The 136,646-nt window shown below is 37.1% G+C and overlaps 3 protein-coding genes and 2 long non-coding RNA genes across 9 annotated transcripts in view; 4 read left to right on the plus strand and 1 right to left on the minus strand.

The window, feature by feature from the left end:
* LOC116302681 (dipeptidyl peptidase 2) overlaps nt 1-23,412 on the plus strand; it is a 41,031-nt gene extending 17,619 nt beyond the window's left edge. Inside the window, exons 10-11 of the mRNA XM_031712026.2 lie at nt 13,693-13,763; nt 22,676-23,412. Coding sequence (XP_031567886.1) covers nt 13,693-13,763; nt 22,676-22,757 — 153 coding nt within the window. The 3' untranslated portion in view covers nt 22,758-23,412. The remainder of the gene's footprint in view (nt 1-13,692; nt 13,764-22,675) is intronic.
* A 27,728-nt stretch (nt 23,413-51,140) lies between these two features.
* Nucleotides 51,141-110,336, plus strand: LOC148911062 (uncharacterized). 3 transcript variants are annotated; one of them, XM_089030325.1, is made up of 4 exons: nt 51,141-51,359; nt 55,368-55,470; nt 55,587-55,729; nt 110,016-110,336. In XM_089030325.1, exons 2-4 carry the CDS (start codon nt 55,396-55,398, stop codon nt 110,137-110,139), a joined length of 342 nt encoding a protein of 113 aa, XP_088886451.1. In that variant the 5' UTR covers nt 51,141-51,359; nt 55,368-55,395; the 3' UTR covers nt 110,140-110,336. The 3 variants fall into 3 exon arrangements, with proteins under 3 accessions (XP_088886451.1, XP_088886452.1, XP_088886453.1); XM_089030326.1 differs by having other exon boundaries at nt 51,141-51,340; XM_089030327.1 differs by lacking the exon at nt 110,016-110,336 and adding an exon at nt 72,928-73,038.
* LOC148911063 (uncharacterized) lies at nt 72,692-77,100 on the minus strand. Its single transcript, XR_016119846.1, has 3 exons — nt 76,417-77,100; nt 76,056-76,130; nt 72,692-75,363 (listed from the first exon to the last, which is right to left on the minus strand). It is a non-coding gene; the product is annotated as an uncharacterized LOC148911063 (long non-coding RNA).
* LOC116290215 (uncharacterized) lies at nt 87,060-98,684 on the plus strand. 3 transcript variants are annotated; one of them, XR_004196420.2, is made up of 4 exons: nt 87,060-87,074; nt 87,520-87,803; nt 88,090-88,164; nt 88,875-89,859. It is a non-coding gene; the product is annotated as an uncharacterized LOC116290215 (long non-coding RNA). The 3 variants fall into 3 exon arrangements; XR_016119845.1 differs by lacking the exon at nt 87,060-87,074 and adding an exon at nt 97,104-98,684 and having other exon boundaries at nt 87,118-87,803; nt 88,875-89,113; XR_004196419.2 differs by lacking the exon at nt 87,060-87,074 and having other exon boundaries at nt 87,281-87,803.
* Nucleotides 110,337-131,743: 21,407 nt separating the features above from the next.
* LOC148911064 (uncharacterized) lies at nt 131,744-136,048 on the plus strand. Its single transcript, XM_089030324.1, has 3 exons — nt 131,744-131,960; nt 132,375-133,299; nt 133,710-136,048. Exons 2-3 carry the CDS (start codon nt 132,970-132,972, stop codon nt 135,015-135,017), a joined length of 1,638 nt encoding a protein of 545 aa, XP_088886450.1. The 5' UTR covers nt 131,744-131,960; nt 132,375-132,969; the 3' UTR covers nt 135,018-136,048.
* Nucleotides 136,049-136,646: the final 598 nt, after the last annotated feature.

The following is a 136,646-nucleotide window of genomic DNA, read 5'->3' on the forward strand; positions in this document are numbered from 1 at the left end:
AGTGTACTTTAAGCTCAAGATGAGCAAGAAATAATTTAGGGATGAAGTAATATATGTGATAGTCCCTCAAAACTTCCAACTTTAGTGAAGTGGCGCATAGGGGACCAAAGACCAAAACGGAGGAATAACCACGACTTTCAACGTAAATCCAGTGTAGACGATGCCAGGTAAGAAGGAACGTTACGAGATTTTGCCCGAAAGAAAAGAAGAAGACGTGTTATCTTTTAAAGGAAAGTGACATATGATCCTTTACAGGAATTTACTCTCAAAGGTTTGGGGGATGATTGAGAGGCATGATGATATTGGATTCAGGATGTGACCTCGTAGAACCAATTGGAATAAATTCAGTTGAAAAGACGCACGTCAACGCATACATGACCACCAACAGGCATACCCAGCAGCCATGACCAGTATTAAAGTTGGAGAGAAAGAAAACGAAATACTTGTAGTGGTGAGTAAGGATTTACTCAAACAAGTATTGCTGGGAAAGGATTTTCCTACATTTTATGAACTGTTGAAAATGTTTCAACCATGCAAGTGAGGTAAAGAAAGGTCTAGTAGAAAGATCCGAAGAAGCTAAAGAGGAAAAGGATAACAACCTGCTTTGACGGTAGTACCAAACAAGGAAACAGACGTAGCGGAAGAGTATGAAGGCTTGGACGTACAGTCATGCAAACAGAGCTAGAAAAGAATAATCTCTTCAGAAAGTGAAAAATGAATCGAAAGGATGAAACAAAGGCAGTGGCGGATCCAGGATTTTTCAGAACGGGGTCCAGATTTTTCACTTCTTTGCTCTTACTATATATGAGCGCTGTTCGTACGACGTACGACGCCAAAAACAAGCTATAACGACAGGACACAACCCAAAACTTCTGTAATCTTTTTGATTAAAATCTACAGACATATTTTTCTTGATATCCAAAAATTCAAACCTTACAACAACAGCAACAAAAAAAAAAAAAAAAACGGCGAAGAAAAAAAAAATTACCCATACATCCGCCACTGAAAGGTTCTACTAGCCAACAATTAACAACGACGTGCTAAAGTACTGTAAAACCTGTGAAATGTGCCTGGAAAAAATCTGAACACAAGACAAAGCTGTTATATTTATTAAAGATGCGATTTATTCTTTTTCAGGTTAGTTTTCGATAAGCAAAAAAATTTCCGCTCAAATAGGTAGCATAATGCGCCGTATTGTGTTGACCCCCTCCCCTAGTGGTGAAATTTTTGATGGTTTTCAGTCCTTGGCCGTGAAAGCTGGGCGAGCAGCCGCGATCACGTATTTCCTGGCGTTCACTGGAGTAACTTTTTACTCGGGCTACCTGTGTTACAGATGCTAGCTAAAATCTCGATTTAAGAAGTTTTGTGTCGGTGAAGATGATTTTCGGAGCCTTCAGTACTTTTGGCCTGGGGTTATTAAATCGTGATTACAAAACGTGTGTTTCTCGAGCTTTGGCTTGTCAAGTATAAATCTGTTGGCTTGTCAAGTCTAAATCTGATTTCGTTGTTACGTTCACTCATCTAGGAAAGTATTTCGTTGTGAAATTATGTCAAACTTCAATTTATTTATTGCTGGAAGTATTCATCAAGGTGACGAACGATTTAGTGACCTTTCAAAGGAAAGACAATTTTCTCTTATGAGCTTTTCAGCGCTGTAAAGTGCCCAGTCGCTGCCAATTCTGCAATGGCAGGCCGAAACAATCGACGAAGTTATATATACAAGGAGACCTATTGTACTTGAACGCTCTTGAAAGTAGTCTTATTCCAGACGAAGACACGCTATCCCTTAATTATTCTGCCTGATATTGTACGTTTGGCTAAGACGAACACAAGCTAAATATCATAGATTCTGTTTAGAAGTATCAGTCATTAGTGCAATTCCACTCAAAACAAATTGCTGTAATATTCATGACATTGTTGTGTTATACATAAACATGTACAATAATTGATAAAAACATATATATATTATTTATATAGAGATAGAGACAGTAACAGATATATATACATATAAATCCAAACTAAGATTTCTACAAAGGATAAAAAATATTCTAATGTTTTATTTTTTTTTAAATGTTGAAAAACAATAAAATGTTGATTTTTTCGGTGCCACTCTGGTACTACATTTTAGCAAAGATAACTGAAAAACAGCTCTTTTGCACAAAAGCAGGAAGATACGGAAAATGGTTCGTCGTAAAAAAGTATGTCGTAAAAAATGTACTGATGTCATCAAGAATTCATTGCTTTGTCAAAAAAAGTAATTTTGATCATGAAGAAGCAAAGTCTTATTCAAAATAAGCAAAGCGTCTCGTTCTTTACCCAGTCGAAGAAAATCATGGTCTAAAAAATCGTTTCTTAAGAAACATAAGTAAAGAGCAATGGATGCAAGTCACAATAATTATTATCATCAACTGCTGACAAATCCGAGTTCACAAAAATATGGTGTCTGTAGTTTTGTTATGAGAGAGAAAATTAATGCTTTTACAGACTAAGCTAGACATCAGTTTTCTAATTACTATTTCTTATCGCATGAAAACAAGATAAAGAACGATTAGTTATTAAAAATATCGATATAAGATTTTAGTAAGGCTGCCATCACGCACAAGTTTAGTTAATGGTATGCTTTGAATTTACAAGTAAACCTCTTAGCTCCTCCCATTAGCATGTACACCTCTGGTTACGCCCTACACACTCTTTACCCCTTTGCTTAGTTATTTTAGCACTATTCTTTTAAATCTTATGATATAAATATCCCTCGTAGACCGTTCTATACATTTACCATATATTCATATACTAACTTTAGTTTAAGCTATGTTTAGTTCTAAGAATTTCACTCGTATTACTCTTTAATAAGATATCACACCTAGGAATTTACTATTTCCGTTAGCCAATCAGGACTCAGCGATAATATCATATTGATTGTAGAATGACACCTGTCATGAGGTTATTATAAATAGAGCTCATGTAATTAGTTTTAGTAAGAATAGAGAGATGTAGAAGAGAGTCAGAGAAAGTAGAATAAAGATCCCGTGGCTCGTACCGAGAGCGGTCGTCCCATAACAGTTTATCCCATGTTGATAAGAGTCTCAATGACAGACTCGATCATAGTAAGTTTACTCTAAGCAGAGATATAGAATATCTATTATCAGTTGGACATCTTGATGGTAGCCCGAGTAAACGCACAGAAGTGCGTCTATTTAAAGTTTAAGGGAGGACTGCTAGTTCGTAGATACAGCTAGATCCAATTGAATCACATAGATTTATTGGTAAACTATTCTTTTAAAAAAAATAAAAATAAAAAAAATAAAAAAAAGTACGCTCACAAATATTTTCGCTCACGGCTGCTTGTTGATTATTTACGCTTGACTTCCGTGTTATTCCTTGTCGTGTGCTGTTAGTGCTGTTTATTTGACTGCTTAAAACCCTTCAATGCATATGAAATTAAAGGAGAATATTTGTAAAAGATACATCTTTTAGTGACTTCATTTAGAAAAAAATCGTTCAACGATTTTTTAAATGCCGCTTTCATCGATATTTTCTATCGCTTTTGACAACAAATGGGATCATTTAACTTCATATCAAAAAATCCATAACGTTAGAAAGAAAGTCACAATTTGATTCATACTCAATAAGGACAGTAGTGTCTATATCCGTACCTATATTCTAGCTACTAAAAATATTGAATCCACTAAACTGAAGTCTCGATTTTGAGGGTATAAAGTTGACACGCTGGAAATAATAGTAAAAGTCCATGAAAATATTCATCGCGTAATATTTGGAAAACGCTCTCATACATTTTTTTCATATTGCAATCTGTTGGGTGCCTTGATGAATACTATCGACAGGTGCAAGTCGTTTTGAAAGTTTAGGTCTAGTTTTCGAGAAAATAAGCGGTAAACGATTTCTATGATGTCATCGTTACGTCATAATGAAAAGGCCGCTTTAAACTAATTTATCATTTTTGAAACCTTTAATCCTTTCCTGACAATGTGTGAAAAGTGCTTGCAGATCGAGTTATTCAAGACGAAGTTGTAGCTGTTTCAATGTGGCTAGGTGTGCCAGACCAAAACTACCAAAACTACAAAACTACCCAGAGACTCCTTAACCAAAATGAATCTGGCAATGACGACCATATTGATTGTTTAGATTAAATTTATGCTAATTATTGAACATTGATTGTGTGACTTATGTCACGTGGACTTTTATCACGTGTTATGATAACATTGATTTATGTAAATGAGTATCAAGTCAGTTTTTTTGGTTTTCAAAAATGTATGACACGTATTTTGCTAACCTGGACTATCAAGACGTTATTGCTAACCTGTACTTTACATGATTGGAATTTTATGGAAGTGTAAGAAGTATGTCTTTATATAGTCGCCACAGAAGTAAGTTGTGTGAATTTTATGATTCATTATACACGATTGTAATCGTAAATATTAAGCTATGTGATCTGCATGTTTTAGATCGAATACACTACATTACTACACAATAAACAAGTGCTATACGGTTTGTGGTGACTCTGGTAACTTCTTCGCGGTACATTGATATTGACCATTTTATCAACCAATAACAAATTGGTTATAATAACCATTCAATTTTTTATAACCACTTTCGTTTTGGTTGTTTTAACCAGGCAGTTTTTACAGTGTAGAATAGGTATTCCACGTGAAGTCCTCACGGACCGAGGATGAAACTTTACATCAAAGCAACTAAGTAAACATATAAGATGTTGAGGATAAAAAGCCTGACAACAAATATCCCCTGCCTCGTAGAGAAATTCAACGGAACACTAAAAGGGATGATAAGGTAGTTCGTGGATGAAGACCCTATAGAAACTTGGATGAAATACTGCCCTACTTCTGTTTGCATACATGGAGGTGCCACAAGAATCAACTGGTGAGTTGTCCCCAATCGAACTGCTTTACGGCTGAAAGCTGAAATGTCCACTATAAGTGATGAAAAAAAAGTGGTCAAGCGAAGTATCCGAACCAAAAATGGTTGTGTCACATGTGCTCAAGATAAGATAACGCACATTTAATATCTTCAATGAGTGATTAGAAAATTTGGAAATAGCACAACAAAAACAGAAAAAAGGCTGCGACAAGAAGGCACGGCACAGAGAGTTTACTCCTGGGCAAGAAGTTCTTCTATTATTACCATTCAGTTCCGATTTACCAGAAGCAAAATGGCAAGGATCATATAAGATATTAAGTAAGGTGGGACCGGTAGAATATGAAATAGATACAGGAGACAAGAGGAAAACGATTAAAAAAATTATCATATTAATCTACTAAAATAATTCAACAGTAGGTCAGCCTTGGTAGGTGACGCATTGGTAGCTATTATATTAAAACACATCCATGTCGCACATAGACATACCATGGAATAGCGATGTAAGACAGACAACAGAACTCAAGATCAATGATGAATTACGTGACAAAGAAAAAGAAGAGCTGAAATATCTGCTGGATAGCTACAACAGAGTCATGAGCAACAAACCTGGAAAAACTACAGTTAGAAAGCACGACATCAAAATGAAGCCTGGATGTAGTCTAGTTAGACAAATACCTTATACTATACCACAAGCAGAATTTGAAAAGGTTAAAGTAGAGGTGAAAATGATGTTACAGCTTGGTGGTACAGGATAGTAGAGTCCAATTGCCCATGATAACCCAGATACCTGTAACGGAGCAGTCCAAACAATACACAGCTTTTGCAACACCCATGGGCTCTATATCAATGTAAGTATCTTCTGGGCGTTATTTAGTCTACAATAATATCTTTTGGATCAGAAGTTCATCATTGTAACCGATCATCAACCGTCGAGCTGTCTGAAGAAAATGAAAGATACTAATTAGAGAATGACCTGCTTGAGTTTAGATCTACAACCATGCTGCTGTGAATTTGTGTATCGAAAAGGATTGTCTAAAAGAAATGCGATGGCCCGACTATCGAGGGTGTAAAACGCTTCTTAGTTATAAAAACTCTATTGAGCTTTGATCTCATAAAATGAGGGAGTATGAAGAATTAGATACGTGCGATAACTCACATTCTCATTTCTTTCTTGAGAACCTGCTGTAAAAAATCTGATTTATGACGATCTAAAGCGAAAGACATCATGCTAATGAAGTTCTTAAGCTTACTTTGCAAATCCTCCACATTCTCCTAAAGTGGTTCGGTTAAGAGTGCACTTTCCAAAGCAATAAAACTATTTTTGTGTGCTTTCTTCACAATATTTACTTTATTTTTACAATTTCCATTTCCATTTGTATATTCGCCATCTTGAAAATAATATCGTAGACTAAGTCGCGTAATTGGGGGTTAGTTAAGGCCGTCCACACGAAAACGCGTAAACGGCGTTTTCAAAAGTATTCACTTTGGAGAGCGTTTTTAAAAGTATATGCGTTTACAGTGCGCGGTTTCATCGTTTACGCGTGGACGGAAGGGCTAAACGCATCAAAACGTATGCGTTTACGAATGAAAACATATACGTGTGGACAAGGTCTTAATCGACCCACTAATCTACCTTTGAACAACGGTTTTAAAACCACGAATTTTGGGTGATTTACCTCGTAGGGGGCTTTTCAAATAGAAAAATAAATAATAACTTACCCAAGATTACAGAATTTAATCTTCGTTTAGGCCTGATCCTAGATTAGCTTAACTTTTTAACAACCTGTTTTTTTTCCACTAATTTTCATAATGGTGGAAATCATCTTGATTTCGAATAATGAAAAAACAAATGAAATCAATTTTTTGGCTCCCATTTTATTTTAACCTTTTAGTTTTATCTAAATTGGGCTCCTTTGGCTACAACGATTGGAGCTCTGGTTTTACACAGTGCCTAAATTTTTATATTATGTTGTGTATAATGGACTTAAAAATATGAATAAACCTTTCCAATTTCTAAGTTTCAAAACTTAGTTCTTGCTCAAGGTATTGAGTCTTAGCGTAGTGGTAAGGAAGGAAGTGTAAAGGGTATTCTTTGATTGTACGTTACGTCATCTTTGCCTCTCAGGGGCCGGGCCGGAGCGATGGTACCATTTAATAAATAATTTCCTATCAACATCCATTGTTAACGGCACCAAAATGCTTTTGTCTTTTGACTCTCTTGGGAGTGCTTCCAACCTTTCTATTGCATGCGCAATACTATGCCGTCAAGTGATTAGGAAAGGACGGAGGTAGCAGATCACTTGACGGAAGTTTATGTCTACGCATGTTCTATTTTATTGACTGATGTTATTGAAGACAGTCCAACTAAAAATATCGATAGGCCCTTCGCAGTTCAGTAATCACGTGCTAATTAATTCACTGAAAGCCAATGAATGAACATTTTGATTTTGTACGACCTCTTTCGAGAGATCGTAATTACTGGGGTACCTGTGGTATCACAGTCATAAAATGCCTTTGTTTTTTTTTTTCTGTCTTCTCCACGACAAAATGGAAAAGTTGCGCAATAGTACCCAGGGGTCTTCAGGAACTTACCCAAGAGACATTTGCGGGCCTCTGCTAAGGGGCTCACATGTATATATCAATAGTCCAATCAATAAGCATGTACCAGATGTCAATCAATGTCACTATGTTGTCAAGTGATTATGAGAGGGCGGAGCTAGCAGATCACGTGGCACAGGTTTATGTCTACGCATGCTCTATTTTGTTGACTGCTGTAATTGAAGACAGCCTAAATAGAAATATTAATTTATCAATTTTTGTAAACAAGGATTTCAAGGCAAGAAGATACCAATGGTTTCGAAGCGACTATTTCTAAGAATTTTCAATGAACTTCATCTGCAATAGCTTGTTTTGGTTTACTCTTCATGATTCATCTGCTCGAGCAGTATTTTCTGCACGAACGAGCGAAGATCGATAAGGAGAACAGGGTTTCAAAAGTCAGAATTTATACGATAAGCGATACTGCAAATTCATTCAGCGTGACAATATAGATATTCTTATAGCCTACATTTATGTATTTATATTAATTGTTTTGGCTTCAAAGTCTACTCACAAAGAAACATGAGGTACATAGCAATATTTATTTTAAGATTCTATTTGATTTAAGAAGCAAAATATATAATTTGCTAAGCACATTCCAGGATTTGATCTTTGCCGTTCGAAGCGTTATGATCTCCTTTAATTTTTCTTCAAAAAAATGGTGAGGTCTGGAGCAAATATTAGTCCGTATTTACGTTTTAAATGAAGCATTTTGATTTTAAAGCGAGCTATACAATGCCCGTGCAAATGTGCACGTTTATGCTCGAACAACAACCTAATTACGTATGCCAAAAGCCGGACCGGAACTGGAATTGCAGTTCCAAATTGAGTTATTTATCAGTACTACTTTATCAGTATTTTTGGAAGCTCAACCAACTAAATACTCCATGCATGTTGAAACCAGGTCCTACACTCCCCCTTCCAGGTATCCCAGTCAACGCTGCCTACAGCGTCTAGTTAAACTGAATTTTGTAACACACTGGTTACACATCGTTTCATTCAGTTCTTTACGTATAGTTTAATATATGAGCAGGATTGTTTTATCAGGACTAAAACCTAACGATCTGCGAGTTTATCGAACAACTTCAAAAATGTATGAATAATTAAAGAGCATTTAACCGCCACCCGCTAAGCTCAGTTGGTAAGAGCGTCAGTCTGTTGTGCGGGAGGTCGTGGTTCAAGCCTCGGCCGGCCCAACACTCAGGGTCTTAAAATAACTGAGGAGAAGGTGCTGCCTTTGTAATTACATCTGCAAATGGTTAGACCATCAAGTCTTCTTGGACAAGGACTTAATACCGTAGGCCCTGTCTCCCAACCCTTCCTAACCAACAGTAAATGGGGGACATAAAAGAACCTGTTGAATTATTCGTGTAAGAGTAGGGGATTGTCTCCCGGTTCAACAGCCTATCCCAATTTGGAGGCATAACACTAATGTACTAATTAATCACTCATGATTGTAAGTTGCACGGCTGCTAATAGCTCCTTAATATGCAGCCCGAAAAGTCCTCCACTGCAATGTAAAGCGAATTGAGACATTGTGAAATGCGCTATAGAAGAACCCCATTATTTTTATTAATTAGGGCCCTTATTCGTTCCATGCTCTTGTACTCTTTTGGTCCTCTATAAAGATTTCAAAGTCTTTATATAAAGACATTGATGTTGAGCTATTATCAGGTATTAAGATCCATGCACTTGATGGATTTGAAGGACCAGATAGGTCTAAATGCTCATTAATTCATGACGTTTTGAAAAGTAGCTAAAAAGAATCAACCAATTTGAAATAAAAACAAAAATATTACTCTCCAGTACAGACACGTGACCGTTAACTGGAAAGTGCCTATTATAAAGATTTCAAGCCAAGAAGATAGTGATTATTTTGGACATTACTAAAACAGAGAATGGGGAATGACCGGGAATGGGGAATGGGGAATGGGAAATGGCGAATGGCGAATGGCGAATGGCGAATGGGGAATGGGGAATGGGGAATGGGGAATGGGGAATGGGGAATGGGGAATGGAAGATTGGGATGAGCGATCAGCGGTATTACCCTTAAAAAGTGACGTGGCGCTTGCAATCTATTTTTTTATGAAAAATTTGCCAAATATTCCACGGCAATGGTTCGTAATCTTACTAAAAGTGTTCGATAAAAAGGAAAATGATAACTAAGTATTACTTTTAGTATTTAAATTCATATTCAACTAGTTTTCGCAACTAACATTGATTTTCTGTCTGTAAAGTAATTAATAGCCTTAATATAAGATATTCATCTGACCTCCTAGCTGCACGATTCAACGAATTCTTTACAGAAAAGACTACCAACTTAAGAGCTGAATTGGAATAGTCATCTTTGCCTCCAGTTTTGATAAATACTGCAAGGAAGGAATATCAAAGTATTTTCAACAACTTCCAACCTTTACCTGTAACGATCATTCAGGAAATAGTGGCTGCCTCGTCTAACAAGCCATGTCCACTTGACCCAATTCCAACCAGTCTTGTCAAGTCAATTCCAATCCTTATGCCTAATATAGCATCAATCGTCAACCGATCAGTTACTACTGGCCATTTCACACCAACTCAAAACATCTTTGCTTCGTCCGCTTCTCAAAAAAAAAAAACCTAGACAAGGACTGTTTTTCCAACTACAGACCTATAGCAAATCTACCTTTCTTGGCTAAGATCATCGAAAGAACCGTGGCCAACCAGATTCATTCACATCTGGGCTGTTACATCTTTATCCCAAAATGCAATCTGCGTATAGAAAGTTCCACTCTACTGAGACCGCCCTTGTAAAAGTCACCAATGATATTCTGAGAGCGTTGGATAACCAAAGTGAAACGGTCTTGGTAATCCTCGACTTGTCAGCAGCATTTGACACCATCGACCATCGTATACTCCTTGACCGTCTGCATGGTAGCTTGCATTTGTGGTACAGCGCTTGACTGGCCCTCTTCTTATATAACAGACCGTTTACAAGTAGTCAAGATCAATGATTACTCGGGCTTTCAAAGAAATGCCCGAGGTATAAATTGGGCTTTATTTGTGTTCTGTCACAAATCGCAGTTGCGTTCAAAGCGCATGCGCAAGTTCTATGCGCGTAATATGCGCCACATAAGCACATGGTCGAGCATTGGCGGAATTTTTCAAGGTTTCGTCGGAAGGATGACAGTGTTCACGAAGAATTCTTTCGTTTTTCTGCTATAAAGCCCGAGTTCACGCAGATATGCGTCTAGTTCTATATCAAAACCCATTCCAATCAAGTGTGGTGTAGCACAGGGCTCAATGCTTGGACCATAATTGTTGCTGTATACCTCTCCTATCGAAGACATAGTTAACAGCCATTATCTTAATTACCGTAATTTTTAAAAGCTTCTCATTCATTTCTGGAGAGATTTTGAGTTTTTTTCCCCAATAAAAGGCAGGACAATAGACGGAAGTCCTTGTTCTTTAGTAGTGATTTCGAGCCATTTTAGCGATTTTTTTTTTTTTTTTTAATTCTTTTCCCCTCTATATGAAAAGACAAAGAAGGAGACTCCTGACCCTAAATCGAGTCGACCCACTCATAATCGGAGCAGAATTTTCGACATTAAAGGGGCACTTGGACGAAAATCACTCCAAAATGAAAACTCTTTCATTTGAGCTAAAACTTTGCTGAAATAATCTTTGATACATTAATAATCACTCACTGAAATATCTTTCTTATAGTCGAAAGAAAAGTGCCGAAATTTTATGGTTGATTTTCGTCCGCCATTAATTTGTTTGTCTCACGGCCAAATAGTCATTATGTACAGCGGTTTCTCTCTGTGACGTCATACATGCAACCCATTTAAGTTAGCGTCGCTTTAACCATACATTTCTTGTTCGATTACCTAAAGTTTATTTGATGTTTTAACGCGTTATCGTGAAAAGAATGAGCTCAGTAAACTTTTTTTAAAGCTTTGATACCTTTTCAAATGGTGGAAAGTCCTTTGGACGCTCTCTCTGTCAATCCTGAAGAGTTAGAACCAGTTGCTACCAACGAAGAAGTTATCGTGTATAAGAGAGAAGATGAAGCCGAACTAGAAGAAGAAGCAATGCTGGCGAAGAGGTTTTCATAAGAATTCCTTACTTTCATTCCATTATTTGTATTTGCTATATATACTGTCCATGATATAAAGATCTTAAATTTGAAGTTTCAATATAATCTAACAGCTATTGATGTTATGAAAAAATCTGCCATTGCCTTTTGAATTCTGCGTTGTGATATAAATATTTGTGATAATTACTTAGATCTATGTGCCGAATAATCTAGAATGTGAGCTCGTAATTCTCCTAATTTGCTACAGAACGTTTATTATTTGCTCCAAAATGTTTATTATGTTTATTATGTTTATTAAAATAGGTAAAAACATACGATTATCTAATATCATCTTTGTAAAAAAACATGTCAAAGGTTTCTTATTTATTACTCGCCCGACAGCGGCGTCTGTCACTCAGCTCGTAGATTTTACTTTTGTGTCGGATGTCTCGCGGACCCAAATTGTGAGGTTGCTCTTTGCGCTTGTATGTAAATATACCTTGAAAAGTTGTTATCCTTTAGTGTTATCCTTAGACTGATTCGAATAGATCCCGAATCTCTCTCTGTCACTTCGCGCGATGGAGCCGCTAGAATCTCTCCCATGCGTCCTGAGCTTTATTGTGATTCTCGGCGTGCCGAGATGTATTGCAATTTCCCAATTATGATCGTCAATATTATCGAAACTGAAAAAAAATTTCAGCGCCTAGACATTGTTTGGTCATAGAGTAGTTAAGGAATCGAATAAAACATTATATATTTTCTGAATAAACCAAATAAACCGAGTTTTACGAACATGGTACATACATTTATTTAGCCACTAATGTTTTGGTTTGGGTTGAATGTATGTGGTCATACGTTACTCGTGCCAGTCTGCTTGAGCCGAATTCTTGTAACAAGAAATTAATGGCGGACGAAAATAAATTGTAAAATTTTGGTCCTTTCCTTTCGAATATTAGAAAGACATTTCAATGAGTGGTTCTTAATGTATTCAAGATTATCTCAGCAAAGTTCCAGCTCGAATGAAAGAATTTTAATTTTGAAGCGATTTTCGTCCAAGTAGCACTTTAAATCGCGTTCCCCGGCTTCCTAACTTCGCAGGGCAACGAAGGGGTAAATTTGAACCCAGGTCACCTCTGTCGATTGGTCCAACCCTTCCTTCCTTCGTATTTTAACGGCAATTTTATGATGGAGTTTAATATCTTTCTTCTGGCTGCTGGCCTCTGTAAGTGGACTTCTTGGGACATTGTGTGTTTCGTAAAATTGGAAATTTGTTGCTTCTCCTCTTTTTAATCTCATTTCCTTGCCATATATCTTATTTACCTCGTTTGCTCGGTCCGTAACGTAAAATTTGGCAATTTTTTTATTATAAAAAATCTAGATTGCAAGCGCAAGCGCTATGACACTTTTTAAGGGTAATACAGCTGATAGCTCGTCCGAGTCATCCATTCCCCATTCCCGGTCCATCCCCATTCCCTGTTTTAGTAACCGATTATTTCTAAGCGATTATTTCTAAGAATTTTCAAACATCATGAACAATAGATTGTTTTGGTTAACTATCTTGATCAGTATTCTCTGCACGAACAAGCGAAGATCGGTAAGAAGAACTGTTTTTCAAGACCAGATTTACGATAAGCGATATAAACAAATTCATTTAACAGGACTTGTACAAAGGTACAAAGGTAAATAGCAATATTTATCTTAAGATTCTATTTGATTAAAGAAACAGAATAAATAATTTGCTAAAATTCAACTTCATTAAAACATTTTTCGTTATCAGGCAAAGAATTTTGTTTTAAAGTATGAGTTGTGTGGACTATAAACATTTCTAGACTGGCCAATACCGACTGACAGTTTTTGACTAGTGGAGTGGAAGGGAGAGTTATCAATATCTCTGTCTGTTGTCCACAGTCTCTATTTTTGCAACTCCCTGCGTGGCGCTTCAAACTCATACCCTATCCCCGCGTGGCCAAAACAGGGAGAAACCCCCACTTGACTGAGTTAGGAGGGAAAAGAGGGACTAAACAGCCCATAGTGTATGATCCAGTGTCAAGACTCATTCACCTGGCCAAATACAATTTTCTGATTCTTTGTTGAAGCTTATGAATTGTTAATGAGCTTGAAAAGACAAAATCACTTTTTTTTCATAGGTACTCGAATCTGTCTCATCATCATTAGTGGCCATATTAATAAAAGGAGGAGCCCACCATCTTGATCTCAGGTAAGCCAAGTTTAAGGTATTAAGATACGTTTACGACCACTTTGCGCGCGAACTTAAATTACACGCTCGCTTTACAGTATAACACAAACAAAGTTTACATTTTCTGAAAGCTGAATAAACGTAATCTATGAAAAATTTTGAAACAGAATTTTTTATTGCAGTTGACGTTATTGTCCTCGAAGCGAAATTAAACCATGCCTTGGTAAAAAAAAATTGACGGACACTTAAATTTAAAGCTATAGTAGGAGGTAATAAGCTCAAAAAGGTATCCGATTTTTGATATGATCTCTTTTATATCGCTATTTTTCCTCGAAGTTCGGCGATTGCTTTAGAGTAAAAAAGGTCATAACTTTGGAAAGAAATTAAATTTCGAAAATCGGAAACGGCCTTTTTTGAATCATGAGTTTATTTACAAACTTTCCAAGTTTTAGAAAAATCCAATGAAATCCGAGTTTTAGCTTTATAAAGTTGTGGTTTTAGCGGCAAAAAACATTTGAGAAAAATAGGCGCTCAATAAGCGCATGTGGCTACTGGCATAAGAAATTATTGTTATACAGGAAAGGAATGGAAGTTGGTACAATGTAGCTGATTTAGCATAAACCTATTAGCATACGATCACGAATCCTGCAATCTGATTGGCTAACGTACTCACTATCTATCCAGTGATAGATAGCGAGTAGCGAAAAATAAACAGGTGCATGGTCAAGTTTCGTCGAAATCTCTGCTTGTTCTCTAAAACATCTTTAAAAATCGATTGTAGAAAAGACAAGACTGTATCAAGGAAAGGAACTGAGGTACAGATAAGTAAAAACTGAAGAATTATGGCAGTTTTAACCAGAAAAAGCGGCCGTCAGATTTCACTGAGATTTTCATGTGCAAACTTTACGACGGACAAACAACTGACTACTGAGATAATGATGGCATTTTAAAAGAATTCCCTCAAAGAACAGAAAAAAATCCAAAAAACAACTTATTCACAGTCATGTATTCAAGAAGAACGGTAAAAAGAAACGCTAAGAACAGACGAAACAATAAAGAAAAGGCAAAGCAAATTGTAAACATGGCACGGCTTTGAATGATCTGACAACAAAGTATTTGTAAATAAATTATTTCAGTTTATCACTCATTAATTAGAAAAATGATTCCAAGATAAGATAAAAAACGGAGAGAAAGAGAGTTTTGACAGTAATGATAGAGACAAAAAGCTATAAAAATAGAGCAGGTTTAAGCTTCACGTCAATACTTCTAGTCGAGTTCACAAATATGAATAAAAACAGTGCTGCCGGTTGACCGTCGCTTTGTACAGTAAAGTTTTCAGTGTCATTTTTTGTTTTCAATACTATGATATTAGCTAGCAGGTTTACACTAAAACAATAGACCAGTTTCGAATTCCAAATTACCGCTGTGTTCCTTGATTACAGACTCATTTGCACAGGGTTTGCCTCGTATCAGTTTTTAAATATTCACAAATACCAACAGAAAAGTAAAGAATGCACAACTTAAACAATACAAACAGTTTTGAAACTCGACGGACCTTGACTGGAACCCGAGAATATTCTGCACAACCTCGAGGTTAACCCTGTGCAAATGAGTCTGTAATCACGAAACACAGCGGTAATTTGGAATTCGAAAGGGTCTATTAGACTACTCGTTCTCGTTTTCTATGAGGCAAATAGTCGATTCGGCGCTACTCGCCTCATCGACTATCTATTGACTCATAGAAATCTCGACCTCGTAGTCTAATTGTTAAATATGAAGGATATATAGGTAATTAAAATAGCGGTGTTGCTGAAAAAAATATAAATGTTGAAAGTAAAGGTTTCGGTATAGGTTTTTATTAAATGTCGATATTGATTAATTTGGGCTTCCTGTGTTATGCCGATTCATTTTGTGCAACTGTTGCATGACTGAAACAAAATGGCGATCATATTTTGAGGAACGTTTTCCTCGTTTTCTCGATGAAAAAGCCACAATGTTCTCCCAGATTTAGATAAATTTTCCCTTGAGGTCTCTTCTACTTCATATGTGATTCTGTTTTGACGACTAACAGGCAAGATATGAAAATATGCTTTGTTTATTTACTCGATAGTGACAGAGTTAATTTCACACTGACCCCATGACAATAGTGTCTACTACTTTGTAGTAGGCACTAAAAACGACAAGGTATAAAATACAACAGTGCAAAGTGCTATAATTTGGTATAGATATTAAGGAGATACTATCAATCCCACTATGGGGCTGAATTATCCTCCGAAGAGGCTCAATTATCCTCCGAAGAAGCTCAATTATCGTCCGAAGAGGCTCAATTATCCTCCGAAGAGGCTGCCATATTTTTTTATCTGCATTTTTTTATCTGAGGTCAGCCATTGACCAAACATCGCCCTAAATTTGACTAACACCTGCAAAACCTTTCACTTTACCGTATAGAAATACCAAATGAAAGCTGTTATGAATAATATGGTTGAATTTTATGAGAACACGGCTTACTTGTGGTTCCATTTGTCGTCATTTCTTCGATGTCGCATCGCTTACTCTTCAGTAAGAGGGAGATTTTTTTATTTAAGCCGTGATTGGTTCCGAAGTTTATATATTGTTACGGACTTACTTACACAACTCGATGACATAGTGGCTTCGCCTCTACGAGGCAGCAGCCACAAAAATCTTGCCATCACTTGTCAAATTAGTTCTTCTGTTATGTCGACTTTGTGGCGTTTGAAGAGGCGGAATTGGCCGATTGCTCACTAGGAATTAGAATTTCTGTGGACGATTCGTGCTGTCATAATATAATCGAAGAGGATCGCTCTTTCTCGAAGCCGGTTCTTTCGGTCGGCGGGAATATTTAGCGATGGAAGATTTCCGGTCTATATTTAGTCACGAACTCAGTTTTTCTCAAAATTTAGGGCATTACAGTCAAAATCTGGCAAACGTTTCACAGGAAAGATAACATTTCAAACCTGCGAAAAAGCAAAATAAATTTTTTGGAGAAAACCTCATTCTTTGTATCCTAATACCTAAAAATTGACACGGGAGAACCTACATAGCACTTTTTACTGGGATACCTGTGGTATCAACGGCATAAAATGCCTTTGTTTTTTTTTTTCTGTCTTCACGACAAAATGGAAAAGTTGCGCAATAGTACCCAGGGATCTTCAGGAACTTACCCAAGAGACCTTTGCGGGCATCTGCTATGAGGTTCACATCAATAGTCCAATCAATTATCATGTACCAGATGTCAATCAATGTCACTGTTGTCAAGTGATTTTGAGAGGGCGGAGCTAGCAGATCACGTGGCACAGGTTTATGTCTACGCATGCTCTATTTTGTTGACTGCTGTAATTGAAGACAGCCTAACTAGAAATATTAATTTATCAATTTCGTAAACAAGGATTTCAAGGCAAGAAAATACCAATGGTTTCGAAGCGACTATTTCTAAGAATTTTCAATGAACTTCATCTGCAATAGCTTGTTTTGGTTTACTCTTCATGATTCATCTGCTCGAGCAGTATTTTCTGCACGAGCGAGCGAAGATCGATAAGGAGAACAGGGTTTCAAAAGTCAGAATTTATACGATAAGCGATACTGCAAATTCATTCAGCATGACAATATAGATATTCTTATAGCCTACATTTATGTATTTATATTAACTGTTTTGGCTTCAAAGTCTACCCACAAAGAAACATGAGGTACATAGCAATATGATATTTATTTTAAGATTCTATTTGATTTAAGAAGCAAAATGAATTATTTGCTAAGCACATTCCAGGATTTGATCTTTGACGTTCGAAGCGTTATGATCTCCTTTAATTTTTTCTTCAAAAAAATGTTTATTCACTAAGAAATATCGATAAATTATAAAATTATAAAATGTATAGCAATTATGAGAGAGGTCTGGAGCAAATATTAGCCCGTATTTACGTTTTAAATGAAGCATTTTGATTTTAAAGCGAGCTATACAATGCCCGTGCAAATGTGCACGTTTATGCTCGGACAACAACCTAATTACGTATGCCAAAATCCGGACCGGAACTAGAATTGCAGTTCCAGATTGAGTTCCAGTTGAACTACTTTATCAGTATTTTTGGAAGCTCAACCAATTAAATACTCCATGCATGTTGAAACCAGGTCCTCCACTCCCCTTCCAGGTATCCCAGTCAACGCTGCCTACAGCGTCTAGTTTATTCTATTCTAAATACCGGAAATAAAACATGAAATAACAATAACTTTTAAAGGGACTCTGAGGTACCAGACACATCTTAGCTTAAAATGTACATCAAACCTTGTTGATTTTGAAAATCCAAATAAAAATTCCATGAAATGCGTTTTTTGGGGTGATATCGTCCGTCAAAGTTGCGAAATGACTTAAGCTGGGATCCCTGTGGAATATCACGGATTTGATGGCTTGGGATAAATGAGGTGTGATGACGTCAGATAGTGGAACATGTTGGATAGCTAGAGTTGAATCAGCCAAATTTCGCTATGGAAGTATGGCTGTTCTTTATCAATTTGAGCCGGAATTTGCTTGAGGAGAAGAATATAATACATGATAGTGTAAACGAGGGAAGAGAGCTAGAAGAAGTGGCGAACGAGGAAAGGTTTCAAGGGATCGATTAAAGTCAGCAATGTGTCGTGATGCAAACAGCTAGCTGATGTGTGTTTATGTTGTTAAATGAGCTTATTAGGTAAAAGATTATTAAATAAATGAAACATTTTATTTCACGCAAGATTTCAATATTTTCTGATGTTAAACTCAACGTAATTTTTAGACATATGCATCACGGCTATTGTGTCTGAATCGAGGACTGCATTTTATAGTTTCTCTTCATGACAGAAAAGGCTCATATTTCCAAATTGAACAAATATTACAAATAAGTGAGTTTTTTTCAGTATTTTCTATTACGTTCTTATATTCCAAATAAGTGAGATTTTTTCGGTATTTTCTATTTAAAATACGTTCAATTGTTTATTCATTTCGCTTAAAAGCTTTTTCAGCCCTCTGCGTTGTGCTAGTTTATAGCGGAGCTCACGCGCGGTATAGAATAGGGACCTTAAGCTGCAGGACGGCAACGACGACGACGACGGCAAATATACAATAGCACTAATTGCGCTATTCAATAGATACTCGTTGGAATGTACGAAATACTATGCATCATTACCGTCTTATGCCGAAAGTAAGACGGGAAATGTCCAATTTTTGCGTACTAAAGAGAACGGCTACGCCAAAAGCTTACATTTGCTGATTTTCGTTCTAAGTAAAGCGCTCCCAAAAGACGACATTTCACTCTAAAACGGGGGTGCTTATCGAGTAAAATACTAGATAAACACTAGATAATAATACAATAGAAGGTTGAAGCGCCTCAATTTCGCCCACGTTGTCGCCCACGTTGCCGTCCTGCAGCTTAAGGTCCCTAATATGGTAAACTATGCAACTCAGTTTTCGTGGTCATCGCATGGGAACCCTGTGCGTAATGCTAAAAGTGTCGCCCGCCAGGTGTACATCGCGTTTTTGATTGGTCGAGCTTTCAAATCACACGACTATTTTTAACGAGGTTTTTAACTATCATTTTTTTGTAAATATTGTAAAAACGAAACAAAAAATTATTGAAGAAATCATGGAAAAAAAGAATTCGCCGCAGTGTGACGATAGAGGTTAGGACATTTTCTATTTTCTATTTTCTATAGTTTTATTTAGTGTAGATAACATAGCTACAACATTACCGGAAAACGAGCAACAAGCTAGCATGACGAACGAGCGAAAAAAGTACTTGTTTTGTTCTTATGGTAAGAGTATTCATAGTTCATACATGATATAAAATAATCATTTGAAAAAGCACTTTTTGACTTCCACAATTAGACAAATCCAAGAGATTTTTTAACAAAGTTTAAAGCTAAATAACATTCCTAAAATTACCAGCAAACGAGTAACGAACTACGATGACAAACGTGCGAAAAAATGTACCTGTTTTGTTATTATGATAAGAGTACTTTCATTTTGAATTTCATTCAATGATTTTATATCTTTCTACAGATAATTTATCTAAAAATTGAATGAGTTTTGAAATTACACCAAACATTCAACTGTTTATTGAGATTTTCGACCTAGTACATGATTATAAAAATGAGCTTAAATTTGTGTTGTTGTGAGATATGTTATTGTATAAATAGCAGTACCTTGTCTTTCACTTTCAAAAGCTAAGAAAATATTAAAAAACATTTCCAAATGCCAATTTACTGACAAAGAAAATTTATTTTGTATTTGCATTGCATTTTGCGTTATTTTCTATTTTGCCTCAGTTGTTCTTGTCAAGTATAAATGAATGTAAACTTATTAGTTTTTCAAAAACTTTTGTTGTTAACAAGATGAAAACTAGTAAAATTGAATTTTCAAAATCTAGGTTAAAGCTTGTGTTTTCAAGCTTCTCGAAAAATAGTTTTAAAGACTTTTATGAATGAGAATACGGTTCTTGTAAAAACATAAAACTTTTGATGTGGATAATTAACCAAACATGGTTATTAGTGTAAAAGAAGTAAAAGTAAGCTTATGTATTTTGCTCACCTTTTTTTTTTACCAGTTTTCAAGTCTGTTTCATAGTCTTGATTTGTCCATAAAAGTTCGGAAATCTCCAAAATTTCGATTTCAATAAAAGACATCCGAGGTAAATTTCACTAAACCTGATATTGTATTGGATTATTTGTAGTTAACTTTCGTTTTATAAGTAAAATTAACCAGGAATTCAAACCTTAAAAAATGTCGGCCATAGAAAACTTTGTCGAAGAATCTTCCAAGAAAAAAACTAGCCCCTGGGGGGTTGATGGTGAGTTGTGTACAAAATTCATATAAGTGGGAGAGTATTCTTGCGCAAAGAAAACGATGTAGTGCATTTTGATTCGTTTTCAGTGCATGTTTTTTATTATGGGAGACATCTTAATATTGCGATTTTAATTTTATCTTCCATATTCATTCAAATTGGGCTCCCTGTGACTTGCGTATCGGGAGCTCCGCTTTTAGGCAGTGCCTAAATATATTTAATATCGCCAATTTACATTGCGAATGCATAGTTATCTTAGCAAAAAGATCAGAAGAGTAATCCCAGCATGTGTGGTATCCAAAATAAGATCTACCTTCCCTGAATGTATGACGAAGATACTGGATTTAAAGAAGATGGAAGTGAAGATGAAGTTGCTGACACGTACACCACATCGATTCCTTGAAGCCTTTCCTCGTTCGCCACTTCTTCTAGCTCTCTTCCCTCGCTTACACTATCATGTATTATATTCTTCTCCTCAAGCAAATTCCGGCTCAAATTGATAAAGAACAGCCATACTTCCATAGCGAAATTTGGCTGATTCAACTCTAGCTATCCAACATGTTCCACTATCTGACGTCATCACACCTCATTTATCCCAAGCCATCAAATCCGTGATATTCCACAGGGATCCCAGCTTAAGTCATTTCGCAACTTTGACGGACGATATCACCCCAAAAAACGCATTTCATGGAATTTTTTTTTGGATTTTCAAAATCAACAAGGTTTGATGTACATTTTAAGCTAAGATGTGTCTGGTACCTCAGAGTCCCTTTAACATAGCAATAGATATGCGACAATTTCTTCTGAAATATAAATTACCACAACTCCTTCCATTGTGCACATTCGTTCTAACGATATCTAGAATATGCGTGACCTACCCACCAACCACCAATCATGATGTGGTGCGCGGCGTCTGTAATACACGTGAATACCGTCAATTCAAAAAATGTTGTCGACCAACTCAAGCTACGCGACTGGACCGAAAGGAACTCTGGGTAGTAATCATTGAAGCCAAGTTGACTCCATAATTTTATCTGGCTAGTTATGCCTGGTTTACAGCACGAACCTTCGTAGGCGAGCGGGAAGTGTTGAAGGAAACGTTTCTTAAATGCCTTCATATCTTCGGAATTGTGAACTGAATCATAACTACTTTGTTTTTCTTTCCCTAAGCCAAAGACATGCATTTGATGGATTGTTTCTCGCCATTATTATCTTATTACTAGTGGGAACAATTTATTCAGAACGAATATTTAATCGCTTCAGTGATTTTTACCCATATTCCTTTCGGTCCAGTCGCGTAGGCTTGAGCCGGTCGACGACAACGTTTTTTGAATTGACTGTATACCGTTGTCCACTTTAGTGGGCAGCAGCAATTTTCCGCTACTCCATATCGCATTGTATATTCATGTGTATTGTAGTTACTGACAGTAAATCACTTTTTTATATTAGAGTGCAAACAATTAATCCGTGAAACACTAATTACTAAATAGTACAAAATAGTGCTAATTAAGCAATAGAAAACAATAAAATTTGCATGAAATTGTACTATTTAGTATTGCTAAAGTTTCATGGTTATAGAGTACAAACACTGTAAGGCCCCGTCCACACTATGCTGGATAAATTTGAATCCGAATTTTCAAACCGAAACCGAAAAAAAAGTTTTCCGTCCACACTAATACGGCTAGCCGGCGTTTTCAAATAGCCCTTATCGTAGATGAGCACGCCACCCCAACAAACCAGCGGTATCGTGAAGAACATAGCATCAAAACGAGACTATCGGGTCGAGCTTAGGATAATTTGCTAAGAAATTACAAATATTCGAGGGAACACTACATTTTCATGGATATCTATGATATACAAAGTATTTTGTAGTCTTTCTAACTATGGTTAAACACTATATAGCTTTTGGATGTATGAAGCGTACCACGGAAAATTAACAATTCTACTAAAAAAAAAACAAAATGAAATTTGTCAGAAAAGCTGTTTCAAGCACGCGCGTGTGCTGAGGTAATTTTTCAATACGTCCTCCTATTTCCACAGACAATAGACCAATTAGAAAGGGAGGAAATTCCCAAAAGTAATAAAAAATGTCTTTTTTTATTTCAGGCCTTCTAACCCCAATGATCCACCTGATGTTACCGCCGCCCGTGAACAAGAACTTGCTTTAATTCGCAAGTGGATTTCTTAAGCTTTAAGAGTAGTGAACAGTAAAAGAGAGAAGAAAAAACAGTCACAAATTATAACTCTCTATTGCATTTGTTTCTAAATTTTTTCTCCAGCTTTAGGTTTTTAATTGAAAACATTGATGCCTTACAGCACCACAGTTGTCCAAGGACACTGAAGATGCTGCAAATCCATAGGAGTGCATGAAAGCAGTTGTATAGTAGCTTATAGTAGGCGGTAGTCCACTGTTCCTTCCCTGGCCTAGGTGTATTTTCCATAATGTGGGTTAAAATAGTTATCATAGTGCTTTCATTTTGTTTTATTGGCTCGCCCGACATATATTCAAAATCCCATGACGTATTATGAATTCGATGGGCTGATGAACTAGAAATAGCTTATACAAACTGAAGGTATTTTCTTCGGAATTACCTGTTTTGAAAGCTATGAAAACCAGGTAACCTGTTTAAAATTTTGCACCTGTTTTTTCGTTTTTTTTTTCCTTTTCCAACTAAACACTCAACAAGTTGTTGCATAGTGCAAGTAAACCGTTGCAGGCATGCATGGGGAGAATGGAAAAAAAGTGATTTTCGGTAGTTATAATCAATGGGACAATCTAGGGAAATCCATGGCTAATGCAGGCTCACACATAGATATCTAACAGGCAACCCATATAAAGATTTGACATTTATTGTTTTCAATTAATACACTAATATTTACACTGAGCGGGGGTCTGTAAAAATCGACCAAAGGTGTGCAATATAAAAAAAAATCGAATTTTTTCTTACTTAGCCCAAATGTAGGCCCCAGATGAACTATTAAGAGTAGGTCTCTGTAAGACTCAAGCAAAGTGGGAAATGAAATGTTTTGACCACCCAACAAATTTGGTGTGCGAGTAGGCCATTATATGGGATTCACAAAAACAACAACAATTTGGTCACCAAAAGTACTGTTGCCATGGAAACGGCAAGTGTTTTATGAGACCTTGATTTCCAATTTTTGGTATCAATGAAACCCATTCGAAGGTAAAATTCAATGTTGTGTTTCTCATACACGTTAAACTTAATTTCCTCAGTTATAAAGTATCTTTTCTAGTTTAGAAAATTACCAATTACTGTTAGCGGAGCTCCCGCTCGCGGCCCGCGAGAGCGGAGCACCATACTTAATTAAGAAAAAATGGTAAACCATCGAGTTAATTTTTCATGGCTGGACTGACCTTCCGTCCGTCCGTCCGTTCGTCCGTTACACTTGCACCAAGTCTCGCTCGTTATTTTTTCCGTTGGCGAGTCGTCGAATTCAAATTTCGGCACTTCGGCTTCCGACAGATTTCCGAAGGGAATGGGCGAAAAAAATGAAAAGCGAGCGAGACTTATAAAACTCGGCATCTCATTAATATTCGCGGACAGGATTCTGTCCGCTGACGTAATATATCGACTGATTCTCAACCAATGAGGAGCAAGAACATGAGAGACCAAATCTATGTCAGGGGGGAGTCGCATTGCACGACTTTGTCATTTATCGTCGACCATTGGTAAAATTTGATTTGGTTCTTGTATTTATTAGTCCAAAAGTTATGGGAAAAAAGCCATCGAAGCAGTTACGAATGTTCTAAAGCTAGAAAATCTTTAAAATTATCAGACGGAAGCTATTAGCATTCTTCTTGATGGAAAAGATTGTTTTATTTCGCACCCAACGGGTTCAGGAAAGTCCACTGTATATCACTGAGTTATTACCGTTAGCTTTCGAAGCATTCCAATGTAAAAATGATGTGGATTTTGAATCCAAATCACAAGAGATTTGTCTTATCCAAGACCACAAAGTGTAAAATTCTCGTCATCCAGCCTTTGATTTGCTTGATGCGAGATCAAAATCTGTCAGCTTCATTCAAATTACGATGAGCCATCTCCTATTACATCTAATAGTAATCTCTTCGTTGTTCAATGATTTTTTTAAGGCTGAACGTATGCTCCTGGGGCATGATTTACAAATAACTTTGAAGTCCGTGGCATGAATAGTCACTAACAAATAATTTTCGATCTCAATACAAAACGAAGTCTTTTTATTATCTGGATTGAAAAGCCGAATGATGTCTTTTGGCACTTTGTAGTGGCTGGCTATTTCTTTTGCACAAACAATACAACAAGTACTCCTAAAGTCCTCGAATTCAGGCTACATAGCTTTTATAGGCGTAATGTTCGTCTCTTCCATAATAAATCTGAATTATTTACAGGCTCACGTCGACGCGTATGTCCCCCCTGTAAATGCAAACGGAGACATATCAATCAAAGCTCTCGCCAACTTGTCGAATATTAATGAGATGCCGAGTTTTACAAGTCTCGCTCGCTTTTCATTTTTTTCGGCCATTTCCTTCGGAAATTTGTCGGTACCCGAAGTGCCGAAATTTGAACTCGCCAACGGAAAAAATAACGAGCGAGACTTGGAGCAAGTCTATTCGTCCGTCCATCCGTGTACACAACACAAGAAACCCGCTTGATAGCAAAGCAAAATTACTACTCACAAATGCGGCTCTCAAATGCACAGGAAAAATCGCTTTAGGACAAGTTATAGACCAAAAACAATTTAAAAAAACTTTCATGTAGTTAAAGATGGATCAAGAAGTGTTCTTCAAGAATTCAGGTGTGTGTTTTTTTTAGCAAACAATCGTATATTATTATTATTAAAATTATTATTATTTATTTATTTTTGACAAGCATTTTTCTCGACGAATCGACAAATCAAAGTTTTTCTCTCAAAACGTTTTATATTTCTATAGATAAGCTTGATTTTATTTTAATGCTGGAGGAAATATAACACGGAGAGCATATTACGACAACAAATATTCGTCCGTTATTTAGCTTTGTAAATCTTTAACAATTCGCGATATGCGAGTGTAAATGTGGGTATAAATGTGTGTATGTGTAAATGTGTGTGTAACTGTGTGTGAGTGGGTGTAATTATGTGTAAATGTTTGTAAGTGTGTGTCTAGGTGTGTGCAAGTGTGTGTAAATGTGTGTAGGTGTGTGTAAATGTGTGTAAGTGTGTGTAAAGGTGTGTGTAACTGCGTATGAGTATGTGTAATTTTGTGTAAGTGTGTGCAGCGGTGTGTAAGTGTGTGCAAGTGAGTGTAAATGTGTGTAAGTTTGTGTGATGGTGTCTGTAGATGTGTGTGACTGTGTGTAAGTGTGTGCACGTGTGTGTAAGTGTCTGTAAGTGTGTGTAAATGTGTACAAGTGTGTTTAAGTGTGTGTAAATGTGTGTGTGTTTGTCTGAAGTGTGTATAATACAGTGCAAATGTCTTAAGATATGTGTTATCGTGTGTAGAAGTGTGTGTAAATGTGTGCAAGTGTGTTTGTGAGTGTTTGTAAGTGTGTGTAAATATGTGTAAGTGTGTGTGTAGGTGTGTGTAAATGTGTGTATAAGTGAGTGTAGTTGTGTGTAAGTGTGTGTAAATGTGTGTGATTGTGCGTACGTGTGTTTGTAAAAGTGTGATAATGTGTTTAAGTGTGTGTAAGTATGTCTAAGTGTGTGTAACTGTGTGTGAGTGTGTGCAAATGCGTGTGTGTCTGTAAAAGTGTGTATAATTGTGTGCAAGTGTGTGTGTAAGTGTTTGTAAATGTGTGTAAATGTGTGTAAGTGTGTGTATAAGTGTGTGTAAGTGTCTGTAAATGCGTATGTAAATTTGTGCACCTGTGTTTAAATGTGTGTAAATGTGTTTGTAAGTGTGTGCAAGTATGTGTAAGTATATGTAAGTGTTTGTAAAGGTGTGTGTAAGTGTTTGCAGGTGCGTAAGTCTTTGTAAATATGTGTAAGTGTGTGTAAGTGTGTGTAAGTGTGTGTAAATGTTTGTAAGAGTGTGTGTAGGTGTGTGTAAGTGTGTGTAAGAGTGTGTAAATTGATGCAAGTGTGTGTAAGTATGTGTAAATGTGTGTAAGTAAGTTTGTGAGTGTGTGGGTAAATGTGTGTAAGTGTGTGTATGTGTAAGTGTGTTTAATAGTGTTCAAGTGTATGTAAATGTGTGTTATTGTGTGTAAAAGTGTGTGTATATCTGTGCAAGTGTGTGTGTGAGCGTGTGTAACTGTGTGTGATTGTGTTTAAGTGTGTGTGTAAGTATCTGTAAAAGTGTGTATAAGTTTGTGCAGGTGAGTGTAAATGAGTGTAAGTGTGTGCAAGTGTGTGTAAAGCTGTGTGTATAAGTGTGTGTAAATGTGTGTAGGTGTGTGTAAGTGTGTGTAAGTGTGTGCAAGTGAGTGTAAATGTGTGTAAGTATGTGTAAGTTTGTGTGATGGTGTCTGTAGCTGTGTGTGACTGTGTGTAAGTGTGTGCAAGTGTGTGTAAAAGTGTGTGTAAGTGTGTGCACGTGTGTGTAAGTGTGTGTAAATGTGTACAAGTGTGTTTAAGTGTGTGTAAATGTGTGTAAGTAAGTGTGTAAGTGTGTGTAAATGTAAGTGTGTGTTTGTCTGAAGTATGTATAATACAGTGCAAATGTCTTAAGATATGTGTTATCGTGTGTAGAAGTGTGTGTAAATGTGTGCAAGTGTGTTTGTGAGTGTTTGTAAGTGTGTGTAAATATGTGTAAGTGTGTGTGTAGGTGTGTGTAAATGTGTGTATAAGTGTGTGTAGTTGTGTGTAAGTGTGTGTAAATGTGTGTGATTGTGTGTACGTGTGTTTGTAAAAGTGTGACAATGTGTTTAAGTGTGTGTAAGTATGTCTAAGTGTGTGCAAATGCGTGTAAATGCGTGTGTGTCTGTAAAAGTGTGTATAATTGTGTGCAAGTGTGTGTGTAAGTGTTTGTAAATGTGTGTAAATGTGTGTAAGTGTGTGTATAAGTGTGTGTAAGTGTCTGTAAATGCGTATGTAAATTTGTGCACCTGTGTTTAAATGTGTGTAAATGTGTTTGTAAGTGTGTGCAAGTATGTGTAAGTATATGTAAGTGTTTGTAAAGGTGTGTGTAAGTGTTTGCAGGTGCGTAAGTCTTTGTAAATATGTGTAAGTGTGTGTAAATGTTTGTAAGAGTGTGTGTAGGTGTGTGTAAGTGTGTGTAAGAGTGTGTAAATTGGTGCAAGTGTGTGTAAGTATGTGTAAATGTGTGTAAGTAAGTTTGTGAGTGTGTGGGTAAATGTGTGTAAGTGTGTGTATGTGTAAGTGTGTTTAATAGTGTGCAAGTGTATGTAAATGTGTGTTATTGTGTGTAAAAGTGTGTGTATATCTGTGCAAGTGTGTGTGTGAGTGTGTGTAACTGTGTGTGATTGTGTTTAAGTGTGTGTGTAAGTATCTGTAAAAGTGTGTATAAGTTTGTGCAGGTGAGTGTAAATGAGTGTAAGTGTGTGTATGGGTGTGTAAATGTGTACAAGTGCGTGTAAGTGTGTGTAATAGTGTGCAAGTGTGTGTACATATGTGTAAGAATGTGTAAAAATGTGTGTAAATGGGTGCAATTGAGTTTTTGGTGTGTCTAAGCGTGTGTAAATGTTTTTAAGTGTGTGTGTATGTGTAAGTGTGTGTAATAGTTTGCAAGTGTGAGTACATGTGTGTAATTGTATGTAAAGGTGTGTGTAAATCTGTGCAAGTGTGTGTGTGTGAGTGTGTGCAAGTGTGTGTAAATGTGTGTATGGTGTATGTGTAGCTGTGTGTAAGTGTGTGTATAAGTATGTGTAAATCACTGGAAGTTTGTTTAAGTATGTGTAAGTGTGCGTAAAGGTGTGTGTAACTGTATGTGAGTGTGTGTAAGTATGTGTAATAGTGTGTAAGTGTGCATACATGTGTGTAAGGGTGTTTAAAGGTGTGTGTAAATGTGTGCAAGTATGTATGTGTGTGAGTTTGAGTAAATGTCTGCAAGTGAGTGTAAAGCTGTGTGCAGGTGTGTGTAAGTGTGTGTAAGTATGTGTATGTGTGTGTTTGTATATGTAAGTGTGTGTAAATATGTGTAATTATGCGTGTATGTGTGTGTAAGTGTGTGTATAAGTGTGTGTAAATGTGTGTAAGTGTGTATAAGTGTGTGTAAGTCTGTGTAAGTGTGTATAAGTCTGTGTAAAGGTTTGTGTAACTGTGTGTGAGTGTATGTAAGTGTGTGTAAGTGTGTGAAGGTGTGTGTTAATGTGTGCAGGAGAGTGTAAAATGTCTGTATGTGTTTGCAAAGGTGTGTGTAGCTGTATGTGTGTGTAAGCGTGTGCAAGTGTGTTTAAAGGTGTATTTAAATGTGTGCAAGTGTGTGTGTGTGAATTTGTGTAAGTGTGTGTAAATGCGTGTAAGTGTGTGTATGTGTGTGTAAGTGTGTGTAGATGTGTGAAGTGTGTGTTAGTGTTTGTAAATGTGTGTAAATAAGTGTGTTAATGTGTGTAAGTGTGTGTAAGTGTGTGTAAGGGTATGTAAAGGTGTGAGTAAGTGTGTGCAGTTGAGTGTAAGTATGTGTAAGTGTGTGTAAATGTGTGCAAGTGTTTGTAAGTGTGTTTAAATGTGTGTAAGTAAGTGTGTAAGAATGTGTAAATGTGTGTAAGTGTATGTGTGTGTAAGTGTGTGTAATAGTGTGGAAGTGTGTGTACATGTGTGGAAGTGTGTGTAAAGGTATGTGTAAATGTGTGCAAGTGTGTGTGTGAAGGTGTGTAAGTGTGTAAGAATGTGTAAATGTGTATAAGTGTATGTGTGTGTAAGTGTGTGTAATAGTGTGCAAGTGTGTGTACATGTGTGTAAGTGTGTGTAAAGGTATGTGTAAATGTGTGCAAGTGTGTGTGTGAAGGTGTGTAAGTGTGTGTAAATGTGTGTAAGTGTGTGTGTAGGTGTGTGTATACGTGTGTATACGTGTGTGTAATTGTGTGTAAGTGCGTGTAAGTTTGGGTAAATGTTTTCAAGTGTGTGTAAGTGTGTATAAATGTGTGTAAGTAAGTGTGTAAGTGTGTGTAAATGTGTGTAATTGTGTGTGTGTGTGTGAGTGTAAATGTGTGTAAATGTGTTCAAGTGTGTGTAAGTGTGTGTAAATATGTGTAAGTGTGTGTGTAGGTGTGTGTATGTGTGTCTATAAGTGTGTATAAATGTGTGTAAGTGTGTGTAAGTGTGTGTAAGTGTGTGTAAATGTGTGTGCAACTGTGTGTCAGTGTGTGTAATTGTGTGTAAGTGTGTGTAAAGGTTTGTGTAAGTGTGTGCAGGTGAGTGTAAATGTCTGTAAGTATGGGTAAGTTTGTGCAAAGGTGTGTGTAAGTGTTTGCAGGTTGAAGTGTCTGAAAGTGTGTGTAAATGTGTCGAAGTGTGTATAAGTGTGTGTAAATGTGTGTAAGGGTGTAAAGGTGTGTAAAGGTGTGTGTAAGTGTGTGTAAATGTGTGTAAGTGTGTGTAAGTGTGTCTAAATGAGAGTAAGGGTGAGGGTGTGCGTGTAGGTGTGTGTAATAGTGTGTAAGTGTGTGTACATGTGTGTTATTGTTTGTTATTGTGTAAATGTATGCACGGTTGTGTGCTAGTGTGTTTAAGTGTGTGTCAATGTGTCTAATTGTGTGTGTGTGTATGTGTTTGTGTAAATGTGTGTAAATGTGTTCAAGTGTGTGTAAGTGTGTGTAAATATGTGTAAGTGTGTGTGTAGGTGTGTGTATGTGTGTGTAAGTGTGTGCAGGTGTGTGTATAGGTGTATGTAAGTGTGTGCAGGTGTGTGAAAGAGTGTGGAAGTGTGTGTAAATGTGTCTATCTGCGTGTAAAGATGGATGTAACTGTGTGTGAGTGTGTGTAAGTGTGTGTAAAGGTGTGTGTAAGTGTGTGCAGGTGAGTGTAAATTTCTGTAAGTATGTGTAAGTTTGTGCAAAGGTGTGTGTAACTGTCTGTGACTGTGTGTAAGTGTATGCAAGTGTGTGTAAAAGTGCGTGTAAGTGTGTGAAGGTTTGTGTAAATGTGTCGAAGTGTGTGTAAATGTGTATAAATGTGTGTAATTGTGTATAAGTATGTGTAACTTTGTGATTGTGTGTAAGTGTGTGTCTTAGTATGTGTAAAGGTGTGTGTAACTGTGTGCAGGAGAGTGTAAATGTGTAAATGTGTATAATTGTTTGTATGTGCGTGTAACTTTGTGATTGTGTGAAAGTGTGTGTCTAAGTATGTGTAAAGGTGTGTGTAACCGTGTGCAACAGAGTGTAAATGTGTGTAAGTGTCTGTAAGTGTGTGTAAGTGTGTGTAAAGGTTTGTGTAACTATGTGTGAGTGTATGTAAGTGTATGAAAGTTCGTGAAGGTGTCTGTAAATGTGTGTGAGTGTGTGTAAGTGTGTGTAAGCGTGTGTAAATGTGTGTAATTGTGTGTGTGTATGTGTAAATGTGTGTAAATGTGTCGAAGTGTGTGTAAGTGTGTATAAATGTGTGTAATTGTGTATAAGTATGTGTAACTTTGTGATTGTGTGTAGTGTGTGTCTTAGTATGTGTAAAGGTGTGTGTAACTGTGTGCAGGAGAGTCTAAATATCTAAATGTGTATAATTGTGTATATGTGCGTGTAACTTTGTGATTGTGTGTAAGTGTTTGTCTAAGTATGTGTAAAGGTGTGTGTAACCGTGTGCAGCAAAGTGTAAATGTGTGTAAGTGTCTGTAAGTGTGTTTAAGTGTTTGTAAAGGTTTGTGTAACTATGTGTGAGTGTATGTAAGTGTATGAAAGTTCGTGAAGGTGTGTGTAAGTGTGTGGGAGTGTGTGGAAGTGTGTGAAAGTGTGTGAAAGTGTGTGTAAATGTGTATGTAAGTGTGTGCAGGTGTGTGAAAGAGTGTGGAATTGTGTGTAAATGTGTCTATCTTTGTGTAACGATGTGTGTAACTGTGTGTGAGTGTGTGTAAGTGTGTACAAAGGTGTGTGTAAGTGTGTGCAGGTGAGTGTAAACGTCTGTAAGTATGTGTAAGTTTGTGCAAAGGTGTGTGTAAGTGTTTGCAGGTTGGTGTAAGTATGTGCAAGTGTGTGTAAGTGTGTGTATGTGTTTGTAAAGGTGTGTGTAACTGTGTGTGAGTGTGTGTAAGCTTGTGTAATTGTGTGTAAATGTGTGCAAGTGTGTGTGAGTTTGTGTAAGTGTATGTAAATGTGTGTAAGTGTTTGTAAATGTGTACAAGTATGTGTAAATGTGTGAAGTGTGTGTTAGTGTGTGTAAATGTATGTAAGTAAGTGTGTTAATGTGTGTAACTGTGTGTGAGTGTGTGTAAGTGTGTGTAAGTGCGTGTAACGGTGTGTAAAGCCATGAGTGAGTGTGCGCAAGTGTGTGTAAGTGTGTGTAAGTGTTTGTAAAGGTGTGTGTAACTTGGTGTGACTTTTTTAAGTGTGTGCAAATGCGTGTAAAGGTGTATGTAAGTGTGTGCAGGTGTGTGAAAGACTGTGGAAGTGTGTGTAAATGTGTCTAACTGTGTGTGAAGACGTGTGCAACTGTGTGTGAGTGTGTGTAAGTGTGTGTACGTATGTGTAAAGGTGTGTGTAAGTGTGTGCAGGTGTGTGTAAAATTGTGTAAGTGTGTGTAAAGATGTGTGTAATTGTTTGCAGGTTTGTGTAAGTATGTGCAAGTGTGTGTAAGTGTGTGTAAGTGTTTGTAAATTTGTGTGTAACTGTGTGTGAGTTTGTGTAAGTGTATGTAAATGTGTTTAAGTGTTTGTAAATGTGTACAAGTGTGTGTAAATGTGTGAAGTGTGTGTTAGTGTGTGTAAATATGTGTAAGTCAGTGTGTTAATGTGTGTAACTGTGTGTGAGCGGGTGTAAGCGTGTGTAGGGCCGTGTAAAGATATGAGTAAGTGTGTGCAAGTGTGTGTAAGTGTGTCTAAGTGTTTGTAAAGGTGTGTGTAACTGTTTGTGAAAGTGTGTAAGTGTGTGTAAGTGTGTGTAAGTGTGTGTAAGTGTGTGTAAGTGTGTGTAAGTGTGTGTAAGTGTGTGTAAGTGTGTGTAAAGTTTTGTGTAACAGTGTGTGAGTGTGTATTAGTGTGTGTAAGGGTGTGTGCAAGTGTGAGTAAGTGTGTGCAAGTGTGTGTAAGTGTGTGTAAGTGTTTGTAAAGGTGTGTGTAACTTTTTGTGAAAGTGTGTAAGTGTATTTACGTGTGTGTAAAGGTTTGTGTAAGTGTGTGCAGGTGAGTTTAGGTAGGTATAAGTGCGAGTAAGTGTGTGTAAATGTGCGCAAGTGTGTGTAAGTGTGTGTAAGAGTGTGTAATAGTGTGCAAGTGAGTGCATATGTGTGTGTAAGTGTGTGTAAAAGTGTGTAAGTGTGTGTAAATGTGTGTGTAAGTGTTTGCAGGTTTGTGTAAGTATGTGCAAGTCTGTGTAAGTGTGTGTAAGTGTTTGTAAAGGTTTGTGCAACTGTTTGTGAGTGTGAGCAATTGTGTGTAAGTGTGGCTAAAGGTGTGTGTAAGTGTTTGTAAATGTGTGTAAGTGTGTCTGTAGGTGTGTGTAAGTGTATTTAAATGTGTGAAATGTGTGTTAATGTGTGTAAATGTGTGTAAGTAAGTGTGTTAATGTGTGTAACGGTGTGTGAGTGTGTGTAAGTATGTGTAAGGTTGTGTAAAGGTGTGAGTACGTTTATGCAGGTGAGTGTAAGTGTGTGTAAAAGTGTGTAAATGTGTGCAAGTGTGTATAAGTGTGTTTAAATGTGTGTAAGTAAGTGTGTAAGTATGTGTAAAAGTGTGTAAGTGTGTGTGTGTGTGTGAGTGTAAATGTGTGTAAATGTGTTCAAGTGTGTGTAAATATGTGTAAATGTATGCAAGTGTGTGTGTGAGGGTGTGTAAGTGTGTGTAAGGCTGTGTAAAGATGTGAGTAAGTGTGTGCAAGTGTGTGTAAATGTGTGTAAGTGTTTGTAAAGGTGTGTGTAACTGTTTGTCAAAGTGTGTAATTGTGTGTAAGTGTGTGAAAGTGTTTGTAACTGTGTGTGATTGTGTGTAAGTGTGTGTAAGTGCGTGTAAAGGTGTGTGTCAGTGTGTGATGGTGAATGCAAATGTTTGCAGGTGTAAGTGTGTGCAAGGGTGTGTGTAACTGTGTGTGAGTGTTTGCAAGTGTGTGCAAGTGTGTGTAAAGCTGTGTGCAGGTGTGTATAAGAGTGTTTAAGTGTGTGTAAGTGTGTGTAACTGTGTGTAACTGTGTGTAAGCGTGTGTAAGCGTGTGTAAGTGTGTTTAATGTACGTGAATGTGTGTAAGTTTGTGTAAGTGTGTAAAAGTGTGTATGTGTGTAAAAGTGTGTAAGTAAGTGTTTGTAAATGTGTGCAAGTGTGTGTGTAATTGTGTGTAAATGTGTGTAAATATGTGTAAGTATGTGTGTAGGTGTGTGTAAGTGTGTGTATAAGTCTGTGTAAATGTGTGTAAGTGTGTGTAAGTGTTTGTAAGTGTATGTAAGTGTGTGTAAGGGTGTGTAAGGGTGTGTAAAGTTTTGTGTAACTGTGTGTGAGTGTGTGTAGGTGTGTGAAGGTGTGTGTAAATGTATCCAAGTGTATGTAAGTGTGTGTAAATGTGTGTAAGTAAGTGTGTAAGTGCGTGTAAAGGTGTGTGTAAGTGTGTGATGGTGAATGCAAATGTTTGTAGGTGTAAGTGTGTGCAAGGGTGTGTGTAACTGTGTGTGAGTGTTTGCAAGTGTGTGCAAGTGTGTATAAAGCTGTGTGCAGGTGTGTATAAGTGTGTTTAAGTGTGTGTAAGTGTGTGTAACTGTGTGTAAGCGTGTGTAAGCGTGTGTAAGTGTGTTTAATGTACGTGAGTGTGTGTAAGTTTGTGTAAGTGTGTAAAAGTGTGTATGTGTGTAAAAGTGTGTAAGTAAGTGTGTAAGTGTTTGTAAATGTGTGCAAGTGTGTGTGTAATTGTGTGTAAGTGTGTGTAAATATGTGTAAGTATGTGTGTAGGTGTGTGTAAGTGTGTGTATAAGTCTGTGTAAATGTGTGTAAGTGTGTGTAAGAGTTTTTAAGTGTATGTAAGTGTGTGTAAGGGTGTGTAAAGTTTTGTGTAACTGTGTGTGAGTGTGTGTAAGTGTGTGAAGGTGTGTAAATGTATCCAAGTGTATGTAAGTGTGTGTAAATGTGTGTAAGTAAGTGTGTAAGGGTGTGTAAATGGGAGTAAGTGTGTGGGTGTGCGTGTAACTGTGTGTAATAGTGTGTAAGTGTGTGTACATGTGTGTTATTGTTTGTAAAGGTGTGTAAATGTATGTAAGTGTGTGTGTTATTGTGTGTAAGTGTGTGTAATGTGTGTAAGTGTGTGTGTAGGTGTGTAAGAGTATGTATAAGTGTGTTTAATTATCTATAAGTGTGTGTAACTGTGTGATTGTGTGTAAGTATGTGTGTAAGTATGTGTAAAGAGTTGTATAACTGTGTCTAGGAGAGTCTAAATGGGTGTAAGTGTGTGTAAGTGTGTGTAAAGGTATGTGTAAATGTATGCAAGTGTGTATGTGAAGGTGTGTAAGTGTTTGTAAATGTGTGTAAGTGTGTGTAAATGTGTACAAGTATGTGTAAATGTGTGAAGTGTGTGTTAGTGTGTGTAAATGTATGTAAGTAAGTGTGTTAATGTGTGTAACTGTGTGTTAATGTGTGTAACTGTGTGTGAGTGTGTGTAAGTGCGTGTAAGGGTGTGTAAAGGCATGAGTAAGTGTGTGCAAGTGTGTGTAAGTGTGTGCAAGTGTTTGTAAAGGTTTGTGTAAGTGTTTTTGAAAGTGTGTAAGTTTGTGTAAGTGTGTGTAAAGGTTTGTGTAACTGTGTGTGAGTGTGTGTTAGTGTTTGTAAGGGTGTGTAAAGGTGTGATTAAGTGTGTGCAAGTGTGTGTAAGTGTGTTTAGTTGTTTGTAAAGGTGTGTGTAACTGTTTGTGAAAGTGTGTAAGTGTTTTTAAGTGTGTGTAAAGGCTTGTGTGAGTGTGTGCAGGTGTGTGTAGGTGTGTATAAGTGCGGGTAAGTGTGTGTAAATGTGTGCAAGTGTGTGTAAAATTGTGTAAGTGTGTGTAATAGTGTGCAAGTGAGTGTATATGTGTGCGTAAGTGTGTGTAAGTGTGTGTAAAGGTTTGTGTAACTGTGTGTGAGTGTATGTAAGTGTATGTAAGTTCGTGAAGGTGTGTGTAATTGTGTGTGAGTGTGTATAAGTGTGTGCAAGTGTGTGTAACGGTGTATGTAAGTATGTGCAGGTGTGTGAAAGAGTGTGGAAGTGTGTGTAAATGTGTCTATCTGTGTGTAAAGATGTGTGTAACTGTGTGTGAGTGTGTGTAAGTGTGTGTAAAGCTGTGTGTAAGGGTTTGCAGGTGAGTGTACACGTCCGTAAGTATGTGTAAGTTTGTGCAAAGGTGTGTGTAAGTGTTTGCAGGTTGGTGTAGGTATGTGCAAGTGTGTGTAAGTGTTTGTAAAAGTGTGTGTGAATATGTGTGAGTGTGTGTAAGTGTGTGTAATTGTGTGTAAATGTGTGCAAGTGTGTGTGAGTTTGTGTAAGTGTATGTTAATGTGTGTAAGTGTTTGTAAAGGTGTACAAGTATGTGTAAATGTGTGAAGTGTGTGTTAGTGTGTGTAAATGTATGTAAGTAAGTGTGTTAATGTGTGTAACTGTGTGTGAGTGTGTGTAAGTGCGTGTAACGGTGTGTAAAGGCATGAGTAAGTGTGTGCAAGTGTGTGTAAGTGTGTGTAAGTGTTTGTAAAGGTGTGTGTAAGTGTTTGTGAAAGTGTGTAAGTGTGTGTAAGTGTGTGTAAAGGTTTGTGTAACTGTGTGTGAGTGTGTGTAAGTGTATGTAAGGGTGTGTAAAGGTGTGAGTAAGTGTGTGCAAGTGTGTGTAAGTGTGTGTAAAGGTGTGTGTAACTTGGTGTGAGTTTTTTAAGTGTGTGCAAGTGTGTGTAAAGGTGTATGTAAGTGTGTGCAGGTGTGTTAAAGACTGTGGAAGTGTGTGTAAATGTGTCTAACTGTGTGTAAAGACGTGTGTAACTGTGTGTGAGTGTGTGAAAGTGTGCGTAAGTGTGTGTAAAGGTGTGTGTAAGTGTGTGCAGGTTTGTGTAAAAGTGTGTAAGTGTGTGTAAAGGCGTGTGTAAGTGATTGCAGGTTTGTGTAAGTATGTGCAAGTGTGTGTAAGCGTGTGTAAGTGTTTGTAAAGGTGTGTGTAACTGTGTGTGAGTGGGTGTAAGTGTGTGTAATTGTGTGTAAATGTGTGCAAGTGTGTGTGAGTTTGTGTAAGTGTATGTAAATGTGTTTAGGTGTGTGTAAATGTGTTTGTAAGTGTGTGCAGATGAGTGTAAATGTCTGTAAGTATGTGTAAGTTTGTGCAAAGGTGTGTGTAACTGTCTGGGACTGTGTGTAAGTGTATGCAAGTTTGTGTAAAAGTGCGTGTAAGTGTGTGAAGGTGTTTGTAAATTGATCGAAGTGTGTGTAAGTGTGTATAAATGCGTGTAATTGTGTATAAGTGTGTGTGACTTTGTTATTGTGTGTAGTGTGTGTCTTAGTATGTGTGAAGGTGTGTGTAACTGTGTGCAGGAGAGTGTAAAGTTGTATAATTGTGTATATGTGCGTGTAACTTTGTGATTGTGTGTAAGTGTTTGTCTAAGTATGTGTAAAGGTGTGTGTAACCGTGTGCAGGAGAGTGTAAATGTGTGTAAGTGTGTATAAGTGTGTGTAAGTGTGTGTAAGTGTGTGTAAAGGTTTGTGTAACTGTGTGTGAGTGTATGCAAGTGTATGTAAGTTCGTGAAGGTGTGTGTAAATGTGTGTGAGTGTGTGTAAGTGTGTGCAAGTGTGTGTAAAGGTGTATGTAAGTGTGTGCAGGTGTGTGAAAGAGTGTGGAAGTGTGTGTAAATGTGTCTATCTGCGTGCAAAGATGTGTGTAACTGTGTGTGAGTGTGTGTAAGTGTGTGTAAAGTTCTGTGTAAGTGTGTGCAGGTGAGTGTACACGTCCGTAAGTATGTGTAAGTTTGTGCACAGGTGTGTGTAAGTGTTTGCAGGTTGGTGTAAGTACGTGCAAGTGTGTGTAAGCGTGTGTAAGTGTTTGTAAAGGTATGTGTAACTGTGTGTGAGAGTGTGTAAGTGTGGGTAATTGTGTGCAAATGTGTGCAAGTGTGTGTGAGTTTGTGTAAGTGTATGTAAATGTGTGTAAGTGTGTGTTTGTTTGTGTAAATGTGTGTTAGTAAGTGTGTTAATGTGTGTAACTGTGTGTGAGCGTATGTAAGCGTGTGTAAGGTTGTGTAAAGATGTGATTAAATGTGTGCAAGTGTGTGTAAGTGTGTGTAAGTGTTTGTAAAGGTGTGTGTAACTGTTTGTGAAAGTGTGTAAGTGTATGTAAGTGTGTGTAAAGGTTTGTGTAACTTTGTGTGAGTGTGTGTAAGTGTTTGCAAGGGTGTGTAAAGGTGTGAGTAAGTATCTGCAATTGTGTGTAAGTGTGTGTAGGTGTTTGTAAAGGTGTGTGTAACTGTTTGTGAAAGTGTGTAAGTGTGTTTAAGTGTGTGTAAAGGTTTGTGTAAGTGTGTGCAGGTGTGTGTAGGTGTGTATAAGTGCGGGTAACTGTGTGTAAATGTGTGCAAGTGTGTGTAAGTGTGTGTAAATGTGTGTAATAGTGTGCCAGTGAGTGTATATGTGTGTGTAAGTGTGTGTAAAAGTGTGTAAGTGTGTGTAAAGGTGTGTGTAAGTGTTTACAGGTTTGTGTAAGTATATGCAAGTGTGTGTAAGTGTGTGTAAGTGTTTGTAAAGGTTTGTGTAACTGTTTGTGAGTGTGTGTAATTGTGTGTAAGTGTTTGTAAAGGTGTGTGTAACTGTTTGTGAAAGTGTGTAAGTGTGTTTACGTGTGTGTAAAGGTTTGTGTAAGTGTGTGCAGGTGAGTTTAGGTGTGTATAAGTGCGGGTAAGTGTGTGTAAATGTGTGCAAGTGTGTGTAAGTGTGTGTAAGTGTGTGTAATAGTGTGCAAGTGAGTGTATATGTGTGTGTAAGTGTGTGTAAAAGTGTGTAAGTGTGTGTAAAGGTGTGTGTAAGTGTTTACAGGTTTGTGTAAGTATGTGCAAGTGTGTGTAAGTGTGTGTAAGTGTTTTGTAAAGGTTTGTGTAATTGCTTGTGAGTGTGTGTAATTGTGTGTAAGTGTTTCTAAAGGTGTGTGTAACTGTTTGTGAAAGTGTGTAAGTGTATGTAAATGTGTGTAAAGGTTTGTGTAACTGTGTGTGAGTGTGTGTAAGTGTGTCCAAGGGTGTGTAAAGGTGTGAGTAAGTATCTGCAATTGTGTGTAAGTGTGTGTAGGTGTTTGTAAAGGTGTGTGTAACTGTTTGTGAAAGTGTGTAAGTGTGTGTGAGTGTATGTAAAGGTTTGTGTAAATGTGTGCAGGTGTGTGCAAGTGTGTATAAGTGTGTGTAAGTCTGTGTAATAGTGTGCAAGTGAGTGTATATGTGTGTGTAAGTGCGTGTAAAAGTGTGTAAGTATGTGTAAAGGTGTGTGTAAGTGTTTGCAGGTTTGTGTAAGTATGTGCAAGTGTGTGTAAGTGCGTGTAAGTGTTTGTAAAGGTTTGTGTAACTGTTTGTGAGTGTGTGTAAGTGTGTGTAAGTGTGGGTAAAGGTTTGTGTAAGAATGTGTAATTGTGTGTAAGTGCGTGTAGGGGTTTGTAAGTGTGTTTAAATGTGTGAAGTGTGTGTTAATGTATGTAAATTTGTGTAAGTAAGTGTGTTAAAGAGTGTAACTGTGTGTGAGTGTGTGTAAGTGTATGTAAATGTGTTTAAGTGTGTGTAACTGTGTACAAGTATGCGTAAATGTGTGAAGTGTGTGTTAGTGTGTGTAAATGTATGTAAGTAAGTGTGTTAATGTGTGTAACTGTGTGTGAGTTTGTGTAAGTGTGTGTAAGTGTGGGTAAAGGTTTGTGTAAGTGTGTGTAATTGTGTGTAATTGTGTGTAGGTGTTTGTAAGTGTGTGTAAATGTGTGAAGTGTGTGTTAATGTATGTAAATGTGTGTAAGTAAGTGTGTTAATGTGTGCAAGTGTGTGTGAGTTTGTGTAAGTGTATGTAAATGTGTGTAAGTGTTTGTAAATGTGTACAAGTATGTGTAAATGTGTGAAGTGTGTGTTAGTGTGTGTAAATGTATGTAAGTAAGTGTGTTAATGTGTGTAACTGTGTGTGAGTGTGTGTAAGTGCGTGTAAGGGTGTGTAAAGGCATGAGTAAGTGTGTGCAAGTGTGTGTAAGTGTGTGTAAGTGTTTTTAAAGGTTTGTGTAACTGTTTGTGAAAGTGTGTAAGTGTGTGTAAGTGTGTGTGAAGGCTTGTGTAACTGTGTGTGAGTGTGTGTAAGTGTGTGCAAGGGTGTGTAAAGGTGTGAGTAAGTATCTGCAATTGTGTGTAAGTGTGTGTAGGTGTTTGTAAAGGTGTGTGTAACTGTTTGTGAAAGTGTGTAAGTGTGCGTAAGTGTATGTAAAGGTTTGTGTAAATGTGTGCAGGTGTGTGCAAGTGTGTATAAGATTGTGTAAGTCTGTGTAATACTGTGCAAGTGAGTGTATATGTGTGTGTAAGTGTGTGTAAAAGTGTGTAAGTATGTGTAAAAGAGTGTAAGTATGTGTAAAGGTATGTGTAAGTGTTTGCAGGTTTGTGTAAGTATGTGCAAGTGTGTGTAAGTGCGTGTAAGTGTTTGTAAAGGTTTGTGTAACTGTTTGTGAGTGTGTGTAAGTGTGTGTAAGTGTGGGTAAAGGTTTGTGTAAGTGTGTGTAATTGTGTGTAAGTGTGTGTAGGTGTTTGTAAGTGTGTGTAAATGTGTGAAGTGTGTGTTAATGTATGTAAATGTGTGTAAGTAAGTGTGTTAATGTGTGTAACTGTGTGTGAGTGTGTGTAAGTGTAAGTAAATGTGTGTAAGTGTGTGTAAATGTGTACAAGTATGCGTAAATGTGTGAAGTGTGTGTTAGTGTGTGTAAATGTATGTAAATAAGTGTGTTAATGTGTGTAACTGTGTGTGAGTGTGTGTAAGTGTGTGTAAGTGTGTGTAAAGGTTTGTGTAAGTGTGTGTAATTGTGTGTAAGTGTGTGTAGGTGTTTGTAAGGGTGTGTAAATGTGTGAAGTGTGTGTTAATGTCTGTAAATGTGTGTAAGTAAGTGTGTTAATGTGTGCAAGTGTGTGTGAGTTTGTGTAAGTGTATGTAAATGTGTGTAAGTGTTTGTAAATGTGTACAAGTATGTGTAAATGTGTGTTAGTGTGTGTAAATGTATGTAAGTAAGTGTGTTAATGTGTGTAACTGTGTGTGAGTGTGTGTAAGTGTGTGTAAGGGTGTGTAAAGGCATGAGTAAGTGTGTGCAAGTGTGTGTAAGTGTGTGTAAGTGTTTTTAAAGGTTTGTGTAAATGTTTGTGAAAGTGTGTGTAAGTGTGTGTGAAGGTTTGTGTAACTGTGTGTGAGTGTGTGTTAGTGTTTGTAAGGCTGTGTAAAGGTGTGATTAAGTTTGTGCAAGTGTGTGTAAGTGTGTGTAGGTGTTTGTAAAGGTGTGTGTAACTGTTTGCGAAAGTGTGCAAGTGTGTTTAAGTGTGTGTAAAGTTTTGTGTAAGTGTGTGCAGGTGTGTGTAGGTGTGTATAAGTGCGGGTAAGTGTGTGTAAATGTGTGCAAGGGTGTGTAAGTGTGTGTAAGGGTATGTAATAGTGTGCAAGTGAGTGTATATGTGTGTGTAAGTGTGTGTAAAAGTGTGTAAGTGTTTGTAAAGGTGTGTGTAACTGTTTGTGAAAGTATGTAAGTGTATGTAAGTGTGTGTAAAGGTTTGTGTAACTGTGTGTGAGTGTGTGTAAGTGTGTGCAAGGGTGTGTAAAGGTGTGAGTAAGTATCTGCAATTGTGTGTAAGTGTGTGTAGGTGTTTGTAAAGGTGTGTGTAACTGTTTGTGAAAGTGTGTAAGTCTGTGTAAGTGTGTGTAAAGGTTTGTGTAAGTGTGTGCAGGTGTGTGTAGGTGTGTATAAGTGCGGGTAAGTGTGTAAGTGTGTGTAAGTGTGTGCAAGTGTGTGTAAGTGTGTGTAAGGGTGTGTAATAGTGTGCAAGTGAGTGTATATGTGTGTGTAAGTGTGTGTAAAAGTGTGTAAGTATGTGTAAAAGAGTGTAAGTGTGTGTAAAGGTGTGTGTAAGCGTTTGGAGGTTTGTGAAAGTATATGCAAGTGTGTCTAAGTGTGTGTAAGTGTTTGTAAAGGTTTGTGTAACTGTTTGTGAGTGTGTGTAAGGTGTGTGTAAGTGTGGATAAAGGTTTGTGTAAGTGTATGTAAATGTGTGTAAGTGTGTGTGTAAGTAAGTGTGTAAGTGTGTGTAAATGTGTGAAGTGTGTGTTAATGTGTGTAAATGTGTTTTAAGTAAGTGTGTTAATGTGTGTAACTGTGTGTGACTGTGTACAAGTGATTGTAAGGTTGTGTAAAGGTGTGAGTATGTGTGTGCAGGCGAGTGTAAGTGTGTGTAAAAGTGTGTAAATGTGTGCAAGTGTGTGTAAGTGTGTTTAAATGTGTGTAAGTAAGTGTGTAAGTACGTGTAAATGTGTGTAAGTGTGTGTGTGTGTAAGTGTCTGTAATAGTGTGGAAGTGTGTGTACATGTGTGTAAGTGTTTGTAAAGGTATGTGTAAATGTATGCAAGAGTGTGTGTGATGGTGTGTAAGTGTGTGTAAATGTGTGTAATTGTGTGTGTTGGTGTGTGTAATTGTGTGCATAAGTGTGTATAATTGTGAGTAAGTGTGTGAAAGTGTTTGTAACTGTTTGTGAAAGTGTGTAAGTGTGTGTAGGTGCGTGTAAAGGTGTGTGTAAGTGTGTGCAGGTGTGTGTAGGTGTGTATAAGTGCGTGTAAAGATGTGTGTAATTGTGTGCAAGTGTGTGTAAGTGTGTGTAAGTCTGTGTAATAGTGAGCAAGTGAGTGTATATGTGTGTGTAAGTGTGTGTAAATGTGTGTAAGTGTGTGTAAAGGTGTGTGTAAGTGTTTACAGGTTTGTGTAAGTATGTGCAAGTGTGTGTAAGTGTGTGTAAGTGTTTGTAAAGGTTTGTGTAACTGTTTGTGAGTGTGTGTAATTGTGTGTAAGTGTTTGTAAAGGTGTGTGTAACTGTTTGTGAAAGTGTGTAAGTGTATGTAAGTGTGTGTAAAGGTTTGTGTAACTGTGTGTGAGTGTGTGTAAGTGTGTGCAAGGGTGTGTAAAGGTGTGAGTAAGTATATGCAAGTGTGTCTAAGTGTGTGTAGGTGTTTGTAAAGGTTTGTGTAACTGTTTGTGAGTGTGGGTAAAGGTTTGTGTAAGTGTGTGTAAATGTGTGTAAGTGTGTATGTGGGTGTGTTAAAATGTGTGTAAATGTGTGTAAGTGTGTGTTTGTTTGTGTAAATGTGTGTAAGTAAGTGTGTTAATGTGTGTAACTGTGTGTGAGCGTATGTAAGCGTGTGTAAGGTTGTGTAAAGATGTGATTAAATGTGTGCAAGTGTGTGTAAGTGTGTGTAAGTGTTTGTAAAGGTGTGTGTAACTATTTGTGAAAGTGTGTAAGTGTATGTAAGTGTGTGTAAAGGTTTGTGTAACTGTGTGTGAGTGTGTGTAAGTGTGTGCAAGGGTGTGTAAAGGTTTGGGTAAGTATCTGCAATTGTCTGTAAGTGTGTGTAGGTGTTTGTAAAGGTGTGTGTAACTGTTTGTGAAAGTGTGTAAGTCTGTGTAAGTGTGTGTAAAGGTTTGTGTAAGTGTGTGCAGGTGTGTGTAGGTGTGTATAAGTGCGGGTAAGTGTGTGTAAGTGTGTGCAAGTGTGTGTAAGTGTGTGTAAGTGTGTGTAATAGTGTGCAAGTGAGTGTATATGTGTGTGTAAGTGTGTGTAAAAGTGTGTAAGTATGTGTAAAAGAGTGTAAGTGTGTGTAAAGGTGTGTGTAAGCGTTTGGAGGTTTGTGAAAGTATATGCAAGTGTGTCTAAGTGTGTGTAAGTGTTTGTAAAGGTTTGTGTAACTGTTTGTGAGTGTGTGTAAGTGTGTGTAAGTGTGGATAAAGGTTTGTGTAAATGTATGTAAATGTGTGTAAGTGTGTGTGTAAGTAAGTGTGTAAGTGTGTGTAAATGTGTGAAGTGTGTGTTAATGTGTGTAAATGTGTTTTAAGTAAGTGTGTTAATGTGTGTAACTGTGTGTGACTGTGTGCAAGTGTGTGTAAGGTTGTGTAAAGGTGTGAGTAAGTGTGTGCAGGCGAGTGTAAGTGTGTGTAAAAGTGTGTAAATGTGTGCAAGTGTGTGTAAGTGTGTTTAAATGTGTGTAAGTAAGTAGTGTAAGTATGTGTAAATGTGTGTAAGTGTGTGTGTGTGTGTAAGTGTCTGAAATAGTGTGGAAGTGTGTGTACATGTGTGTAAGTGTTTGTAAAGGTATGTGTAAATGTATGCAAGAGTGTGTGTGATGGTGTGTAAGTGTGTGTAAATGTGTGTAATTGTGTGTGTAGGTGTGTGTAATTGTGTGCATAAGTGTGTATAATTGTGAGTAAGTGTGTGAAAGTGTTTGTAACTGTGTGTGATTGTGTGTAAGTGTGTGTAGGTGCGTGTAAAGGTGTGTGTAAGTGTGTGATGGTGAACGCAAATGTGTGTAGGTGTAAGTGTGTGCAAGGGTTTGTGTAACTGTGTGTGAGTGTTTGTAAGTGTGTGCAAGTGTGTGTAAAGCTGTGTGCAGGTGTGTCTAAGTGTGTTTAAGTGTGTGTAAGTGTGTGTAAGTGTATGTATGCGTGTGTAAGTGTGTTTAAGTGTACGTGAGTGTGTGTAAGTTTGTGTAAGTGTGTAAAAGTGTGTATGTGTGTAAAAGTGTGTAAGTAAGTGTGTAAGTGTTTGTAAATGTGTGCAAGTGTGTGTGTAATTGTGTGTAAGTGTGTGTAAATATGTGTAAGTATGTGTGTAGGTGTGTGTAAGTGTGTGTATAATTGTGTGTAAATGTGTGTATGTGTGTGTAAGTAAATGTAAGTGTGTGTAAGTGTTAGTAAAGGTTTGTGTAACTGTTTGTGAGTGTGTGTAATTGTGTGTAAGTGTGGGTAAAGGTGTGAGTAAGTGTGTGCAAGTGTGTGTAAGTGTGTGTAAGTGTTTGTAAAGGTGTGTGTAACTGTTTGTGAAAGTGTGTAAGTGTGTTTAAGTGTGTGTAAAGGTGTGTGTAAGTGTGTGCAGGTGTGTGTAGGTTTGTATAAGTGCGTGTAAGTGTGTGTAAATGTTTGCAAGTTTGTGTAAGTGTGTGTAAGTGTTTTTAAAGGTTTGTGTAACTGTTTGTGAAAGTGTGTGTAAGTGTGTGTGAAGGTTTGTGTAACTGTGTGTGAGTGTGTGTTGGTGTTTGTAAGGGTGTGTGTAACTGTTTGTGAAAGTGTGCAAGTGTGTTTAAGTGTGTGTAAAGGTTTGTGTAAGTGTGTGCAGGTGTGTGTAGGTGTGTATAAGTGCGGGTAAGTGTGTGTAAATGTGTGCAAGGGTGTGTAAGTGTATGTAAGTGTATGTAATAGTGTGCAAGTGAGTGTATATGTGTGTGTAAGTGTGTGTAAAAGTGTGTAAGTGTTTGTAAAGGTGTGTGTAACTGTTTGTGAAAGTATGTAAGTGTATGTAAGTGTGTGTAAAGGTTTGTGTAACTGTGTGTGAGTGTGTGTAAGTGTGTGCAAGGGTGTGTAAAGGTGTGAGTAAGTATCTGCAATTGTGTGTAAGTGTGTGTAGGTGTTTGTAAAGGTGTGTGTAACTGTTTGTGAAAGTGTGTAAGTCTGTGTAAGTGTGTGTAAAGGTTTGTTTAAGTGTGTGCAGGTGTGTGTAGGTGTGTATAAGTGCGGGTAAGTGTGTGTAAGTGTGTGCAAGTGTGTGTAAGTGTGTGTAAGGGTGTGTAATAGTGTGCAAGTGAGTGTATATGTGTGTGTAAGTGTGTGTAAAAGTGTGTAAGTATGTGTAAAAGAGTGTAAGTGTGTGTAAAGGTGTGTGTAAGCGTTTGGAGGTTTGTGAAAGTATATGCAAGTGTGTCTAAGTGTGTGTAAGTGTTTGTAAAGGTTTGTGTAACTGTTTGTGAGTGTGTGTAAGTGTGTGTAAGTGTGGATAAAGGTTTGTGTAAGTGTATGTAAATGTGTGTAAGTGTGTGTGTAAGTAAGTGTGTAAGTGTGTGTAAATGTGTGAAGTGTGTGTTAATGTGTGTAAATGTGTTTTAAGTAAGTGTGTTAATGTGTGTAACTGTGTGTGACTGTGTGCAAGTGATTGTAAGGTTGTGTAAAGGTGTGAGTATGTGTGTGCAGGCGAGTGTAAGTGTGTGTAAAAGTGTGTAAATGTGTGCAAGTGTGTGTAAGTGTGTTTAAATGTGTGTAAGTAAGTGTGTAAGTATGTGTAAATGTGTGTAAGTGTGTGTGTGTGTAAGTGTCTGTAATAGTGTGGAAGTGTGTGTACATGTGTGTAAGTGTTTGTAAAGGTATGTGTAAATGTATGCAAGAGTGTGTGTGATGGTGTGTAAGTGTGTGTAAATGTGTGTAATTGTGTGTGTTGGTGTGTGTAATTGTGTGCATAAGTGTGTATAATTGTGAGTAAGTGTGTGAAAGTGTTTGTAACTGTTTGTGAAAGTGTGTAAGTGTGTGTAGGTGCGTGTAAAGGTGTGTGTAAGTGTGTGCAGGTGTGTGTAGGTGTGTATAAGTGCGTGTAAAGATGTGTGTAATTGTGTGCAAGTGTGTGTAAGTGTGTGTAAGTCTGTGTAATAGTGAGCAAGTGAGTGTATATGTGTGTGTAAGTGTGTGTAAAAGTGTGTAAGTGTGTGTAAAGGTGTGTGTAAGTGTTTACAGGTTTGTGTAAGTATGTGCAAGTGTGTGTAAGTGTGTGTAAGTGTTTGTAAAGGTTTGTGTAACTGTTTGTGAGTGTGTGTAATTGTGTGTAAGTGTTTGTAAAGGTGTGTGTAACTGTTTGTGAAAGTGTGTAAGTGTATGTAAGTGTGTGTAAAGGTTTGTGTAACTGTGTGTGAGTGTGTGTAAGTGTGTGCAAGGGTGTGTAAAGGTGTGAGTAAGTATATGCAAGTGTGTCTAAGTGTGTGTAGGTGTTTGTAAAGGTTTGTGTAACTGTTTGTGAGTGTGGGTAAAGGTTTGTGTAAGTGTGTGTAAATGTGTGTAAGTGTGTATGTGGGTGTGTTAAAATGTGTGTAAATGTGTGTAAGTGTGTGTTTGTTTGTGTAAATGTGTGTAAGTAAGTGTGTTAATGTGTGTAACTGTGTGTGTGCGTATGTAAGCGTGTGTAAGGTTGTGTAAAGATGTGATTAAATGTGTGCAAGTGTGTGTAAGTGTGTGTAAGTGTTTGTAAAGGTGTGTGTAACTGTTTGTGAAAGTGTGTAAGTGTATGTAAGTGTGTGTAAAGGTTTGTGTAACTGTGTGTGAGTGTGTGTAAGTGTGTGCAAGGGTGTGTAAAGGTTTGGGTAAGTATCTGCAATTGTCTGTAAGTGTGTGTAGGTGTTTGTAAAGGTGTGTGTAACTGTTTGTGAAAGTGTGTAAGTCTGTGTAAGTGTGTGTAAAGGTTTGTGTAAGTGTGTGCAGGTGTGTGTAGGTGTGTATAAGTGCGGGTAAGTGTGTGTAAGTGTGTGCAAGTGTGTGTAAGTGTGTGTAAGTGTGTGTAATAGTGTGCAAGTGAGTGTATATGTGTGTGTAAGTGTGTGTAAAAGTGTGTAAGTATGTGTAAAAGAGTGTAAGTGTGTGTAAAGGTGTGTGTAAGCGTTTGGAGGTTTGTGAAAGTATATGCAAGTGTGTCTAAGTGTGTGTAAGTGTTTGTAAAGGTTTGTGTAACTGTTTGTGAGTGTGTGTAAGTGTGTGTAAGTGTGGATAAAGGTTTGTGTAAATGTATGTAAATGTGTGTAAGTGTGTGTGTAAGTAAGTGTGTAAGTGTGTGTAAATGTGTGAAGTGTGTGTTAATGTGTGTAAATGTGTTTTAAGTAAGTGTGTTAATGTGTGTAACTGTGTGTGACTGTGTGCAAGTGTGTGTAAGGTTATGTAAAGGTGTGAGTAAGTGTGTGCAGGCGAGTGTAAGTGTGTGTAAAAGTGTGTAAATGTGTGCAAGTGTGTGTAAGTGTGTTTAAATGTGTGTAAGTAAGTGTGTAAGTATGTGTAAATGTGTGTAAGTGTGTGTGTGTGTGTAAGTGTCTGAAATAGTGTGGAAGTGTGTGTACATGTGTGTAAGTGTTTGTAAAGGTATGTGTAAATGTATGCAAGAGTGTGTGTGATGGTGTGTAAGTGTGTGTAAATGTGTGTAATTGTGTGTGTAGGTGTGTGTAATTGTGTGCATAAGTGTGTATAATTGTGAGTAAGTGTGTGAAAGTGTTTGTAACTGTGTGTGATTGTGTGTAAGTGTGTGTAGGTGCGTGTAAAGGTGTGTGTAAGTTTGTGATGGTGAACGCAAATGTGTGTAGGTGTAAGTGTGTGCAAGGGTTTGGGTAACTGTGTGTGAGTGTTTGTAAGTGTGTGCAAGTGTGTGTAAAGCTGTGTGCAGGTGTGTCTAAGTGTGTTTAAGTGTGTGTAAGTGTGTGTAAGTGTATGTATGCGTGTGTAAGTGTGTTTAAGTGTACGTGAGTGTGTGTAAGTTTGTGTAAGTGTTTAAAAGTGTGTATGTGTGTAAAAGAGTGTAAGTAAGTGTGTAAGTGTTTGTAAATGTGTGCAAGTGTGTGTGTAATTGTGTGTAAGTGTGTGTAAATATGTGTAAGTATGTGTGTAGGTGTGTGTAAGTGTGTGTATAATTGTGTGTAAATGTGTGTATGTGTGTGTAAGTAAATGTAAGTGTGTGTAAGTGTTAGTAAAGGTTTGTGTAACTGTTTGTGAGTGTGTGTAATTGTGTGTAAGTGTGGGTAAAGGTGTGAGTAAGTGTGTGCAAGTGTGTGTAAGTGTGTGTAAGTGTTTGTAAAGGTGTGTGTAACTGTTTGTGAAAGTGTGTAAGTGTGTTTAAGTGTGTGTAAAGGTGTGTGTAAGTGTGTGCAGGTGTGTGTAGGTGTGTATAAGTGCGTGTAAGTGTGTGTAAATGTGTGCAAGTTTGTGTAAGTGTGTGTAATAGTGTGCAAGTGGGTGTGTGGTGTGTGTAAGCGTGCGTAAATGTGTGTAAGTGTGTGTGTTTGTTTAAGTGTGTGTAAAAGTGTGCAAGTGTGTGTACATGTGTGTAAACGTGTGTAAAGGTGTGTGTAAATATGTGCAAGTGTGTGTGAGAGTGCGTTAGTGTGTGTAGAGGTGTATGTAACTCTGTGTAAGAGTGTGTAAATGCGTGTAAACGTTTGTAAGTGTGTGTATAAGTGTGTGTAATTGTGTGTAAAAGTGTGTAAGTGTGTGCACGTGTGTGCAAGTGTGTGTAAATGTATGTAAGTGTGTGTAAATATGTGTAAGTGTGTGTTGTGTGTAAGTGTGTGTAAAAGTGTGCAAGTGTGTGTACATGTGTGTAAGTGTATGTAAAGGTGTGTGTAAATATGTGGAAGTGTGTGTATGAGTGTGTGTAAGTGTGTGTAAATATGTGTAATGTGTGTGTAGGTGTTTGTAAGTGTATGTAACTGTGTGTAAGTGTTTGTAAATGCGTGTAAATGTGTGTAAGTGTGTATATAAGTGTGTGTAAGTGTGTGTAAAGGTGTGTGTAAGTGTGTGCCCGTGTATGCCCGTGTGTGCACGTGTGTGTAAATGTGGGTAAGTGTGTGTAAGTGTGTGTAGGTGTGTGTAAGTGTGTGTAAGTGTGTGTAAGTGTGTGTAAGTGTGTGTAAGTGTGTGTAAGTGTGTGTAAATGCGTGTAAGTGTGTGTAATTGTTTGTAAATGCGTGTAAGTGTGTGTAAATGTGTCAAAATTTGTGTAAGTGTGTGTAAGTGGGGCACTGCTAAACAGCGAAACACCGAAACGAAACACCGGAGCGAAACACCGGAACGAAACAGAGACAAATTCTTGATATTACAAATATCTTGCAATAAAAAAATTAAAGAAATCAAAATACACGATAGTACAATGATACAAAAGCGATAAAGCTTACCTTCATGCCCGTGCTTTATATATGATCTGTGATCCGTATCGATCGTTATTACCTTTTATAAAAAATGTCGTTTCGCTGTCTATCAATGCAATTCTTTCTTGAATTTGAAGGATTCCAATGGATCTTTTAATAAAACAAGCATTAGTCTTAACTGCTTCTGTCTCTAGTATTTACACCAAAAAAAGTGTGAAAAAAAGCTAAAGCCCTCGGGCGACGCCATGTTTATATATACAAAAGCACAGGAAGCCCAGCTCTTGACAAAGGAGACCCAACATTTTGATAAAGGAATCTGTCATAAAATATCGTTTCCTAAACTGCAGGTGGTGATTATTAGTGTTTTAAATAATGATAGACAAGAAGATGGAAAGCTTAAGGTTGTTTTCGCAAGTTATCATTACCTATAGCGACTCTGTACAATGCTAATGAAAAAATGCTTATTGTAGTACTGTATCAGATTAGTAAGTAAAACGAAGTATATACGCTCAATGATCGGCGTTATTTTGGGGCTCAGGGATCACATTTTAGCTAATTTTGGGCTTGGAGATCCGAGTTTCATTGTCTAAAAAGGATCATGTACAAAACTTTTCGGATTTTTTAGGGATTAGAGATGTGCCTTTTTAGGCCCCGAAATTGTTGGGTTTCCTTTGAGGCTTCCTGTGCTTTTGTTTAAATAAACATGGCGTCGCCCGAGGGCTTCAGCTTTTTTTCACAATTTTTTTGGTGTAGATACTAGAGACAGAAGCAGTTAAGACTAATGCTTGTTTTATTAAAAGATCCATTAGAATCCTTCAAATTCGAGAAAGAATTGCATTGATAGACAGCGAAACGACATTGTTTATAAAAGGTAATAAACGATCGATACGGATCACAGATCATAAAGCACGGGCATAAAGCTAAGTTTTATCGCTTTTATATCATTGTACTATCGTGTATTTTGTTTTCTTTTGTTTTTTTATTGCATGATATTTGTAATATCACGAATTTGTCTCTGTTTCGTTCCGGTGTTTCGTTCCGATGTTTCGTTCCGGTGTTTCGCTGTTAAGCAGTGCCCTCATATGACGTTAACGAAATCGCTCATTGTATTCAGTTAACAAAGAAAACGCATGCTAACGATTCCCTAGAGTACATGATGATCAAGACCCTTAAAAAAGACTGTAATTTATTCCGCTCCTAGATTCTGATTCAAAATTGGACTCAATTGTCTCGATTTAATAAGTTGCTCAATTTTGTTGAGTGTATTATAAACAAAAAATCGCATAACATTCTCGTACAATTCTGAATTTGTAGATACTCGTGATGTTTCGAAAGTTCTGAAATTGGATTCTCCTATCAACATTATTAAGGCTCGTCCGATTTTGAAAACTTTCAGAACATCACTTTTAACCTATAAATTTCAATTGAACTCGAGATCATGAGATTTTCTATAGACCCCTTGTGGCACTTTGAAGTGCAGCTCAATCTGGGTAACAAAACAATAAGTTTTAATTCTGAGGAGACTTGAATTATTTTGTTTTGTCCCCCAGATTTGTCCCCCAGATTAGGAATGAAAACAAATCGCACTGCGCATGAGCAGAACATTTCCCTAGCAACCACCGTGCGAAGTCTGGTAAATAGGTAATAAAAGTCACGTACACAGAAATCCGTGCAAGCAAATCGAGTACGCACAGGAGCTGCTGTTCAATCAAATCTTTCTCTGGGATGCATATCTCGTGCTTTGGTAACTATTCTACAAAGATTATTTCAACCAATTGACTTTTTTGTGATGGAGATTGGGGAATACGAGCCTGGAACGAAATGGCGTACTCGGAGAAGAAATATTAAAGAAAAACACTCCCACGTGTAAGTGTTATTTTAAAAGGTAAGCTTAATTACTAAACCAAAAGAAAGGTTTGTGATAAGCTTAAGTTTTAACCTAAAAGACGCAAATAGCCTAATATTCACCAAATTATTTAACTTGCAAAACCTAATTTGCCAGACATATGGCTTTTAATTTGTATTAAAGTTTAAAGTTGTCTTCAGCCGCATACTTCGAAAATGACGTTCAATAATTAAATGCAGTCAAGAGTTTCACTAGCGATTCTTCTAGATCACGACTTTCTCTTTTAATTATGATTATTAAAGGGATGTATAAAAATTCATAAAAATATCCCCGTCGTATTTGATTTTATGATAGTCTTTACTCAAATACACCAATTACTGTATTATTTTTTTTATTGTGTAGCGTATACTTAATAACACTGTCTTCATTGGCTGTTAGCTAATCGTTAGAGTACGAGCTCAAAGAAATATCCCAAAACTGATTTATTCTTAACGCCAAAAAATACCGGGAACGAAAATTGTCTACCCAAAAAAATATGTCGGACCTCCCCGTCATGTTACCCCCGGGTACATCCCCTGGGGTTACATAATGAATTCATATTGTACACATTTTGACTTCATCACACAGATTGAAAGTTTCATAAATCCTTATTACTAACTCTTACTCACATGCTTTTAATTCAGAAACGTCCAAAAAAGTCATATTTGATGACCATGAATTTGATGTTTTTGATGTTTTTTCCCCGAAGCATTTCTTTAAACCCTTAGGTTACTCTGTAGTGCAGGTGTTTCCCTTGAATTCTGATTGCAACTTCTTTTCCCCACTGGTCACAGTTTGTAAAATTTAATAAAGCCTGGGATGACATCACAGTCAGTAACATTATGGTAGTATTAAACCTTCATAACTTAAAGAGCATGTACATTAAAACATTGTAGACTGGTTAACAGAAAAACAAAAGGGCAAATTCGGCCTTCAAAGCTAATACATAATGAGCAAACTGTGATATTGCAGAGGAATTTAATACAATTTTTTACCAATATTGGACCTGAATTGGAAAGATCTATTCCACAATGTAATGATGAAAATACTACCCAGTTTACTACCCAAATCTACAGCATTAGGAAGTGCAGTCTTATCACCTTTAATTTAACACTAGATGATGGAAAAACACGATTTAATAACTGGGACAGCAATAAATCTTCTTATTTCCAAGCTTGATTTCAAGATTTCCCAAGTCACTACTATATTTAAATCTGGTGATGTTACTAATCCAAGCAATTATAGATCAATAGCTACATATCATCATTTGATAAAATACTTGAAAGACAATATTTAAAAAAATCATCAGTCATCATCTTGACAAAAACAATTGACTTTTTTTTGATTATCAGTTTGGATTCAGGAAAAAGCATTCTACGGAATATGCTATATATTAGACCCTTGGATAGGGGTGTGCCACCAGGACCTCAAAACCCTGATTTTACATACCCTACCCCAGACTAAAACTAAGAATTGTACACCCTATCCAAGACTAAAAGACGGAAAATACGGTTTTACGTTTTTTTGTGTCGGCAGAAAGCATAGCCTATTTGCCAGACAAAAACGACCAAATCGTTAACACTATCCCAGACTAAAATGACACCCTATCCCAGACAAAATGTCAAAAAATGATACCCTACCCCAGACCCAAAAGCCAAAAAACCATACCCTATAAGGCTGCACATACCCTTATAGCAAATATAGGGGAGTACCCCCCCCCCCCCCCCCCGGGATATTAGAAAGCCTTGATATGATGAAGCAAGCTGTTGGCAACAAAAAAGTCACTTGTTGTATATTTTTAGAGTTTATGAAAGCCTTCGACACAGTAAATCATGGCATTTTGCTACAAAAATTGTATGCTTATGAAATTAGAGGGCTGACACAGGCAGCTTGATTGGTTAAAAGTTATTTAAGTAATTGTTGACAGTTTATAAAATTGGCAATTCTGAATCTAGTCATATAGCTAGACCTCTTTTGTTTCTGATTGAACATAAATGATCTACCTAATGTTTCTGAAAAGCTTAGTTTCTGTATGTTTGCTGATAACACTAATAATTATTTTCTGTTCTGACACTTAACATCAAGGGAAGTTGAAAAGGTAGTTAATGAGGAATTGGAGCATGTTACGAATTACTGTAAAATTATGAAATATCTGTTAATCTCTAAAGAAACCAACTATTTTGATAATTACATCCCCACAAAAAAAGGCCTGATGTATCAGTTAAAATCAAAGATATTGAACAGAAAGAGTTTATAAAATACTATAGGTTTAGGTTGATGAGAACCTAATCAAATTGACTCAGAATATTAAACATGTTACTAACAAAATAGCAAAAAATATTGGTATTATTAGGAAGTTAAGGCATTTAATTTTGTCAACCTAAAAACATTAAAGGACATCATTCTACTTATAATGCCCCCATTTACCCATATCTTACATATGGTGCTCTCATTGGATGGGGTAATACATATATTATATATATTATTAATTGTCATCCAACTAACGTCTATAATCTGCATAATAAATGTATTAAGAGCTTTATTTTTTGCAAGTAAATATGATTGTGCAACACCATTCTATAACTTACTACATATTTTGAATTTCAATAATCTGCTGAAATTCAAAATAGGTTTCTAATTATTCATAATAAATCAGAAAGTCCCAAAGGTCTTCTGGTCAGTTCTAAAACCAATCTCTGCTGTGCATTCCTACAATACTAGACATGCTTCAATTATTACACACCATCGATATACTAGGACAAATTATGTAATATATACAGTATGAGTGGCCGTGTTGTATCAGATATACAACCATGCATGAGGCATAGCTGAGTGACTGTATATCTGACACAACACGGCCACGAATACTGTATATGACTTAGCTTATCAAACGTCTAGGTTAGTTCCTTTGTGTTTCACTAAAATTTTCAAAATTAAAGTGAATTTGGCCAAGAAAATCCAACTTAAAGTTTATGCAAATGAACACAGTTTTGTATCAGATTTACAACACTCTTCACAGTCGTGATTTCTGTTGTGTTGTCTCATGAATTATTAATGAGTTTGATAAGGTCAGTTTAATTACTTTTATATATACTGTACCAAAATCCCTTTAATTATTAAGAATATCAATTCATTCAAAGTTTTAGAAGTTCATTAAAATCACATCTGTTGAGTGCCCAATAGTAATAATTATATATTAACTAAATTTTCAAAATGTATACATACTTATAGCTAATATAAAATGCTTGTGCTAGTTTTGCACCAAAATCTTGCCATGATTAATTAATATTTTCTGTATGTAGTGATGGTTTACTTGAAAGTTTATGCTACTTAAACCATATATCACTGCACACTTACTGTGGTAACTGTTTATATTTGATATCTATTATAGTATACAAACATATAAACAATTATGCTTTGTTATTCAACTCTATATAAAGTGTGTGAATAAAATTGAATTGAATTGAATTAAATGAAGTAATATTTCACCATTCAACTATTCACTATATGTAGAATTAAACTAGAATTAGTCCCCAGAGGAGGGTCCAGGGCTATCCCAAAGTGGTTTGCGTGCTTATTATTGTTTTCTTAGGTTTCAACTGGATTTGGTGCATCTCGTTCTAGTGATGTTGCTTTATTATTTGATGAAGACATGTTTGACTAATTTGGCAAATGAAAGTAGCCAGCTGTAGGATATGTACTGAACCTGAAAGTACTCCAAAGTACTCCAATATTTTTGATAAGTATCTCTAAATTTATTTAAGAATTTAGAAAACAGATTATGTTAAAATTAAAGGTACGGCATACACTCTACTTAAAGTACATTGACTTTTTCAATTGCGAAAATACAATTATTTTTAGAAAATGGAATTGAAAATGCATGATGATGGAATAATGCTGGATTCTTTTCTGACCAGCCCCTGCATTCATCAGTATAATAATACAGTAATATTGCTCCTAACATATTCTCTTAGTACTGTTTCAATGGTTCTTTATCTCCTTTTGCAGAAAAGTCTTATGAATATGATTGTTACACATGGTTCTAGTCAGAAAGTTGTCAACTTCAACAGTACATAGTGGACCAGTACTTGGTTGCAGCATGCAGCTGGCAGGTAACAAAACATTATTACTTTTAAGCATCCCCTCTGTCATATTTAGAGAAAAACAAAAACGAAAACACAAACAAAATTTAATTTAAACCTCTCCCTTATAATTGCAACCCACAGTGTGTGTCCAGCAACAATTACTGGAGGAGGCATTTCAAAGAAAAAAGGTATAGGAGCTATCAATCATGATCAAGAAATGAGTTTGAAAAATGGACATCTACATAATATGCTATATGTCATGAAAGAAATATTGCCAGAATTCAGGTAAAAAAATTCTCACATTTTTATAGTTAAAAGATCCATCACAAAAAAGAAAATAATATAATTGAGGAGTTTCTATATTCATGTACTGGTCACAGAAGAGCCCCTAGGCTTAATATGGAGAGTGATTTGGTCATAAAATGTTTTTTTGTAAAAAAATATAGTGAACGTTTAGTATTAATATTTTAATGATCATATTTTTGATTATTATTTGTTTTAATAATATTTTAATATTTTTTGACATTCTCTTAATTATAAAGTACCCTTTTAGTAATGACTTTTAGTAGTCATTCTACATGAAGTAAAAAGTCGAATGGTAAAATATTTCTTAATTTGAGCGTTGTCTGAATTAAGATATGAAGAATACCGGTCTTTTCGAACCAAAGTCTTTTCGATCCAGGTCTTTTCGAACCAGGTCCAGGTTTTTTCGAAGCACCTATTTACACTTTCGATCCACCTATATACCGACTTTGGATCCACATACATATACATTTGATCCAATACAGTTATGAAATATTTTATAGATTTTTAGTGTTTTCTTTCGGAAATTTTACATAAATATCACAGAAGAAGTGAATTTATCCAACTGCTGAGTGAACCAATCATGTGTGATCGTACGTGTGTGATATGTGTTAGTATCGCTTACGAAGTCAATAAGTTAGCCCCCATAGCCACTTCCAACGTAAAGTCTTTAGCCAAGAAAAAACGTTTTCTCCTTCATTCATATGAATCTCCTAGTGAATAAAGTGAAGGAATATCATGAAGAAGTCCAAAACTTTAGAAGCGAATGATTACTGTTGTGTGACAAGCGTGTATGACAATTAGCGTGTGTGTTGTTACCGTCTCGTCAATGAAACCGGTAAACCTTCTATTTGGTAACGAGTTATTTATTGATTTTTGGAATCTTCTTCAAAAACTTTTTTATATTCAAGATGCTTTAAATTACCTTTCAAACAAATAAAGTAGGGGAGGGAACATCGCGAGTTAAATTAAGTATGTAAAAGAAGACGCGAACGAATAGAGGTTGTGTGACGTGATACATGTGAAACTCGTCAATGAAACCGGCAAACTATCCGATTTACGTAAGAAATATTTGCTTGTTTGCCCAAATCTTTCTATGCAAAAACTTTTTTTTATATCCAAGAAGCTTTAAAATACCTGTCAAATGAATAAAAATAGAGAAACATCACAAAAGAATAAAGAGAAAACAGATAATTCGAGAATTAAAGGAGCGATACATAACACAATTAACACATTTATACACATACATTAGAAAAAGCAGTTCATGATGAACATAAAACCCGTCTTATGAAAAAAAGTATATGCATGCACTTTATAATATATTTTATGTTCAACCCACGGCAAATTAAGTAGGGGAAACATCGCGAAGGAGTTAAAAATTTAAGACGCAAACGAAAAGACCGGATACCACAACGAATTACGGTCTTTTCGCTACCTTGCACTTTCGCTACTGCACATTCGCTACTAATAGAAGTCGATTCGCTACTTAATAGAAGTCGATTCGCTACCTCGAGGTAGCACAATCGCTACTTTATCTCAAGATGCCTGTAAACCTTCTCTATGACATTTAGGATCGTTTATATTATCAGCAATTTTAAGTAATTTGTTATTATTTGAATGTATTTTTAAAGAAAGAAATTTCAAAGCGTATTTGGCGTAATGGAGAAATCGGCCGAATATCCGTCTTGTAATCTGTTATATCAAACAGGTTTCTTGCTTTCGCTCTTTTCTTAGGAAATTTTTTGAAGGATATTTATGTCAAGGAAGAGTTTCAGATACGAAACAAGCAATCTAGTGGAGTTATTTTAGCTTCGTTGTAAAGTAGCGAACGGACTTACTACGGCGTTGTGTTACAACAAACAAATCGAAAGCTATGAGAAACGAAGGCTTATTTTTATCCCCGCTTTTGCTCGATGACTAAAAGTATGACTTTAAAATAAAAGGGTTTATGTCAAGGAAGAATTTTAGCTACGAAGCAAGCAATCTAGTGGAGTTTTTTTATAGTTATTTTTAGCTTCGTAGTAAAGTAGTGAATGGACTCCTGGCGTGAGGCGTTGTGTAACAACAAAAAGTGACGTGCGTGGCGAATACTTATCAGAGTTCTAATCTGAGATTTTTCAGTAAATAAACTACACTCATTAGATTTTTTGGGTGAGTGGTAGTTGATATTTATTTCGTGATAAATTTACCTAGCTCTAAAATAATTTACACAATACCGAGTCCGATTTGTTTGTTAAATGCCACACAACGCATCACGCCGAGAGTCCGTTCGCTACTTTACGACGAAGCTAACAAAACTCTAAAAATGCTCCACTAGATTGCTTGTCTTGTAGATAAAATTCTTCCTTGACATAAACCCTTTTATTTTAAAGTCATACTTTTAGTCATCGAGCAAAAGCGGGGATAAAAATAAGCCTTCTTTTCTCATAGCTTTCGATTTGTTTGTTGTAACACAACGCCGAGAGTCCGTTCGCTACTTTACTACGAAGCTAAAAATAACTATTAAAAAACTCCACTAGATTGCTTGTCTTTTAGATAAAATTCTTCCTTGACATAAACCCTTTTATTCTAAAGTCATACTTTTAGTCATCGAACAAAAGCGGGGATAAAAACAAGCCTTCGTTTCTCATAGCTTTCGATTTGTTTGTTGTCACACAACGCCGAGAGTCCAATCGCTACTTTGCTACGAAGCAAGCCAAAATAACTCCCGGGCCGGGAAATAACTCTGAAAAACTCGACTAGATTTCTTCTTTGTAACTAAATCTTTTTATTTGTCAGAAAGGTTCTTCATTGAACGCAAGATTCTATTAGTCGTCGTTAACTCGCACGTAAATGAGATGTAAATATCCTCTCTTCGCTAGGTTTAGATTTCTCGATCGACATTTGACCAGAAAATTTATGAGTTTCGATGCCGTAAAACACGTTATAAACTTATCGATATAGACTCAAAATTAATATATATTTAATATATATTCCTGATATTGTGATATTTAATATTTTGAGATAAGGTAGCGAATCGACTTCTATTAGTAGCGAATCGACTTCTATTAAGTAGCGAATCGACCTTTTAGGTAAGTAGCGAAAGTGCAAGGTAGCGAAAAGACCGGATACCACAACGAGCTAGAGTGCTACATATGTGAAACTTGTTAATGAAACCGGTGTCGCAGCGATATGTGTACCCCCGAGATATGCGTACCCCCGCACACATAACACTAGTGATATATGTATCCCCCCGTGGGGATACACAAAACACTGAGGCTTGGAATCCAAGCACTGCTGTTCGAAAAGCAAAAGTAAAGGGAGCACATCTAAGATGCAATTTGATCCCTGTTGATCAAAACTTTCCTTTAAAAATGTCAAAATAGTGTCAACTTTCTTCTCATAAGACATCCTAAGATTTGTGCTCATCCTTAGGTCCAGTCTTTGCATACCAAAAGCACTCACACTCTTGCCTGTCATAAACACCTCATAACGCCAGCTTGGTTGTTTCAGTGACAGTATATCATTAAGTTCCTTTTCTATGTTCTTAAACTGACTCTTGATTTCATCAATTGTTAAGCAACGTATCTTCCATCTGTTTTTTTCTTGTTGTTTATTTGTTATTTTTAGCCTCTTAGCATTTTTAATACTTCGTAAACGATCGCATATATTTTTAAATACATCAAAATATTTCTCCCAAAAAAAATTTAAGTTTATATTCTACTTGCTTCAAAAACAATATTACGGTAACATATATTCAGGTACTTTTTGCCAAAAAAAACAAAAAAAAAACACGTGATGTTTGATATATTGTTTTGAAAAATTCGCTGCCACGTACAAAGATAAGTTGTATTTAATTTGCTAAAGGCAGTATTGAATAGCCTTCGATCTGATTTCTGTTTAGTAATGGGGGAGGGGACTGGGGGATACACATATCACTAGTCACCATCTTGGGGGGAATACATATATCACTAGTATTATGTGTGCGGGGGTACACATATCTCGGGGGTACACATATCACTGTGACACCGGCGCCAAACTAGAGTCACTCTATCCGATTTGTGTATTTGATTGATATATTTGCTTGCTTGCCCAAATCTTGAGTACAAAAACACAGCTATTTTCTCCAGTAGTGTTTATGTTAATCTCATGGCAAATACATTAAGGGAAACAAATGGCTAATGAGTTAAGAGGCAATGTCCACAAGAATCGAACAAATGGTGGCAAGGGTCAAAAAATCAAATTCGCACTTCTTTTGAAGTTAGATATAGGCCATTATTAGATATGAATCACTGGGTAGTTGGTTTTCGAAAATATTATTTTATTTCCAAGAAAACGGCCAAAGATTGATTTGGGGAAATTAATTCTGACTGCATAGAAAACTGTTGAATTTGGCTGAAATACATTAGAAAATCACGCTTCCCGAATCAACGGAGGACTAAGGATTTTCGTAAAGATTGCCATAAAATGTACCCTGAAAACGAAAGAAATAATTGTTGGTGCCGTTGTTTGAAAGTTCAGTGTGGTTTGGTAAATTTAAGCTCCATTAGAAAGGTTTTGGGATTGTCGGTATGTGAGCTAAAAACGAGATCTTTGGTGATTGCGTGACCGAGGTTCCACTTTACGTTTAGAAGTTTGATTACTGTAACATTCATGCTAAAAATTACGATAGAAACGTTCTTTAAATAGCTTTATAATCTTATTTTTCCCAAATAAGATTTGGGTCAATGAAAAAGCCGTAAGAAAAACCGTAGCTAATCGTGATGTTTAGAAGTTTACCCGGGGATGGGGGACTCTGGGAAAAAAGTACCGGGGATGCTCGTTGTATCTCTTAGGGGTAAAAATTCGTGATTTGGTATCTTTTAGGGTGTTTAATGCAAATTTTTGAAAACCAACATTTTCTGGTATCTCTTAGGGTGTCAAAAAAGGAGAGAAGCGTGCATCGGTATGGCTTATCCTGTACTGGGAGGCGCTTTTAATTTAATATTATTTGTTGTGGTATCTCTTAGGGGTTAAAAATCATTCAGCCACGCTTTTTTTTAAAGACTTCTGGTATCTTTTAGGGGTCTTTTTGAAAATTTTCGACGAGCATCCCCAGTACTTTTTTCCCGGACTTCCCCCCCCCCCAGGGAAGTTTAAAACCAGAAATGTTTCCTGGTTAAATGTGACATTGATTCACTGCCGTGTTTAATTCATTTGGTCAATGATTCCTTCATTTAACTTGTCTGAGTAGGATATTTACATAGTTTCTCCATCTATCAAAATGTTTGTGTACTAGATTTACAACTAGAAATGTTCTTTAAGTCAGTCCATGAAGCAAAGCCAAATTAGAGCTGAATTTTGTGACAAAGGCACTGGCCCGTTTATTTCGATTTCATTTGTATGACCAGTTTGTTCAAAATTTTAAAGGTCAATTAATGTATGGCTTTTTCATCAATATAAAAATTTATAAGATGTCGAGTTCAAATAGCAATAAAATTCCTTGTATTATTTATTTGAATTAAGAATCTTGACACCTGCAATCTGCTTACTTGTTTTGTTACCCAGAAACATCTCCCCGTTATCTTCCTTGGCTATTCTCACTTTCGAAGTTTGATATTACTTTGCGAATTCACTTCCTCTTCTCTGTGCCAACTTTAATTTTGCCAACGAGTAACGCCGTATGAAAATCTGTATGAAAATCTCTGCATGTTTGTGTTTAAACATCATGGTTTTAGTGTGTACGACAACCAACTCAACAACATTTGCAATCAGTCGCTCTAAAAATCATTGACCTAAAATTGGGTCAAGCTAGTAATCATTTGGCGGCGTGATTTATGCATATATAAACTATATACTGTTGAAACCGCTTTTTTATCGCCCCAAAAATTATTCGACTAAAACAAGATTATAAATCTTTTTTTTTTACGTTTTATATCGTAATCTTTAGCATGAATTTTACAGTAATCAAACTTCTAAACGTAAAGTGGAACCTTGGTCACGCAATCACCAAAGATCGCGTTTTTTGATCACATACTGACAATCCCTAAACCTTTCTAATGGAGCTTAAATTTACCAAACCACACTGAACTTTCAAACAACGGCACGAACAATAATTTCTTAGTTTTCAGGGTACATTTTATGGCAATCTTTACGAAAATTCTTAGTCCTGCCAAGGGCGGATCCAGTGGGGGTCAAAGGGGGGCTCCCCCTCTTCAGCAGAAAAATATGATGCTTTTTTATATTGCTTTCCGTTGTGTTGACGGAAGAAACTCAATTAGCCCCCCCCCAAATTTTGGCTGGGTCTGCCCTTGCCTGCGTTGATTCGGGAAGCATGATTTTCTCATGTATTTCAACCAAATTCAACAGTTTTCTATGCAGTCAGAATTAATTTCCCCATATCAATCTTTCAAGTTTTGAAAAGGTCTATTCTTCCTCAACTTGCAGCATAAATACTATTTCAATCAGAGAACTTGCCCATAGTTAAATCTTTTTTTTCTTTTGAGGCAACTAATTAGCATATGTAAACACAGGCCTCCTATTTTTCCTCGCCAAAAATTCGTCCCTTTCCCAATAAGTTTGAAATCCAGTCCAATGAACGAAAAATGGTGATACATTAAGAAGAAAGTTCAAAAATTGTCATAGATGGTTTATTTTTTACTTGCGCTCTGTTCAATGTTTGTCCACTTTCACTCCTCTTGAGCGTTTCTTTCTTGGGCTTCGGTCGAACCTCTTGTGTGGCCGTTTTCTCGGAAATAAGATAATATTTTCGAAAACCAACTACCCAGTGATTCATATCTAATAATGGCCTATCTAACTTCAAAAGAAGAGCAAATTTGATTTTTTGATCCTTGCCACGAATTCTTGAATTTGTTCGCTGTGTGACAAGATTCATCTATCTTACTTAGATCACCAATGATTGTTTGGTTACGAAGGACGCTAAGAATTGGAGTTTCTTTCAACTGAACCGTTTGTATAAGTTTTTACTAATTAATAAATAGTTTCAGAAGTCAACAGTTTTCATTTTGATTTCGATGTTGACTAACTTTAGAAAAAAACTTTAAGTATTAAAGTATATTCAAGTATGTGAAACACATAAATAAGCTTAATCAATCAGAACTAGATGGCATTTTGAATTCATTATTTCAATCCAAAACGATTTGATGGATTACAAAAACAGCAACGCTAAACTTAGACAATGATATTTCCACTTCATGTTTAGACACAGTCATTTGATGCTATAAACAAGAATTTAAAACAATGTCCTACTGTTTAAGACAGGTTAAAGGCGTTTGTTTGAAAAAGTCTGTGACACCGATGTAATCATCATGCCCAGCCAAACTCATAGTCCAACAGCAACGTGCATAGTTTCAATTTGTTTTTTGATCATAATCTTTTATTCGGTGCTCAAGACAACTTTTTAAACTTTTTAAACTATACTCTTTTTATTACATTAACTATGTACACATTAACATTATTACATTAACTATGTTAATGACTATGATGTGACATCAGGGATTCATCAGGATTCATTATTTAACCCTTTGACTCTTGGGAATTTTTTGAGGTTTTATAAATTAGTGTTTTTCTGGACCTAAACGTTCTGCAAGCCTTAGAAAAACCATATTTGGAGTTTTGATTAACAATGTCAGTGCTTTATGCAAATGTGGTACAAAGTTCACCAGTGGTGTGATATTCCAGCAAGGAAATGTTTCTTCTATAAAGCATTGGCAGCTCGATTTGGAGGTATTTTGAAAACTGCTAATTCTGAGCCATTTTATCCATCTATGGAGTGCTGGAGGGAATCCTGAGAGCACATCAAAAATCAAAAGTTTGTACACTATGTTGAGAAATTTTGGCACGATTATCCTGTGAGCTTGTAAATAGATTAATTTCCCAAATATGTGGTTTATATGGAGAGAATGCTGTGAGGCTGATATATGTTAGTAGGACCAAGTGGCTCAACGCTTTCTTTCCAAAGTTCTGGAATTTTCCATAATGCATTATTTGAGATGCAGACTAGCATCAATATCTCACTCATTGGCTTACATAAAGGTTCATTATAACTAGGTACAACAAATACACTCAAATGCCTCCTGTGACATCACAGTCATTAACATATTGAAAGTATAAACCTTCATACTTAAAGGGGGACTAGCACGAAAATCATCCAAGTTTTAATTCAGCTGAAACTTTACTGTAATAACCCTTAAAGGCCTAATAATCATTGGTTAGAGCATTTTTCGAGATTCGGATGGGAAGTATCAAATTTTAACAAATTTTTATAGGAGTCTGTGACGTCATACACTCAACACTAAACATCACTCCATACAAAATATCCACTAGTTTTATACTCAGTGTTGAATAAAAAAATATCATAAAATAACCCTAACTACAAGTTTATGTACGTTAAGTCCCTCAGTGGACCTTTGGGTTAGAGCAAAACATGAAGTTACTTACAAAGAAATGTATGAAGTGATGTTTAGTGTTAATAATAATAATGATAATAATAATAATAATAAATATAGCAAACCCTAACATAAATTTTAATAACAATAATGTAATAATAATAATAAGTTTGTAAATCATTTAAAAATAATAATAATAATAAAAGAATATTTACATTATGTACTTTGTGAAAATTTAAAGAGAAAAAGTTACTATTTACAAAAAACTAGAAAAAAACAAAATGAAAAACAAGCATTATAAAAAGTCTAAAATTATCTAATATCGGCAAGGTTAGTATTAATGCTAAAGTCCAATAGAAAGTCACTTTCATTGTTCTTATAAAAAGGAGTGCGGGAGCCTCTAATGCATGTAATTACAGCTTTCAAAATCTCAAACGACAACTTTGTTCTAATATATGTTATTGTGTCAGAATAGCTTTGTCCAGTTTTGTTCGCCAGTTTATCCGCTAGAGTTTTTAGGAAAATTTGGCTTTCCTTGCCCATACCACCATTGGTCCCAAAGATAAGCGGTGTAAATGAACCCATTTCCACTTCCAGAACTCTCTGTTGATATTTTCTTTTCTTTTCTTGCTCTTGTTCGTCGAATATTGATGAGGTGGTTTTCTTCTGGTTGCACTTGGAGTTGACATGCGACACTCGTACGTCAAAAAATGCTGTCACTCCTCGTTGCCAGAATGCCCCCGCTTTGATATCCAGGCGTGCATCTTCGCTTGTAGTCGTGGATTTTAATTAATAATAAAAATAATAAAATAATAAAAAAAAAATCAAGTTCTTAAGAAACGCATCATACGACGTCTCGATGCTTTTTTTGTTGAAAAAATTGCAAAAAAAGTCAGTTACTCCTGGTGAACAGGTAGTGTTTTAGTGCAGATTTAAACTCTGGTACTGAACTTGAGTACTACATTTCATCAGGGAATTGTCGAAATTGTTCCAGAGTGCCGGTCTTTTTCCAAACATTGATGTCTTTGGTCTAGCTTGGGGTTGAGTGTTGAGTGTATGACGTCACCAGACACCTATAAAAATTTGTAAAAATATAATACTTCCCGCTATGATATAAAGAAAAAACTTTAACCAGTGATTATTAAATAGACTATTGTCAATCATTCATGTTGACGCCATTTATACACGTTTGGATCAGTAAGTTGGCTTTTCTATCAAACTTTCTCAGTCAGATATCACAAAGCAAAGTTCCGAAAGCGATTGCAAAGAGTTTGAGTACATCCAAATAGAATGAGGTGTTTTATTGACGGCAGTCTATTGCAAACTACACGATGAGATTTGTGTCTGGGGTGGCCGCGTAGTAATGCAAGCGGTGGTAAAGCTTATTCAATTGAAGTTCTCAGCCAAATTAAATTTCGGAAGATTTTTGTGGCTAGTCCCCCTTTAAGGTGAAATAACCGGTCATGACGCCCCCATCCATGAGGCCTCCAGCGTATACAATGACGCCCCTAGTCTGTACTACCATGACGTCCCCAGTATAAACCATGACACTCCTAGTCTCTATAAACACTAATTTAATAAGAAGTTTAACGGTTGTTATAGCGCTATGAACCCGTGTAAATCAATCACTTTTGCAGTTGTTTCACGATCATTACAGTGTTAAAAATGATATCTACAAGCTAGCAAACACTGTAGTTAAACGATGTACTTCTTGAATTTTGTCATTGATAATTAGTTCCAGAACCCGATATACAGATGTATGAGGAGCTAAAGAGCATCATTCAGATGCTTAATAATCAACCATGATAATTCTTCTAAATCAACCATAAAATCAAATGATTAGGAATTCAACCATTAAATTGTAAAAAATGTTCATGGAGATTAAAACTTTTATTTTATTCACGCTGTTGTCACGAAGCAGTCTCAACACCAGAGCGCTAATTAGCTCCCCTGCTCAACACGGCCTGAGATCAACATTCGGAATGTCTTTATCGGCACAAGAAACATTAAAAACCTTCATATTTAAAGTCTCGAACATCCTTTCAGTGCATTTGGAGTTCTAGGACATCATTTCACCAAGAACATTGAAACTTTTTTCTTCAAGGATGGTTTTTGAGACGTGCACCTTTGCGTTCCAAACTCATTTGTTATTTGCACAAATTATTATGAGCTCTGAAATTCATCTGCAAAGGGATTGTTTTTGTTTCACATCACCAATCGAAGCTATCAAACTATTATTTTTATCAATTCATGCCTAGGAGGCAGGGAAAACTCCCTGCACTAATGGATAAATTATATAAAGAAATAACTCAAGATCATTCATTTATTGATTGTCATTTATTTACTTATTTTATTCATTTATTTAGTTTTTTCCTATTAACTTTATTAATCACACAACTTATTTACATAGATCCTTTTAAATTCTATTTACAACTATTCTTTTGTAATCACACAATTAGGTTTCTTTACATGGCTACTTTTTACATTCTATTTCGATTTACAACCTTTACAACAAAGAAGCAACAAACTAAAAGACAAAGTAATAGCAAAAAAAAAAAAAAAAAAAAAAAAAAAAAAAAAGAAGTGAAAAAAGAGATATAATTATCAATGGCTGGATATGAATTGAATGAAAACAAACATAATTATATATGACTGTACTTTTAACGCTATGCTGCTCCCTACCATTCAGAACTATTTATTACTAGTATGCTTTGAAAGAATATCTTTTATTTTGGCCAATAATTTTATACTCAATTTTTTGGTTGTGCATCAGAATATTTTTAAAAAAAGATAAAGTGTTTTCTTGATATTCAGAATGAAAGTATGATATTTTTACGATTATGTAGTGTTAAAAAAACGAGTAGGAGTGTTTTATCAGGTATAAGAGCACGAGGCGTAGCCGAGTGCTTTTATACCTGATAAAACACGATCTACGAGTTTTTTGAACTGCTTAAAACACTCATGATCAATTTATAAGATTTTGGTTCGACTGGAGCCACCATACACGTCACGAGCATGGATTTTTTTACTTCGATAGAGATTTGACGTCACGGGCATGCGCAACCAGATTCAATAGAAGCTCCCACACTTTGGATATTGCGTGCCAAGGCAAAGACAGGCACGTTAGTCACAGATCATTAGGGTTGACTATGACCTTGATGAAGCTCTATGTCTTCATCTAAACTTGGATGCATACTTCATCCCTGATGAAGTCATCCTCATAGTATTCGAGTGGTCTTTATATAAAGATCACATGTCTTTATATAAAATCACTTGAATACTAATGAAGAGGACTTTATCGGGTATTAAGGTTCATGCACGTGACGTGTATGGTGGCTCCAATTGGACCATAAGCTTATGAATTATTAATGAGTGTTTTAAAGAGTCTGTGATGTCATATACTCAGCGTCAAACATTGCTACATATATTTCTTTGTAAATAAATGCTTAATTTATTTCATTCCTATGAAGCCCAAAGGGTGGCTAATGTGCTTATTTAACATTATTTATGACTATAATTTATATTTTGGGGTGTTTGGGTATTTTTTCCTCCCTTTACTACTGATATTTTGATCATAAACTACAAAGAAATGTATGGAGCAATGTTCGATGTTGAGTTTATGACGTGACACACCCAAAAAATAATTGTAAAAATATCATACTTTCATCCTGAATATCGAGAAAACACTTCATACAGTGATTATTGGACCTTTAAAGAGTATTCTTAGGAAGAACACGGCCTGAGATCAACATTCGGAATGTCTTTATCGGCACAAGAAACATTAAAAACCTTCATATTTAAAGTCTCGAACATCCTTTCGGTGCATTTGGAGTTCTAGGACATCATTTCACCAAGAACATTGAAACTTTTTTCTTCAAGGATGGTTTTTGAGACGTGCACCTTTGCGTGGACCTTTAAAGAGTATTCTTGGGAAGTTTCAGCTGAATCCAAGTTTGAGCGATTTTCGTCAGAGTAGCACTTTAAATATCGCATTTGGTTTGTCACTGTTATTTTCTGATATATATGTGTGACCACATTATTAATATGCTAGCTCTTTCCTATCAAAATTATTCTTGATTTGGTAAAATCCTCCTATATTTTTAAGATATGTTGATGGATTCGAACAATTTAATTGCCCATTTGACTCAATTTGCTTTTATACAGGACTGGAAATCTGGAAACTTTAATCCTCCTAACTTTTATAATCACCAATTAAGGTGCTATGTTTGATTTGAGTTTGTTTTTTTTCATTCCAGATTAAATTTTGTGTTGTATTCTCTATTATTTTAACGAAATCTTCTGAAACATGAGCACAGAGCAATTATTTTGGCAGAGCAAATGACTTCAATACATGGATTTTACCATATAAGTGTTAGGTGCCTTGTCTTCCGTAAAGTTAGCGAATATCCATCTGAAAATCTGATCATAACTATACTTATCATCATACGAAATATATATGTCCAGTATTTTGATGCCTTCTTGATGAAAATTAATTCATTGAAAATTTTTATTAAAATCCTGTGGGGGTTCTCGGTTTCCTCTAACAAGCCATCTGGCTTCGGACTTCTTTGCATTTATTTTCAATGACGAATAGGCCTTTCCTGAATTCGCTTGACTGATCACGAAACAATGGTTTGAAGTCGAGGTTGAACTTGATGAATATAAAAATAGAGTTCAGTCTCAACTTCAAACCATTGTTTCGTGGTCATCCAAACAAACTCGGGAAAGGTCTATAGTCCTAAAATTGTTTTAATATTTCCAAAACTTTGTTGAACGAAGTTACTAGCTCCTGAACTTCTTTACCTTTCCTTCGATATTCACACCTTTAATTTTTTGTCATTACAACAGCTGATCGTCATGATTTCTATGTACTGTTTAATAAATGAGCAGGAGTGTTTTATCGGATATAAAAAGATAAGGGGAGATAGGGTCTCCTGTTTTGTTCCTCTATGGACCTTGAAAAAATCCATTGCTTTACCATTGTAATGATGCAGCTTTGATTGTCATGCAAAAGAGTATTCACCCATAAAATTTTTGCCAAAGTCAAATTTATGTAGGACTGCAAAAATAAAATTATGTTCAATCTATCGAGTCGAATGCCTTTTCAAAATCCGCTGCGAATAGCAACTAGAGAAGGCAAAACTTTAGCCATTCTATTACTTAATTAGCACTCTACTACATATTTCAACGTCCACATTGATAAGGTTAATAGTCTGCCAAGCATCCAATAAGCCTTTTCATAGTTTAAGAATCGATTCCACTGCGCATGCGATTTTATCCCAAATTTCTCATCTTCTTTTGTCTAAACCTTCTTTTGTTCTTAATTAAACAAAAGAAGGTGAGAAATTCGGGATAAAATCGCATGCGCAGTGGAATCCATTCTTAAACTATGAAAAGGCTTATTTTCTGTTATCTTTGCCAGGTTTTTCTAATAAGGTATTTTAACTCATGAAGATCATATGTTATTAACACGATATTAAAGCAAACAAAAGATTTTTTAGCCTTCCTTAAATATTTACTAAATGCCATTTTTAGTCTAGATGTCATGGTATACACTGGGGGCCTCATGGATGGGGGCATCATGACTGTAAGGTGATTCTAAGGTGATTCCCTTGAAATAGGAGAAATGTCATTTTCCCCAAAGATTGCATAGTCATTTATTGTACCATGATCGTTTCAAATATGCAATAAAACATATATTCTCATTTTCCTGCTACATGACCTCGAAATATGACAACATATGGCCTCGGTAACAGATATTACTGTGATTGGAAGTCAAATAAAGATAACACAATTCCTGGAAAGATTTTCCACGTGTTTCTGTTCTTTTTTAATAGACTTTTTTGAGTGGCCTTCTAAGGCAAAGTGAGTGATGCATTTCGACATGCAAAATCAAGCAAGAAACAAATAATTTTGCAATTTACTTAAAATCAATCACAGAAGATTCTGGTTCTTTCTTATTTTGTTTGCCCAGCTGGCCGGGGGGGGGGGGGGTTGCAATTCTTCATGGTGCTGCTGTATACGCTTTTCAGGATATGATTGGGATCGCTTACATTTCAACTGCTAGTCAAATTGATTTCTATACTTGTTACTCATTAATTCTCGTAACCAGTAACCCGGCCTTCTCAGCAAAAAATCAAAGGCTCTGGTAACACACAAACCAGAAGACCAATATATTTTAGGTTGTCGGATATGTGCATGCATATTCTTAATTGGAATCTGGTGGAAGAAGAACCCATTATCATTATTAGCATGCCCCACATATTCCGACTTTTATTTTCAACCATCATTATAGCAAATTGTGGCAGTATTTCAGTATAAATTCAACCATCGCTATTGCAAGTTTTAACTGTTTTTTTTTTTCTTTGAATGAAAAACCATCAAGCTCAATTATACATTGTTTAATATAGAACAGTTTATTTGTCTGTATTTATTATCATTCCTGGAAAAATAAGCAATTTAGAGTAACCTCCCCCTGATGGATAGAACGTATTAGTATAACTGACCTTGTTGTATAGGTATTAAAAAAGCCAAAGTAGAATTATGTCTGCTCTATAAACTTAATTTGCTTTTAAGGACAATGCCTAATGACTGACAGAGAATCAATTATTTTCTTAAAATAACTGTGTGAATTGTTTTAATTTATCAAAGGGTTGTTAAATTCTGGTTAGAAAAGTAGTAGGAGTTACCATGCATTGAAAGAAATAATAAAGCTTAACTATGGTAGTTTTGGATCCGAACCTTTGCTACTGTGCATCCATTTTGCGCATCTTGTTTCTTACCATTTCTTAGTATAATTTGTTTTGAAAACATTTGAAAAATATTCCGTAATTTAATGCAAATTTCGAGGTAAAATTGAACGTGTTTCGAAGCAAGCAAAGATTTTTATAGCCTGACCTGCTGGTCGGTTTTGTTGACAAATAATGACTTTGTAAGAATTTATAAACAAAGAATTTTATTTGACTCTTTAGTTCCAAATTCTAGACATATCTTATAACCAGGAACATATTTTGAGGTGCAAAATTGCGTACAATTTTGCTTCTAGAATTCAGTTTGAAGCTTATTTGACCATACATCTTGACATATTAGGCCAACACAAGCAATGTTGCGTGATTTTGTTTCAATTAATGTGTGTCACACTGATTCAAATTTGTTGCTTGCAATGTTACGTGCAATGTTGCACCATGTGTCAGCACCTTTAGATTACTCGACTAGGCTTTTTGATCATTGGAATCCTTCACTTTCCATGATAAAACCTTCAGTAGGTACTGTATATTTGGAACGAAATCAGAATCATGTGAATAATTGAAATTACCCCCTAATTCAATCTCTTATAACTCGCGAACCCTGTTGGTGACCCTTGTTTTTGCTTTTTGAGGATCTTTAAATGAATAGAGTGCAATCAATATATAACCCTGAAACTTTAGTAATTCTAAATAGCGCAATTTCCATTGTTTCCTATTGTTTAATTAGCACTATTTCGTACTATTTAGTAATTAGTGTTTCACGGATTGTTTGTACACTTAATTTTAAGAAAATTCATGTATGTATTCTTTCTGTCCGTTACTACCTTAGTTAAAAGTCATTAAAAAGTGATGACGTCATGTTTGAACTAACCCAAGAAAATTCTTTTCAAAATATTTCGATAACTTTCCATTTCAAATCGTCACTTCGTTTCTCAACTAAAATAGACCCCTATTACCATGACTCTAATAGTTGGCTATAAAATATATACATTTTTAACTTTATGCTCCCTAGTTTTTGATCATTAAGTACAAATAGATTGTGTTCCTATTTTTTTCAAAACAAATTATTTCTGCTTGTCAAGCAAAAGCATGCTGCTTCGAATTCCCTGCCATACTGTGAAAAACACAGAGAAAGACTCTAGATTTTTAAGCTTTATAGTTCCAGGTAGACTATTGGGTTTGTAGGAAAGTCACTATTGGCTTTTTACTTCACAGCAGAAAAGAATTTCTGAATTATTTGGTACAATGTCATTATAATAAAATGATTTTTTAGTTTGAGACTTTCATGATGACAATGTTTAGCGATTGAAGAAATATTTTCAAAACTATAATTACACACCTAGACTTTTTATCTAGGTTTTTGTCATCATGAAAGTCTTTTTGTCTAATAAATGGTAAATTTTCAATTTGCATAATATGTATTCCTAGATTGTTTTTATTCAAGTTTATAGGTTTAAATGTAGAGAAACGGTAATGGCCAATCCCACATGAGACATGTAAAAATTTAAAAAAATTCAAATCCCTCATTTTTCCTCATATGTTTCGGAAATGAAATGCAGGAACCATGAAGCATATAAAATATTGGGTTGCTTGAATATTGACCACCCCTAATCCAGGGATAAGCCTACTCTAGCAATAATGCATATATAGATGCCTGATTTCTTATCTCTCAGTGGACTCTTTCAAATCCAATTTTCATCATAGCAGACTTATAAACTGCCAAATGTGTGTTGCGGACATTACAAAAATTTGTTGCAAACATTAGTGTTGCAGAAATTATACAAACATAAAAATAAGAAAACACCCTATATCACAAAGATTTAAATTGTACATTTTTTGTTCAAAGCACATTTATTCAGAGTTTTACTGTAAGGTAAGTTAATCTTGCTTTTTAGTAAAAGAATTCTCAAGCAATTGATCTTTTTTCGCAACACTATTCACAATATTCATGGAACTGCTTAAAATTTATACCATAGTCTTATGTGAAAATCTGTGATGTCATACACACTCCACACTAAACTTTGCTCCATTATTTTGTAATCAAAATATCTTCTCATTTTATACTCAGTATTAAAGAAAAGAAACCATAAAATGATCCTAACCACAAGTTATGTACGTGAAGATCCTAAGAGGACCTTTGGGCGTCATTTACAGGCTTGGATCGGCCTGGATAGGCCCGGTGAGTGTGGCTTATAATATTTGTAAACAATCATCCAAAGTTTTGGCGCCTTTTGAATCACACGCGTGTAAATGGCTTCAACATGTTTGATTGACGGCAGTCTATTGCAAAGTGCACGTTGCGATTTTAGTCTAGGGTGGCTGCGTAGCAATGCAAACGCCGGTAATAAAATTAAAGTAAAACATTTTTTTAACCCAAATCAATTGGCCACCATTAATACATGACTTTCATAACTGGCGGCTGCTAATTTGCATAAACATTAAAAATCAATGTTTTTGGAGTGAAAACCCAGAGAGAAACTAGCAGGACTTCAGTCCATTTCAGATACCTTGAGTTGCTCTTGTGGGCCATTATCTGACATTTTCTTTCAAGACTTTGGTACTCTTGGTATATTTTTTTGAAAAAGCTTTTCCCTGTTCCTATTTTCTGGTAATGAAGACTTTATATGATCTTTGTTGACAATATCATTAATAAAATGCTGCTCATTGTTGACATCCATCATGGGATTATCATATCTTCGTACCATTCTAAAATGGACTGAAACCCCACTGGTTTGTCTTGATTACAGACTCACCTGGACGGTACCCGGAAGGTCACAGGTTTGATTCCTGTTCAATTGAGTACCTGGATTAGCTAGTGGCAATAATCCTAAACATAACTAATAATTCTCTTCTAGATACCATCCTTTTATCAAAACCATTTGTTATTTATAAATGTCAAGGTCAGGTCAAAGCAATTTTATAGCTCTCTCCCCTGCCCATAAATGATATGTTATGTGATGACAGTATCCCCATTTATTTATTAAAGTGTATATCAAGAATTTTTTTTTTCAAAATCACTTATATGTGAATAGTGTTAGTTAATATGGTTGCAGAATTTTTGTATGTGAAATTTTCTTCTCAGAAAACCTTTGAAATATCAATATGCAAATGAGATGATGTAAATTCAAGACTAATTTATTATACAAAAATGCTGTTGTGGAAAGTACTGCCAGTTATTTTTTTCATTTGCAAATCATCCTTATAACTGAAATATATGGCTTTGTACACCTTTGGGCTATTTCACTTCAGAACACTTGTCCTAAATCGCACTGCAAAATGTAACACATTCTGGAATTTACGTCATCTCATTTGCATATTGATATTTCAAAACTTTATATCTTTGAAAAGAGAAGACCCCATACCAAAATACTGCAACCATACCATATATACACTGTTCACATATGTGATTTTGAAAATATAATTTTATCCTTGATATACACTTTAAGGCCAATGTCAAGGAAGTGGCATAAGTGTTTATGATATCTTTACAATATATATATACCAATGTATTTATGTGCTTGTAACATATAGTAATTTGTTTTCATCATAGCTTCAACAGGAAACGAATAAGGTAGAAAAACCGGAGGAAAACTAAAATTTTACCTTGATTTTCCCAAGAACCCTCCCAATCAACAGAAATTATTTGACTTTGGTCATATAGAGTGCACGCCATAAATCTGTGAAACAAAACCAAACATGTCTGTCTAATTGCTGATATTTTGGTGCTTTTATTTTATACAATAGTGGATATTAGTGGAGCACAAAATTGGGAACAAAAGCTAAACATTTAGCTAGTTTAAAACTATTAATAGTTGATAACTAAAAAAAAAATACTGTTAAACGTACATGCATGACTAGTAATTATTTCACAGATATATGGTGTGCACCCTGGTCCAGACAATAATAAAAATGGGAGGTTCTTATAAAGAGCATTTCACAATGTCTCAATGCACTTTACATTTATGACCAGTGGAGGACTTTACGAGCTGCATATTAAGGCACAATTAGCAGCCGTGCAGCTTAAATCATGAGTCAGTTGTTAGTAGATTAGTATTATGCCTCCAAATTGGGATAGGCTGTTGAACTGAGGAAAACCCCTACTCTTATATGAATAATTCAACAGGTTGTTTTATGTGGAATGGAAAAATGGACATTTTACTGCAGGTTATAAGGAAGGGTTGGGAGATAGGGCCTATGGTTTAAAGTCCCTATCCGAGAACACTTGAAGGTCTAACCATTTGAAGATGTAATTACAAAGGCATCACCTTCTCCTGAGTTTTTTTGGTCCAGCTGAGGCTCGAACTATGGACTGACACTCTTACCAACTGAACTAACTGGATAATAATGAAGATGCAATAACAAGTAAACCAATGCTGCCCACTCTGCACCAAGCTTAGGTGATGAAAAAACTAAATGAACTGGCACATGCAGTCCTTCGTTGAGTCCCTTGTTTTTCCAACAGGTACTCACATCTAACAGTAGAAGAAAGACAATAACAACCAATCTATTAATGACAAAAGTGAAGACGTTAGCATTCATGTTCCTCAATATATTGAATCTTCAGAGTGGAATAAGTTCCACAGCCTACAATGAGTTCCTGTTCTACCACAAATTTACCCACTCAAATCGAACAAACCTTTAAGCTGGGCATGAAAATCCCAACATACAAAGTACTCAGAAATCTCAAAACTCCCAAGCTAATTAAAAATTTATACAAGTGTTGCACACAAAGTAAGTAAACTCATTCCCAATCTCAGGTACAAGTAACTGTTCAAAGAAATGGGTACATAAAATTCTGTTTACAATACCAATAAATATTTCAATCCACACTAAATGACCGTCAGCTCAATTTGATTCATTACAACTGCAATACAAATATATATTTCATGTATATTCTCATACACAACGATCAAATGCTTGTTCCTTTATAGCCCTTTTAAATTCCAAAGCATTCTATGCAAAGCAAAACTCTATTTATTCCTGTTTTATCTTCATTCAATAACCTCACTTGACCCAATCTCAGGTAGTAGCTGCCATGATGGATAGAACAAGGTGGGAGCAAATCATGTGGCTTCACTTCAAGTCCTTCCAATGCCAAATTAGAAGAGTCATTTGATTTGACCTTATTATGTGAGAATCCACGAGTTTTTCACAGCCTTCACTGTCATATTTTCTCCAGAGGCCTAGTGATCATACCTGTCAACAACCATGTTGCACGTGCAAGAGAAGTCATAGTTCTATACAGTCAGTATCATGATAAGTGTGGAGACTCTGCAACAGGTAAGGCATTCGATTAGAGCCAAAATTATTAAGGTAGTTCTGAGCCCGAACATCAACTTGTGTCCCATTAACATTTGTAAAATTTCGTTAGTTCATTCATATATAATGTATAACTTGAATCGTAGTCCCCATTGATCCATATAAGTCAACAACGAAAACCTCTCATTTTAACCGAAAGAAAACTCGGGCTAAACCTAAATATATTACAATAAAAACGATCAAGAGGTTACTTTTATTCCATACTATTGGTATATTACATTATTTACATTCAACTTACCTCTGTTTTATTAATTGTACTTAGTGCTACATGTTAATTCCATATTAAGGTCCAGGCTTAGAACTTTTCAATCCAAAACGTAAACTTTAGCTTTCCCAGTCTACTTTAGCTTTCCCAATCTACTTTGTAAGGCTTGCAACTTTTACTTTTCTCTGCGAGCTGGACTGCCCATTGTACTTCTCTTTAATAGCCCTTAGATGGTCTACATGCACATCATGTTGCACAATCCCGTGTTTGTTATGAATTCAGCCATATTTCATCGAACATCCCGAAAGATAGAAGTACTAGGGGTCGTAAAATTACCAAAAATAAAATTCAAGTTGTTCTCTAAATCTATTAGGCGTAGATATATAGATTGTAGATATATTGTACTTCCTTCAACAGTAGTTTCGACTGAACTGGACTTCACATTGTAAAACGATGATTTTTCAGGATTTTTGTGGAGGAAGAGAAACATCAAAGCACTATTATATATTGAGTCTTGCATCGTTTTCCGCCGTCATTGTTGTACTGTGTGATTTCCATTTCCCAACCTCGTCCCCAGCATGCTCTCGGCCGTGGCGGTTGTGGGTTGGTGATTAATTCGTTAAGATGACGTCATAACCTTTCTAAAAAAAACTTCTATTGATCCAATCTGGAGCTGACCGAGAGGAGCTGGGAACGAGGTTCATTTTCACCCCTCCCTACTCGACTCGTACTCTATATAATATTTTAAAATTATAGACTAACCGTATTTATATTAATTTTCGTCTCCTTTTGTAAACACAGTGAACCCAAGAGCAAGCAGCCGGTTAAATAGAGCCAAAGTTATTCTTCATGTTGCCACAGAGAACCCAAAACCGAAAAATATTTTCCAGGTAAAACACGAAGCCCAAAACCCTAAACATTTTCCAGTTAACACAGGAAGCCCAAAATCCAAAATATTTTCCAGCTAACACAGGAAGCCCAGAACCCAAAATATTTTCCAGTTAACACAGGAAGCCCAAAATCCAAAATATTTTCCAGTTAACACAGGAAGCCCAGAAAACAAATTATTTTTCAGCTACCACAGGTAGCCCAAAATCCAAAATATTTTCCAGCTAACTCAGGAAGCCCAGAACCCAAAATATTTTCCAGCTACCACAGGAAGCCCAAAATCCAAAATATTTTCCAGCTAACCCAGGAAGCCCAAAATCCAAAATATTTTCCAGCTAACAAAGGAATCCCCAAAACCCAAAATATTTTCCAGTTAATACAGGAAGCCCAGAACCAAAAAAATTTTCCAGCTACCACAGGAAGCCCAAAATCCAAAATATTTTCCAGGTAACACAGGAAGCCCAGAACCGAAAATATTTTCCAGTTAACACAGGAAGCCCAGAACCCAAAATATTTTCCAGCTATCACAGGAAGCCCAAAATCCAAAATATTTTCCAGTTAACACAGGAAGCCCAGAACCCAAAATATTTTCCAGCTACCACAGGTAGCCCAAAATCCAAAATATTTTCCAGCTAACACAGAAAGCCCAGAACCTAAAATATTTTCCAGCTACCACAGGAAGCCCAAAATCCAAAATATTTTCCAGCTAACACAGGAAGCCCGAAAATCCAAAATATTTTCCAGCTACCACAGGAAGCCCAAAATCCAAAATATTTTCCAGTTAACACAGGAAGCCCAGAACCCAAAATATTTTCCAGCTAACACAGGAAGCCCGAAAATCCAAAATATTTTCCAGCTACCACAGGAAGCCCAAAATCCAAAATATTTTCCAGTTAACACAGGAAGCCCAGAACCCAAAATATTTTCCAGCTACCACAGGTAGCCCAAAATATTTTCCAGCTAACACAGGAAGCCCAGAACCCAAAATATTTTCCAGTTAACACAGGAAGCCCAGAACCCAAAATATTTTCCAGCTACCACAGGAAGCCCAAAATCCAAAATATTTTCCAGCTAACACAGGAAGCCCGAAAATCCAAAATATTTTCAAGCTAACACAGGAAGCGCAAAATATTTTCCAGCTAACACAAAGAAGCCCAAAATCCAAAATATTATCCAGCTAACACAAAGAAGCCCAAAATCCAAAATATTATCCAGCTAACACAGGAAACCCAAAGCACAAAATATTTTACAGGTAACACAGGATGCCCAAAAACCTAAAATATTTTCCAGGTAACACAGTGAACCCAAACTAATTTTCAAGTAAAATCTAACATATTTTAATTGGTAACAAGGCAACCCGAAATGTTCTACACGTAACACAAGAAGACTACAAACTCAAAAATTTTCCAGGTAACACTGGAAGCCTTAAAGTGCCTATCACCCTTTTTTTTTTTTACTTTTTTATATCAAAATATAAGCTATTCTAAGAAACGTGTCGAAATAATTTTTTGATTCTGACCCTTCTTTCTATTTTTTTCGAGCGGTCAAAAGTGCGAAAATAGGCATTTCTTTGACTCTGGCCGCGTAAAATGATAACCTAGAGGACTGGGCTGTGACGTAAGAGGAGTAAGTTGGGTTTAGATGTTTCCTCATTCTCTCTAGATTTCACTGGTATTTATGACCAATTTGCCGTTTATACGCTTTCAAAAGACCTCATTTTTCTGGTTAGAGGATGTTAATTACTTCAGACTTCAAGAATGATATTATTTTTGAATTATTTTAAGAAAAAGAAAAGCAGCGAGAAGTTAAACGCAACCTAGGGAAAACCTCATATTAGGCTGTCACGCTCAGAATCAAGTGTAATAAATTAGTTTCAAAAACTTATAGATTTCACATACAGTAACTCTGAGCACTATATGAACCTAACACCCTTTAAGTCATAAATTTTTTAGCATTATTCTTATTAATATCTGATGTATTTATGGATGAATATGTGAGTCCGTGCCGCGCAAAATTCTTCCAGGTCGTTTCCAAATCAGAAACATCAAATGTAAATAACAGAAACAATGAAATAACTCCAGGTAGTTCACAAAATCTTTTTCAATATAGATGGCTTAACAGTTTTCAAAATATCTAAACATGAATTGCATTATATATTTATACTGTAGTAGTTCAGTCGAGAAACTACATGTAAGGGTGCGTGACACTTCGCATCATCAGTCTACTGTTACTCTGCAGGTCAACATGGTTTCACTTTATAGTCGAATATAATATTTTCTACTCTATCAATTTTCTATCCTGTCTCACAGTATCTGGCCATACCTATCTTTAAAGATAAAACGATCGTCTATTGAGGGAAATTCGATAAAGGTAAAAAATCTGAAGAGCATTCTACGGTAGCAAATAATTAAAATATTGTGAATAGTAGTATTATTGTGTCAATCGTACGGGAATTTTGTCTCAACCATTCATTACAGCCCTTTTAGCAATGCACCAAATACTTCTTAAGAGTTTAATAACCACTGAAATGTTACCACAATCACCAAAACTGTTTTATTCTTTAATAAACCGGGAATAAATTCCCGATCCGGGGCGAAGACGACTCAGTTCGAGCAATGGCAAGTAAAATGTTACCTGTTATCAACTTCGGTTTCCTATAACGACTCTAGGAATTTCCAGGTAGCAATTTCTATCTATGCTGCCGTACTTTTGGTGTATTTACTAAGGTTTTGACAAGTTTTATTCCCAGCCAATGAGATAATATTTGTGATCGGGTCGGAATCTCACTTCACTTTAGTCACCTCGCTTGCTTTGCTAGGTTGTGTTCGCTTCACTAATATACCAGTAAATTAGGCTACGAATCCTGATGAGAACTGGAAATGGAATCTTTAGATAATTAACGTCCTCATAGAAGCCCAAGAAAGTAGTTAAAAGTCCAAGGACTTCTAAAAAAACCCAAGAAACGCAAGGACGTCTTCAGTATCCCATACATTTCTTTGTAAATCAAGAAGAGCGTGCTGCTCCTTCTACGTCACTAGCCCAGTCTCCCCTCTCGCTCGGTCGTATTTTGAAATCTTCCTATTTTCGCACTTTTGACCGCTAGAAAAAAATAGAAAGAAGCGTCAGAATCAAAAAATTCTTTCGACAGGTTTCTTAGAATAGCTTATATTTCGATATCAAAAAGTAAAAAAAAAAGGGTGATAGCCACTTTAAAGACCGAAATAACATAGGAAGGTATTTTTTCCAGTTAACAATGAGGAACCCAACAAAACAAACTTTTATAAAAAAGGAGCACAAAAAAACCGTTTTTTGTGTATTACCAATAAAGTTTTATTTAGTTTAAAGTTAATGATATTTAATTGAGCTTTGGACCTAACTGTGATGTTTCGGTTTCTTGTAATGCAAACAAAATCTTTTAAGACTTCCGGTAGTCACGTGACCTTAAAAAAATGCAAAAGTGAAATTTTAAGTTGGGTTCACTCTAAACAGGAATCTAATCCGAATATGTTCTTCGTTGATTGATAAATGGGTAATTGTCAGTTACGTTATTACTGAGTCAACATTTTTATTATTAATTTTTTGCTCTGATTTCAAACTATTCCTTACTATTCATATGTACTTAGAAAATTTTATACGCAATTGCACGATATCAAGTATAATTAATAAATTAAAAAACATAACTAATGTTTCGAAAGTTTTTGCAACTTAGGTATAAGTGAATAACAAAAGTGAACATAAATATTTTAAAAATGTTCATGACTCCTCATTTTGATTATGTAAACAGGATTTTCAAAGGTTTAAATTCGATAGATTTATTGCAAAAACGTAGTTTTTTAATGATTAAAAAAACCAAGTCTTTAAATGCTTGATTGCATAACACATTAAAACAGGTTAACATCTAAAATTATAGATATAATAAGCAAATCTTTAAGAGTTCAAACATATTAATCTAGTTAAAACAAAACATAATTGAAAGTGTATGCAAACACTATAAGTTAACTTTTTTGAAGTTCCTTGAATAAAATGCCTTATTCCTGTGGAATTTAAGATGTTGCAATTAAATTTAAAGAAATTTGATTTATTTTATTTGATAAGCTTGAGATCAGTATAAGCCATGTTATGCAGCTAATATAGCATTAAAAAGGCTTAAAACAATTTTTGTTGGAAACACGTAAATTCATGTGATGTTTGAGCTAGTCGATGCTTAGTTACGTTATGTAAAAAAAGCATTGCATGACTAAAAATGCTTGTGTGCGTTGAGATATCGCTCAAGTAAAATTGTTTCAAAATTAGAAAAACCAAACAAATTGTTTAAAATTTATGAATTTGAGGTGAAATAAAATCAGAAACGTTTTGGAAGGACATTTTGAGGCATTCACTGGCTTGTACGGCACCACGAAATTTATACGAGTGTAAAAAATAAGAGAGATAATCGTTTATAAATGAAGTTAACAAAATGTAATTGATAATCGGCTTCCCGTACAGTCCTATAGAAAAATCAAAACTTAGATGCTTTAAAAATATAAAGAATTAAACTTAAAATCAAAATGTCTAATTCTGATAAGGGAGTTTATTGTTTAGAAAGCAATCAATTAAAAAAGCTCTTAAGAAAAAATAAATGAAAAAAGCAAACAATTATATCAAACACTCACAAAATGTTTTTTTAAAAAAAAATTATACAGTGCCATGATATTTGTTTTTTAATATAATAAAACGAATTAAAAAAATAATAATTAAAAATTATGCGCAAATCATTAAAAAAGAAGAATTTCAAATAAATTTTCAGTGAGAAAGCATTTTAAAAATTTTTTTTCAAATTTAAATAATTTGAACTAGCTGGAGAAGTTCCTTGCAAATTAATTTCTAAAAACATCTATTAATTTTGATTCACAGATTTTTACAGAATTTTGCAAAACAACATTAAAAATAAAAAGGAAAAACTTTAGTGCATACGAAAAACAATATAAAATTAACAAATGACCTATTAGATTATTGCTAAAAGTTCCTTTTGTAACAAAGGTTTTGTAATTTATTTTATTGTTGCGCAGAAGTCTTAAACATTTACTTATTTACATGGTTATACAAAAAAAATATTTGGTAAAACAAAAAGGATTAAATTTTATACGCATCAATGTTCAGCTCTTTTTCATTCACTTTGTAATAAACTTAAGGCGCATTAGTTCTTTTAAGTTGTTTTGATTAATTGAAGTTTGTTAAAACGTTAGGCAATAACTGTTGAATCCAATTGTTTAATAAATGAAATAAACTTAAAACCACCAATACGCCTAATGTCTGCTAGAAAGTTGGTTGAGAAAAAGCTGAACATTGATGCGTACAAAATTGAAGAAAATTAAAAACAAGTATTTTACTGTATTCGAATAACAATTTAAAATTAACAAACGACGTATTAGATATTTCTAAAAGTTCCTTTTGTAACACAGGTTTCGAAATATATTTTACTGTAGCGCAGAAGTCTTTACCGGTTGCCTGTTTATATTTTATACCAAAAAAAAACATTATTTAGTAAAAAAAAAACAATTTAATTTTGTATGCATCAATATTCAATCTTTTTCATTAACTTTGTAACAGACTTCAGGCGTATAAGTTGATTTGATTTATAGAACTTTGATAAAACGTTAGGCAATAATTGTTGAAGTCAATTGTTTAATAATTCAAATCAACCAAATCGATGCGTACAAAGTTTAATTGTTTTATCTTCACTAAATAAAATTTTTTTGTATAAACATACATACAGCATTTTGAAACTAAGCATAAATTATTGCAATTTAGTGACTTTTACAGTGCAATATCTGTTTTAACACTTAATGGTTTTTTCGTATGATTACGTAAAAAAATGCTTCTTTTTGTTTATTATCTTCTAAATGACCGAAAGTTAAATGTTTTTACTTATCGAGAACTATAGTAATGAAAATAACAAAGATGTTAAAATAATATCAAAGACAAAATATAAGATATTTACGTTTCAGAAAATGTTTGATTTTAGCAATAAATGTTCTAATATTCTCATGTAAATATCTATTAAATTCCTAAATTTCTTTTTTTTTGAAAAACCGATATTTTTCCATCTTCTTAAAGTTTAGTTGCTCATTTTCCGCTCCGTCTTCAAAGTGTTCGATTCTCAATCTTATCATTAATTTTATATTAATCAAAAAGTAATTGTGCTGCCTTTTACTGAACTAATTATAAGATATTTGGATTTTGATGCTTTCCCAATCAAGAAGAAATCGGACTCTTTGACTACTAAATTTTCCTTCTTATTTTCTTCTTAATTGGATAGCATGAAGTCCTATTCAATATACTAAGCTTATAAATTATTACCTAGTTTGCAAGTGTTTTTATGCACAAAAGTGTCTTTCAGATTTAATTTAGAAATTTTTTTTGATAAGCTATTTCAAAAAACTTTAGCCTTTGTTACATATTTGTTTTTTTAACTTATAAATTGACTGAATTGCAGAATTTTGCCTTTTCAGCTTCTTTCTTTAAAAAGAAAAAGAACAAAAAGATTCAATTTTATTAATATTTCGGACGTTCTTTTTAAGAGTATGGTATAGAAAGAATTGAACTCTACTAAATTATAACTTCGTTTTGGATTTAAAAAATACATTTGTTGGCATCAAATGTAAAAGGGTGTTATCTATTTTATTATTGATGCAAGCGCATGTTTAAACTAAATCCTGAGATATCTTTTCATCACTTTCATATAAACTTTATTTCTTCGCGTGTTTATGGTGTTAAAGCAAATCTAAGTCTTAATGTTCCTTTTTTTAAATTGAAAGTGCTTGTGTTGTTCGCTGTATTTACTTTCGCTTCTAACTGTTAAGAAAGTCTTTGCTAGATGTTTTAAACTTTGTTTTGGTTTATCTGGTTAGCTTTAGATAGATTTTTGTTTTGTGTTTTTGTTGTTACCTAAAATTAACTTAAGTTTTAGATAGACTGCTTTATCTCGAAAATATTTTTTAGGTTTTAGGGTTCCTTATTGTAACTGCAAAATATTTGCTTTTTCGCCTTTCCTTGTTAACTTGATAATATTTTAGGCCCTGGGTATCATTGTATAAATTTTTTCTTTAGGCTTTGGGCTGCTCGTGTTACCTGGAAAATATTTTGGGTTCTGGGCTTCCTGGGTTATCAGGAATTTTTTTAGGGCTGTAGGCTTCCTGTGTTACCTATAATGTATTCTGTGTTCTGGGCTTCCTGTGTTAGCTAGAAGATATTTCCTGTTTTCGGGCTTCCTGTGTTACCTGGGAATTATTTTCGGATCTGGTCTTTCTGTTTTACTAGGAAATTTTTTAGGGTTTTGGGCTTCCTGTGTTACCAGGAAAATTTTTAGGGTTCTGGGCTTCCTGTGTTACCTGGAAAATATTTTGGTTATGTGCTTCCTGTGTTACCAGAAACTTTTTTGTAGTTCGGGCTTCCTGTGTTAGCTTGAAAACTTTTAGGGTTATGGGCTTCCTGTGTTCGCTGGAAAATATTTTGGCTTCTGTGCTTCCTGTGTTACCATGAAATTTTTTAGGGTTCTCGGCTTCCTGTGTTACATAGAAAATATTTTGGGGTTCTGGGATTCCTGTGCTAGCTGGAAAATATTTTAGATTTTCGGGCTTCCTGTGTTAGCTGGAAAATATTTTGGGTGTTCGGGCCTCTTGTGTTATCTGGAAATTATTTTGGGTTTTGGGCTTCCTGTGTTACAAGAAATTTTTTTGGGGTTCCGGGTTTCCTGTGTTACCTGGAAGGTGTTTTAGGATTTCGGTCTTCCTGTGTTAACTTGGAAAATATTTTGGGTTCTGGGCTTCCTGTGTTAACTGGAAAATGTTTAGGGTTTTGGGCTTACTGTGTTACCAGGAAATGTTTTAGGTTTCTGGGCTTACTGTGTTACCAGGAAAATTTTTAGGGTTATGGGCTTCCTGTGTTCACTCGAAAATATTTTGGTTATGGGCTTCCTGTGTTACCAGGAAATTTTTTAGGGTTTTGGGATTCCTGTGTTACCAGGAAAATTTTTAGGGTTCTGGGCTTCCTGGGTTACCTGGAAAATATTTTGGTTATGGGCTTCCTGTGTTACCAGAAATTTTTTTGTAGTTCTGGGCTTCCTGTGTTAGCTGGAAAATTTTTAGGGTTATGGGATTCCTGTGTTCGCTGGAAAATATTTTGGGTTTTCGGGCCTCTTATGTTATCTGGAAAATATTTTGGGTTTTCAGCTTCCTGTGTTACAAGAAATTTTTTTGGGGTTCCGGGCTTCCTGTTTTACCTGGAAGGTGTTTTAGGATTTCGGGCTTCCTGCGTTAACTTGGAAAATATTTTGGGTTCTGGGCTTCCTGTGTTCACTGGAAAATGTTTAGGGTTTTGGGCTTCCTGTGTTACCAGGAAATTTTTTAGGTTTCTGGGCTTACTGTTTTACCAGGAAAATTTTTAGAGTTATGGGCTTCCTGTGTTCACTGGAAAATATTTTGGCTATGGGCTTCCTGTGTTAACAGAAACTTTTTTGTAGTTCTGGGCTTCCTGTGTTACCTTGAAGGTGTGTTAGGATTTCGGGCTTCCTGCGTTATCTGGAAAATATTTTGGGTGTTCGGGCCTCTTGTGTTATCTGAAAAATATTTTGGGTTTTCAGCTTCCTGTGTCACAAGAAATTTTTTTGGGGTTCCGGGCTTCCTGTGTTACCTGGAAGGTGTTTTAGGATTTCGGGCTTCCTGTGTTAACTTGGAAAATATTTTGGGTTCTGGGCTTCCTGTGTTAACTGGAAAATGTTTAGGGTTTTGGGCTTCCTGTGTTACCAGGAAATTTTTTAGGTTTCTGGGCTTACTGTGGTACTAGGAAAATTTTTAGGGTTATGGGCTTCCTGTGTTCACTGGAAAATATTTTGGTTATGGGCTTCCTGTGTTAGCAGAAACTTTTTAGTAGTTCTGGGCTTCCTGTGTTACCTGGAAGGTGTTTTAGGATTTCGGGCTTCCTGTGTTGCCTGGTAAATATTTTGGGTTCTGGGATTCCTGTGTTGCCTGAAAAATATTTTGGGTTCTGGGCTGCCTGTGTTACCAGTCAATTTTTTAGGGTTCTGGGCTTCCTGTATTACATAGAAAATATTTTAGACTTTCGGGCTTCCTGTGTTAGCTGGAAAATTTTTAGGGTTATGGGCTTCCTGTGTTAGCTGGAAAATATTTTGGGTTCTGTGCTTCCTGTGTTGCCTGAAAAATATTTTGGGTTCTGGGTTTCCTGTGTTACCAGGAAATTTTTTAGGGTTCTGGGCTTCCTGTGTTACATAGAAAATAATTTAGATTTTCGGGCTTCCTGTGTTAGCTGGAAACTTTTTAGGGTTATGGGCTTCCTGTGTTAGCTGGAAAATATTTTGGGTTCTGTGCTTCCTGTGTTACCATGAAATTTTTTAGGGTTCTCGGCTTCCTGTGTTACATAGAAAATATTTTGGGGTTCTGGGCCTCCTGTGCTAGCTGGAAGATACTTTGGGTTCTGGGTTTCCTGTGTTAGCTGGAAAATATTTTGGGTTCTGGGCTTCCTGCGTTATCTGGAAAATATTTTGGGTGTTCGGGCCTCTTGTGTTATCTGGAAAATATTTTGGGTTTTCAGCTTCCTGCGTTACAAGAAATTTTTTTGGGGTTCCGGGCTTCCTGTGTTACCTGGAAAATGTTTAGGGTTTTGGGCTTCCTGTGTTACCTGGAAAATATTTTTCGGTTTTGGGTTCTCTGTGGCAACATGAAGAATAACTTTGGCTCTATTTAACCGGCTGCTTGCTCTTGGGTTCACTGTGTTTACAAAAGGAGACGAAAATTAATATAAATACGGTTAGTCTATAATTTTAAAATATTATATAGAGTACGAGTCGAGTAGGGAGGGGTGAAAATGAACCTCGTTCCCAGCTCCTCTCGGTCAGCTCCAGATTGGATCAATAGAAGTTTTTTTTAGAAAGGTTATGACGTCATCTTAACGAATTAATCACCAACCCACAACCGCCACGGCCGAGAGCATGCTGGGGACGAGGTTGGGAAATGGAAATCACACAGTACAACAATGACGGCGGAAAACGATGCAAGACTCAATATATAATAGTGCTTTGATGTTTCTCTTCCTCCACAAAAATCCTGAAAAATCATCGTTTTACAATGTGAAGTCCAGTTCAGTCGAAACTACTGTTGAAGGAAGTACAATATATCTACAATCTATATATCTACGCCTAATAGATTTAGAGAACAACTTGAATTTTATTTTTGGTAATTTTACGACCCCTAGTACTTCTATCTTTCGGGATGTTCGATGAAATATGGCTGAATTCATAACAAACACGGGATTGTGCAACATGATGTGCATGTAGACCATCTAAGGGCTATTAAAGAGAAGTACAATGGGCAGTCCAGCTCGCAGAGAAAAGTAAAAGTTGCAAGCCTTACAAAGTAGATTGGGAAAGCTAAAGTAGACTGGGAAAGCTAAAGTTTACGTTTTGGATTGAAAAGTTCTAAGCCTGGACCTTAATATGGAATTAACATGTAGCACTAAGTACAATTAATAAAACAGAGGTAAGTTGAATGTAAATAATGTAATATACCAATAGTATGGAATAAAAGTAACCTCTTGATCGTTTTTATTGTAATATATTTAGGTTTAGCCCGAGTTTTCTTTCGGTTAAAATGAGAGGTTTTCGTTGTTGACTTATATGGATCAATGGGGACTACGATTCAAGTTATACATTATATATGAATGAACTAACGAAATTTTACAAATGTTAATGGGACACAAGTTGATGTTCGGGCTCAGAACTACCTTAATAATTTTGGCTCTAATCGAATGCCTTACCTGTTGCAGAGTCTCCACACTTATCATGATACTGACTGTATAGAACTATGACTTCTCTTGCACGTGCAACATGGTTGTTGACAGGTATGATCACTAGGCCTCTGGAGAAAATATGACAGTGAAGGCTGTGAAAAACTCGTGGATTCTCACATAATAAGGTCAAATCAAATGACTCTTCTAATTTGGCATTGGAAGGACTTGAAGTGAAGCCACATGATTTGCTCCCACCTTGTTCTATCCATCATGGCAGCTACTACCTGAGATTGGGTCAAGTGAGGTTATTGAATGAAGATAAAACAGGAATAAATAGAGTTTTGCTTTGCATAGAATGCTTTGGAATTTAAAAGGGCTATAAAGGAACAAGCATTTGATCGTTGTGTATGAGAATATACATGAAATATATATTTGTATTGCAGTTGTAATGAATCAAATTGAGCTGATCGTCATTTGATCATTGTCGGTCATTTAGTGTGGACTGAAATATTTATTGGTATTGTAAACAGAATTTTATGTACCCATTTCTTTGAACAGTTACTTGTACCTGAGATTGGGAATGAGTTTACTTACTTTGTGTGCAACAATTGTATAAATTTTTAATTAGCTTGGGAGTTTTGAGATTTCTGAGTACTTTGTATGTTGGGATTTTCATGCCCAGCTTAAAGGTTTGTTTGATTTGAGTGGGTAAATTTGTGGTAGAACAGGAACTCATTGTAGGCTGTGGAACTTATTCCACTCTGAAGATTCAATATATTGAGGAACATGAATGCTAATGTCTTCACTTTTGTCATTAATAGATTGGTTGTTATTGTCTTTCTTCTACTGTTAGATGTGGGTACCTGTTGGAAAAACAAGGGACTCAACAAAGGACTGCATGTGCCAGTTCATTTAGTTTCTTCATCAGCTAAGCTTGGTGCAGAGTGGGCAGCATTGGTTTACTTGTTATTGCATCTTTATTATTATCCAGTTAGTTCAGTTGGTAAGAGTGTCAGTCCGTAGTTCGAGCCTCAGCTGGACCAAAAAAACTCAGGAGAAGGTGATGCCTTTGTAATTACATCTTCAAATGGTTAGACCTTCAAGTGTTCTCGGATAGGGACTTTAAACCATAGGCCCTATCTCCCAACCCTTCCTCATAACCTGCAGTAAAATGTCCATTTTTCCATTCCACATAAAACAACCTGTTGAATTGTTCATATAAGAGTAGGGGTTTTCCTCAGTTCAACAGCCTATCCCAATTTGGAGGCATAATACTAATCTACTAACAACTGACTCATGATTTAAGCTGCACGGCTGCTAATTGTGCCTTAATATGCAGCTCGTAAAGTCCTCCACTGGTCATAAATGTAAAGCGCATTGAGACATTGTGAAATGCTCTTTATAAGAACCTCCCATTTTTATTATTGTCTGGACAAGGGTGCACACCATATATCTGTGAAATAATTACTAGTCATGCATGTACGTTTAACAGTATTTTTTTTTAGTTATCAACTATTAATAGTTTTAAACTAGCTAAATTATTAGCTTTTGTTCCCAATTTTGTGCTCCACTAATATCCACTATTGTATAAAATAAAAGCACCAAAATATCAGCAATTAGACAGACACGTTTGGTTTTGTTTCACAGATTTATGGCGTGCACTCTATATGACCAAAGTCACATAATTTCTGTTGATTGGGAGGGTTCTTGGGAAAATCAAGGTAAAATCTTAGTTTTCCTCCGGTTTTTCTACCTTATTCGTTTCCTGTTGAAGCTATGATGAAAACAAATTACTATATGTTACAAGCACATAAATACATTGGTATATATATATTGTAAAGATATCATAAACACTTATGCCACTTCCTTGACATTGGCCTTAAAGTGTATATCAAGGATAAAATTATATTTTCAAAATCACATATGTGAACAGTGTATATATGGTATGGTTGCAGTATTTTGGTATGGGGTCTTCTCTTTTCAAAGATATAAAGTTTTGAAATATCAATATGCAAATGAGATGACGTAAATTCCAGAATGTGTTACATTTTGCAGTGCGATTTAGGACAAGTGTTCTGAAGTGAAATAGCCCAAAGGTGTACAAAGCCATATATTTCAGTTATAAGGATGATTTGCAAATGAAAAAATAACTGGCAGTACTTTCCACAACAGCATTTTTGTATAATAAATTAGTCTTGAATTTACATCATTCATTTGCATATTGATATTTCAAAGGTTTTCTGAGAAGAAAATTTCACATACAAAAATTCTGCAACCATATTAACTAACACTATTCACATATAAGTGATTTTGAAAAAAAAATTCTTGATATACACTTTAATAAATAAATGGGGATACTGTCATCACATAACATATTATTTATGGGTAGGGGGGAGAGCTATAAAATTGCTTTGACCTGACCTTGACATTTATAAATAACAAATGGTTTTGATAAAAGGATGGTATCTAGAAGAGAATTATTAGTTATGTTTAGGATTATTGCCACTAGCTAATCCGGGTACTCAATTGAACAGGAATCAAACCTGTGACCTTCCGGGTACCGTCCAGGTGAGTCTGTAATCAAGACAAACCAGTGGGGTTTCAGTCCATTTTAGAATAGTACGAAGGTATGATAATCCCATGATGGAGGTCAACAACGAGCAGTATTTATTAATGATATTGTCAACAAAGATCATATAAAGTCTTCATTACCAGAAAATAGGAACAGGGAAAAGCTTTTTCAAAAAAATATACCAAGAGTACCAAAGTCTTGAAAGAAAATGTCAGATAATGGCCCACAAGAGCAACTCAAGGTATCTGAAATGGACTGAAGTCCTGCTAGTTTCTCTCTGGGTTTTCACTCCAAAAACATTGATTTTTAATGTTTATGCAAATTAGCAGCCGCCAGTTATGAAAGTCCTGTATTAATGGTGGCCAATTCATTTGGGTTAAAAAAATGTTTTACTTTAATTTTATTACCGGCGTTTGCATTGCTACGCGGCCACCCTAGACTAAAATCGCAACGTGCACTTTGCAATAGACTGCCGTCAATCAAACATGTTGAAGCCATTTACACGCGTGTGTGATTCAAAAGGCGCCAAAACTTCGGTCGATTGTTTACAAATATTATAAGCCACACTCACCGGGCTTATCCAGGCCAATCCAAGCACCTGTAAATGACGCCCAAAGGTCCTCTTAGGATCTTCACGTACATAACTTGTGGTTAGGATCATTTTATGGTTTCTTTTCTTTAATACTGAGTATAAAATGAGAAGATATTTTGATTACAAAATAATGGAGCAAAGTTTAGTGTGGAGTGTGTATGACATCACAGATTTTCACATAAGATTATGGTATAAATTTTAAGCAGTTCCATGAATATTGTGAATAGTGTGCGAAAAAAGATCAATTGCTTAATGAGAATTCTTTTACTAAAAAGCAAGATTAACTTACCTTACAGTAAAACTCTGAATAAATGTGCTTTGAACAAAAATGTACAATTTAAATCTTTGTGATATAGGGTGTTTTCTTATTTTTATGTTCGTATAATTTCTGCAACACTAATGTTTGCAACAAATTTTTGTAATGTCCGCAATACACATTTGGCAGTTTATAAGTCTGCTATGATGAAAATTGGATTTGAAAGAGTCCATTGAGAGATAAGAAATCAGGCATCTATATATGCATTATTGCTAGAGTACGCTTATCCCTGGATTAGGGGTGGTCAATATTCAAGCAACCCAATATTTTATATGCTTCATGGTTCCTGCATTTCATTTCCGAAACATATGAGGAAAAATGAGGGATTTGAATTTTTTTAGATTTTTACATGTCTCATGTGGGATTGGCCATTACCGTTTCTCTACATTTAAACCTATAAACTTGAATAAAAACAATCTAGGAATACATATTATGCAAATTGAAAATTTACCATTTATTAGACAAAAAGACTTTCATGATGACAAAAACCTAGATAAAAAGTCTAGGTGTGTAATTATAGTTTTGAAAATATTTCTTCAATCGCTAAACATTGTCATCATGAAAGTCTCAAACTAAAAAATCATTTTATTATAATGACATTGTGCCAAATAATTCAGAAATTCTTTTCTGCTGTGAAGTAAAAAGCCAATAGTGACTTTCCTACAATCCCAATAGTCTACCTGGAACTATAAAGCTTAAAAATCTAGAGTCTTTCTCTGTGTTTTTCACAGTATGGCAGGGAATTCGAAGCAGCATGCTTTTGCTTGACAAGCAGAAATAATTTGTTTTGAAAAAAATAGGAACACAATCTATTTGTACTTAATGATCAAAAACTAGGGAGCATAAAGTTAAAAATGTATATATTTTATAGTCAACTATTAGAGTCATGGTAATAGGGGTCTATTTTAGTTGAGAAATGAAGTGACGATTTAAAATGGAAAGTTATCGAAATATTTTGAAAAGAATTTTCTTGGGTTAGTACAAACATGACGTCATCACTTTTTAATGACTTTTAACTAAGGTAGTAACGGACAGAAAGAATACATACATGAATTTTCTTAAAATTAAGTGTGCAAACAATCCGTGAAACACTAATTACTAAATAGTACGAAATAGTGCTAATTAAATAATAGGAAACAATGGAAATTGCGCTATTTAGAATTACTAAAGTTTCAGGGTTATATATTGATTGCACTCTATTCATTTAAAGATCCTCAAAAAGCAAAAACAAGGGTCACCAACAGGGTTCGCGAGTTATAAGAGATTGAATTAGGGGGTAATTTCAATTATTCACATGATTCTGATTTCGTTCCAAATATACAGTACCTACTGAAGGTTTTGCATGGAAAGTGAAGGATTCCAACGATCAAAAAGCCTAGTCGAGTAATCTAAAGGTGCTGACACATGGTGCAACATTGCACGTAACATTGCAAGCAAAAAATTTGAATCGGTGTGACACACATTAATTGAAACAAAATCACGCAACATTGCTTGTGTCGGCCTAATATGTCAAGATGTATGGTCAAATAAGCTTCAAACTGAATTCTAGAAGCAAAATTGTACGCAATTTTGCACCTCAAAATATGTTCCTGGTTATAAGATATGTCTAGAATTTGGAACTAAAGAGTCAAATAAAATTCTTTGTTTATTCAATTCTTACAAAGTCACATTATTTGTCAACAAAACTGACCAGCAGGTCAGGCTATAAAAATCTTTGCTTACTTCGAAACACGTTCAATTTTACCTCGAAATTTGCATTAAATTATGGAATATTTTTCAAATGTTTTCAAAACAAATTATGCTAAGAAATGGTAAGAAACAAGATGCGCAAAATGGATGCACAGTTACTGTAGCAAAGGTTCGGATCCGGAACTACCTTAGTTAAGCTTTATTATTTCTTTCAATGCATGGTAACTCCTACTTTTCTAACCAGAATTTAACAACCCTTTGATAAATTAAAACAATTCACACAGTTATTTTAAGAAAATAATTGATTCTCTGTCAGTCATTAGGCATTGTCCTTAAAAGCAAATTAAGTTTATAGAGCAGACATACTTCTACTTCGGCTTTTTTAATACCTATACAACAAGGTCAGTTATACTAATACATTCTATCCATCAGGAGGAGGTTACTCTAAATTGCTTATTTTTCCAGGAATGATAATAAATACAGACAAATAAACTGTTCTATATTAAACAATGTATAATTGAGCTTGATGGTTTTTCATTCAAAGAAAAAAAAAACAGTTAAAACTTGCAATAGCGATGGTTGAATTTATACTGAAATACTGCCACAATTTGCTATAATGATGGTTGAAAATAAAAGTCGGAATATGTGGGGCATGCTAATAATGATAATGGGGTTCTTCTTCCACCAGATTCCAATTAAGAATATGCATGCACATATCCGACAACCTAGAATATATTGGTATTCTGGTTTGTGTGTTACCAGAGCCTTTGATTTTTTGCTGAGAAGTCGGGGTTACTGGTTACGAGAAGTAACGAGGAACAAGTATAGAAATCAATTTGACTAGCAGTTGAAATGTAAGCGATCCCAATCATATCCTGAAAAGCGTATACAGCAGCACCATGAAGAATTGCAACCCCCCCCCCCCCCCCCCTGGCCAGCTGGGCAAACAAAATAAGAAAGAACCAGAATCTTCTGTGTTTGATTTTAAGTAAATTGCAAAATTATTTGTTTCTTGCTTGATTTTGCATGTCGAAATGCATCACTCACTTTGCCTTAGAAGGCCACTCAAAAAAGTCTATTAACAAAGGACAGAAACACGTGGAAAATCTTTCCAGGAATTGTGTTATCTTTATTTGACTTCCAATCACAGCAATATCTGTTACTGAGGCCATATGTTGTCATATTTTGAGGTCATGTAGCAGGAAAATGAGAATATATGTTTTATTGCATATTTGAAACGATCATGGTACAATAAATGACTATGCAATATTTGGGGAAAATGACATTTCTCCTATTTCAAGGGAATCACCTTAGAATTACAGTCATGACGCCCCCATCCATGAGGCCCCCAGTGTATACCATGACATCTAGACTAAAAATGGCATTTAGTAAATATTTAAGGAAGGCTAAAAAATCTTTTGTTGCTTTAATACCATGTTAATAACATATGATCTTCATGAGTTAAAATACCTTACTAGAAAAACCTGGCAAAGATAACAGAAAATTGGATGCTTGGCAGCCTATTAACCTTATCAATGTGGACGTTGAAATATGTAGTAGAGTGCTAATTAAGTAATAGAATGGCTAAAGTTTTGCCTTCTCTAGTTGCTATTCGCAGCGGATTTTGAAAAGGCATTCGACTCGATAGATTGAACATAATTTTATTTTTGCAGTCCTACATAAATTTGACTTTGGCAAAAATTTTATGGGTGAATACTCTTTTGCATGACAATCAAAGCTGCATCATTACAATGGTAAAGCAACGGATTTTTTCAAGGTCCATAGAGGAACAAAACAGGAGACCCTATCTCCCCTTATCTTTTTATATCCGATAAAACACTCCTGCTCATTTATTAAACAGTACATAGAAATCATGACGATCAGCTGTTGTAATGACAAAAAATTAAAGGTGTGAATATCGAAGGAAAGGTAAAGAAGTTCAGGACCTAGTAACTTCGTTCAAAAAAGTTTTGGAAATATTAAAACAATTTTAGGACTATAGACCTTTCCCGAATTTGTTTGGATGACCACGAAACAATGGTTTGAAGTCGAGACTGAACTCTATTTTTACATTCATCAAGTTCAACCTCGACTTCAAACCATTGTTTCGTGATCAGTCAAGCGAATTCGGGAAAGGCCTATTCGTCATTGAAAATAAATGCAAAGAAGTCTGAAGCCGGATGGCTGGTTAGAGGAAACCGAGAACCCCAATGGGATTTTAATAAAAATTTTCAATGAATTAATTTTCATCAAGAAGGCATCAAAATACTGGACCTATATTTTTCATATGACGATAAGTATAGTTATGATCAGATTTTCAGATGGATATTCACTAACTTTACGAAAGACAAGGCACCTAACACTTATACGGTAAAATCCATGTATTGAAGTCATTTGCTCTGCCAAAATAATTGCTCTGTGCTCATGTTTCAGAAGATTTCGTTAAAATAATAGAGAATACAACACAAAATTTAATCCGGAATGAAAAAAAAAAAAACTCAAATCAAACATAGCACCTTATAATTGGTGATTATAAAAGTTAGGAGGATTAAAGTTTCCAGATTTCCAGTCCTGTATAAAAGCAAATTGAGTCAAATGGGCAATTAAATTGTTCGAATCCATCAACATATCTTAAAAATATAGGAGGATTTTACCAAATCAAGAATAATTTTGATAGGAAAGAGATTAATAACGTGGTCACACATATATATATCAGAAAATAACAGTGACAAACCAAATGCGATATTTAAAGTGCTACTCTGACGAAAATCGCTCAAACTTGGATTCAGCTGAAACTTCCCAAGAATACTCTTTAAAGGTCCACGCAAAGGTGCACGTCTCAAAAACCATCCTTGAAGAAAAAAGTTTCAATGTTCTTGGTGAAATGATGTCCTAGAACTCCAAATGCACCGAAAGGATGTTCGAGACTTTAAATATGAAGGTTTTTAATGTTTCTTGTGCCGATAAAGACATTCCGAATGTTGATCTCAGGCCGTGTTGAGCAGGGGAGCTAATTAGCGCCCTGGTGTTGAGACTGCTTCGTGACAACAGCGTGAATAAAATAAAAGTTTTAATCTCCATGAACATTTTTTACGATTTAATGGTTGAATTCCTAATCATTTGATTTTATGGTTGATTTAGAAGAATTATCATGGTTGATTATTAAGCATCTGAATGATGCTCTTTAGCTCCTCATACATCTATATATCGGGTTCTGGAACTAATTATCAATGACAAAATTCAAGAAGTACATCGCTTAACTACAGTGTTTCCTAGCGTGTAGATATCATTTTTAACACTGTAATGATTGTGAAACAACTGCAAAAGTGATTGATTTACACGGGTTCATAGCGCTATAACAACCGTTAAACTTCTTATTAAATTAGTGTTTATAGAGACTAGGAGTGTCATGGTTTATACTGGGGACGTCATGGTAGTACAGACTAGGGGCGTCATTGTATACGCTGGAGGCCTCATGGATGGGGGCGTCATGACCGGTTATCTCACCTTAAAGGGGGACTACCACAAAAATCTTCCGAAATTTAATTTGGCTGAGAACTTCAATTGAATAAGCTTTACCACCGCTTGCATTACTACGCGGCCACCCCAGACACAAATCTCATCGAGTAGTTTGCAATAGACTGCCGTCAATAAAACACCTCATTCTAGTTGGATGTACTCAAACTCTTTGCAATCGCTTTCGGAACTTTGCTTTGTGATATCTGACTGAGAAAGTTTGATAGAAAAGCCAACTTACTGATCCAAACGTGTATAAATGGCGTCAACATGAATGATCGATGGTAGTCTATTTAATAATCACTGGTTAAAGTTTTTTCTTTATTTCATAGCGGGAAGTATTATATTTTTACGAATTTTTATAGGTGTCTGGTGACGTCATACACTCAACGCTCAACCCCAAGCTAGACCAAAGACATCAATGTTTGGAAAAAGACCGGCACTTTGGAACAATTTCGACAATTCCCTGATGAAATGTAGTACTCAAGTTCAGTACCAGAGTTTAAATCTGCACTAAAACACTACCTGTTCACCAGGAGTAACTGAATTTTTTTGCAATTTTTTCAACAAACTTGATTTCCATCTGGTCCTTTTGTAAAAAGCATCGAGACGTCGTGTGATGCGTTTCTTAAGAACTTGATATTATTATTATTATTATTTTTATTATTATTATTATTATTATCATTATTATTATTAACACTAAACATCGCTTCATACATTTCTTTGTAAGTAACTTCATGTTTTGCTCTAACCCAAAGGTCCACTGAGGGACTTAACGTACATAAACTTGTAGTTAGGGTTATTTTATGATATTTTTTTATTCAACACTGAGTATAAAACTAGTGGATATTTTGTATGGAGTGATGTTTAGTGTTGAGTGTATGACGTCACAGACTCCTATAAAAATTTGTTAAAATTTGATACTTCCCATCCGAATCTCGAAAAATGCTCTAACCAATGATTATTAGGCCTTTAAGGGTTATTACAGTAAAGTTTCAGCTGAATTAAAATTTGGATGATTTTCGTGCTAGTCCCCCTTTAAGTATGAAGGTTTATACTTTCAATATGTTAATGACTGTGATGTCACAGGAGGCATTTGAGTGTATTTGTTGTACCTAGTTATAATGAACCTTTATGTAAGCCAATGAGTGAGATATTGATGCTAGTCTGCATCTCAAATAATGCATTATGGAAAATTCCAGAACTTTGGAAAGAAAGCGTTGAGCCACTTGGTCCTACTAACATATATCAGCCTCACAGCATTCTCTCCATATAAACCACATATTCGGGAAATTAATCTATTTACAAGCTCACAGGATAATCGTGCCAAAATTTCTCAACATAGTGTACAAACTTTTGATTTTTGATGTGCTCTCAGGATTCCCTCCAGCACTCCATAGATGGATAAAATGGCTCAGAATTAGCAGTTTTCAAAATACCTCCAAATCGAGCTGCCAATGCTTTATAGAAGAAACATTTCCTTGCTGGAATATCACACCACTGGTGAACTTTGTACCACATTTGCATAAAGCACTGACATTGTTAATCAAAACTCCAAATATGGTCTTTCTAGGGCTTGCAGAACGTTTAGGTCCAGAAAAACACTAATTTATAAAACCTCAAAAAATTCCCAAGAGTCAAAGGGTTAAATAATGAATCCTGATGAATCCCTGATGTCACATCATAGTCATTAACATAGTTAATGTAATAATGTTAATGTGTACATAGTTAATGTAATAAAAAGAGTATAGTTTAAAAAGTTTAAAAAGTTGTCTTGAGCACCGAATAAAAGATTATGATCAAAAAACAAATTGAAACTATGCACGTTGCTGTTGGACTATGAGTTTGGCTGGGCATGATGATTACATCGGTGTCACAGACTTTTTCAAACAAACGCCATTAACCTGTCTTAAACAGTAGGACATTGTTTTAAATTCTTGTTTATAGCATCAAATAACTGTGTCTAAACATGAAGTGGAAATATCATTGTCTAAGTTTAGCGTTGCTGTTTTTGTAATCCATCAAATCGTTTTGGATTGAAATAATGAATTCAAAACGCCATTCAGTTCTGATTGATTAAGCTTATTTATGTGTTTCACATACTTGAATATACTTTAATACTTAAAGTTTTTTTCTAAAGTTAATCAACATCGAAATCAAAATGAAAACTGTTGACTTCTGAAACTATTTATTAATTAGTAAAAACTTATACAAACGGTTCAGTTAAAAGAAACTCCAATTCTTAGCGTCCTTCGCAACCAAACAATCATTGGTGATCTAAGTAAGATAGATGAATCTTGTCACACAGCGAACAAATTCAAGAATTCGTGGCAAGGGTCAAAAAATCAAATTTGCTCTTCTTTTGAAGTTAGATAGGCCATTATTAGATATGAATCACTGGGTAGTTGGTTTTCGAAAATATTATCTTATTTCCAAGAAAACGGCCACACAAGAGGTTCGACCAAAGCCCAAGAAAGAAACGCTCAAGAGGAGTGAAAATGGACAAATTTTGAACAGAGTACAAGTAAAAAATAAACCATCTATGACAATTTTTGAACTTTCTTCTTAATGTATCACCATTTTTCGTTCATTGGACTGGATTTCAAACTTATTGGGAAAGGGACGAATTTTTGGCGAGGAAAAATAGGAGGCCTGTGTTTACATATGCTAATTAGTTGCCTCAAAAGAAAAAAAGATTTAACTATGGGCAAGTTCTCTGATTGAAATAGTATTTATGCTGCAAGTTGAGGAAGAATAGACCTTTTCAAAACTTGAAAGATTGATATGGGGAAATTAATTCTGACTGCATAGAAAACTGTTGAATTTGGTTGAAATACATGAGAAAATCATGCTTCCCGAATCAAGTCAGGCAAGGGCGGATCCAGCCAAAATTTTAGGGGGGGGCTAATTGAGTTTCTTCTGTCAACACAACGGAAAGCAATATAAAAAAGCATCATATTTTTCTGCTGAAGAGGGGGAGCCCCCCTTTGACCCCCACTGGATCCGCCCTTGGCAGGACTAAGGATTTTCGTAAAGATTGCCATAAAATGTACCCTGAAAACTAAGAAATTATTGTTTGTGCTGTTGTTTGAAAGTTCAGTGTGGTTTGGTAAATTTAAGCTCCATTAGAAAGGTTTAGGGATTGTCGGTAACGTATGTGAGCCAAAAACGCGATCTTTGGTGATTGCGTGACCAAGGTTCCACTTTACGTTTAGAAGTTTGATTACTGTAAAATTCATGCTAAAGATTACGATATAAAACGTAAAAAAAAAGATTTATAATCTTGTTTTAGTCGAATAATTTTTGGGGCGATAAAAAAGCGGTTTTTAAGTTTATAGAAAATTTGGTGTAATTAAAGCTTATTTATAAATTTCTTAGTTAAAAACTACCTGTATTAGATCAACCTATTCAGATATCTAAATTTAAGTAGTTTACATCACATGCACATTATTTTCAAATCTAAAGATAATATAATTTCACATTCTTTTCCATGTGAAATAAAATTGTATTACTACATGTAAATTTGTTTTTCACATGTTTTACCATGTGAAATGGATTTATATGGATTCGGTTTTCAAAGGATTTTCACATGTTTTACCATGTGAAATGAATTTATATGGATTCAGTTTTCACAGGATTTTCACATGTTTTTACCATGTGAAATGGATTTATATTAAAAAAGTGGATTTGGTTTTCACAGGTGTTTCACAGGTTATTTCACATGTTAAGTATGTGAAAAGGAGGAACCCATTTCACAGGGTTTTCACATGTTTTTTTCACATCAACATGTGAAAAAAATATGTGAAAATCCTGTGAAAGTTTTCACAGGTGTTTCACAGCCATTTCACATGTTCTGCTCCAACAGTGTTTATATATGCATAAATCACGCCGCCTAATGATTACTAGCTTGATTCAATTTTAGGTCAATGATTTTTAGAGCGACTGATTGCAAATGTTGTTGAGTTGGTTGTCGTACACACTAAAACCATGATGTTTAAGCACAAACATGCAGAGATTTTCATACAGATTTTCATACGGCGTTACTCGTTGGCAAAATTAAAGTTGGCACAGAGAAGAGGAAGTGAATTCGCAAAGTAATATCAAATTTCGAAAGTGAATAGCCAAGGAAGATAACGGGGAGATGTTTCCGGGTAACAAAACAAGTAAGCAGATTGCAGGTGTCAAGATTCTTAATTTAAATAAATAATACAAGGAATTTTATTGCTATTTGAACTCGACATCTTATAAATTTTTATATTGACGAAAAAAGCCATACATTGACCTTTAAAATTTTGAACAAACTGGTCAAATGAAATTGAAATAAACGGGCCAGTGCCTTTGTCACAAAATTCAGCTCTAATTTGGCGTTGCTTCATGGACTGACTTAAAGAACATTTCTAGTTGTAAATCTAGTACATTTTGATAGATGGAGAAACTATGTAAATATCCTACTCAAGTTAAATGAAGAAATCATTGACCAAATGAATTAAACATGGCAGTGAATCAATGTCACATTTAATCAGGAAACATTTCTGGTTTTAAACTTCCCTGGGGGGGGGGGGGGGGGGACGCTGGGAAAAAAGTACTGGGGATGCTCGTCGGAAATTTTCAAAAAGACCCCTAAAAGATACCGGAAGTCTTTAAAAAAGGGCGTGGTTGAATGATTTTTAACCCCTCAGAGATACCACAACAAATAATATTAAATTAAAAGCGCCTCCCAGTACAGGATAAGTCATACCGATGCACGCTTCTCTCCTTTTCCGACACCCTAAGAGATACCAGAAAATGCTGGTTTTCAAAAATTTGCATTAAACACCCTAAAAGATACCAAATCATGAATTTTTACCCCTAAGAGATACGACGAGCATCCCCGGTACTTTTTTCCCAGAGTCCCCCATCCCCGGGTAAACTTCTAAACATCACGATTAGCTACAGTTTTTCTTACAGCTTTTTCATCGACTCAAATCTTATTTGGGAAAAATAAGATTATAAAGCTATTTAAAGAACGTTTCTATCATAATTTTAGCGTGAATGTTACAGTAATCAAACTTCTAAACGTAAAGTGGAACCACGGTCACGCAATCACCAATGATCTCGTTTTTTGCTCACATACCGACAATCCCAAAACCTTTCTAATGGAGCTTAAATTTACCAAACCACACTGAACTTTCAAACAACGGCACCAACAATAATTTCTTAGTTTTCAGGGTACATTTTATGGCAATCTTTACGAAAATCCTTAGTCCTCCGTTGATTCGGGAAGCATGATTTTCTAATGTATTTCAACCAAATTCAACAGTTTTCTATGCAGTCAGAATTAATTTCCCCAAATCAATCTTTGGCCGTTTTCTCGGAAATAAAATAATATTTTCGAAAACCAACTACCCAGTGATTCATATCTAATAATGGCCTATCTAACTTCAAAAGAAGTGCGAATTTGATTTTTTGACCCTTGCCACCATTTGTTCGATTCTTTGTGGACATTGCCTCTTAACTCATTAGCTCATGGCAAATACATTAAGGGAAACACATGGATTAACATAAACACTACTGGAGAAAATAGCTGTGTTTTTGTACTCAAGATTTGGGCAAGCAAGCAAATATATCAATCAAATACACAAATCGGATAGAGTGACTCTAGTTTGGCGCCGGTGTCACAGTGATATGTGTACCCCCGAGATATGTGTACCCCCGCACACATAATACTAGTGATATATGTATTCCCCCCAAGATGGTGACTAGTGATATGTGTATCCCCCAGTCCCCTCCCCCATTACTAAACAGAAATCAGATCGAAGGCTATTCAATACTGCCTTTAGCAAATTAAATACAACTTATCTTTGTACGTGGCAGCGAATATATGTTACCGTAATATTGTTTTTGAAGCAAGTAGAATATAAACTTAAATTTTTTTTGGGAGAAATATTTTGATGTATTTAAAAATATATGCGATCGTTTACGAAGTATTAAAAATGCTAAGAGGCTAAAAATAACAAATAAACAACAAGAAAAAAACAGATGGAAGATACGTTGCTTAACAATTGATGAAATCAAGAGTCAGTTTAAGAACATAGAAAAGGAACTTAATGATATACTGTCACTGAAACAACCAAGCTGGCGTTATGAGGTGTTTATGACAGGCAAGAGTGTGAGTGCTTTTGGTATGCAAAGACTGGACCTAAGGATGAGCACAAATCTTAGGATGTCTTATGAGAAGAAAGTTGACACTATTTTGACATTTTTAAAGGAAAGTTTTGATCAACAGGGATCAAATTGCATCTTAGATGTGCTCCCTTTACTTTTGCTTTTCGAACAGCAGTGCTTGGATTCCAAGCCTCAGTGTTTTGTGTATCCCCACGGGGGGATACATATATCACTAGTGTTATGTGTGCGGGGGTACGCATATCTCGGGGGTACACATATCGCTGCGACACCGGTTTCATTAACAAGTTTCACATATGTAGCACTCTAGCTCGTTGTGGTATCCGGTCTTTTCGCTACCTTGCACTTTCGCTACTTACCTAAAAGGTCGATTCGCTACTTAATAGAAGTCGATTCGCTACTAATAGAAGTCGATTCGCTACCTTATCTCAAAATATTAAATATCACAATATCAGGAATATATATTAAATATATATTAATTTTGAGTCTATATCGATAAGTTTATAACGTGTTTTCTGTTACAATATTAGCTTACGCAGTTGTAATTAGATACTTAGAGAAGTGATTGTTTGATTAAAGACGCATAACTATTTCCCCACCAACACGAACACGTCTTGAAACATGGTGTCAGAAATAAATTGGAAATAACGCTTCCAAAGTAGCTGAAAAAACCGTCAAGTTCCTACTGCCGAGGCATTGAAGAAGTAATATGTCAAGTAAGGAGGAAGCTTCGACCAGCAGCGGTCCACGAGGACCAATATTCACGTCGCATTTTCCGGTACCAACGCCGATGAATAGCAAAGGAGATCAAGTAAACAATTGGGACTTCTTTAAACAACAGTGGGAGGACTACGAAGTCGCAACCGGACTGTACCAGCAAGACCCAAAGATACGACTAGCAACGTTTCGCTCTGTAATGGGGAAGGAATGTCTGCAAATATTCCTTAATCTCAAGTTAAGTGACGAAGAAAAGAACGACGTAAACACATGCTTAAACGCGCTAGAAGCCTACTTCAAACCAAAGCGCAACGTGGTGTACGAACGATATCTGTTCAACAGCTGTACTCAAGGCCCAGAAGAAACCGTAGATGGCTACGTAAATCGCCTTAGAAAATGCGCTTCATCATGTCAGTTTGGTCCGTTAACGGAAGAGCTTATCAGGGATCGACTCGTTCTTGGTATACGAGAACACGCAACAAAACTACGTCTTTTAAAAGAGGACAGTCTAGATCTCAACAAAGCCCTCAACATTTGCTGCTCAAGTGAATTAGCTAGCAGTCAGTTAAAAGCCATGAGTCTAGTGGATAAGACAAATAACGAAGAAATCAATGAAATACGAGAACGGAAGCCTAAATCTCCAAGCAAGCCAAGTGACAAGTACAACAACAGACGTTCCCACAGAACGCCAAGCAAGGACAGTAAACGAACTACAAGTCAACGAACGAGCAGTTACAAGTGCTACCGCTGTGGTGGTTCTCAGAAACACAAGTTAGAAGACTGCCCCGCCTAGGGCCGTGAATGCAAAACGTGCAAGAAACAAAACCATTTCGCGTCTGTGTGTAAATCGAGGTCAAGCAATGTCAAAGCGATGACAGCTGAATCAGGAGAATCAGAAGAAGGAGAATACTCATCCGACGAATTCACGTTGAAGATTGAAGAAGTTGGTTCGGTGAAAACGAAGGGCAAGCAGCTTTTTGCAAAGCTTGAGTTTATGAACACCAATTCCAGTTATAAAACGGATTTGGACTGCCAACTAGACACAGGAGCGACCTGTAACGTAATCAGCCACAAGGATGTAGCAATCATCAACCAAGACGGTAATCCGACGCTCAAGCAAAGCAATGTCAAACTACGATTGTTTGATGGATCAGTCATGGAAACATTAGGTGAAGTGACACTTAAGGTCAACGAAAAACATTGCTTCAAATTTCAGGTTGTCAACGGAAACCACAAACCAATTTTATCAGCCGAGACATGCCAACAATTAGATCTAATCAAGTTAAACATCGATCATCAAGTCCACGCGGTTCAAGAAACCGGAACTCTGCCCCTAACTAAAGAAAGTATCTTAAGATTTTCGAGACGTCTTCGAAGGATTGGGAAACATTGGTAACGCTACAATCGCAGTTGACCCAGATGTCACGCCAGTTCAACACGCGCCTAGAAGAATCGCAGTTACGCTTCGCCAGGAAGTCAAAACAAAGTTAGCTGAACTCGAGAAAAGGAAAATCATCGTCAAAGAGACAGAACCCACCGAATGGATCAGCAGCATGGTCGTTGTAGCCAAACCTGGAAAGATACGAATCTGTTTGGATCCCAAAGATCTAAACAAAGCGATCAAACGACCCAAATACCAAATGCCTACGATGGACGAGATGCTACCCAGACTCGGCAAGGCCAAAGTCTTCACAACGTTAGACGCAAAGGATGGGTTCTACCAAATCGGTTTGGACGAAGCTAGCAGTAAGCTTACAACCTTTTGGACCCCATTTGGCCGTTACAGATATCTACGCATGCCTTTTGGCGTCAGCTCAGCCCCAGAGGAATTCGAAAGCACCCTACACGAGCGACTGGGAGACCTAGAAGGCGTGGAAGTGCTCCGCGACGATATGTTAGTGGTCGGTTACGGTGACACATTAGCAGAAGCCAACAAAAAACCATGACGAAAATCTGCTACGTCTGCTCAAGAGAGCAAGACAGATCAACTTAAAGCTGAACAGCAAGAAGCTCATCATGCGGAGAAAAGAAGTGAAGTTCATGGGACACATCTTGTCATCCACCGGACTCAAGCCAGATCCAGATAAGGTCAAAGCAGTGACCGAAATGCCAAAGCCTACCAACAAGCAAGAGACACTCAGCCTACTAGGCTTTGTAAATTATCTCTCCAAGTTTCTCCCTCGACTATCAGAAGTCGCACTGCCTCTTCGCGAACTAACCACAAAGAATGCAAGATTTGTGTGGTCACGCCAGCACGACAAAGCCTTCTCAGAAGTTAAACAACTCGTGATTGCGCATCCAGTACTCAAGTACTATGACATGAGCGAAGAAGTCACTATCCAATGTGATGCTAGTGAGAAAGGCCTCGGAGCAACCTTGCTTCAAAACGGCCAACCAGTAGCGTTTGCATCCCGAACTCTCACACCAGTTGAGCAACGCTACACACAAATCGAAAAAGAATGTCTTGCAATCGTCTTCGCTTGTGCAAAGTTCAGCCAGTACATCACACGGAGAGAGCTGATAACAGTAGAATCAGACCACAAACCTTTGCAAGCGATCTTCAAGAAATTCTTGTTAGCAGCACCCAGCAGGTTACAGAGGATGATATTACGCCTACAGCGATACAACCTGAACGTAACTTACAAGTCAGGACAACAAATGTACGTGGCAGATCACCTCTCACGAGCCTTCCTCGCAGACCAAGGAGAACCTGGAGACGAGTTCCAAGTGTTTGCGCTAGAACTAGAAGGAATCAACCCCCTCGACAATGTAAAGGTCACAAGTGAAAGGTTAGCGCAACTACAAGAAGCCACAGAGCAAGACCCTACAATGCAGTCACTTAAGAATACTATACTAATAGGATGGCCTGACGTACGTGACAACGTACCAGTAGCTATCAGAGACTACTGGCATTTCCGAGAGGAACTGACACTCCACAACGGCATCTTATTCAAGAATCAACGCATCATCATACCTCGAGCCCTCAGATCTGAAGTAGTCGCGAGGTTACACTCCAGTCATCAAGGAATCGAGGCGTGTGCAAGGAAAGCACGAGATCGCGTTTACTGGCCAGCAATGAACCACGACATCGAAAATGCAGTAAAGGCTTGTCATGTGTGCTCAGAATATCAACCAAGTAACCCCAGCATGCCAATGCAGTCGCACGAAATACCCGACAGACCTTGGAGCAGACTAGGCACAGATCTTTTCACGCTGCAGAACAGAGACTATATAGTCTTGGTAGATTACTACTCAGACTACATAGAAATAAGTCCTCTGAAAGATACAACCTCAGCATCCATTACCAAGTTTCTGAAGGAACAGTTCAGTCGACATGGGATACCCGATGTGCTGGTATCCGACAACGGGCCTCAATACGTCAGCAACGAGTTTGCTGAATTCGCAAGAGACTGGGAGTTCAAACATGTCACCTCATCGCCATACCACCCAAAGTCAAATGGAAAGGCGGAATCAGCAGTGAAAGTAGCCAAGAGCCTGCTCAAGAAAGCCATGCAAGACCGTAAAGATCCGTGGTTAGCCTTGCTAGATTATCGGAATACCCCCACTCAAGGAATGCAGAGCAGCCCAGTACAGCGCTTGATGTCTAGGAGAACAAAGACACTAGTCCCCATAGCAACTAACCTTCTGTATCCCAAAATAGCGGAAGGTGTGACAACCAAAATCCACCTTAAGCGCCAGAAAGCCAAAAGTCACTACGACAGACATGTAAAGGTCCTACCAGACCTAGAAATAGGCCAAGAGGTAAGAGTAGCGCCAAACCAGAGAGGCAAGCCCTGGGAAGTAGGGAACTGTAAAGAGAAACTCTCAGACAGGTCATACCTAGTTGAGTCGAACGGAGAGTTACTTCGCCGAAACAGACAGCTTTTAAAGCCCGTCGACGAAGCACCGAAAGAACCAGCTAGTGACACACAAGCATCACCAGAGGCAGACAGTGCAAGGACACCTCAAGTTCTACCTGCGTCAGAACCCGCGGTCAATCCACCTGTACTGCGAAGAAGTCAGAGAGTGGTTAAGAAACCTGATCGATTTATTTGACTACCGAACATTTATAGGACATTGATTTTGTTACAGTTGAACTTTAATATCCATATAATCATTTCGTAGTTTAGTCAGCCATTTTGTTTGGTCATTTATTTTTTAAATCTTTAAAATCTTTCTATATCATCCCAGCCATGTATTTCAAACATTATAAAAGGGGAGATGTTACAATATTAGCTTACGCAGTTGTAATTAGATACTTAGAGAAGTGATTGTTTGATTAAAGACGCATAACTATTTCCCCACCAACACGAACACGTCTTGAAACATTTTCAGCATCGAAACTCATAAATTTTCTGGTCAAATGTCGATCGAGAAATCTAAACCTAGCGAAGAGAGGATATTTACATCTCATTTACGTGCGAGTTAACGACGACTAATAGAATCTTGCGTTCAATGAAGAACCTTTCTGACAAATAAAAAGATTTAGTTACAAAGAAGAAATCTAGTCGAGTTTTTCAGAGTTATTTCCCGGCCCGGGAGTTATTTTGGCTTGCTTCGTAGCAAAGTAGCGATTGGACTCTCGGCGTTGTGTGACAACAAACAAATCGAAAGCTATGAGAAACGAAGGCTTATTTTTATCCCCGCTTTTGCTCGATGACTAAAAGTATGACTTTAAAATAAAAGGGTTTATGTCAAGGAAGAATTTTATCTACAAGACAAGCAATCTAGTGGAGTTTTTTTATAGTTATTTTTAGCTTCGTAGTAAAGTAGCGAACGGACTCTCGGCGTTGTGTTACAACAAACAAATCGAAAGCTATGAGAAAAGAAGGCTTATTTTTATCCCCGCTTTTGCTCGATGACTAAAAGTATGACTTTAAAATAAAAGGGTTTATGTCAAGGAAGAATTTTATCTACAAGACAAGCAATCTAGTGGAGCATTTTTAGAGTTTTGTTAGCTTCGTAGTAAAGTAGCGAACGGACTCTCGGCGTGATATAAAAAAAAGCTTTTGCATAGAAAGATTTGGGCAAACAAGCAAATATTTCTTACGTAAATCGGATAGTTTGCCGGTTTCATTGACGAGTTTCACATGTATCACGTCACACAACCTCTATTCGTTCGCGTCTTCTTTTACATACTTAATTTAACTCGCGATGTTCCCTCCCCTACTTTATTTGTTTGAAAGGTATTTTAAAGCATCTTGAATATAAAAAAGTTTTTGAAGAAGATTCCAAAAATCAATAAATAACTCGTTACCAAATAGAAGGTTTACCGGTTTCATTGACGAGACGGTAACAACACACACGCTAATTGTCATACACGCTTGTCACACAACAGTAATCATTCACTTCTAACGTTTTGGACTTCTTCATTCATGATATTCCTTCACTTTATTCACTAGGAGATACATATGAATGAAGGAGAAAACGTTTTTTCTTGGCTAAAGACTTTACGTTGGAAGTGGCTATGGGGGCTAACTTATTGACTTCGTAAGCGATACTAACACATATCACACACGTACGATCACACATGATTGGTTCACTCAGCAGTTGGATAAATTCACTTCTTCTGTGATATTTATGTAAAATTTCCGAAAGAAAACACTAAAAATCTATAAAATATTTCATAACTGTATTGGATCAAATGTATATGTATGTGGATCCAAAGTCGGTATATAGGTGGATCGAAAGTATATATAGGTGGTTCGAAAAAACCTGGACCTGGTTCGAAAAGACCTGGATCGAAAAGACTTTGGTTCGAAAAGACCGGTATTCTTCATATCTTAATTCAGACAACGCTCAAATTAAGGAATATTTTACCATTCGACTTTTTACTTCATGTAGAATGACTACTAAAAGTCATTACTAAAAGGGTACTTTATAATTAAGAGAATGTCAAAAAATATTAAAATATTATTAAAACAAATAATAATCAAAAATATGATCATTAAAATATTAATACTAAACGTTCACTATATTTTTTTACAAAAAAACATTTTATGACCAAATCACTCTCCATATTAAGCCTAGGGGCTCTTCTGTGACCAGTACATGAATATAGAAACTCCTCAATTATATTATTTTCTTTTTTGTGATGGATCTTTTAACTATAAAAATGTGAGAATTTTTTTACCTGAATTCTGGCAATATTTCTTTCATGACGTATAGCATATTATGTAGATGTCCATTTTTCAAACTCATTTCTTGATCATGATTGATAGCTCCTATACCTTTTTTCTTTGAAATGCCTCCTCCAGTAATTGTTGCTGGACACACACTGTGGGTTGCAATTATAAGGGAGAGGTTTAAATTAAATTTTGTTTGTGTTTTCGTTTTTGTTTTTCTCTAAATATGACAGAGGGGATGCTTAAAAGTAATATTGTTTTGTTACCTGCCAGCTGCATGCTGCAACCAAGTACTGGTCCACTATGTACTGTTGAAGTTGACAACTTTCTGACTAGAACCATGTGTAACAATCATATTCATAAGACTTTTCTGCAAAAGGAGATAAAGAACCATTGAAACAGTACTAAGAGAATATGTTAGGAGCAATATTACTGTATTATTATACTGATGAATGCAGGGGCTGGTCAGAAAAGAATCCAGCATTATTCCATCATCATGCATTTTCAATTCCATTTTCTAAAAATAATTGTATTTTCGCAATTGAAAAAGTCAATGTACTTTAAGTAGAGTGTATGCCGTACCTTTAATTTTAACATAATCTGTTTTCTAAATTCTTAAATAAATTTAGAGATACTTATCAAAAATATTGGAGTACTTTGGAGTACTTTCAGGTTCAGTACATATCCTACAGCTGGCTACTTTCATTTGCCAAATTAGTCAAACATGTCTTCATCAAATAATAAAGCAACATCACTAGAACGAGATGCACCAAATCCAGTTGAAACCTAAGAAAACAATAATAAGCACGCAAACCACTTTGGGATAGCCCTGGACCCTCCTCTGGGGACTAATTCTAGTTTAATTCTACATATAGTGAATAGTTGAATGGTGAAATATTACTTCATTTAATTCAATTCAATTCAATTTTATTCACACACTTTATATAGAGTTGAATAACAAAGCATAATTGTTTATATGTTTGTATACTATAATAGATATCAAATATAAACAGTTACCACAGTAAGTGTGCAGTGATATATGGTTTAAGTAGCATAAACTTTCAAGTAAACCATCACTACATACAGAAAATATTAATTAATCATGGCAAGATTTTGGTGCAAAACTAGCACAAGCATTTTATATTAGCTATAAGTATGTATACATTTTGAAAATTTAGTTAATATATAATTATTACTATTGGGCACTCAACAGATGTGATTTTAATGAACTTCTAAAACTTTGAATGAATTGATATTCTTAATAATTAAAGGGATTTTGGTACAGTATATATAAAAGTAATTAAACTGACCTTATCAAACTCATTAATAATTCATGAGACAACACAACAGAAATCACGACTGTGAAGAGTGTTGTAAATCTGATACAAAACTGTGTTCATTTGCATAAACTTTAAGTTGGATTTTCTTGGCCAAATTCACTTTAATTTTGAAAATTTTAGTGAAACACAAAGGAACTAACCTAGACGTTTGATAAGCTAAGTCATATACAGTATTCGTGGCCGTGTTGTGTCAGATATACAGTCACTCAGCTATGCCTCATGCATGGTTGTATATCTGATACAACACGGCCACTCATACTGTATATATTACATAATTTGTCCTAGTATATCGATGGTGTGTAATAATTGAAGCATGTCTAGTATTGTAGGAATGCACAGCAGAGATTGGTTTTAGAACTGACCAGAAGACCTTTGGGACTTTCTGATTTATTATGAATAATTAGAAACCTATTTTGAATTTCAGCAGATTATTGAAATTCAAAATATGTAGTAAGTTATAGAATGGTGTTGCACAATCATATTTACTTGCAAAAAATAAAGCTCTTAATACATTTATTATGCAGATTATAGACGTTAGTTGGATGACAATTAATAATATATATAATATATGTATTACCCCATCCAATGAGAGCACCATATGTAAGATATGGGTAAATGGGGGCATTATAAGTAGAATGATGTCCTTTAATGTTTTTAGGTTGACAAAATTAAATGCCTTAACTTCCTAATAATACCAATATTTTTTGCTATTTTGTTAGTAACATGTTTAATATTCTGAGTCAATTTGATTAGGTTCTCATCAACCTAAACCTATAGTATTTTATAAACTCTTTCTGTTCAATATCTTTGATTTTAACTGATACATCAGGCCTTTTTTTGTGGGGATGTAATTATCAAAATAGTTGGTTTCTTTAGAGATTAACAGATATTTCATAATTTTACAGTAATTCGTAACATGCTCCAATTCCTCATTAACTACCTTTTCAACTTCCCTTGATGTTAAGTGTCAGAACAGAAAATAATTATTAGTGTTATCAGCAAACATACAGAAACTAAGCTTTTCAGAAACATTAGGTAGATCATTTATGTTCAATCAGAAACAAAAGAGGTCTAGCTATATGACTAGATTCAGAATTGCCAATTTTATAAACTGTCAACAATTACTTAAATAACTTTTAACCAATCAAGCTGCCTGTGTCAGCCCTCTAATTTCATAAGCATACAATTTTTGTAGCAAAATGCCATGATTTACTGTGTCGAAGGCTTTCATAAACTCTAAAAATATACAACAAGTGACTTTTTTGTTGCCAACAGCTTGCTTCATCATATCAAGGCTTTCTAATATCCCGGGGGGGGGGGGGGGGGTACTCCCCTATATTTGCTATAAGGGTATGTGCAGCCTTATAGGGTATGGTTTTTTGGCTTTTGGGTCTGGGGTAGGGTATCATTTTTTGACATTTTGTCTGGGATAGGGTGTCATTTTAGTCTGGGATAGTGTTAACGATTTGGTCGTTTTTGTCTGGCAAATAGGCTATGCTTTCTGCCGACACAAAAAAACGTAAAACCGTATTTTCCGTCTTTTAGTCTTGGATAGGGTGTACAATTCTTAGTTTTAGTCTGGGGTAGGGTATGTAAAATCAGGGTTTTGAGGTCCTGGTGGCACACCCCTATCCAAGGGTCTAATATATAGCATATTCCGTAGAATGCTTTTTCCTGAATCCAAACTGATAATCAAAAAAAAGTCAATTGTTTTTGTCAAGATGATGACTGATGATTTTTTTAAATATTGTCTTTCAAGTATTTTATCAAATGATGATATGTAGCTATTGATCTATAATTGCTTGGATTAGTAACATCACCAGATTTAAATATAGTAGTGACTTGGGAAATCTTGAAATCAAGCTTGGAAATAAGAAGATTTATTGCTGTCCCAGTTATTAAATCGTGTTTTTCCATCATCTAGTGTTAAATTAAAGGTGATAAGACTGCACTTCCTAATGCTGTAGATTTGGGTAGTAAACTGGGTAGTATTTTCATCATTACATTGTGGAATAGATCTTTCCAATTCAGGTCCAATATTGGTAAAAAATTGTATTAAATTCCTCTGCAATATCACAGTTTGCTCATTATGTATTAGCTTTGAAGGCCGAATTTGCCCTTTTGTTTTTCTGTTAACCAGTCTACAATGTTTTAATGTACATGCTCTTTAAGTTATGAAGGTTTAATACTACCATAATGTTACTGACTGTGATGTCATCCCAGGCTTTATTAAATTTTACAAACTGTGACCAGTGGGGAAAAGAAGTTGCAATCAGAATTCAAGGGAAACACCTGCACTACAGAGTAACCTAAGGGTTTAAAGAAATGCTTCGGGGAAAAAACATCAAAAACATCAAATTCATGGTCATCAAATATGACTTTTTTGGACGTTTCTGAATTAAAAGCATGTGAGTAAGAGTTAGTAATAAGGATTTATGAAACTTTCAATCTGTGTGATGAAGTCAAAATGTGTACAATATGAATTCATTATGTAACCCCAGGGGATGTACCCGGGGGTAACATGACGGGGAGGTCCGACATATTTTTTTGGGTAGACAATTTTCGTTCCCGGTATTTTTTGGCGTTAAGAATAAATCAGTTTTGGGATATTTCTTTGAGCTCGTACTCTAACGATTAGCTAACAGCCAATGAAGACAGTGTTATTAAGTATACGCTACACAATAAAAAAAATAATACAGTAATTGGTGTATTTGAGTAAAGACTATCATAAAATCAAATACGACGGGGATATTTTTATGAATTTTTATACATCCCTTTAATAATCATAATTAAAAGAGAAAGTCGTGATCTAGAAGAATCGCTAGTGAAACTCTTGACTGCATTTAATTATTGAACGTCATTTTCGAAGTATGCGGCTGAAGACAACTTTAAACTTTAATACAAATTAAAAGCCATATGTCTGGCAAATTAGGTTTTGCAAGTTAAATAATTTGGTGAATATTAGGCTATTTGCGTCTTTTAGGTTAAAACTTAAGCTTATCACAAACCTTTCTTTTGGTTTAGTAATTAAGCTTACCTTTTAAAATAACACTTACACGTGGGAGTGTTTTTCTTTAATATTTCTTCTCCGAGTACGCCATTTCGTTCCAGGCTCGTATTCCCCAATCTCCATCACAAAAAAGTCAATTGGTTGAAATAATCTTTGTAGAATAGTTACCAAAGCACGAGATATGCATCCCAGAGAAAGATTTGATTGAACAGCAGCTCCTGTGCGTACTCGATTTGCTTGCACGGATTTCTGTGTACGTGACTTTTATTACCTATTTACCAGACTTCGCACGGTGGTTGCTAGGGAAATGTTCTGCTCATGCGCAGTGCGATTTGTTTTCATTCCTAATCTGGGGGACAAATCTGGGGGACAAAACAAAATAATTCAAGTCTCCTCAGAATTAAAACTTATTGTTTTGTTACCCAGATTGAGCTGCACTTCAAAGTGCCACAAGGGGTCTATAGAAAATCTCATGATCTCGAGTTCAATTGAAATTTATAGGTTAAAAGTGATGTTCTGAAAGTTTTCAAAATCGGACGAGCCTTAATAATGTTGATAGGAGAATCCAATTTCAGAACTTTCGAAACATCACGAGTATCTACAAATTCAGAATTGTACGAGAATGTTATGCGATTTTTTGTTTATAATACACTCAACAAAATTGAGCAACTTATTAAATCGAGACAATTGAGTCCAATTTTGAATCAGAATCTAGGAGCGGAATAAATTACAGTCTTTTTTAAGGGTCTTGATCATCATGTACTCTAGGGAATCGTTAGCATGCGTTTTCTTTGTTAACTGAATACAATGAGCGATTTCGTTAACGTCATATGAGGGCACTGCTTAACAGCGAAACACCGGAACGAAACATCGGAACGAAACACCGGAACGAAACAGAGACAAATTCGTGATATTACAAATATCATGCAATAAAAAAACAAAAGAAAACAAAATACACGATAGTACAATGATATAAAAGCGATAAAACTTAGCTTTATGCCCGTGCTTTATGATCTGTGATCCGTATCGATCGTTTATTACCTTTTATAAACAATGTCGTTTCGCTGTCTATCAATGCAATTCTTTCTCGAATTTGAAGGATTCTAATGGATCTTTTAATAAAACAAGCATTAGTCTTAACTGCTTCTGTCTCTAGTATCTACACCAAAAAAATTGTGAAAAAAAGCTGAAGCCCTCGGGCGACGCCATGTTTATTTAAACAAAAGCACAGGAAGCCTCAAAGGAAACCCAACAATTTCGGGGCCTAAAAAGGCACATCTCTAATCCCTAAAAAATCCGAAAAGTTTTGTACATGATCCTTTTTAGACAATGAAACTCGGATCTCCAAGCCCAAAATTAGCTAAAATGTGATCCCTGAGCCCCAAAATAACGCCGATCATTGAGCGTATATACTTCGTTTTACTTACTAATCTGATACAGTACTACAATAAGCATTTTTTCATTAGCATTGTACAGAGTCGCTATAGGTAATGATAACTTGCGAAAACAACCTTAAGCTTTCCATCTTCTTGTCTATCATTATTTAAAACACTAATAATCACCACCTGCAGTTTAGGAAACGATATTTTATGACAGATTCCTTTATCAAAATGTTGGGTCTCCTTTGTCAAGAGCTGGGCTTCCTGTGCTTTTGTATATATAAACATGGCGTCGCCCGAGGGCTTTAGCTTTTTTTCACACTTTTTTTGGTGTAAATACTAGAGACAGAAGCAGTTAAGACTAATGCTTGTTTTATTAAAAGATCCATTGGAATCCTTCAAATTCAAGAAAGAATTGCATTGATAGACAGCGAAACGACATTTTTTATAAAAGGTAATAACCGATCGATACGGATCACAGATCATATATAAAGCACGGGCATGAAGGTAAGCTTTATCGCTTTTGTATCATTGTACTATCGTGTATTTTGATTTCTTTAATTTTTTTATTGCATGATATTTGTAATATCAAGAATTTGTCTCTGTTTCGTTCCGGTGTTTCGCTCCGGTGTTTCGTTTCGGTGTTTCGCTGTTTAGCAGTGCCCCACTTACACACACTTACACAAATTTTGACACATTTACACACACTTACACACATTTACAAACAATTACACACACTTACACGCATTTACACACACTTACACACACTTACACACACTTACACACACTTACCCACATTTACACACACGTGCACACACGGGCACACACGGGCACACACTTACACACACCTTTACACACACTTACACACACTTATATACACACTTACACACTTTTACACGCATTTACAAACACTTACACACAGTTACATACACTTACAAATACCTACACACACATTACACATATTTACACACACTTACACACACTCATACACACACTTCCACATATTTACACACACCTTTACATACACTTACACACATGTACACACACTTGCACACTTTTACACACACTTACACACAACACACACTTACACATATTTACACACACTTACATACATTTACACACACTTGCACACACTTACACACTTTTACACACAATTACACACACTTATACACACACTTACAAACGTTTACACGCATTTACACACTCTTACACACAGTTACATACACCTCTACACACACTAACGCACTCTCACACACACTTGCACATATTTACACACACCTTTACACACGTTTACACACATGTACACACACTTGCACACTTTTACACACACTTAAACAAACACACACACTTACACACATTTACACACGCTTACACACACCACACACCCACTTACACACTTTTACACACACTCACACACAGTTACACACATTTACACACACTTACACACCCTTACACACACTTACACACACCTACACATACACTTATACACATTTACACACACTTACACACACTACACACATTTGGACTCTCCTGCACACAGTTATACACACCTTTACACATACTTACACACATACTTACACACAATCACACAGTTACGCACACTTATACACAATTACACACACTTATACATACTCTTACACACACCTACACACACACTTACACACATTTACACACACTAACACACACCCGTACATACATTTACACACACCTTTACAAACAATAACACACATGTACACACACTTACACACTATTACACACACTTACACGCACCACACACACTTACTCCCATTTACACACACTTACACACTTACTTACACACATTTACACACACTTGGACACATTTATACACACCTTCACACACTTACACACACTTACACACACTTATGTAACCGGCGGCAAGGCGCTCAGCTATGAATCAGATTGCAAGTGGTTTTGACAAAAGAATTTATTGAAAAATTCACACAACTTTACAATACATGAAAAAAAAAACGGGAACGAGATTACAGGATATCTCTTTACATCGTAGAGAATTCCTTGTCTTGATATGTGCAACGTCTTCAAGAACTTTTACTACACTGATTTAAGCTTAGTTTGGGCCTATTTTTATGGAAAAACCTGCATTCTTAAGACCTTACACATCCTATGCAATGTTGCACGCCCTAGGCGCAAACAGGATGTCCCAAACACGAACTTACGTAAACAAGCGCCAAACCTAGGCATGACTCACTGTAATGTAATTACGTACGGAAATTATTTCTTGCTTACGCATTTTCCACGCAAACAGTTAACTAAAGAATTACATTCCTATGTGTACACGAGGCATTCCTAATTAAAAATATAGATTTATGACTAAATAATTACTGTCCGAAATAGTGTCTTTTGACTCTGTCACACTTGCCCCTCCTTTTTGTTTGCTTCGTCCTCGAGCAAATTCAGGAACAATGATACGCAGGTGGACTCGTCAGTGCTGAAGTGCGGATCTTGGAAGATTATAGAGGTTGCTGTGTTGGCCTGCCGTTGTCCTTGTGGAACGTCGGAGTACAGGTGCAGCCAGTTCTTCCTCAGACGCATCGTCACTATCATCATCATCATCAGGTTCAGCTGGTTCTGTCATTGGTTGAAAGGCGATTGTCATTCCTCCAATGTCATCTTCTTCATCTGATGATTCTGACGATGCAGTACATGTTTGTCTAGACCTGTCAGCTTGCCTGTGTCGTCCTCGTATCTCCAGCATTGGTCTTGGACACACTTGCATTTCTCCTTGACTAACAACTTTATCTCCTCCATGTCCATCAGCTCTTTCAACGACATATGTATTGTTGTCTCTTCGTTCGACGATTTTGTACACTTGGTCGTCCCATTTATCTTGAATCTTGTTTCTTCCTCTGACTTTACGGTTGCGAAGGAGTACTCGCTCTCCAACTTGTAGTGGTTCGGCCAGTGCTCTGCCCTTCTGGTCATGGATCTTCTTTCTGACGGTAGCAGCTTCCTTCAAGTTTTGTGTCACAGTGGTATAAGCTTCTCGTAGACGAGTCTGGTGCTTGGTAATCCATTGCTGGTTGTCTACTGTCACTTGTCTGTCATCATCAGGAAGTAGAATGTCCAAAGGTAGCTTGGCATCTCGACCAAACATCAGGTAAAAGGGTGAGTATCCAGTCGTTGCATGTGGCGTAGCATTATAGGCGTAACATAACTCTTTCAGGTGTTCAGGCCACCTTCTTTTCTTTTCTGCTGGTAGAGTTCTTAGAAGCTCATGTAGTGTACGGTTGAATCTTTCGCACTGCCCATTTCCTTGAGGATGATAGGGGGTTGTCCTTGACTTCTTAATTCCATACACTGCACACAACTCCTTGACTAGTTCTGCCTCAAATGACTTGCCTTGGTCAGAGTGTATTCTTTGGGGGATTCCATACACAAGGAACCATTCTTTAATCAGGGTCTTGACTACGGTTGTAGCTTTCTGATCACGGGTAGGTACAGCAATTGTAAACTTTGTGAACACATCTGTTAACACGAGGACATTTTCTCTTCCATCTGTTGCAGGCTCAAGCAAGGTAAAATCCATCGCTAGCACTTCCAATGGCCTAGTAGCTAGTAGGCTGCCCATCGGCGTCTTGACTGGAAGGTAGGATCCTTTGGCAATGACACATCTTTCACAATTTGAGATCCATTGCTTCACATCTCCTTGCATACCGGGCCACCAACATCTTTTCCTCAAGAGCTGTTCTGTCCTGTCTTGTCCTTGATGTCCACATTGATCGTGCGCACCCTTCAGTACTTGTGATTTCATTGATGTGGGGAGTAGCAGTAACCGAAGCTCACTTCCCTGTCCGACTCCTGTACGGCGGTAGAGAACTCCATGGCTTTCCTCAATCCTGTTCCAGTGACTAAGCAACTTCCTTGTATCCCTTGTCTCTTGTTGGCTTTGCCTTTTATTTGGCCGACGTCCAAGGTTTCGGTAGTGGAGGAGACGACTGATACATGGGTCCTCCTGCTGTAGTCGTTGGATCTCTGTGAGAGGTGTGGTTGGGAATGAGGTTGCTTGCTCTTCCAGCGCACTTGTCTCTGTGTTGCTTATGAACGCTGCTGATACCATCAAATGTTGACGTACCTCTTCTGGTAGGTCTGTAGTATTGGTAGAGTAGGCTAGGGTGCTTCTTACTTCAACTGTGGTTGGTTCTTCATCTCGGTTAATGCGACTTAGAGCATCTGCATTCTGATTGTGACGTCCAGGGCGATACTTGATGGTGAAGTTGAAGTTTGCTAACTCTGCAGCCCACCTCTGCTCCACAGCTTTCAGCTTACTCTTTGACTGTAGGTATGTCAGCGGGTTGTTGTCTGTGTAGACGACAAACTTCGATCCCAGCAGGTACTCCCTGAACTTCTCACATACAGCCCACTTCAAGGCTAGTAGTTCCAGCTTCCTCGATGAGTAGTTCTCCATGTTTCGCTCTCCACCTCTCAGGCCTCGGCTGGCATAAGCGATCACTTTGACTCTTCCGTCCTGTTCTTGGGACAGCACGGCTCCCAATCCTTCATTGGACGCATCCGTCTCTAGGATGAAGGGCTTGGTGTAGTCCGGGTATGCCAGTACTGGTGCTGAGGTTAGTAGATTCTTTAACTTGTTGAAGCTCTTGTGGCACTCTTCTGTCCGCAGTACTCCAATCTGCTTCCGGGTGGTCTTGTTACTTCCTCCGCTCCCGAGCTCAGCAACTAACTTGTGCAGCGGACCTGCCACTTGAGCGAACTTGGGGACAAATCTTCTGTAGTAAGACGCGAAACCAAGGAATGATCGCACATCGCGCACTGTCTGGGGAACTGGCCACTCGTTAACTGCCTTTGTCTTTTCAGGGTCTGTCTCGACACCGTCAGCAGAGACCACGTGCCCCAGGTAGGACACCCGATCTCTGAAGAGTTGACACTTGGTTGGTTCAACCTTTAATCCATGATGCTTCAGCTGACTGAATACCGTTTCCAACCGCTCAAGATGTTCTTCAATGGTGGATGAGAAGACTATGATGTCGTCCAGGTAGACCATCAGGGTGCGAAGTATGTCCTCTCGGAAGACTCCTTGCATCAACCTTTGGAAGGTCGCTGGGGCATTCTGTAGTCCAAACGGCATCCGAGTGTACTGAAACAAACCCATGGGCGTTGTGAACGCAGTCTTGTGCTGATCATCAGGATGGACTTCAACTTGATTGTAGGCTGATGCCAGATCTATGGCGGAAAAGTACTTTGCGCCACGCAGTGCCTCCAGTGATTCCTCTATCCTTGGTAGGGGGTACTGATCACGCTTGGTTTTCTGGTTCAGCTTCCGGTAGTCGACGCACATCCTCAAGGCTCCAGACTTCTTTCGTACAAGCACTATTGGGGAGGCATAGTTACTCTCACTTGGACATATCACTCCTTTTCCTAGCAAGTCTTGTAGATGCTGTTGCACCTCCTGGTATTGGTTTGGAGGAATCCTTCTGTAACGCTCTGTGACAGGCACATCATCGTCTGTGTAGATGCGATGATATGTTGTCTTTGTACAGCCAAGGTCCTCCTTACATGAAGCGAACACCTCTTCATTTCTTTCGAACATCTGGAGAGCTTTCTCCCTCTGAAGTTCCGTCCCGGGGAAATGTTCCAGGGTAATCCCGTGAGGGGGTGTCTGTATCCTTTGCCAACGTACTTTGCCCACAGCTTCCCGTTGGGGTGGCATCTGAGGGTCAGCACTAAGGTTACAGCACACTGTCACCATGTTATTCTCGTGTAGGAACTCCAACTGCTCTCCTCTCTTGACCATCTCTCCCTCTCGCACAATTCCAATCCGCGTCCTCGGCTTTAGCCATATGTCCTTTGCCGTCTGGTTGGCAACTCTGACATAGTAACACGTCTTGGTAGTATCCACGAGAGTACTGGCCACGGTGAGGTTTCCTTCTACTGGTACACCAAGGGGTTCGATCACAGCATCAGTGCCCCATGATGGGCCTGTGACCAAGATATCAGATTCTGTGAAAGCAGGGACCCAGACTTTGTCTGAGCCGGCTACTTTCACGAACCCAGTTTTACGTTTACTCTTCTTCTCTTCATCTTGCAGGATCTGTTGGTATTGGGGCACCTGCCCAAGAACGTTGGTTCCCAGTAGGCCAGGTACCCTCCTCTGCATTACTGTAGTGGCTGCTGTGTCCTTCGTGATGAAGATGCCGCACCCAGGGACCACCACTCCTCCGATCTCTACTGTAGCGACGATATATCCAATGTAAGGGATGTCCAAACCGTTAGCTCCTCGCAGCTGCAGTAATCTTGTTTCAGGGTGTAGGTCTCCTAGGGTTGGCTGTAGCTTTTCCCTGTAGAACGACTCGGTGATGAGGGTAACCATGGAGCCCGTATCCACTAAGCTTTTCACAGATACTCCGCCAATCCTCGCCACCACTGTGGGACTTGTCCCGACAAACTTTTCGTTCTGAAAAAGAGAGTTAGAGCCACTACAGTTCCTCTCCACGGCGTGGCTCACTGCCGTGGAGAGCTGGAGTTTGACTCCTTCTGTGGTGCTGCTGGTGCCTTGTCTTTCAGGGGCTTTGGGCAGTTCGGCCGAAGATGTCCAAGCTCGTGGCAGTTGTAACATCTCCTCGGACCACGTGGGGGACCTCGTGGTGGTGATGGGCTCGCGAACTTCATGGTAAGTTGGGTTAGCAGCTTCTGCTGCTCATCCAGCAATTTTTGTTGCTGCATGAGCCTCTCCACCAGGGCCTTCTGTCCTGCTGTAAGCTCTTGGATGGCATTTACTTGGTTGCTCTCCACCAACACCTCCTTGGCCGCTGCATGGCGATGTGCTCCTCTATCTGTGTCTTCCGAGCTACGATAGGCCTCTTGCCTCACCTCGTTGAAGGTCTTCTCGGGATGTTCTCTGATATAGCGCTTGAGATCCCTGCGCAACAGGTTGTCACGCAAGTTCTCAACGAATGTGTCTCTGAGGTTCTGGTCCTTGTTTTCCAGGGCTCCTACGTGTACTCTGGTTATGTGCTCCGCCATCGACATCAGGGCATGGGCAAAGTCCTGGATGGGCTCCCTGTCACCTTGTTTTCTGGCGAAAAACCTCTGGAGAAGCTGGGTCTTGGTGAGCTTCTCTCCGAAGACGTCTCTCAGAATCCTGAAGAAACCCTCCGGGTCTGTCCAGTCATCCGCAGGCCTTAGTCGAACTTCATCTCGAGCCGCTCCTTCTAAGCTATGGTACAGGAAATCCACCGCCTCTTGAGAAGTTAACTTCTGGGCAGCCACAGACCTCTGTGCATCCGCTATCCAGTCTTCAAGCACTTTGTCGTCTCTGCCACCAGCATACTTTCTCAGCTTCTTCTCCCTTGGCACTGTCACTTTTACCACTGGTGCAGGAACAGGTTGGGCAGGGGGTCCTCCTTCAGCCTGCATGCCATCCAGCTGTGCCTTGAGTGCAGCCAATTGCTCTGTGAGTGCAGCCACAGCTTCTTCTGCCATGATTTCAGTCTCGTTCCCGTTGGTAAATAATCAGTAACTACTAATGTCAACTTTCTTGCAATCCCACTTCTGACACCAAAAATGTAACCGGCGGCAAGGCGCTCAGCTATGAATCAGATTGCAAGTGGTTTTGACAAAAGAATTTATTGAAAAATTCACACAACTTTACAATACATGAAAAAAAAAACGGGAACGAGATTACAGGATATCTCTTTACATCGTAGAGAATTCCTTGTCTTGATATGTGCAACGTCTTCAAGAACTTTTACTACACTGATTTAAGCTTAGTTTGGGCCTATTTTTATGGAAAAACCTGCATTCTTAAGACCTTACACATCCTATGCAATGTTGCACGCCCTAGGCGCAAACAGGATGTCCCAAACACGAACTTACGTAAACAAGCGCCAAACCTAGGCATGACTCACTGTAATGTAATTACGTACGGAAATTATTTCTTGCTTACGCATTTTCCACGCAAACAGTTAACTAAAGAATTACATTCCTATGTGTACACGAGGCATTCCTAATTAAAAATATAGATTTATGACTAAATAATTACTGTCCGAAATAGTGTCTTTTGACTCTGTCACACTTACACACACTTACACACACTTACACACACTTACACACACTTACACACACTTACACACATTTACACACACTTATACACACAGCTTTACACACACTTGCACACACTTACACACACTCACACACAGTTACACACACCCATACACACACTTACAACCACACACATTTACATTCACCATCACACACTTACACACACCTTTACACACAGTTACACACACCCATACACACACTTACAACCACACACATTTACATTCACCATCACACACTTACACACACCTTTACACACACCTTTACACACACTTACACACACTTATACACAATCACACACAGTCACACACACCTACACACAATTACACACACTTATACACACAATTACACACACCTACACACACACTTACACACATTTACACACACTTACACACCCTCACACACACACTTGCACACATTTACACATACCTTTACACACACTTACACCATGTACACACACTTGCACACTATTACACACACTTACACACACACACACCTACACACATTTACACATACTTACAAACTTACTTGCACTTATTTAAACATGAGGATAGAAACCCTAGCACATTTTGGGGTTAGAAACCCTAGCTCATGTTGATGATAGAAAGCCTGGCAAATGTTGGGGCTAGATACCCTAGCATATGTTTGGGATAGAATGCCTAGCACGTGTGGGGTTAGAAGCCCTAGCACTAATTGAGGACAGAATGACTGGCACATGTAAGAGTTAGAAACCTTAACATCTATTTTAGATAGAATATGTGCTTACAAAGTATCAAGGTTAATAAGAGCTATATATTGCTAGGCTTTCAATTACTAGAATTAACAGATATGGAGATAGGGGATCGCCCTGGCGTACCCCGCACGAGATGTTCAAAAAGGAATTGGCGGTACCATTATTAATCACACAACTAGATATAATCTTATAAAAGGTCCTTTTCGTTAGGAAAAGCCCGAGTAATTTATTATTTAATTTTCCGATTGGGCTCCCTGTGCAGCCTAGGCAACTTTTGGCAACCTCGTTCCCAGGGCCCTCTCGTCCCGACTCCAAAACAAAATGGCGGTCGTCGGGGAGAAGACCCTGGTAAAGGCTGGTCACGTGACCTAAAATACTCCAAGATTTTTTTTGGAGTATTTGATCGCGTGGTTTTCGTTTCAAAATGGCGGCCAAACTAGTATTTCAAATCGTGTAAATGTGGGAAAAAAGGCCTTTCTTCGTGTGTATGTTGCTCCCGTTTTAGATTACAAGACAGTTTTTGGATTGCTTGAAGTATGAAAGCTGCAATTTGTGCGAAAGTTCACCAACAACCGTTTTTTAGCCATTTTTTGAGTCGCTTAGAAACAAAAGTGTTGTAAACTTACTCCGGGACTTTACTTATATGGTTTCACTTTCTACTGCTACTGCTACTTCTTATAGTTTTGACTGCTTGGATACTGAGATTCGGAGTTGTTCATTGTCTATCAAGTGACCCGTAGCTTAACTGTTTATGAACACGTTTAACTATTGCTACCCAAGACGTATCTTTCTTGGAGGTTTTTTAACACCACCAACAACAATTTTGTAACCGGCGGCAAGGCGCTCAGCTATGAATCAGATTGCAAGTGGTTTTGACAAAAGAATTTATTGAAAAATTCACACAACTTTACAATACATGAAAAAAAAACGGGAACGAGATTACAGGATATCTCTAATGAAAACAAGAAAAATATTTACAATGAGATAAAATAAATTTGTAGCTTATCTAAATAGCTAAAAAGTTATGAATAGAATACAGTCTTGCTGGATATAAATAGAAACGGAAATACGTAAATTACGTCACAGGTAATTTGAATATTGCATACTGATTAGCAGTGTTTACAATACGCGAGTGAAAATTACTAGGTTGCAAAGTTTAATGTACAAGTCGGTAAACCGTTTAAAATGAACTAAACCAATGGAAAAAAAGCAATAGGAAAAATTGACTAGAGGTTAACTATGGCTTTAGGTAAGTATTTTAACCTTTGTTTATGACAAACTAAGAATTACACGGTTTACTGAACACGCGGTCGCGACAATGACCTTGAGTGTAGAGTTTAAGTAGCGAACAAATTAAAGGTTGGAAAGAAAAGGTCTTTTATCCCGCAGTTAAGGCTATTTATCGTAGTAAAAAGGTTAAACAAGCGAGTAAGGCGGTAGCGATCCTATAGTAAACGTCTTAAAGAGTTTAAAAGACAAGATACACTCAGCGTGATTACTAAATTACTACTGCGTGAATAACTTTGTACTAAATTACGCGCTAATGCGACTAGAATTACTACAACATGAAACGAATGCTTAACAAATATATAGATAATCTAAGCTATAAAATATAACGACTAGTTAACGATATTAACATAGATTTGTCCTAAATCTATCCTAGGTATAAGTGTAAAAGGCTTCAAAGATTCATACCTTTACATCGTAGAGAATTCCTTGTCTTGATATGTGCAACGTCTTCAAGAACTTTTACTACACTGATTTAAGCTTAGTTTGGGCCTACTTTTATGGGAAAACCTGCATTCTTAAGACCTTACACATCCTATACAATGTTGCACGCCCTAGGCGCAAACAGGATGTCCCAAACACGAACTTACGTAAACAAGCGCCAAACCTAGGCATGACTCACTGTAATGTAATTACGTACGGAAATTATTTCTTGCTTACGCATTTTCCACGCAAACAGTTAACTAAAGAATTACATTCCTATGTGTACACGAGGCATTCCTAATTAAAAATATAGATTTATGACTAAATAATTACTGTCCGAAATAGTGTCTTTTGACTCTGTCACACTTGCCCCTCCTTTTTGTTTGCTTCGTCCTCGAGCAAATTCAGGAACAATGATACGCAGGTGGACTCGTCAGTACTGAAGTGCGGATCTTGGAAGATTATAGAGGTTGCTGTGTTGGCCTGCCGTTGTCCTTGTGGAACGTCGGAGTACAGGTGCAGCCAGTTCTTCCTCAGACGCATCATCACTATCATCATCATCATCAGGTTCAGCTGGTTCTGTCATTGGTTGAAAGGCGATTGTCATTCCTCCAATGTCATCTTCTTCATCTGATGATTCTGGCGATGCAGTACATGTTTGTCTAGACCTGTCAGCTTGCCTGTGTCGTCCTCGTATCTCCAGCATTGGTCTTGGACACACTTGCATTTCTCCTTGACTAACAACTTTATCTCCTCCATGTCCATCAGCTCTTTCAACGACATATGTATTGTTGTCTCTTCGTTCGACGATTTTGTACACTTGGTTGTCCCATTTATCTTGAATCTTGTTTCTTCCTCTGACTTTACGGTTGCGAAGGAGTACTCGCTCTCCAACTTGTAGTGGTTCGGCCAGTGCTCTGCCCTTCTGGTCATGGATCTTCTTTCTGACGGTAGCAGCTTCCTTCAAGTTTTGTGTCACAGTGGTGTAAGCTTCTCGTAGACGAGTCTGGTGCTTGGTAATCCATTGCTGGTTGTCTACTGTCACTTGTCTGTCATCATCAGGAAGTAGAATGTCCAAAGGTAGCTTGGCATCTCGACCAAACATCAGGTAAAAGGGTGAGTATCCAGTCGTTGCATGTGGCGTAGCATTATAGGCGTAACATAACTCTTTCAGGTGTTCAGGCCACCTTCTTTTCTTTTCTGCTGGTAGAGTTCTTAGAAGCTCATGTAGTGTACGGTTGAATCTTTCGCACTGCCCATTTCCTTGAGGATGATAGGGGGTTGTCCTTGACTTCTTAATTCCATACACTGCACACAACTCCTTGACTAGTTCTGCCTCAAATGACTTGCCTTGGTCAGAGTGTATTCTTTGGGGGATTCCATACACAAGCAACCATTCTTTAATCAGGGTCTTGACTACGGTTGTAGCTTTCTGATCACGGGTAGGTACAGCAATTGTAAACTTTGTGAATACATCTGTTAACACGAGGACATTTTCTCTTCCATCTGTTGCAGGCTCAAGCAAGGTAAAATCCATCGCTAGCACTTCCAATGGCCTAGTAGCTAGTAGGCTGCCCATCGGCGTCTTGACTGGAAGGTAGGATCCTTTGGCAATGACACATCTTTCACAATTTGAGATCCATTGCTTCACATCTCCTTGCATACCGGGCCACCAACATCTTTTCCTCAAGAGCTGTTCTGTCCTATCTTGTCCTTGATGTCCACATTGATCGTGCGCACCCTTCAGTACTTGTGATTTCATTGATGTGGGGAGTAGCAGTAACCGAAGCTCACTTCCCTGTCCGACTCCTGTACGGCGGTAGAGAACTCCATGGCTTTCCTCAATCCTGTTCCAGTGACTAAGCAACTTCCTTGTATCCCTTGTCTCTTGTTGGCTTTGCCTTTTACTTGGCCGACGTCCAAGGTTTCGGTAGTGGAGGAGACGACTGATACATGGGTCCTCCTGCTGTAGTCGTTGGATCTCTGTGAGAGGTGTGGTTGGGAATGAGGTTGCTTGCTCCTCCAGCGCACTTGTCTCTGTATTGCTTATGAACGCTGCTGATACCATCAAATGTTGACGTACCTCTTCTGGTAGGTCTGTAGTATTGGTAGAGTAGGCTAGGGTGCTTCTTACTTCAACTGTGGTTGGTTCTTCATCTCGGTTGATGCGACTTAGAGCATCTGCATTCTGGTTGTGACGTCCAGGGCGGTACTTGATGGTGAAGTTGAAGTTTGCTAACTCTGCAGCCCACCTCTGCTCCACAGCTTTCAGCTTACTCTTTGACTGTAGGTATGTCAGCGGGTTGTTGTCTGTGTAGACGACAAACTTCGATCCCAGCAGGTACTCCCTGAACTTCTCACATACAGCCCACTTCAAGGCTAGTAGTTCCAGCTTCCTCGATGAGTAGTTCTCCATGTTTCGCTCTCCACCTCTCAGGCCTCGGCTGGCATAAGCGATCACTTTGACTCTTCCGTCCTGTTCTTGGGACAGCACGGCTCCCAATCCTTCGTTGGACGCATCCGTCTCTAGGATGAAGGGCTTGGTGTAGTCCGGGTAGGCCAGCACTGGTGCTGAGGTTAGTAGATTCTTTAACTTGTTGAAGCTCTTTTGGCATTCTTCTGTCCACAGTACGCCAATCTGCTTCCGGGTGGTCTTGTTACTTCCTCCGCTCCCGAGCTCAGCAACTAACTTGTGCAGCGGACCTGCCACTTGAGCGAACTTGGGGACAAATCTTCTGTAGTAAGACGCGAAACCAAGGAATGATCGCACATCGCGCACTGTCTGGGGAACTGGCCACTCGTTAACTGCCTTTGTCTTTTCAGGGTCTGTCTCGACACCGTCAGCAGAGACCACGTGCCCCAGGTAGGACACCCGATCTCTGAAGAATTGACACTTGGCTGGTTCAACCTTTAATCCATGATGCTTCAGCTTACTGAATACCGTTTCCAACCGCTCAAGATGTTCTTCAATGGTGGATGAGAAGACTATGATGTCGTCCAGGTAGACCATCAGGGTGCGAAGTATGTCCTCTCGGAAGACTCCTTGCATCAACCTTTGGAAGGTCGCTGGGGCATTCTGTAGTCCAAACGGCATCCGAGTGTACTGAAACAAACCCATGGGCGTTGTGAACGCAGTCTTGTGCTGATCATCAGGATGGACTTCAACTTGATTGTAGGCTGATGCCAGATCTATGGTGGAAAAGTACTTTGCGCCACGCAGTGCCTCCAGTGATTCCTCTATCCTTGGTAGGGGGTACTGATCACGCTTGGTTTTCTGGTTCAGCTTCCGGTAGTCGACGCACATCCTCAAGGCTCCAGACTTCTTTCGTACAAGCACTATTGGGGAGGCATAGTTACTCTCACTTGGACATATCACTCCTTTTTCTAGCAAGTCTTGTAGATGCTGTTGCACCTCCTGGTATTGGTTTGGAGGAATCCTTCTGTAACGCTCTGTGACAGGCACATCATCGTCTGTGTAGATGCGATGATATGTTGTCTTTGTACAGCCAAGGTCCTCCTTACATGAAGCAAACACCTCTTCATTTCTTTCGAACATCTGGAGAGCTTTCTCCCTCTGAAGTTCCGTCCCGGGGAAATGTTCCAGGGTAATCCCGTGAGGGGGTGTCTGTATCCTTTGCCAACGTACTTTGCCCACAGCTTCCCGTTGGGGTGGCATCTGAGGGTCAGCACTAAGGTTACAGCACACTGTCACCATGTTATTCTCGTGTAGGAACTCCAACTGCTCTCCTCTCTTGACCATCTCTCCCTCTCGCACAATTCCAATCCGCGTCCTCGGCTTTAGCCATATGTCCTTTGCCGTCTGGTTGGCAACTCTGACATAGTAACACGTCTTGGTAGTATCCACGAGAGTACTGGCCACGGTGAGGTTTCCTTCTACTGGTACGCCAAGGGGTTCGATCACAGCATCAGTGCCCCATGATGGGCCTGTGACCAAGACATCAGATTCCGTGAAAGCAGGGACCCAGACTTTGTCTGAGCCGGCTACTTTCACGAACCCAGTTTTACGTTTACTCTTCTTCTCTTCATCTTGCAGGATCTGTTGGTATTGGGGCACCTGCCCAAGAACGTTGGTTCCCAGTAGGCCAGGTACCCTCCTCTGCATTACTGTAGTGGCTGCTGTGTCCTTCGTGATGAAGATGCCGCACCCAGGGACCACCACTCCTCCGATCTCTACTGTAGCGACGATATATCCAATGTAAGGGATGTCCAAACCGTTAGCTCCTCGCAGCTGCAGTAATCTTGTTTCAGGGTGTAGGTCTCCTAGGGTTGGCTGTAGCTTTTCCCTGTAGAACGACTCGGTGATGAGGGTAACCATGGAGCCCGTATCCACTAAGCTTTTCACAGGTACTCCGCCAATCCTCGCCACCACTGTGGGACTTGTCCCGACAAACTTTTCGTTCTGAAAAAGAGAATTAGAGCCACTACAGTTCCTCTCCACGGCGTGGCTCACTGCCGTGGAGAGCTGGAGTTTGACTCCTTCTGTGGTGCTGCTGGTGCCTTGTCTTTCAGGGGCTTTGGGCAGTTCGGCCGAAGATGTCCAAGCTCGTGGCAGTTGTAACATCTCCTCGGACCACGTGGGGGACTTCGTGGTGGTGATGGGCTTGCTAACTTCATGGTAAGTTGGGTTAGCAGCTTCTGCTGCTCATCCAGCAATTTTTGTTGCTGCATGAGCCTCTCCACCAGGGCCTTCTGTCCTGCTGTAAGCTCTTGGATGGCATTTACTTGGTTGCTCTCCACCAACACCTCCTTGGCCGCTGCATGGCGATGTGCTCCTCTATCTGTGTCTTCCGAGCTACGATAGGCCTCTTGCCTCACCTCGTTGAAGGTCTTCTCGGGATGTTCTCTGATATAGCGCTTGAGATCCCTGCGCAACAGGTTGTCACGCAAGTTCTCAACGAATGTGTCTCTGAGGTTCTGGTCCTTGTTTTCCAGGGCTCCTACGGGTACTCTGGTTATGTGCTCCGCCATCGACATCAGGGCATGGGCAAAGTCCTGGATGGGCTCCCTGTCACCTTGTTTTCTGGCGAAAAACCTCTGGAGAAGCTGGGTCTTGGTGAGCTTCTCTCCGAAGACGTCTCTCAGAATCCTGAAGAAACCCTCCGGGTCTGTCCAGTCATCCGCAGGCCTTAGTCGAACTTCATCTCGAGCCACTCCTTCTAAGCTATGGTACAGGAAATCCACCGCCTCTTGATCAGTTAACTTCTGGGCAGCCACAGACCTCTGTGCATCCGCTATCCAGTCTTCAAGCACCTTGTCGTCTCTGCCACCAGCATACTTTCTCAGCTTCTTCTCCCTTGGCACTGTCACTTGTACCACTGGTGCAGGAACAGGTTGGGCAGGGGGTCCTCCTTCAGCCTGCATGCCATCCAGCTGTGCCTTGAGTGCAGCCAATTGCTCTGTGAGTGCAGCCACAGCTTCTTCTGCCATGATTTCAGTCTCGTTCCCGTTGGTAAATAATCAGTAACTACTAATGTCAACTTTCTTGCAATCCCACTTCTGACACCAAAAATGTAACCGGCGGCAAGGCGCTCAGCTATGAATCAGATTGCAAGTGGTTTTGACAAAAGAATTTATTGAAAAATTCACACAACTTTACAATACATGAAAAAAAAACGGGAACGAGATTACAGGATATCTCTAATGAAAACAAGAAAAATATTTACAATGAGATAAAATAAATTTGTAGCTTATCTAAATAGCTAAAAAGTTATGAATAGAATACAGTCTTGCTGGATATAAATAGAAACGGAAATACGTAAATTACGTCACAGGTAATTTGAATATTGCATACTGATTAGCAGTGTTTACAATACGCGAGTGAAAATTACTAGGTTGCAAAGTTTAATGTACAAGTCGGTAAACCGTTTAAAATGAACTAAACCAATGGAAAAAAAGCAATAGGAAAAATTGACTAGAGGTTAACTATGGCTTTAGGTAAGTATTTTAACCTTTGTTTATGACAAACTAAGAATTACACGGTTTACTGAACACGCGGTCGCGACAATGACCTTGAGTGTAGAGTTTAAGTAGCGAACAAATTAAAGGTTGGAAAGAAAAGGTCTTTTATCCCGCAGTTAAGGCTATTTATCGTAGTAAAAAGGTTAAACAAGCGAGTAAGGCGGTAGCGATCCTATAGTAAACGTCTTAAAGAGTTTAAAAGACAAGATACACTCAGCGTGATTACTAAATTACTACTGCGTGAATAACTTTGTACTAAATTACGCGCTAATGCGACTAGAATTACTACAACATGAAACGAATGCTTAACAAATATATAGATAATCTAAGCTATAAAATATAACGACTAGTTAACGATATTAACATAGATTTGTCCTAAATCTATCCTAGGTATAAGTGTAAAAGGCTTCAAAGATTCATACCTTTACATCGTAGAGAATTCCTTGTCTTGATATGTGCAACGTCTTCAAGAACTTTTACTACACTGATTTAAGCTTAGTTTGGGCCTACTTTTATGGGAAAACCTGCATTCTTAAGACCTTACACATCCTATACAATGTTGCACGCCCTAGGCGCAAACAGGATGTCCCAAACACGAACTTACGTAAACAAGCGCCAAACCTAGGCATGACTCACTGTAATGTAATTACGTACGGAAATTATTTCTTGCTTACGCATTTTCCACGCAAACAGTTAAAGGACAACTGACCCCAAAAATTGCCGTTTTTCATATAAAACTACAACGTACATAGATCACATAAATTCAACTTTGAACTCTGATACAGCTTCTATGTCGCCGAAAAGAAATAATCAATTCGCGAAAAATAGCAATAGAAGAGCGCCATATTTGAGCCCGCAATAAATTACCGCATTAATGCCGTGACGTCACAACGTGAAGCTTGCATTCCAAACTTGTTGAGTTTGTATATTTCGAGTGCTAGTCGATCTTTTAATAGTCTAAGTTAGAGTAAGTTTCTTAATCCAGATGGTCCATTGTTGTGTGCCAGAATGCACCAACCATTCTTCCAAAACTGAGTCTGTTAGCTACCACAAAATTCCTAACAAAATAGCTCTTCAGAAGGCATGGATAGCGCGGATAAAGAGAGAGAACCTGCCGCCTTTGAAGAACTGCTACGTTTGCAGCGATCACTTCGAGGATTCATGCTTTGAAGTGGATCTGATGGAGCAGTTAACCGGGATAAAAAGGAAGAGGAGATTAAAGAGCGATGCTGTTCCGTCAGTATTCAATTTTTGCAAGCCAGCTAAAAGAAGAGCTACATCAGAGAACCGGCTCAAACGCAAACAAAACGAAGAGGTGAGATAACATGTCATTTATACATAACATAGTTTACATTGTTTTTCGAAATAATCACTCATGAAAAAGACTTATTAATGCATACCGAAGCGAGTCATCAATCATTAGCTATTTATGCTTTCATAGATGAAATGTTGCTTAAAATCATAAGTATAGCTAGTAATATTTGATCGATACTTGAAATTTTCAAAATGGTTATTTGCACGTGTTTAGTTTACATTTGATATCTATTCGTAAACCATAACAATGTTGCCGTAATATTCCAAATTTGCTTGGATAAATGACCACGGAAGAATAATTTATAGCATTGTTGGTTAATATGTTTATTTTGTATTATTTAAGGTAAAGTAGGCCTCGAAGAATGGTTTATAGTATTGTTGAAAACATTGTTTATTTTTGTATTTTCAAAGAATGTGGAGCAGCTATGTGCCACAATAAATCCCTCGTGTGAAGATCCACCAAGTATGGAAACACCAGAGTTCTCTCCTGAACCACTTTGTAAGGAGATTGGTGTTCAGTGTTGCCTTGGTTGTAGATATGTTGTAACATCCACTGTATCAACTCAGACAGAGCCTGGATACTATAAAGATGCCGACACAACAACAGTTTACAATCCCTCCCCTTCACCAAACATCAGTAGAGATGAAATACTCAGTGTGAGCTTCCACGACCACAGCTACAGTACTAGCTATCACCCCTCACCAGTAAAGTCAATGCCAACAGTGTCTCCACAAAAGTCAGAAAAGTCTTTGTTTTCAGAGGAAGAGGGACTCCCACTAAGTGACGATGATCATGGTTTCATTGTTTCATCGCAAGAGACAGTTTCAACAGCGGACAGTGAATTAGAGCCAGAAAACAAAGACTGCAATAAAACTCTTGAAAACCATATCAAAGAACCTAAATATTTGGTATTTAACTCTTGTTTGCAGCAGTTATTCAAGTTTTGTAGAAGCTGTGGAGCACCTGTCGCTGATGTCAACTTTGTATGTCAAGGCAGCCTACTTATTGTGACAACTATATGTATGAAACATCATGCTTTGACATGGTACTCACAGCCAATGTTAAATCGCTTAGCTATTGGGAACTTGTTGATTTCCTCATCAATATTATTTACTGGTAATACTTTTACCAGACTTCAAAACTTTGCATCCTGTCTTGGCCTAAAATTTCTGAGTGAGAGGGTCTTTTACAGACATCAGGAACGTTACCTATTTCCTGTTGTTAATGATGCTTGGAAGAGAGAGGAGGCTGCTGTAATTGAAGAGCTGTCAAATAAGGACATAGTAAATCTCAATGGTGATGGCCGAAGTGACAGTCCTGGCCATAGTGCTAAATATGGCACATATACTATGATGGAGACAAGCACAGGGAAAATTGCCACCTTCAGCATTGTTCAAGTCTCTGAAGTAACCAGCTCCAATGCTATGGAGAAAGAGGGGTTTCTAAGGTGTTTGAACACTTTAGAAGACACGGTCAGTATAAAATGTATCACAACTGACAGACACACATCCATCACCAGCACTATGGCAAAAGATTTTAGCCACATCAAACACCAGTATGATGTGTGGCATCTTTCCAAGTCAATTGTAAAAAAGCTGAACAAGAAAGCAAAATTGAAGAAAAACCAAGAGCTGGCACCCTGGATACAATCCATTTCAAACCATCTTTGGTGGTGTGCTGCTACATGTAATGGGGATGTACAACTTTTGAGAGAGTAGTGGAAATCTGTTGTTCACCATTGCGTGAACAAGCATTCCTGGAAGGATGCAGAGGTATTCAAAAAGTGTGCCCATCCTCCCCTAACCCGCAGACAAGTGCGCACCACACACTGGATCAAGCCGGGGTCACCAGCTCATGTGGCCCTAGAAGAGGTTGTCCTTCAACCAAAGTTACTTAATGACTTGGCAAGATTGACCGACTTTTGTCACACAGGAGGGCTTGAAGTTTATCATTCGATGATGCTGAAGTATTGCTCAAAAAGAGAGCACTTCTCTTACAAGGGAATGGTTGCTCGTACTCAACTTGCTGCCATTGACAACAATTTCAATACAGCTAGAATTCAAGCAATTGTTCAAAAAGGCCCAAGGAGTGGAGAAGCTCGTTATCGCAAGTGCTTCCCTAAGATGCACAAGCGCTGGGTTGTTAAGCCAGTCTTACAAAGAAAAAGCTATGCTTTCCTCCCTGAGCTACAACTGAAAGTACTTGAAATTTGTGAGGGTGGCATGGAGGCTGCAGGGGTTGACCCAATTGAAGAGGTTGAATTACCAAGAAACATTGCTAGTGTTCCTGCCCCAGACAAACAGGAATTGATTGAACGACACCGGTCAAGATTTTCTAGGTAATTAATTTAAATGGAATGTAGTAGAGACTAAAAACACTAAAATGTGTAGTGTTAAGTGATGCTAATTCTAACCATTTCCTATTTTTAATTAACACTATTTAGTAGAAAATAATGCAAAGCATCATTGGCACTCTTTTAGTGATTGTACTCTAGTGAATAGCTGTTTTGAAAGAACTGTCAAGTAAGCCTGTCGTCCCAATCCCCCTCATCTTTGAACAGTTGTGTTCATTACTGGTAATAATTACAATGCTTCTACAAATGGGAAGGTACATGACAGACCCAAGTAAAACTGCTATAAACAAAATATGTAATTAATGTGAAGGGGACCTGATTAAAGTGGTAGATAAGTTTGCAGTTTTTAGATGTTCAGATGAAAATTTTATTAAAATATCATTACCACTTAGGAAACGATTGACTTTTAAATGAAATCTTAAAAGAGGTCTTTTCTTTAACTATCTACGCTCCATTATATATGGGGTCTCTCCCAGTATGAATGTAGTATAGAAAAAATTCCAGCTGAATAGTGACTTTCGCTTTCACTCATGGGAATCAAGATGTTCATTCATTTGCTCTCAGTGAATTAATCAGCACATGATTACTGAGCTGCAAAGGGCCTATTTGCCTGGAAAAAAAATATATGAGCCATAAATGGCTGACAAGCCTGGATGCCAAGATTTCCTAGTGCCAATTTGTCTGACAATGAGACTAGTCAGTACCGAGATTCTAAGATGGGGTGGGATTCTATCACCAAGAGAATATTTTTTTCATTTAGCACAATTTTTGAATCCATTATAGCATGCTACTTCAAGGCAAATTCTTTATAAACAATACTGACTAGCCTTGTTTTCAGACAAATTGGTGCCCAGGAAATATTGGTTATCCATGTCTAGTATAACTGCAAAATTTGCTTGGTTAGCTCATGATTTTGTCCACTAGTGCTTTGTACACTAGGTTCTCTATTCAGCTGGATATTTTGTCTAGGTGTAGTTGTTCTTTAAATCATAAT

The sequence above is a fragment of the Actinia tenebrosa genome, unplaced genomic scaffold, assembly GCF_029948245.1.
Source record: "Actinia tenebrosa isolate PJP-AT-01 unplaced genomic scaffold, QUT_ActTen_1.0 PGA_scaffold15__27_contigs__length_11533743, whole genome shotgun sequence".
Classification (NCBI taxonomy): Eukaryota; Metazoa; Cnidaria; class Anthozoa; order Actiniaria; family Actiniidae; genus Actinia; species Actinia tenebrosa.

Excerpts from the sequence above, each read along its gene's own strand:
- LOC148911062 (XM_089030325.1), top strand. The coding sequence starts at position 55,396 with ATGGTTCTAGTCAGAAAGTTGTCAACTTCAACAGTACATAGTGGACCA. Across the intron at positions 55,471-55,586 it reads GTTGCAGCATGCAGCTGGCA|GTGTGTCCAGCAACAATTAC; the intron begins GGTAACAAAACA and ends GCAACCCACAGT. Across the intron at positions 55,730-110,015 it reads GAAATATTGCCAGAATTCAG|CTGCATGCTGCAACCAAGTA; the intron begins GTAAAAAAATTC and ends GTTACCTGCCAG.
- LOC148911064 (XM_089030324.1), top strand. The coding sequence starts at position 132,970 with ATGGTCCATTGTTGTGTGCCAGAATGCACCAACCATTCTTCCAAAACT. Across the intron at positions 133,300-133,709 it reads AACGCAAACAAAACGAAGAG|AATGTGGAGCAGCTATGTGC; the intron begins GTGAGATAACAT and ends GTATTTTCAAAG.